This window comes from Brachypodium distachyon, chromosome 1 (genome assembly GCF_000005505.3).
Source record: "Brachypodium distachyon strain Bd21 chromosome 1, Brachypodium_distachyon_v3.0, whole genome shotgun sequence".
NCBI lineage: Eukaryota > Viridiplantae > Streptophyta > Magnoliopsida > Poales > Poaceae > Brachypodium > Brachypodium distachyon.
The window spans coordinates 67,080,536-67,218,317 of NC_016131.3; the positions used below are offsets into that span (position 1 = coordinate 67,080,536).

Genomic DNA, 137,782 nt, shown 5'->3' on the forward strand with positions numbered 1-137,782 from the left:
AGCGTGTCGTGATGGAGTCGAGCATCGTGCGCGGCCTTTTTGGCCTTGCGGACGTTGCCTTCCATCGCCGCGAGCTCCGCGGTCTTCAGCGCGATCTCGTTGCCGGCCTTGGCAAGCTCCTCCCGGACGGCGGCCAGCCTGATCTCAAGCCCAGCCGCTCTGTCCTTGGCGGAGCCAAGCTGGAGCTCGTGCCAGTCCGTCGCTTTCACCGCATCTTCGGTGGCCTTGACTTGCACCTCTAGCATGACGCGACGGCTCTGGATTTCGCCGCGGTAGTTGGCGATCAGGTCACTCTTCTCGTCCAGCCGGGTCTGGGCCGTCGCGACCACCTCGACATGTTTCTTCCTGGTTGCCTCGAGGGTGGCCGCTATCGAGTCGAGCTTCCCCTGGAGCTCCATGCGTTGGGCTTCCAGCTGCCCGTGGAGCTCGGCCTCCGGGACCACTGGCTCCCGGACGTCCTCCAGGGCTTGCCGGGCCAGCCGCTCCTCCTCCTCGGCGAGGCGCGTCTCCTCGCGCAGTCGGGACAGTTCTCGCCGCTCTCTCTCCACGGCCTCCCGCACCTTGCCAAGTTGGTTCTTGACGGTAGCGTGATGCTCCCTCACCTCGTTGAACGAGGTGACGAAGGCCTGTTGCTGGTCCCTAACGGCGCCCAGGAACCGGTGCCCCGCTCGAAGATGCTCGGATCCCAAGTGAGGGGGTTCCAAGCGACCCCGGCGAGGGTGCAGAGGTCGGTACCGGGGAGAGCAGCCGAGGATGCTGAAGCCCCCGCTGCCGATGTGGGGCTGTGCACGGGGTCGCCAGCCTGCTCCCGGGGGTCTTGGTGTCCTTCCCCGGCAACTTCCCCTGCGCTTGCGCCCAGGGACCCCAGGGCTGGGGAAGCCTCACTGCTCCCGGCGGGGGTTGTCCCTGCAGGGCGGCGGGTGAGCCCACGGCAGTCGCGTCCGCAGCTGCGGGCGCGTCACCGGGCGCTGTCACAGCGGCGGCGGTGTCCACCGCTGCCACTGTCTCTGCCGCGGCGGGGCTTGACGTGAGAGCCGGTTCCGGCTCCACCCCAACCCCTGTGACTTCGACGACTGGGTCAAGATCGACCAAGGTCGCGCCCGTTCCAGGTGTAGGCGCACTTGTGCCTGCGACGATGAGAAGCATGAGGATCGACGAGTAATGGGGCTGTCAAAAACGGACAAGGGTGACTAGGATGGTTACCTTGCGCGGCTGTCGGGCTTGCAGGGGGAGACTCTCCTGGCTCGCCTGCGCCGGCGGGAGCGTCCAAGAGGCTTGCCGCGGGCGAGCTGCCGCTCACTGTGAAAAGAGGTACGTTCATGAGTTTGGGTAACAAAATTGCAGCTGCGGAGAAGTAACGAAGACATACCGGTTGCCGGCCCTGCCTCCGTGGGGGCTGGACCGTCAGGGGCGCGATCGCGTCGCTGCCGACCCCTGCGGCGGTGGGGTCGGCGGCGCCGCTGGCATCTGCGTGCGCCCTCTTGCTTGGCGTGTCGGGCGGAGAATCGCTCCTTGCCCTCTTGTTGGCACCCGCTAGCGAGTTGGACTTTGGGGGTTATGTCGTAGCGTGAAGCCCCGGAAGACCCCTTGAGCAGGTGGCGCCGTAGGCGCCCGCGGGGTTGTCGTGACCCGGAGAGTCCCGGGTGTCGACGGTGATGCCGTCGCGGTGCCGAGAGCCGATCTTGGGGAGGCTTCCACTACTGGGGCGAAGGCCGTTGCCGAGAATCCGGCGACCCCTGCGGACGCGGGCGCTGCCGGAGTACCGGCGGGGGCCCCGGGACCGGCTACCGCTGAGGCGGAGACCGCCGCTGAGGCACCGGCGACCCCTGTGGCCACGGATGCCGTCGAGGTACCGACGGGCGCCACTGAAGCGGCCGCCGCCGCAAAGTTTGGGCCCGCTGCCGGGGCGGACGTCGCCGTCGAGGAGACAGCTGCGGCTGCTGCGAACGCCCTCGATCTCCTCACGATCAGGGGTGCGCTGTCGCTGCTTTCGTCGTCGTCGTCCACGGCGCCGACCTCCGGGGACGCTGCCGCCTGGCCCGGCTCGTCGTCTAGCGACTGGAGGGAGGGCCAGCTGGGCTCAGATCTGCCCCCGCTCTCCTCGAGCACTTGCTTCTCGCGGGGTGCTTGCGGGGGAGCGTGCGGGACCCGAATGGGGGTGTCGTCCATCAACCCCCACTCGTTGCAGCGCGGGAAGGTGCCGACGATGTCGTTGAGCGCCTTGACGCCGGCGTGAAGAGAGGAAACCCCCGGCGAGAACTCCGTTGATTGGAAGGTCTCGCCAGAGATCCCCCTCACCCAAGTACTGAGGGTCTCCAAGTCCACGCCGTCCTGCTGGAGGCGTGTCCTGTCCTCGGGACCCGTGTACATCCACGCGGGCCAGGAGCGTAGCTGCAACGGGGCTATGTGCCGATGGACGAAGGTGCGTGCCACGTCCACGTCGGTGAGCTCCGCTAGCCGCAGCGCCTTGATCTTCTCCACGATGGGGAGGAGGTCGGCGTCGCGGTGGTACCTGTCCTGCCAGCCGTTCTGGGGTTGTGGCAGCTCCGTCGGCGACTGGATGAACTCCTGGGGGTCCTCCACTCGGACTCAACACCAATCGCTTTGCCACTCCTTTTCGATTTTCTTCCTCGACCGGACAATGAATTCGGACTTCATCTGGTCACGGGCGCGGAATACCACCCCGATGACATCGCCTTCGCGTTGTCAATGCGGGGGTAGAAGTAGTGGTGGAAGAGCCCACCGACGGCATCACCCCCACGAACACCTCGCAGAGGAACTGGAAGGTGGCAAGGAGGAACAGCGACGTGGGGTGGAGCTCGCCACCCGCAGCTGGTAAGACTCCATCAGTGCATGGAGGAATAGTGAGAAGGGCGGCACCAGGCCGCAGAGGAGGAAGCGCGCGAACACCCGGAAGTCGTTGTCCTGGTGCTCGACACCCGCCGGGAAGATCAGCATCTCCCTATGCTCGTTGAAGTTGGAGGCGACGGCGTGCCGGAGCTTCCCCAGCGCCTCGCCGTTGTAGCCGGGGCAGAAGAAGGTGACCGTGGCCCGCATCTCCCGCCTCTTCTGGTCCTTGGCGGCGGCCGTCTTGGTTGCCGCCTCACTCTTGCTGGCCGCGGCTTTCTTTGAGACCTGGACCTCCTTCCCCTTTCTGGTGGTGGGGGGTGCCATGGAAAGTGGGGGCGAAAGCTAGCAGGAGCGCAGGGATGCGAGATGCGGTAGGGGATGAAGACGAAGGCTATGGGGCAGAGTGTTTTCCCCTTTTGGCAACAATACGAGCCTTATAACACCCGGCCATTTGGTAACGGCCGGTTCCGTACCCTACGGGTGCGCGGGGATAACTCCTAATCATTAGGAGTAATGCGCGGAGTGGCCTTAAGCTCCCTATTTAGGGGGAGGAGTTTGGGGCAGAAATCACGCGCCACTACTCCGTTTGTAACGGCGCCGTACACGGGGCAGCGAAGGGACGCGGGCCCGCGGCAAATCGGGGCCCACATGTCGGTTGAGGGCGTAGCCTGGCAACCGACCTAGGAAAGACTCTTCCGGGAACAGGTGATGCCGGCCCACGCCCGGGGGCTACTGTCGCACCAGTGTCACCCGGGGTACCACCGCTGCGCGACGCGTGGGTCCCGTCCCTGAGTTTTCGGGGAAGTTCCATCCCGGGCAGCGGCTACGAGCAGCCCGGCAAACTACCAGCCTGGAAGGACTAGCAGGGCTTCGGGGAATATTCCTACCTTCGCACCTCCCGGGAAGCCGCTTCCCGGGGGGAGGTTCCCGGGTGCGTTGGGCCCGGGCGCTTCCCGGGGAGCGACTTGCGGGGACAGGGGGTTCCTGGGCGCAGGCCCTCAAGTGTGGGGCCCAGTGAGCGTGGGGTGCGTGGCCCCACCGGGGCAAGTAGTAAGGCGCACAGCTCATTAAATGAGCCGACAGGAGGGGCGTTACCCGTCAAGATCATGCAAACAGTGGCTGTCCAATCCTACTCTAGGGTTTTAGACCCTTAGCGGCGGAGGTGGCGTCCATGCGCGCCACCAGCTCACCGGAGGGGGGGGGGAGTTGTATGCCTCCCCGCTCGACACCGGTAGCCCATGCACCTGTGGCATCCCGTTGAGTATAAAAAGAGGACCCCCGCCAACGGTCAAAGGGTTGTAATCTCAGTTGGTTCCAGTAGACGGTAGCGTTCGGTTGAGTTCGATCAGCCCACAATTAGCCTTTAGCATTAGCAGAGAATAGTAAGGAGTACCTAGCCAAAGGGAGAGAGTACCCGGAAACTTACCTGGCAACTTGTAAACACTTGATTCACAACCAATATCAGCTCAGACAAGCAGGACGTAGGGTTTTACACCTCCGGGTGGCCCGAACCTGGGTAAAAACGTGCGTGTATCTATTCCTTGATTACCGCGCACTTTTAGTACATTATTTCGCCGGCCCCGCAGGACCATAATCGGCCGAGCCGGCGATCGCCGGGGCGAACCCCAACACCTGTACCGAACGTAAAAGGGGACCGTGACCGCACGTCCCCGGTGTCGGAGCACCGTGTGACGACACCCTAGAATACCGCTGCGATCGGCAAAGAGGCGGCCGCATGAGAGCCAGCATGTGGTGAAAGATAGTGAACGTGGGCAAATCGGGAGCTAGAGCGGCTTAGCTATGGGTGAATGGGCGGCAACAGGGACGGAGGCGGTGGAGTCGGTAGCAACAGCAGCTGGAGCACGGGAGCCAAGAGCATACTCTGAGGTACAATATTGCCATTGGTCTGTTCTCCTCTTGCTCCAACCTTTCAAGTGTTGAACCCTGTATGCAATTACCTCTTATTTTCACCTGCCCAAACTACCTTGCACGTTGAGAAAAACCGAGCGTAGATGGAGTCACCGATGACATGAATCATGCGAGCGAGAACCCTGGATAAGATTCTGCGCATGTGCGTGCACGCCGTCGGCATGTGACCATCCATGTCCATGGTTGCACCAAACTCGATCTATCTGCGGGCTCGTAACCACCGCACGATCGATGATTGCCGCTTGGGGACGCCCGGAAGGCCGGGATTTTTGGTTGGGCAGGCATGTTCGTTGTTCAGACTTCACAGTGCACATGGATGCAAACTAATAGCTGCCTGGTTCCCCGCATGGGCAGTTCCGTTTCCGTGAGGTCCGTTGCTCGTTCTGAACGAAAATCACAGATCATCCCGCAAACAAGCGGAACACAAAAGTGGAGAGAGGCTTTGTGTGGTGACCATAAAATGGCTTAACGTGGGACCGATGAATGAAGGAGGAACCGGAGGGGGGAGGACGTGAAAGGAAACACGCACAAGTTACATAAACACACACAGATTTACTTAGGTTCAGAGCTCTTTTGCTGAGGTAAGATTTCTACTCCTGCTTTGTTGTATGAGCCGACATAGAGAAGCCCTACAATGGCGCTCCTTGAGCCGTGTTCTTGAGGAAGAAAAAGAAGAAGAGGAAACCCTAGATGCTTAAGTGCTCCGTTCCTTTCTATAGAGTGGTAAGGTTCTATTTTAGGCCGCCCATGTCACACTGACATGTGGGCTGAGTCCTGACGCACTTTCCTTGGGCACCGCCGGGCACATGGTTTGGTTCCCTCCCGGTGGCACCGTAGGAGACAAGACAACTTTACTTTTTCCTGTCACCCTGCAACAAGTACCGCTATCCTCTGCCGGCTACCGTAAGAGATTCTCTTTTGGTGCTTCTCTTGTGCAGTCGGATCTCGACGTGGGCCGAGATCAAGATACTCGTCCTTATCTCATAAGACAATTTAATCATGCCGACATATGTCCAGGATGCCGATTTAGTGTTAGTTTGACTTTACGATGCCGGCATACATAACCATGCCGGCTTTGTCTCCGTCATCTCGGCTAGAGTCGTGTCGTCGTTACTCTAACCGGAATCATTCCCCCAACACTTTGCTTGCATCAGCATACTCCGGCTCAAACCGACCAACGTATGGGGGCAAAACCTAAAATCTCTGAGGCAACTATGGTATATTTTGTGATGAAATCTTTCATTCGGAAAACGTGGTGAAATGAAAGCGCGTTAAGATCTCGTGCAAGGCAAGGTACTGCCACATCTGTTTCGCTGCGAGAAAACGACGTGCCTTGCCCTTCCTACGCCTTCAGAATTAGGTTAACAGAGCTTCTCGGAGGAGGAGGAGAAAAACACAAAGCCAGCACGTAACGGAAAGCATTGGACATTCGGCGTAGCACAACTACTCTGCGTGGAGCGTGTGGTGGTGGCAGAGTTTTCTTTTCTTCCTCTGCTTCCCCTCCCGTTTCTTCTCGTATCATTAACCTCCGCCCGTAATGCACCGCCCCGAAACCAATACCTCTCTATAAACAGAGTTCGACAGCACCAAATCTTTCCTGGCTCTCGCCTGATTAGATATTTCAGGCGGCAACTTCGTCGGCGCCAAGCACGGCCGCCGAGGCAAGCGCGTAAGGACAAGATACAGAGCCGGCGAGAGCCGTTGCCGACATTGTCCCCTTGTGGGCCCACCTGCAGTGTCCGTTGGGCAGATTCGGTTCCCTTTGTTTCCCTGTTTGGGCCGCGCCGTCTATATAAGTCAACTGACCGTCTTCACTTGGTCACCCTCCCGGCCCATCAATACATTACATTACGCAAAAGCAGAGGCGAGGAGAGCAGAGTCACAGAGCTTGGTGCTTGAGGCCCTGTTGACTGAAGTAATCAAGAGTGAGAAAAGAATGGCACGCAGCCCGGCTCATGTCGCTCTCTGTCTCTGGTCGCTTGCTCTTCTGTTTCCAGGTACTCTGCCTCTTTGCAATGTCCACCGTTCTTTGTTTGATTGATGTGCGCGTGGGCGTGTGGCTGATGAGTTCGAGTTCTTGCAGCTGCGCGGTCGGCGACGTTCACGATGACCAACAACTGCGGCTACACGGTGTGGCCGGGCCTCCTGTCGGGCGCGGGCACGGCGCCGCTGCCGACGACGGGGTTCGCGCTGGCGCAGGGGGCCTCGGCAACGATTGACGCGCCGGCGAGCTGGTCCGGGCGCATGTGGGCGCGCACGCTCTGCTCCCAGGACGCCGCGACCGGCAGGTTCGTCTGCGCCACGGGCGACTGCGGCTCGGGCGTGCTCCAGTGCAACGGCGGCGGCGCCGCGCCCCCGGCCTCGCTGGTCGAGTTCACGCTCGACGGCTCCGGCGGCATGGACTTCTTCGACGTCAGCCTCGTCGACGGCTACAACCTCCCCATGCTCATCGTGCCGCAGGGCGCTGCCGCGGCCTCTGCCGCCGCTGCCGCCAATTCCACGGCCGGCGCCGGGCCCAAGTGCATGGCCACGGGGTGCCTCGTCGACCTGAACGGCGCGTGCCCGGCCGACCTTAAGGTCATGTCGACGGCGGGTGCCAGTGCCAGCGCTGTGGCAGCCGGGAGCGCCGTGGCGTGCCGGAGCGCGTGCGAGGCGTTCGGGTCGCCGCAGTACTGCTGCAGCGGCGCCTACGGGAGCCCCAACACGTGCCGGCCGTCGACCTACTCGCAGTTCTTCAAGAGCGCGTGCCCGCGCGCGTACAGCTACGCCTACGACGACTCCACATCTACCTTCACCTGCGCTGCCGGCACCAACTACGCCATCACCTTCTGCCCGAGCACCACCAGGTAAATTCTTCACTTGCGGCCCACTCGTTTTTATCATACGGAGTACAATATATTTGAGAAAATTGAACAAAGAAATTAAGCAATGGGCCAAATGGCGCGAAAGGATGATTAGAACCTGGTCACACATCCACGTCATTTTACAACATACGGGGCAAGTAGGAATACCTGCTAGGCTGATAGTACTGATGCAAAATGGCAGTGCCCATAAACAAACTTCAGAGTGCTAGGTCGATGCAGTCCGCGTCGTGGTACACCGCTGCAACGCGGTTCAGTTTCACACTCCCCGCTGCTATCCATTGCTTGGTTAAAAAATTCATTTGATTGCCGTTGCGACTAGTACCGTCTGGAATTGTTTCTCCACGCTACACTCTGACAAAAAGGTGGTAGTAGTACGGTCACATCATTTGGACCGCAGCGGCCTCTTCAACGGCCAAAATGCAGACGGCAACGGCCAGAACCCACGCGATAGGTACCGCACGCGCATAAGACACCGAGGCACCGAGGTGAGCAGCCCTGACGTGAACAGGCTTCTAGCCGTTTCGCGCGTGCGGCCCCATACGGCCGTGGGCATTGATTTGCCCTGTCCTCGTCCCAACTGCCTCCCATGTTCCCCCGCGCAGGAATCCTCACACAGTAGTCACAGTACCCAGCGTGCGCATTCACGCCTTGTACAAAATATCTGCAATGCATCTCCAAAAATATCTGCCATTGCTACCAGTGTCATTCTGAACTTAACTTTTGTGCCGTATTCTAACCGTATGTGTATTCTAACCCCGTATGTACCAGTGTTTTGTGCCGTATGTCTCGCTTAATTTGCTTGTTTGTGTTTGTTTTTTTTGCTCTCACCAGCGGGAAGTACATCGACGAGAACCCGCAGGCAGCCGTCATGCCGCCCCCGAACGGGACGATGGTCTACGGCAGCGGCGAGCTACTCTCGACCGGCGGCGGCGCCTCCATTGCCGCCCATGCGTCACAGCTCCTCCTCGCCGTCGGCGTCGCAATCGTGCTCCTCTAAGCGGCAATGCACGCGCAACGGGTAGTGTCCTTAACCGGCGCGGCTCTTCTGCCGTGACGGAAGCAGAGATAAACACTCGGGCGAAGGCCAAGAAAAGGGCGGCGGCCGGCGGGGCGGCCAAGATCCAAAAGCAGAGATGAGTACTGACCGATTAAACAAAAATATCTGCACATGGATCGCAGCCTTCCAGAGGGCTAGATAGCTTTATGTCAGGCTTAGGATAAGTAGTTGGCTAACCTTTATTACCTTGTGTAATTTGTTGAGCGGAAATGATAATGTATTCATTGAAGAGTAGTTTCAGCACCAGGGGAGGTATACCTTTACTCCTTCCTCAGGTTAACGTTTCTTCCAAGTTACGCATGTTTATTCTGCTTTGACTTCAGACCACATGATAATACACTGTGAATCGACGACTTTACCGTCTCTTTGCTTGCCGGATTCGCGACACTACTCACGTCAGAATCAAGACACAAAAAATCATAGGAATCAGCCGTGCAATCAATCAAGCCGCATGGGCTTCGAGTTAAACAGTAAGGTTGGTTTGAAGATGGGCCGTCTGTCCTGGGCTGTTGTGTGCCGCATGGGCTTCGAGTTAAACAATAACTAGAACCGGGCTGTTTTTCTCTTTTGGAATTGGAACGTGGAGGTAGTTGGGCCAAACGATTTGAACAGCCCACGTGCTCAAAGGAATCGAGCTAATTCTGCCCCACGGACGGAGCGAGAGCGATGCACGGAGGGACAGATAAATGATGGCCTGGTGGAGGCAGGAAAGGTGACGTTCTCGTGCTTGGATATAAAAGATTTCGATATTCGATATTTTATTTGTACTAGCGGAACAGTTTGAGAATGAAGATTTTTTTTTTGGCCAATAGGTTAAAATTCCGAATATTCTGCAGTTTAGAACAAATAATTATGATAGGATAAACATTTTTATTATGTACGGGAATATATTTTAGACCTCAGGAAAAAAATTCCACATTTGTCTACCCTTGTGAACGATTCACTGTACAACAAAAAAACATTTCAAATGATATACATGATTTTTTTACAACGAAAATCGGTTTCCCATTTTCTATACATGTGAAGTTTTTCTATAAAAAAAGTGAACATATTTTCTATACATGTGAAGATTTTTCTAGATACATCAAAATTTTGACAAACTCGAGACATCTTTTGTTGAACAGAGGGAGTATAAAAAAGTGAACACCTTTTTACAACGAAAATGGGTTTCACCTTTCAAGGAGTACAAGTAAAACACAACACCAATTTATGTGGTACGAGAATTAGTAGGGATGCAAGAGTCATCCCCGGAATGACCCGCTTCTAGTTCAATTCTTAAAAAAATTAATCAAATTTTAAGCCGAAATTTGAATAGGAGATTTGATAATTGAATTATAAGTGGGACATTTGCGGCATCATGTTTGCATTCCCAAGAATAAGTTTCATACTTTATTACAGTGGTGAACACACTGAACCACACCCTTCTTTTTTTGATTTATAAGAATAAAATTGTGAAGCCCGATGAATTTCTTTAATGTACATGACTATTAAACACCCCCCCCCTTCCTTATTATAAAATGTTCTAGTTGTGTCCTAACAGAACGTTTAAAAGTTTGTCAAATTTTATAGAAAAATATACTAACATATACAACTCTAAAATAAGTTTTTGAAAATCTGACATGATATATCCTATTTGTAAGTTGACGATCCGGACGGTTGATTGTTTATCCAATACAATTTCTAATTATATATTCTCTAAATGTTGTACAGTACGATAAGTTCTTTTTGTGAAGTATAGGCTATAGGGGTGATAAAATCATAGAAATAGCTTGTAGATTTACTTCAAGGCCAGAACTAAGTTTAAAGTATTTCCCACAATTACACTTGAAACATTGAAACGACAAGATAACTTCGCAAAGAAATTCCTGGGTAACAATTCATAAAGAAGAAAAATGTTTGGCGCCGTGCGTTTTTGACGCAGAGGCCGGGGGTGTGATACTCTTTGTGTATATCTTCGATATGCCATTGAGATAATAAAGCTTCCATTTTCGAAAAAGAGAAAAATGTTGCCTTCTGATTACCTGCATGCAGAGGAGGGTGTCACATGGTTTATTCACGTTCCCGTCCGATTTCCATGTGATGCTATGATTAAAAAGGCAAAGTGCTGAGATGAGCATCTGTCGAATATGTCAATTGATGCTGGATTTGTTCTTCCAAGATTCCTCCGCACTGTCTGATAAAAGCTCATCATCACTCATCAGCCATTGCCTCACTCTGCACCCACCCGGCCTCGATCTCCGCTCGATCTACAGGCATGTATCAGAGTCGGTATATATAATTGACACCTAGCTAGCATGTTAATTATATCATGCATCGGACGGCGGCGATCGATTTCCCTGAAGCGTCCCCGGGGTGCAACTCCATGTCAAAATGGATGATGATGCTCGTAAAAGCGAAACTAAAAACGCCGCGCATCTTTTACGGACCCTTTTGAAGCATACGAAAGGTGTGCGCGGCCACTTTGTGGATTCAACTGCGGCTGGGTACGTAGCAGATGGGGTTTAATTTGGGACGGCCACGCGCGCCGGCCGCGCAAAAGCGAGGTAGCTTTGAGTCTTTGACCTGATCCCATTGTCCGGCGTCATGACTCGTGGCCTACGTACTACTTTGATCAAGGGCTTTGATCGAGCGTGCTCCAAATCTAGCTTGGTCCCAAACGATGTCGCCTCCTATATATCCTCATAGCTCGATGAAAATAAGGCTGCATTGTTGTTAGACTAATCTTGTATAAGAGTCTAAGTAGACTTAGGTTTATGCATTACTAATCCATGTATGTCTGCTACGTGCAAGTAGTATACGTGTAGGCTGGATTGGAGTAGTCACGTGCAAGGTTGAGTCCAAGTCCTAGTAGTATTATGTCTTGTAGTTCGAATAAAAATACAGCAGTCTTGCCGGATGTGTATATATATACATGGGGGGCTGGCCTTCGTAACACAAGATTGTAACGTGAGATTTACAACAGAAATAAAGACAAGGCACGACAGGTTGCCTTTGGCCATAATTTGGTGATTCTCGTGTGTCTTCGTGTTATTGACTTTTGGGCAAACCCAACTATTGTTTCGTGGGACTGGCGCAGTGGTGACTGAGTGTACGTGATTAACACTGACACCGTACGTACACGTGTACGGCAGCTATATTTGGCTGAACGTGTGTACACTTCGCCATCATGCATGTATCCACCTCGCCGGACAGGCGCCACATGCACTGTGAATCATGCAAGGGTCGCAATGTTGAATGTTCCCATTGAGGCTCAGGTAACGACTAATGCGCGCGAGAAATTAAGGGCGCCCTGCTGCATATATGGAAGCGGAGGCCCGTTCTCTGAATATGTGGCTGTGGATTCTCGCTAAGCAAGCAAGCAAGGGTGGGAGATCGAGGACGAAGTGTTGCGTATTCAGGAGGCGATGACGCAGGGCGCTAATCATGGTGTATTGGTGTTGCGCCCGGCCGGCCCTGTAGCTTATATCTCTTTCTGCCCGGCCGAGCGCTTTCCTGGCTACCGCGCAGCCTATGGACATGGGACATGGCTGCGTACGTCCGGCGTGACGTGCCCCGGCCTCCTCGAGAGCCTGATCTATCGCGGGACTATCATATATTGAGTCCAACGCGCCCCTTAGCTGTACACTACTACAGTCTACTGCTATTGCCACGGGTTCGCAAAAGAGAATGAGCGAGCTTCATCACAGCCTCGTGCTCTCCCGCCATTCATTGCCATTTGCCATCCCTTCTGGCGCGCGCCCCCGGCGCTTGGCGGTGGCCGGTGGCGCATATGTGTGTGGTGCCCTGGTGCGTGGTATGCCGGGCAAAAGTCGCTTTACCACCATGGTGTGCGATGCGCGCACGCCCCCGGCCGCGAAATTGCATCATGCCGTGCCGGCCCCTGGCGTTGGTGCTGTTAGCGTTGAAAATAATAGGCGATCTTTAAAATGGCGAAAGTCATGGTAAACTAATGATTCGAATATTAGCTCTAGCAGCAGGGCAAAATATTTCGGTGCAGGTGGTCATGCAGATTAGGTGTACGTACGTACTAGTGGATGTGAAATGTTTGTTCAAAAGTATAACTAGCATAAGTTTCGAATGAGGGTATAATTCAGCTATATACTTGCTAGCACTAGGGTTCTGCGAACGGCAGTAATAAAGAACAATCTCGCAAAGTTAAAAGGTTGTAACTTATTGAAAAGACTAGAGTGACACTAGAGCAGCTGAAAAGTACCTATATAGGCGGAGTGCTCACCGGAATCGCTAATCATGACCACATGTAGATCATAGCTTCGTGCATATGCTTTCATGTTTCCAATTAGCAAGATGCACTTCAGGTATTTTGGATGGCAATTAGTCTGCGTTTTTTTTTTATTCCACTAGCTGAATGTGAATACTGGAATCACATCATGAATTCATTTACACGGGAAGGTGAAAATTTAAGAAAAGGGAAACTTTTATCAGTCACTGTGCCAGTAACTCGGTTGATTAAAGTTGTCGAGTATGAAATAATACAACTGTCAGAACAGTTTTTCTTTGGCAGTCCCGCTGTTTTGAATGCACATGTATTACAGTATCAGTACATGGGATCCTTTGGTTCCAAGCTAACCGTACTCAATGCTCATTTGGCAGCTTTGTTCTGCTATCCAAAACACTCATCAGACGACAGGCATTGTTTACCGACAGACGAGTTTTCTTTGTCTGATCCCAGGAAAAGCTGTGTTCAGGGCCATATATAACTACGAGAAAAGATGTGCAGTTGCAGTGGTTAAAAACAATTCTAATCCATGTGCAGCTTTATCAAGCCACTGCAGGACATTCTTCAGGCAACCTGACTTCTATTTACACAAGGGTGCCAAAGCAGTCTGCAAATTGGAGACATGATGCCGCGTTCGTTTCAGGATTCTTGGCCAGGGCACTTTCAGATATTATTAGAGATTTAGTACCTTGTACATTGCGCAGATGATGGATATTATTAGAGACTCGGTACCTTGTACATCATCAGACGACAGGCATTGTTTACCGACAGACGAGTTTTCTTTGTCTGATCCCAGGAAAAGCTGTGTTCAGGGCCATATATAACCACGAGAAAAGATGTGTAGTTGCAGTGGTTAAAAACAATATACTAATCCATGTGCATATTTATCAAGCCACTGCAGGACATTCTTCAGGCCACCTGACATCTATCTATACAAGGGTGCCAAAGCAATCTGCAAATTGGAGACATGATGCCGCGTTCGTCTCAGGATGCTTGTCCAGGGTACTTTCAGATATTATTAGAGATTTAGTACCTTGTACATTGCACAGATGATGGATAGAACAGGCTGCGTGTATTTGCCTCTGCATACTGGAACCAAATGTACTCATAACGAATTATAACCATCATTTGATACTCGGAATCAAATTCATGGCAGAGCCAACTACAACATGTGAACAAAAAAAAAATTCCCAATCGATTGCGGCTCGCAGCTCGTGAGGACTTTTCGGACGTGTAGAAGAGACAATACTTCTTTGCAAAAAGATGGCGAGACGAAAGTGGCTTTGTTAAAAACCAAATGAGAATGAGCTAAGTGCCACGCTTGCTTTTAGCTAAGTGTTTTTCATCAGACCTTGGCATGTATTACCGGATGGTACAAACGCCACATACCTCTGTCTCTTGACTCTTGTGTATGTTTTACACTTCGGGGTTCTTAGTCTGAACACAAAACTTCTTCAAGCTATGGGGGTTGAGTGTTAATGAGACATCACCAGATGTACTTGTTTTGCTTCCCTGTTTTTTTATAAGCCCGCGATTCTGTAGGAGAACCGCTCTTATAACTCCAGTCGATCAATCTGGCTTTCTCTTCAGACGAGAGCGAGCAGAAAGCATATGCATGACAGGTATCCAGATATGATGCCGTGTCATCATATATAGAAGATGCAGATGCCTGCTTGTTTTTGTACAGCTTTGGAGATAAGGTAGTAAGGTACCGCTGCTTTAGTATTTGTCACTACGGTGCATCTGTAATTGTGTGTTCTTCCTTGGCAATCACCTCATTGCTTGCCCACAAATAATTTCCCCATCAAGCACTTCGTGAGTAACTAAATTTGGTCATTAATGTTTTCTCAGGCCAGATAACAAACGATGCAAAGTGTTTGCTTAATTGGCAACCACGTTGTGCTCCAACTAAACCCACATACGAGAATGCATGCAGCCCAGCTGTCCAGGATGCTCCACCGTCAAAAGATAGTTGTAGAGCAATGAGCAGCCCTGGCTTTTTCGCCTCGACAAAGCTTTGGGAGGCTAGAAGCCTGGGAGGCCGGGACACTCATTGCAACGCTTTGAGGCCATTGTTGAGCGAATGCAAAGCCGAAGGAATTTTCACGGCATTTGGCCTTTGGAGGAGGCACCCAGCTGTAGCTTTTCCCGACTTTCTGAAGATTCTCCTCAGTTACGGACAGTAAGAGATGTCTGCCGCAGGATGTAAGCAGACAATTTATTCCCCCTCGATCGCTAACTCGCCGCATAACTAATGACAGCGCCAAACCAGATCTTTTATTAGGATCAACACTGAAGACTTCAGAAAACTCAAAACAACCAGCTGCCAGACTAGGAGATCTTATCCGGGCCGGATGCGCGCCGGACTTGAGACCTAACGGATTAACCTGCTCGAGGCCCTGTTTATCTTATCTTATATATCCGTCTTCCAGTAAAAAGATACTGTGGAACGAAGGCGCGACATCTAACACGGAGTCTTGCTCCCCGGGCAGCATTTCGGCCATGCACGATGGATGCGTCGGAGTTCGTTTAGCCAACCAGACGAAGTGATTTTCCTATCTTCCTTCTCATCCTTTCTTCAAGGAATTGAACTTTCTGTTCTCAAGGAACGACATCGTCGACATGAAATGCAGGGAGCCAGGACCATGGTAACATTTAATATTCGGCAGTGTCAAAAAAGCGGAATTGCTAGGAAACAGTCGCCTGAGAATTTGTAATTCTCAGTCGACAGCGTGGTCCGTCGGATCCGCGTCGTGATTCGTGCTGGTACTGTGTACAGACAGCTACGTGGTAAATAAAGTAATGACCGACAATGAACAAGAGCACCTGGTTGGTTCAGTGGTTAGCCGTCTTTCTGCCTAGATCGTGTGTGCGAAGCCCATTGACCTTTCTTTTCCTTTTTGTTTTTATTTTTATTTTTGGTCCCCTTGACTTTCCTTTGTTTGTACTATTATTATTCTTTCTATTTTCGACTCCTTTATTATTTCTGTTTTCTTATTTATTTGCTTTTTTATCTCTTGATTCCTCTTTTGCTTATTTTTTGTTTCCCTTCACTTCCTTTGTTTTCATCGTGGCTTCTATTCTGCACTAACCGTAAAATAGCAATGCTAGCTAATTTTCATCCGCAATTTTTAGAATCGTGCATAAATTTTCACTACAATTTTTAGGATCGCACAAAAAATTCATCTGCAATTTTTTAGAAACACGCATAAACTTTCACCTGCAATTTTTTAGAATCGTGCATAAACTTTCACCTGCAATTTTTAATACCACGCATTAAATTTACCTGTAATTTTTAAAATTGTACATAAATTTTACTTGCAATTTTTTAAAATTTGATCGTTGTTATAGTTTCAGCCTAAGAAAAATGCATATAAATATCCATGCAAATTTTGAAGTTGCACACAAAAATGTCAGTACAATTGTAAAACTTTCACCAACAATTTTTTAAAAATTTCAAGTGCAATTTTTATAAATACACTTAAAATTTCACGTTGGCAGACACACGCACAGATACACGCGTACGCACAAATGAACGCACACACTGACTGAACACACAGCGGACACACACACACCAACACAAACACACACGCACACGGCACACACACATCGACTGAGCGACTTATACCTAGCCACTCCCTAAAAAAAGAGGTAAGCAAAAGATGGGCTACTAGTGACGGGGACAGAGTTTTATGCGTGGGGCACGAACAGGAGATTAGTTTATCAAGTTGGTTAGGCCCGCCCAAAAGGAGAGTCGCCGGACGGGAACACCGTACTGGACTAAAGGAATGTCCCCGAACCAGGTGGCCGTGGCCCCTGGGTCACTCCCGGCCGCCAAATCGCCTTAACGCGGATCCAGTCCCTTGTGTCGCCGTTGGGTCTGCCTAGCACAAAGCGACTTCCAGGGCTCGTTCTCGCAGGGTGTGGAAGGAAAAAGCCAGTACTCGCACGCCGCGGCATACATCCACAAAAATAATCATTTTCCTTTGCTGAACGCTAACGAGACTAAATTAAAACCATGCTGAACTTTTTAGCAATTTCGTGGCAATCTATAACGTTCATGGTGTTGAGGTGGTTAGACTCGTAACGGCGTACAGACGACGGTCATTTTTTTTTAATGTGTTATTTTGAATTACCGTGCTTTGTGTTGATCCCATGTGTTTTCTGCAAGTGAATTTGATCCTCGACAATTGATTTGTAGCAGGTGATGGAGAAGTTGATTGTCGTGAGACAGGTTTCATTGCAGAAAATGGTCTCCGCATTTTTCAATAAATGTCAATTCCACTCCCTAGATAAAGTTGACTTAGTTTTTGATTGATTGAAAAAGTAGTACTTACAATAGATCAATACAATCAACACAAAAACCAACAACAATTGTCTAATAACACTGTAAGTTTTATCCAGATTTTTGGAAGTCAACCTCTCAAAACTCACCCGCTATATCTTGACCTTACTCTGTGCATCCAATAAACAAGCTACATAACACCAAGCTCGTAAGCTGGACTAACCACATTAGTAAATATAAATATACAAATGTTCTATTAACTAATTATGAGGTGACTATGCCGGTGAGACAAGCTCTTCAATTTGTAATTGGGTACCCGAACTATCGTTCTTGTTGAAATATATTTGAGATCTTTAAATGAACTGGTTAGATGTCTCAATTCAATATGATATTAGAACCATGAGGTTTTAAGTATAAGACCCGACATTCATCGATCCCACGTCTAGACAACACGAGGACAACATGAGGACGTTGAAATAGATTAAGCATTTTTTTCTCCATTTGGTCGATCTTTTGGGTGAACTGGTTGGGAGGTCATGAGTCGAAGAGTCAACCAACTCAAGGTCACAAGATTTTTGCACGAATCTAAATCGACATCCATAGCCATCCCATTGAGACTTACAAATCCTTTACAATCATGACCTTTGCACGTTAGAAATTGCAAAACCGTTGATTATAAACAGTCGATGTATCGAGTGGAGCCTATCGATGTGTGGAGAGCGTGGAAATATATTATGGATCGATTTTTTAGGTGAACTCGTATGAATTCAATAGTTCTGTGCTTCCCCTGATACTTTCCCCGAGAAGCACAATGGGACAAGAGATCGAATCAGCTCTACTGAGTCGCTGCCTCACTTTTTCTTTTGTCTTTTTCCCTCCCCGTTGGTAGCCAAGAGAGCTCGTGGAAAGAACAGAGGGATTATCATACAAAGACAATTTTCTTTGTGCTCACATGTTGAACTTCGTTCACCCTCCATGGCTCCCTGCTAGCACCCCGGCCGGCCAGGACCCCGTTGCATATATACGGCCCCAACTCCCCCTCCTTTCTTTACTTCACTAGACAGAAAGAGGCATAGCGAGAGGGATACGAACCCAAGGGCTCTTCTCGAACGCAAGAAACGGGCGAGCAGACGGCACGCCACCTTGGTGTGAGCAAAGCAAAAACTAGCTAGGCCAGAGTGATCATGGCGGCGGCGGCCAACGGAAGCCTCGCCGACGAGAAGGCGCCGGAGACGATCGGCGTCGGGCGGTACGTGGAAATGGAGCAAGACGGCAACTCCGGCAGCACCGCAAAGTCGCGGCTCTCCGGGCTGCTCTGGCACGGCGGCTCCGCCTACGACGCCTGGTTCAGTTGCGCCTCCAACCAGGTGAGATCCATCACGGCCGTTTTTTTCTCATGCCGATAATATTGTGCGATAGCTGCGCTGTAGCACACCGTTGCTACTGCTACTACTGTCAGTGCTCACATTGTGCTCGTGGTTTCTATCGGTGCTACATCATCAGGTGGCGCAGGTGCTCCTGACCTTGCCCTACTCCTTCTCGCAACTGGGGATGCTCAGCGGCATCCTGTTCCAGCTCTTCTACGGCTTGATGGGCAGCTGGACTGCGTACCTCATCAGCATCCTGTACGTGGAGTACAGGACCAGGAAGGAGAGGGAGAAGGCAGACTTCAGGAACCATGTCATCCAGGTATATATTAACTAAGAAGAAACACGGACCGATCAATTAATCCCCACTGTTTCTGGCAACACCCATTTGTTACCCGTCTTTCACGCAATTGTCTGAAGAACCGACACGATAAAATGATTTTGCAGTGGTTCGAGGTGCTGGATGGGCTGCTTGGGAGGCACTGGAGAAATGTCGGCCTCGCCTTCAACTGCACCTTCCTCCTCTTCGGCTCCGTCATCCAGCTCATCGCCTGCGCCAGGTACGCACCGTGTAGTTATCATATAGATCACGCATGCATGCATCATCAGTGCTTTGGCTAATAAGTAAAGAAGGGCGTCTGATACTCTGATCTGGTGTCCGGTGTGCAGCAACATCTACTACATCAACGACAGGTTGGACAAGCGGACATGGACCTACATCTTCGGGGCGTGCTGCGCCACCACGGTGTTCATCCCGTCGTTCCACAACTACCGGATCTGGTCATTCCTCGGCCTCGTCATGACCACCTACACGGCCTGGTACCTCGCCATTGCTTCCATCCTCCATGGACAGGTACGTACGTGCGTCTGTTAGCCTGGCGTTGTTTGTGACATCGATCTGACGTATCGGCCTTATGATGAACTGAAGAGCACTTTGTGCTGTCCATTTTGTGGGTGCGTGTACTTTAGGTTGATGGCGTGAAGCACTCGGGCCCGACCAAGATGGTTCTCTACTTCACCGGGGCCACAAACATTCTATACACCTTCGGAGGCCATGCTGTTACTGTGTAAGGCAACAAACATGCACCCACCCTTTTTCTCGTGTTAATTAGTAGTAGTACTGCGAACAGCGAACAATGTCAGTAGTTTACATTAGTAGATGACTACATGTCTAATTAAAGAAACACGAACTGGTCACACGTAGTCACATTCCATGTTTGTGGCGTGGAGGTATCTTTACGGCCTTGGACCACTGGTTTCTGGCTCCGGGACGTCGCCAAAATTCTGTAGTCCGAAGGCACCGAATGCCACTGTGTATTGCACAACAACCCATAGACTGGCGTTGGTGAATAGACTGCACGTTTCAGAATGTAACCACAAGTGTACACGGTAGTCCATTTCTTGCGTGTTGGGGATGAACACGACAGCGTTGGCCCACAACTGCTTTGAGCATCTCGAACTGAAGGGGTAAACTAGTAAGCTGACGACACCACCCATGACCCATATGCCATCCGTGGCAAGGCCAGCCAAACAACTTCTCTGCACTTGTTCAGCCTTGGCATCAGTCTCTCCTTTTCAGCTCATACACAGCCACTGACGGGGTAACCCTGCACTCACACACAAGCAAATGTGTGAGCTGTTTACCCGTGCTACAAACCTTGTGCTCCGGCCGTCTCATCTCATTCATTGTTTGGACATTCAAAGGGAGGAGCTCCTGCCTATAGTCCTTGACCCGTGCTAGCTACGGTACCCCCATTGACAGATGCAGGTGCCCAAGTAGCTCTAGCTGTACCTCTAGTTTGTAGAGCCGCAGCACTGCACACACAAGAAAATGGAAGGCAAAGACGCCACGCTTCAGCTCAGATCAGTGTCCGGTCGCCTCGTTGCAGGCTTGCAGTAGAACACAACGCTCCATCAATCAGAGCAAACGCTCATTAATCTGCTGTCTAAAGTAGTCAAACGCATGAAAGTAAGGAAATCCATTTCACAGTAACTAAAATCGGGCGTCCGTGCGTGTGTGCAGGGAGGTGATGCACGCGATGTGGCGTCCGCAGAAGTTCAAGGCGATCTACCTGATGGCGACGCTGTACGTGCTGACGCTGACGCTGCCGTCGGCGGCGAGCGTGTACTGGGCGTTCGGGGACGACCTGCTGACGCACTCCAACGCGCTGTCGCTGCTGCCGCGCACGGCGTTCCGGGACGCCGCCGTGGTGCTCATGCTCGTCCACCAGTTCATCACCTTCGGCTTCGCCTGCACGCCGCTCTACTTCGTCTGGGAGAAGCTCATCGGCCTCCACGACTGCCGCAGCCTCTGCAAGCGCGCCGCCGCAAGGCTCCCCGTCGTCGTGCCCATCTGGTTCCTCGCCATCGTCTTCCCATTCTTCGGGCCCATCAACTCCGCCGTCGGCTCCCTCCTCGTCAGCTTCACCGTCTACATCATCCCGGCCTTGGCGCACATGATCACCTACCGCTCCGCACCGGCCCGTGAGGTACATTTCGCCATTCATCAGTTTTTTACTGTTTTCGCAGGTACTAGCTGTACCTTTTATGATTCAGAACTGCAGTAACCTTTTGCTTTCACTTTAGCTTCGGAGTTTAGCAGCAGGATTTGTCGCCTTTTTTCTTTGGGCATCTCGTAGCTTGCTTGCTTTTTACACTTTCACTTCGAGCTACCTAGGTGCCTAGGTCGTGATTAGATGTCACTCGGCGCAGCACGCCAAGCTCTGTCTGTCTCCCTATGAATGATTAATTGGCGAAACACAGTTAGCACTTGTAATATATTACCAGTGTACTGAATGTAAGGCAAAACTGCGCGAGTATTCTGTTTCTGATATGCCCTTAATTATTGTGATGAAACTGCAGAACGCGGTGGAACCGCCGCCGCGGTTCGTGGGGCGATGGACGGGCACGTACATGATCAACGCGTTCGTGGTGGCATGGGTGCTGGTGGTGGGCTTCGGCTTCGGCGGCTGGGCCAGCATGACCAACTTCATCCGCCAGATCGACACCTTCGGGCTCTTCACCAAGTGCTACCAGTGCCCCACGACGGCCCAGCCCGGCCTCGCGCCGCCGCTCCCGTCGGCCGCTCCGGACGCCTCCTGGCCGTTCCCCGGCGTCCTCTCCAACTTCACAATGCCAGCCCCTGCTCCTTCTCCGGCGCATTTCTTCCGCCACCCCCGGCATCACAGCCACGGGCCGGCTTTGAAGTAGTATAAACCTACTGTTAGTCTAGTGCGGCACAAGTTAGCAGGGAGCTTGTTGTGTTTTCTTTTTCTCTTGGATTCAGAGAGAGGCGATGACTGATGAGGACTGTTGTTCTGTGCTGTGTCCTGGCATGATGCATCTAGCTGTTGCTTTCTCTTATTCTCATGCATGCTCTCCTCTGTTTTGGGGTACACCATTCAGTGCTGTATCATTGGCAGTACTAAGGTGGTAATTTATGCACTCAGGACTCAGGAGTCACGACTTCAGGAACTTTTGTCCTTATTTCAACCCGGGATCCCTCCTCTTTCCATTACTTTCATAACGAAAATACAAACAGTCTTGAACATAAACGAGAGAAAGATCAAGGGAAAACGAGGGGAGGGAGACCGTCAGGTAACCACGTGGGCAGGAAACCTACTGACCAAGCCTTGCAATCAAGGCTTGAATATAAGACGAAAACCTGCCCCTAACCTACAACCTAACACAGCGGTTTAAGTGTTATTACGGACCAAAGTTCACAGGCAAACGGCCACCAGGCCACAAAAGGAACAGTTTTAAACTCTCATCACAGGTGCAGCAGCAACCAAAGCTAATCGTTGGTGAGTCGAGCACACGCCAGTGGGTTCACAGGTGCAGCAACCGTCATCGCGCCTTCCCCCATGCGCCTCATCAGATTCTGGGCGTTGGCCACCAGGGTTTTAGCCCCCTCCTTCACGAGTTCAGCATCCACAGGCTTCTGTAAACCTGACCAAGAAACAAGAAACGAACAGATAGCAAAAACGATCTCAAACGGTGATCTCATTATATGGTTGTCAAAAGTTACTCGATTGCGGCACTTCCAAGTTGCCCAAACCACCGCCGCAAGTCCAACAGAATAGAATTTTTTTTTCCCCTGGCAAGAAAGCATACATCCAAGCATAAAACTGCCACAAAAATTTAGGGATCATATTGGTGTTGAATAAGGATCCAACCACCCCCCAAACCACCTTAGCAACAGAACAACCAAAGAAGAGATGATCAGTTGTTTCAGCATGATCACAGAAAGAACATAAAGGGGATCCAGGCCAGTTTTTCTTTTTCAAATTATCTCTAGTCAACATTGATTTATGAAATAAAAGCCATAAGAAGATTTTAATTTTCAGAGGAACTTTTGTCCTTATAGCTTGTTTTCTGTGAACTTTACTCGCTCCCAATGAGTAGCTAACTAGCTACCACTCCAAGAGATTGATAAGAAGTTAGAGGAAATTGCACATTCCACCACCTATTGGGAATGTTGTTGCGCAGAACACCACTTCTACGAAATTTTTGCATATTTCACCACATATTGGTCTAATGAGTTGCAGATAGGCCCTAATAGCATGTTAGACGTTAATCACATTTCTGACCTGTGGGTCCCGCATGTCAGTGCCAACGTGTACCGACCCCTTTGCCACGGTGGACCAGGTCGGGTTTTGAACCAACTGGTTAAGGAAATCACGTCTGATTAGGTTCCAAAAATATGGTAAATCAGGTCGGGTCGGGTCTACCTCCACCGAATCGGGCATGATTTCATTTTAATCGGTTGGCTCGGATCCGACCCAGTCCACCGTGGTAAGGGGTTCGGTCCACGTTGGCACTGACACGCGGGGGTCCACATGTCAAAATGTGGTTAGCTCACCTAACACGTTATTAAGACCTATCTGTAACTCATTAGATCAATATGTGGTGTGCACTAAAAAAAAAGATCAATATGTGGTGAAATCTGTAAAAAATTCGTAGAAGTGCTGTTTTGGACAACATCGTCCCCAATAGGTGGTGGAATGTGCAATTTCCTCTAAGAAGTTATGTAAAAAAACTTTCATTATCTAAAAAAAGCAGAGATTGAACAGAACTTATGTTTCCATTGTCTAAAAAAGGCAGACATACAGAATGATATTTTTCTGTGTAACATTTCCGTGACGTACTCGCAGCCATACCAAATGTACATTTTCTGTGCCGATGTGGACAGAAAAGGCGATTGGCACAATGCATCGTTTCTTGTGAACACCTGGACGACAACGTGAATACCGGACAATGCCAGTCCGCAGCCTGCTAGAGGAGGCCTCGTTAGGGCATGTACAATGGTTGATAAGACTGCGTTATCTTAGGTGTGCCACGTCAATTAGAAAAGACAACAAAACATATTGTACAATGGGTTATCTCTTAGTGTTATATCTTAAAATTAATGCTTAGATGAATGAAATTAACTAAATAAATGCTAAGAAAAAGCAAAATCTAGTATAATGAAAATTTTGCCTTATCTTTGTCTTATGATTCTTGTGAAGAGATCATCTCTTAATTAAGAGAAGACTTTTGCTTTTTTTTCATCATTTCTTTCTCTTTCACGTGAGATTTTATCCTATGTAGCATCGCTGGGGGAAGACTGACCACCGAAGAAGGCCAACAACGCGGCCCGCGCTTGCAAAGGCCCTGCCTGGTCGATCTAACCCGTACATATGCATCTAAATGGGCTTAAGTTTAGGCCATAATAACTCGTTTGACCCCCAAAGAAAGTAAATTTTACAAAAACGGGTTTGCTAAAATAAACAGGTAGCCACACCGAGTGGATGCAACCTTTCGTTGTTAGGCTGTGCAGTTCCTCCGAGGATGCTTTAAGAGAGGTTGCGGGAGATTCTTGGGAGGTGGGTTTTTACCGGGTTTTTTCTTTGCTAGATCTGAAATTCAGAAGCGATATGATTCTGAAATTAGCATCTAAATTACGATCCACTTTCACTGTTTATTTTCTTGTACGTGTTTTAAAACTAGATGTCGTATTGATATGTTTTGACAAATTTTGTTGTTTATTTTCCCCCGCTTTGATTGATATTCATGTTTTACTCATATGTCCGGAGAAACCTAAACAAGTGCAGTCATGCACATAAGCAGTTGATATGCATAAAAGAATCCTTGCAATTTATCAGTGCAACCATAGAAAAGAACTTCTGGACATGGGCAACTGTCAGCTCAACATATAGTACTATGTCAGAATCAAGAGAGTCACAGTTTTGCTTCGATACGTTACACGCAAGTCTAGTCAAGTCAACCTTTATTCAGTACTGTATATCGACCCCTTGTCCCGAGGACTACCCAAATGCATTCAGCTGCACTTGTTCGTGTAGTTTATTCAGAAGGATAATTGCTCGTATGTACGGTCGATTGTGGTCGGCAGTTTCATTTTCACACGAGATTTTGACCGGCTGTTCAAAACATTATTTACCTTTTTTATATCTTATTAATGTGTGTAGTAGTATTTCTGCTATTAACCTGAAGTTTCTAATTGTATTTTGCACCCCACCAACCTGGCACCGATAACATGATTGCCCCACAAGCATGCTCGAAGAGAGAGATGACATCTTCCTACCCGCAGAAAAAAAGACACCAGCCAAGCCCTGCCAACCTGCGCCTGTGCATTTTTGCACCAATACGCCGGCAAGCAACGGGCGCAGGAATCGTTCGCCAATGATTTGGCTGCCGGCTTCCGTGATTTCTATGCGCACTTTTGTTTTTTTTATTTCATCTCTGTTGTTTTCTAGCAATAGTGAATTACCATTGATTGAATTAGCAGAGAAAAAGTAAATTAGCAGCAGACCAAACAACAACCCAAACTATTTTGTCAAAATATTGATTTGTATTGTGGTCGGAAACCAAACAAATACAACTCACCAATTTTTTGGTCATGTCCTTGTTTTGGTCCTGCCAAAAATTTGGTAGGGTTAGCTGGGGCAAAAACCAAACACACCCTACATCTTGTCAACCAGATCTTCGTTGACTTATAGGTTGAAAGAAAACATTATAGCATGCAAGAGATCATTGAGGTGTTTGACTATGACAAGATTTCGTAAACAGGAGTAGCCATTGTGCATTTGCCTCGTGCTAACTTACACGCTCCCGACAACCGAAACTGCAGATTTTCAAATGATTGAAGCCCGGGGAGAATATTTTTCAATAGCCTTCTAGATGTTGACTAGCCTCAACTTTTTCAAAATTTCCTCACAGCTGGATAGCTACCCATTCTGAAATTTTCACACCATCTTGAAAATGTGTTATATAAAGAAGAGTCCGCATTCAGGGCCTTCGACTTCGGAATAAGGCTTTCTCACTCCACTTGAAAATACACTCGGATATGAATTAGGATACAGACATGAATCACATAACTGCTTTTGTTAACACTTGTTAGAAGTTAGAACAGACTATCTATCTGTAGAGGTTGATACCTGCTTCTTGTAGGCCCCAATAGGTTTACTCTTATTCAACTAGTAACGAAACATTGGCCGACCAGTGAAGCTTTTAAAATCATATAAGTTTGCATATCTTCAAAGTTTCATTGCATGTTAAGTGCTAACACTTCGCCTCTACTACAATATAACTCCACTAGCAAAGGGGATGCTAGAATACGATACAAAATGAGTTAAGAGTCAAGGAGAAACTAAAGTGAAGTCTATCTAATCTAGCCTAGATTATGGTTGAAAGCTTGTGTATAAATAAACAACAAGCGCTGCCTAACAAGTTGACCAGACGTCAAGCCATTCCAAAATAATAAGTCACATTTGACTTGTCACTTTGAGTAGTACTACTTCAAGTTTCAAAAGCTATAGGAAATTGGTAGAAATTTAAATAGCATGAGATAATATTTCAAGATAAATACAATGGCATGATTTTATATGACTCATAAATATTCTTGCGCACAAATTGGTGGTCAATTGTTTTAGCGTCGATTGCACACATAATAAGAACTGTTTTGAAACGGAGGAATTATTGTGCCTGTACAAGCACCTATTTTTTGTCAGTTCAGCATCGTGCATAAGAAATGATCTGCACAAATGCCTCAAGAACAAGTTACAGCTGTCTCTACCATTTCCTTGAAGACAAGCAGAATGGTGAATGATATGTACACTCTACCAATGAACACAATTCGAATCTGGAATCAGCAAAGAACATAGACATAAATCTGCTCTAATACTACTTTTTTTTTACCCAACTCCTCCGGTGAATATTGCTGGTGCCGACATCGACCATCCCCAGTTCACCTATACGGTAGATCCCCTGGACTGGAAGAGATCCAACTGAGCCTTGGCCCCCGTCAGCAGTGCCTCGACGCGCAAGTCCTGCACCAATTGCACCTGCTTCGACGCCCACAGGAGCACGGCCAGCACCCCAGCCTGCGCGACCTCCTCGCTCTCCGGGAAATGCATCGCGACGTAGCAGAGCAGTATGAGCGCCTCGATCTGCAGCTGGTCGCCAAGGTACACGAGCTGAACGAGGTGTCTTGCCCCGCCGCCGTCGACGATGGCCCTGCAGTGGTTTTCGTGCAGGTGGTTCTCCTTGCACGCGAACTTGGTGAGCGCCACCACGGCCTCCTTGGTGACCGGTGGCTCGCGGTCGTCCAGCAGCCGCACCAGCGGGCCAATCACGCGGGTCTCGCTTGCCGTGAACGTGCGCGATAAGCAGCCCAGGGAACTGATGCATGGGAGCAGCAGCTCGTCGTAGTCTCCCTTGCGCACAATGCAGAGCAGCTGCTCCACCACTGCCTTGGCTGCCGGCGAGCTGGGCTTGAACGCAGACTGCCGCAATGCGAGGTTGTGCTCGGCGACACGGGTGATCTCCATGATCGCCATTGCTGAGTAGAACCGGAGATGCGTGCCCGCGCCGCTGTCGCCCGTCTCGAGCAGCCTGGCGAAGCAGAGGAGCCCGCGAGACTCTGTAATGCTTTTGCAGACTCCCGGATGGCCGCGGGCGAGCTTCCACAGAGCCTTCGCCGCCGTGGCCTTCATGAGCGCCCTGGTGGCAGGGTCCTCGGTCTCGCGCGATCCACGGCCGCTCGAACCGTTTGAGCTCAGTTGGGGCCTGCCGGGTGAAGGCGTGACTCGGGTCATCGTCGACGTCGTCTGGTTGTTGCCTGCAGCTTGCGACGAGCTCGGCCGGTCGTTCGCAGAGTAAGTAGAGACTCCTGGGAGCATGCTGGGCGTGCTGGCCAGCACAACAGAGTGAAGCGACGTCATGGGCTCCGGCGGCGCCGGCGACGGAGGCTTGCTCCGGGTACTGCTGCTTCCGCCGACAGAGTACCTGCTGTGCTCCTGGATGGTACCGGCGACGAGGTGACTGACGAGGTGCCGAACCGTGTTGTTCTGCGCGAACAAGTCCTGGCATATCTGGCTGTGGTGCGCGAGCGACGCGATGGCCTCGGCGACCGCGGCCTGGACGCGCATCGGCGGCTCCTTCAACGCGGCCGCGTAGACCGAGCACACCCCGGCATGGAGGAGCTTCTCGACGCTCCTCTCGTCGCGGCCAAGGAACCCGAGCGCCGTGGCGGCAGCCTCCTGCCCGTCATCGGTGCCTTCCTTGAGCAGCCTGACGAGGGGCGCCACGCCGTCCTCCTCGACGATGAGCTTGGCGAAGTGCGGGTTGTCTCGAGCGAGGGAGGCCAGGGTGGAGGCCGAGTCCGCCCGCACGGCGAGGCTGCCGGTGTGGAGCCGCGCGATGTGGTCCCAGATGATGAAGAGTATGGGTTCGTTCTGCGCGATGTTGGGCAGGCCGCGCAGGTCGGCGTCCTCGCCGTCTTCGGCATCGGCGGCTTCGGCGCGTGGGGACGAGATGCGGATGAGCCAGGCGATGTCCTCGAGCGCGGTGTCGAGCAGCGCGAAGGTGCGCGGGAAGCCGTTGACCGGGTTGAAGGTCAGGAAGCGGCGGAGGCGGGAGTGGCTCTCGAAGCACCTGGCCGCCATGGCGTCGGCCTTGGCCAGCGCCTGCAGGGTGCCGGCCACGATGCGCTCGGCGGGGCGCTCGTACAGCTCGGCGCGCGCCGCCTGCCGCAGCGCCGCAGCCAGCTTCTCGGCGCGCGCGCGCAGCTCCTTGCACTCTGGCCGGAAGCACTGCCCGGAACCGGCCTGCTTCGCCACATGGTCCGCGAGCTTGATCGGTTTCGCCAGCATCGTCTTCGTCCCCTCCCCCATCTCTCTTCCTATTGCTTGCTCTGCTCACCAAAAACTCAAACTCAAACGGGCAGCGAAGCAACTGCAGAAGCCTGGTCTCTTGCAAAATTGTGCACAACGTGCGGGTCCGAGCGGCTTGAACAGTTGAACTTCCCGGGATCGAGCTTAAATTGGGTCGTTTTACCAAGCTGCCAAGGACAAGCCCCAAAATAACACCGCCACCAACGAATTGCCGATCGGAACGAAGCTGGTGATGGGGATAGGTGAGGCGGCAGCAGGTACGTGGGTTCCTAAGCCGCTGTTTTGGTAGTAATTGGTTATCCTTTGATCTCCCGTTCCGTCTCTTTGAGAGCAACAGGCCAACTGACGAGACAGGAGAAGGGGGATGGGTTTTACCGGGATGGTCTGGTGCTGCTGCCGTACTGCCGTGTAGTCAGCTGCGCGTCAATTGGTGCACTCTTGGACCGATCGCAGTGGGACTCGCTGGCAATCGGCAGCCTGCCGCTGAGCCCGGCTGGTGTTCTCGTCGGGACTCGGCCAGGAAAAGGATGCCGTGCCTGCCTGCCTGCGGCGCGTTTACAAGGTTAACACCGTACCAGCGTCTGGTCATCGAACTGTAATCTCTTGGGAGCGTGCTAATGCTAAAAGCTCGCCCGTTTCTCTATCGATCAAGATCCTAGAATAACTGAGGTGTCGGCTGGTCAAGCAAGTGCATGCTGGTATGGTGCAATAGGACACCACAATTTCCCTCCCTCTTCGGCTGCTGGACTCGTAGTAATTCCACTTCTTCCGGCTAGAAAACAAGTCCGGTCAGAACTGGCCGACGCCATCTAAGAAAATTCCCATTGTAATTCCGGATCGAGGAGCGCAAGCGCGCGGTAGTAAAATATATAGGCCCAGTGGTCCCCTGTAAATCGCATACATAATTGTGTGCAATGATATCTCTCCCTGGCGCCTTTGCTGCCTGGTTTGTGGTTTCACACTTGCGTCGTAAGAAACCGGGCGGCAAAACATCTCATGGTCTCCTCTCGCCAGTCACCAGACCTTGTTCTGAACTTCTGCACAGACAACCCACACCAACCGTGGAAGCCATATCTTCTTTCCCCGCTTAATGGGAAGGTACTAAAGCTGGTACCAGGTGAGGAGAGAGAGATTAGGTTTGTGGGAAGTAACAACTTCTCCAACCGTCCGTTACTATGGTTTGTTACTAAAATCTGAAACAATATTTAAATGATGCATGTGTGGCTTTCTTGTAAGGATCTAAAATGAAATCTATTTTTGTAGTCTATATGTGTACCTATTGTACGTGCATATTGAAATGAGAACTAGTCCTATGATAATCTAGCAAAAAAATTAAGCACACACATACACAAACAGAATAGACAATAAACAATTTATTTATCATGCGGATCACACGATTATTTGAGGATTCCATAGTAGCATGCTCAAGAAAAAAATACATAATTATTCAAAGCCAAATTATTCTACCCATGCCTAAACTTTTGTCGGATATTCTCCACTAAATCTTTTTTGAGTTAGATGTGCGTCGAGCGAGCTCGGATGGTGGCATTTCTTCTAAGGACATCGGAAAATGCATGGGTGACGCCAACGGTGACTTCAGGTGGGAAAACAACCGATGTACCGTCCATCTCATCCGAGTTCAAAGGAGCGTTGAACATGTCACCCTCGTCTTCAATTACCATATTGTGGAGAATGACACAAGCTCGCATGATTCGTGCAAGAGTTGCTCGTTCCCACTAGCGGGCTGGGCGTCGCACAATAGAAAATTGATGTTGCAAGGCAGCAAATGCCCTCTCGACGTCCTTCCTTGCTCCTTCTTGGTGCCGTGCAAACATCTTATCCTTTTTCCGTCTGTGGGAGACGGATTGTCTTCACAAATACAGCCCACTCCGGGTAAATCCCATCAGCGAGGTAGTAGCTTGTATTGTACTCATTCCCGTTGACATGGTACTGCACTCGGGAAGCATGTCCTCTCAACTCCTCGACGAACAAAGGTGACCAATTAAGCACATTGATATCATTATTTGAACCAGCAACACCAAAGAAGGCATGCCAGAACCAAAGATTTTTTGCAACAACTGCCTCTAAAATAACCGTCGGGCCACCATGATCACCGCGAGTAAATTGGCCCTTCCATGCAACAGGACATTTTTCCCAGCGCCAATGCATGCAGTCAAAACTTCCTAACATGCCAGGGAAACCACGACTCTCACCAACTTGTAGCGAACGCTCAAGATCTTCAGCCCTGGGACGTCGCATATACTCCTCACAAAACATATCAATCACACCTTGTGTAAACTCATTTAAGCAATCGGTTGAGGTACTTTCGCCAATCTTCAGATATTGGTCCGGTTGGTCCGCCGGACTACCATAAGCCAACATGCGAATGGCAGCCATACACTTCTGCAATGGTGAGAGCCCTTCGCGATTAGTGCAGTCGCTCCTTTGAGTGAAGTATGGAGACCACTCGCTTAGGGCACTCACGATACGCAGAAAGAGAGGGCGTGTCATCCGAAATCTTCTTCTAAACTGCTTGTCGTTGTAGAGTGGGTTGTCGCAGAAGTAGTCAGCGACGAGATGTTGATGGCATTCTTCACGAGACCTATCGATATACCTCCTTGGAGCACTTCGGCGACGAGACGTCCCAGCTTCCATGGTGGCCTTGAACTTGGCAGCGATTTGCCCAGCAAAACCATCAAAGATATTTTGCTCCGCAATGAAATCATCCATGGTATATAGTTCAGTTGGGTCCATTGTGTTGGTTTCGTTGACATCGTTCGAGGGAGGAGACGAGTCTGACATTGTGTGGAGCAACAGCAAGGGATTCTAGTTGTCAATGGGTAAAACTACAGTACAAATGATCTCAATATATAGGAGGGTATGAATGGGCTGGGAACACATGTGTTAGGAAAACTATGGCCAGAATTCATGCGTGAGTTGGGAATGCATGTGTTGGGAAAACTAGGTCCAGAATTCATGCATGTGTTGGGAAAACTAAGTCCAAAATTCATGCATGTGTTGGGAAAAGACTAGTCAGTGTGTGTTGAGAAATGGCTAGTCAACCATTCGAATACAGAAGCAGCATGTAATCTAGTAATCATGTAGGCACAAAATTGGTGCTACAAATCACACATCAAAACAGCCACATACTTTAGTCACAGAAGATAATCCATCCATGAATGTACAGCCACATACTTCAGAACATTGGAAACACTTAGTCTCCAACAACAGCAAAATAACTTCTATGTGCAAAATATAACCTCATCATGAGTTCTCTAACAACAGCAAAATACCTTCAGCTTACAAAATGTACTCTCCCCATGGTCCATGGATGCTAGCCTGACATAAATTTCCATCCACCATCCTGCCATGGTATGAAATTGAGATAAATTTGGCAAGAAAATAAAATGGAAAGGAAAGGAAGATCCAGGCATGATTTGATTGATTCCAGGCATCAAGCTTATAACTTTAAATTGGAAGAAAGATACATCATACCTCAATTTTCTCCATCGAAAAGCTGCAAACTCATAAACTTCAATGCCTTCTTGCGCTCAGCCTTTTCATCTTCATCCAGCCCACTTGTGTTAGCCAGCATGAGCTCTTTGTACGTATCAAGTATCTTGTGCTCCTTCTTGTCCTTTTCAGGCTGTCGTGCAAGCTTTGCCGCTTCAAGCTTCTCAGATGATATACGGAGCTGAAACTCTTTCATCCCTTCACGATCTTCTCTTGCTGCGGTTTGAGCTGCTATAAACTTGTCCAATTCATCTCGCATCTCATCTGCCATCTCTGGCATTTTGCGCTTTCCGTTGCGGTTGGCCTTGGCTGCTTTGCTACCTTCTGGACGCGGGATATCTTGAACAACATCTATAACAATTGAAGGCGGGCTCGAATTTTTATCTTTTTTCAGCCTCTCACAATATGTTAGCCACTTTGGTTCATTTTTAAGAACCTTCCACCAATGACATAATTTGAAAGGTTCTCCATAATCCGCCTCATACTTCAGAAGTGCATCAGCTATCACTTCCGGATCAAACCTGCCACTCACATATACACTCCTCACAGACTCATAACAGCCATGAAAGTTGTTAATTTTTGTGCTAACTCGGTGCCAACGAACATTGAATTGGCTAGCTTCTCTTCTGCGATTACTTGGAGTGTTTCTATTGTAGACATCGGCAACCTGTGACCAGTAATGATCATTTTTCTTGGAATTTCCATTGATTGGATCATTTGAGTTCTCTATCCAAGCATTGACAAGTCTGACATCCTCTTGATGAGTCCATGCTAAACGCTTATCAGTGCGTGCAGCTTCACCATTGTCATCGGCATCAAGGTCGATATGTTCTTTGGTTTGCTTGTGCGGAACAGAACTTGGAGTGCCTGAATCTGGCCCTGTCATTAACGGACTCCCTTGGAAAGCTGGTGGCGTGAATGGAGCATGGTGTCCAGGAATTCCGACAAAATAAAAAATTTCAAGAGGAAACTGTTGGGCCAACTGCGAATATTGCTGACTATGCAGATAATTTAAGAAACCACCGGGCGGACGAGGATCCATTCCCCTAGAGAAAGAAAAACAAGAAAACATTAGGCGCTAGAAAATTCACACAAGCCCTCCCAGCACAAGACAAATCAAAAGCTAAGAGGACAAGTGCATGTAACAACAAAAAATGATAATAGCCTGAATCCAGTAGGGCATACTTATACTAAGAATAAATCTGAGGTTGAATTCTGGCTTAGCATAAATCAAACTACAATTTTTTTTTAGGATAACAACATCCAACAACACAAGCTAGGATTATAGTGTGTATATATAGCAGAAAAAAGAAGCCATTTTCAGTCTATGATCCAGCATCAACACCTAAACAAGTACATCTTAATTTGGAGTATCAAAGAACATTTGAGCAATTAGATTCAGGTATTCAACACAACAGGGAATTTTTTTCCCCAAACCTTACCCCCGTGGAGACAAATTGCTGTGTGCAGAAGACCAATCAGCAGAGCCAAATGCTCCAGTGGTGACTTGCGGAGGAGGATTCGGCGCGGCGGTGTATTGCGGAGAAGGGGACGGCGCGGGGGTGTACTGCGGCGCGACGGCCCCAGGGTGCGACAGCGGAGGCGGCGCGACGGCCCCGGTGAACTGCAGCGGAGGACGCGGTGGGGCGCACCCAGTGAACTAAAGAGGAGGAGGTGGGGCGGCGCAGCCGGTGGATGGTTGCGCAGGAGGCGGCCCAGCGGAGCCGGAGGGCTGCGCGGAGCATCGCCCGTGCTGCTTCCTCGTCCCCTCACGACTGCTCTTGCCGCGAGCCATGGTGATGGCGGCCGGCTCGGAATCGACTCCGGCGGCAGTTCGTCAGGAAGGTCGAAGACGGTGGGAGAAAATCGCGGGAAGAATCTATGAGAAGGAAGGGGAATTTTTGGTCTGTGGAGGGAAATGGGGAGAGGATGAGGCTGTGGAGAAGACCATGCGCAAAAAGATCCGGATGTATTGGTGGGTCCCATCTGAAGTAACGAGCAGACCTTCAACGATTCTTTCGATCGGTACTATAGCCTTGGTACATGTGCTCGTATCGTTTCTGGCAGAGGAAACCGGTTCATCTACTTTCATCTGCTTTTCCTGGCCACGTAATCCATTTGCTGATGTGTCATGCTATAGTACCTGCTGAGCTGTATTGTTGGAGATGCCCTTACAATGGCATCTAAAGAACACACACGCTAATCTTGCCCAAAGAGGTACGGAGTACATTGCCGACGTAGCCAATCTAATTGGCAGGTCCAATCAGGTTATGATAGGATCTGTTTTTCAAATCTCTCCAAAGACTGTTGCATTCCGACGTGTTTTTAAAGAATACACACGCTAATCTTGCCCAAAATGGTACGGAGTAGTTGTGTTGAATATTTATAAGAGTTATTTTTTTCAAGTGTCGTATTCGTTGCAGACTTGCAGGTACGGCTTGGTCGGTGTCCGACCAAATTTCAATTGAGCCGAGATCCAAAAGGTAAATAGGATCATCGTTTGTAGCAACCAAGATGTGTCCGCGTGTAACTAGATGACTGCAGGTCTGCCGTGGGAGCGGTACATCTTGTGGCGTTGCCAGTATCGCTTGTCGGATCACAAACTAATAATACAGCCTGCATGGTAAGGCATGCAACAACGACTAGTACGACAATCAAACCGTGAGGGAGATCGCAGGACGAACCCTTTATTCTCAAACCATGTTAACACCGGACAACAAGGAATTAAGAACGATTCTAACTTCTACAGTTCTGCGTCTCCCTTGAGCCAGAATAGCTTTGCCGTGGGCTGTCGTAACGTGCTAAAAAGTTGCCATCTCCATGGAATTTCCTCGCCCACAGATTCCAGCTCCTGACGGACCGAGACGGATGGAAGCCGGAACCCCACGAACGGATGGATTTTTTTTATTTTTTTTATTTTTAGAATCGCCACACGAATGGATGGATGGACCGCGATCTCTTATATCGAGATTAATCGGGCCGTCACCGGCCTCCGCCGCACGCGATGAGTTCCACGCATTGTTTTTCGGAGGAAAGAGCCTCGAGGTATGACGGGACGGTAGCCCAAGCCCACATGAGCGGGCTCTGACACTGGGAGCCGAGGCGTGACCTTGGCCCATGAAATACGGCCTGCTGAGAATTTGAAGAAGTCCGAACTTTGTCGCGATCTATGAGTGTAGGGCGGGAATCGGCGGCCCGATGTCTGCACTTTCTTTACAGAAGATCGGCTTCACGGATGTGACACGTATTTCGCCCATGGCGATTGGCGTCTCGTTTGGAGGGATGGAGAAGCCCAAACCCGAGTTGAGCAAGGACACGTACGTATTTCGCCCAAGGCGGCCCGTTCGTACCACCAAATTCTGCACTGCAAACGTTGTCCGCTTCATCCGTGGCAATTTCTTCCACGAGACGTAGTTTTGCACTCGGCCCAACGAACCCGAACCTATCGCCAATTTATTGGACTGTGCAGCTCAGGGGGCTATCTGCTACCCCTTCGATCCTTAATTTTTATACTAGTTGTTTTAGTTCAAAAAATTTAAAGTTGAAGGGTCTAATTCAGATTATACCAAGTCACAGCTTGACAAGGAAAATGCCAACCTCTTGACTGCAATTTCTAGCAAACTTCAATACCGGTGGAAACATCTACATATGGAATAAAAATAATCCTGTTGCACTGGAACAAATTCTCTAGTTGGAAATGAAATTTCCATATATGTAAATATGGAAAGTTTTAGTTATACTCGTACTTCTAGCCCATCAATATTTGCGCTAAGGACGATCTACCATACTACGTAACTTCTATTGCACCCTAATTAAGCAGTTCCTCACAATGCATTATGTTATTTGTGGTATTTTATAGTTGTTATGTTATCGTAGATGAAAACTTGTGCACAGTAATACTACGGAGTAATATGTTCATGATCATTATATACTCTGTGGCGAACAATGCTATACGATTTTTTTTAATTTTTTTATTCTTTTTCATGATTTTATTTTATTTTGCTTCGTTCAAGGGGTTTTATATTTCACAAATATTCTTTGTCCTTTCGGTATTTATATCTACTTGTTTTTGGCAATATTTCCTGCTGTATTCTTTTCTAGGTTTTTTTCCGGTAAAAATATGGAACAAATAAGTCGACTGATTTTTAGTTAGTGATAAGTCAACGTGCTGACCCTTGGATCTTAATCTAATGGCAACACGTGAGAGATGGGGGAGTGGGGATGACGTTCAGATTTTAATCCAACGGTTCTAGTGGGTCGACTGAGATTTAAGACTATGTCATTTGTTTTAAACATCAGTCGACGGAGAGATATTCGTGAGAATACCTGTTTCCATCTGTTTCTGCTCCATTTCGGCCTATATGCAATAAAAAGGCAAAATAATACTACTGTAGTTCGCTTCGTGCTCACCATACAGCTGCTCCTAACTTGTACAACAACTGTGCTAACTGATAAATTTTCGTGAACGACAGCAACAGTAGCTACTGGAACCAATTAACAGGGACATATTTGAAGCATGTTTATGCTCACGTCCTTCTCGGCTCTCGCCGACCTGGCACTAGTATGATGATCCAGATCCTTCCTCTCCAAGAAAACAGGGACATATTTGAAGCATTCACAGAATCGTTTTGTTTTTGCGCAAAGAAGCATTCAGACTCCACAAACAGCACCCCCAAAGTCCGCAGCAATCACGCACGCGAGAAGAAAAGTACACAAAGAGACTGAAAAATCACCATCTTCTGAGCTCAATTATTGTGGCTCTCTCACTCTCATTACTATAAGTTAACAAAACTATCGATCAGATCACGACATATCAAGCCGAACATGCATAAACTTCCAAGTAGACGAACGTCTGCACACGCCAATACATTTTTAGTTTTCTGAATTTTCTACTTTTTACAAGCCACAGCGAAGCGCGAGAGACTAGCTAGCAATATCGGGACAAGACTGGTTTTATTCTAGACTAAGCGTGGTACCAGCTCGGCCTGGCTGAGGGAATCTTTCGTTTCTGTTTTCTAAACCAAGTGGAAGATTTCGGCCCGACGAAACAGCAGGAGCCAGGAAATCACTCTGACTCTGGCCTGAACTAGGGGCGTGTTCCCCAGCTCCCGCCTCGATGAGAAGGGCACGCAAGAACGCACCCGAGCACGCCCTCCGCAACGCGAGTTGCTCGGGGCAGGGCCGGGGGGCGGTCACCAGCACTGGTCGGTCTCCCAGGTCCGGCGGCGGAACCCGGGGAACGATGGCGAGCGGGCGAGGCTCGGCGCGCGGCGGCGGCCGACGGCGGAGGGGACGACCACGCGGCGGTCGTAGTCGGCGCGCTTGCTGGGGTCGGAGAGCGTGCTGTAGGCGGCCTGCACCCGGATGAAGTCGTCGGCGGAGGCGTGAGGGGCCACGTCCGGGTGGACGGCGCGCGCCAGGCGGCGGTACGCGGCCTTGATCTCCTCGTAGCTGGCGCCCGCCTGGAGGCCGAGGACGTCGTAGAAGCAAGAGGCGTGGTCCGGAGCGGCGACGGCTGTTCCCGAGGCGGAGCGGGAGAAGGATGCGGCGCGGGAGAAGGGGGCCGGGGCCGAGAGGAGCGGCGGTGCCTGGGGGAGTGGCGAAGGTGGCGGTGACGGAGAGAATGAAGCGGGCCGGGAGAAGGAGGCGGAGCGGGAGAAGAAGCCGGACGAGAGGCTAGGGCGTGGGGAGATCATGGTGAAGGGGATTGGGAAGTTCGGCTTGGAAGTTGGAAGTTGGATCTGGCGTGTAGAGAAGCCAAGGCTTCGACGGGAACTGGCTTTTAATACCGGACGACGAAGCAAAGGCTTTGAGAGGGGGATTGGCTGTTTATTAGCGCCGGGCGAGGCTCGCGTTGCTGTCCTTTTGGCTGCGCGTTTGGTTTGTCAACGATTCTCTGTGCTGCTCCCGTTCCATTGGCTGCAGCGCAACTCGGGGTGTCACTACCGGGGATATGCGTCATGTGGCTCTGGCCCGCTTGGAGATTTTAATTGCCATCGATAACTCGTGATTGGGCGACGGGAATCTTCAGCTGTGGAGGTTCGACGATTTTGATTTGAAGTGGTCGTTTTATGGAACCGGTTTATGGTTTAGTCTGCAGGCATGATCTATGATCCATCGTGACATGGTTACGATAATCCGTAAAAGAGTATCAAAAAAATATATGTCACTGTCACATAGGAGGCTCCCTTTGTCTAAGAAACATATAAGGGCCGTGCTGCCCTCGCTTGACAAGGATATTTTCTCCAACTGAACTTTCAAAATTCACAAAAACACCCGGCACATCCATGTACATTGCTTTTTTTAATGGTGCCACTGAGGATGATCATTGATTTAGAAGAGTGATGAGCACCACAATTCATCTTTTCGCTGCACTTTTTTACATTAATCATACTCCCTCCGATTCATAAAAAGTGTGGCCCACTTAATACAAAATTTGTGCTAACTTAGTACAAATTGGGCGACATTTTTTATATATCGAGTGGGGGTGGTAATTATTCCTCATCACGTATAAGAGAAAATGTATCACCTTTATGTATCGGAGGGAGTATCTCAACCATGGTTTTAAATAGCACGCCATGTCGACGCTATAGCTTCGCTACAGTAGATTTGGACTACTCCCGCTAAAGTTATGCACTTTTAGCGCTAAATAGAAAATGTCACTAATATCTCGCTAAAATGCGCTAAAACGCTAAATTGGGCCAGCAAATAGCGCTATTTCTCCCGCTAAGCCCCAAAATTTCTTGATTTGAATTTGAAAGTTGCACCTAATTATGTAATATGCACTTATGCAATCCTTTTATTGCTACAATCATCATGGTTCAATAAAAGTTTGTGTCATTGAATTTCTGGTGATATTTTTTAGATGATATGAATATATGATGCCTAATTTTCATGAAAATTTTCTTCTTAGAAAAACGCTAAATGCCGCTAAGAATGCAACCGTGGCCGAACTCTCACCAAGATTGCTATTTAAAACTATGATCTCAACTCAAAAAGATTGCTAGAATGCAATCATGGCCGAACTCTCACCAAACAACAACTCTCGATCCGATAGATTGTTGAGTGTTGACCATCGCCTTCTGACCTGGTGTTAGTAGTTGGTTTTTTTTCAAGATGTTTCAGCAATGAATCAATGTTTTGATATCCTGCCATGCTATGCCTCATTGTCTCTGGCTACAAAGTGTTCATCTTATGTTTCCATCTGCTGGGGTTGGCGACTATTCCAAACATCTGAGATTTTTTGCGGAACATGAGAAATACATTGTTTAGCACGGTTAAATTTTTCCTTACACAACTTCAAAACATCATCGGATCTTGACCCGAGCAAGGACATTGTGTGAGTGTGTGACGATTAACACAGCCGAAAATGGTCATGCTATCACTAACTCTACTAGCTAGTTTTCCCCATGCGGCCATGCAGACGCATAACAAACACAAATTGAGAGGAATGTAGATACGAGTATAAATTTATTCCATTCTAACCTTCACCACTTTTTTTTGGAGAATTCTCACATTCACCGGCTAGAATAATCAAAAGCAATTCGATCAGATGTCGATAATCTCATAAAAAAATCTCATGAGCCAAACATATTTTTGAGATTTCCAATCAAAATCCATGAAATGGGATAGGGCATTATTTAATTTCTCATAAGGCCCGTTAATTGCTGGGCCTTCCCAGGCGGGCTGTGTCGCCGAAGAGTACGTACTTATCCGCCGGGTAGCGGGTGCTGGGCTTTCTGGTCCTCCCGGGACGCCCCTCCTGGACTTGGCCAGCCTCTTCTTCCTCCTGGCCAGCGGCAGCCGTCCCACTCACATGTTGGATCAAAACACAGGGATCGCACGACACACGACACAAGTACCGCGTCGAGTACTTTCTGACGAGGCCTCACTTGCGAAGCTAGTTGCTGGTAATCAGCGATTACTTCCGGCGAGATGCGCACGTATACTAGTATACGACCCAAGAAATCAATCAGCAACTAAGCTACTACTCACGTCGCACACGCATGAGGCAAAAACGATTGGAGTTTGATGGCCACAGGCACGTATCGTGCCTGCTCTGTTTTTCTCTTTTTCTTATTTTCTGGGGTTGGAGTTACAGGGTACATATACCCATATATTTATACAAGGCAAGGTCCAAACCGAATAGAACTAGCTAACTAAATATGATTCACTTAACAAATCCTAAACCGAAACTAATACGTTCTGATCTTAAACTCACATTATCCCCTAAGATCAAAACGAATTTCTACTTGATAACGTCGACGCCGATCTTCTTCCTCATCTCTTGAAATTTCACTCTTCCAAGAGACTTCGTCAATATGTCGGCCAGTTGTTCATCTGTACTGATATAATCAACATCAAGCTTGCCTTCTTCCACGCATCCTCGTATGTAATGAAACCGGGTGTCGATATGTTTACTTCTATCATGAAACACCGGATTCTTACACAGAGATATAGTGGACCTGTTGTCGATCTTCAACTCAAACTTTTCTGGTTCTCGGTTTAGTAGATCAGCCAGCAATCGCTCTAGCCACACTCCCTGGCATGCTGCGGTAGCTGCTGCAATGTATTCAGCTTCACACGAGGATAGCGCCACAACCTTCTGCTTCTGTGACATCCAGCTCACGATATTTCCACCAAGGAAAAACGCCATGCCTGAAGTACTTTTATGGTCATCAACGTCGCCGGCCATATCACTGTCACTGTACCCGACTAGTTGTGTCTTCTCCTCTTTCTTCTTTGAGTAAACACACCCATAATTCAGGGTTCCTTTGATGTACCGCAAAATCATCTTCACCGCTGCAAAGTTTTCCGTTGTGGGGTTCTCCAAGAATTGACTAACGATCCCAACCGAGTATGCCAAATCTGGCCTTGTTTTCACCAAGTATCTCAGACTTTCCACAATACTTCTATCTCAGACTTTCCACAATATTCGCTGTGTTTGCTCAATTTATGCCTTGCTTCCATCGGTGCTGAGGTAGCATTGCAGTCTTCCATGCCGCACTTCTCAAGGATTTTCCTCGCATAAGTTTCTTGACACAAAGTTATTGAGTCTCCTCGCTGACATACTTCTATTCCGAGGCAGTAGCTCAACAAACCAAGGTCACTCATCTTGAAAAGATCTAGCATCTGCTTCTTGAATCTTGCAATCTCCCTCTCATCTGCACCCGTGATCAACAGATCATCAACATATACTCCAACTAGGAGCCATTCCTTCCCATCACCTCGTTTGTACATAGCATGCTCCAATGGACTCTTCTCAAATCCGAAGGACACCAGTGTAGCGTCCAGCTTGGTGTTCCATGCCCTTGGTGCTTGCCGTAGCCCGTACAATGCCTTGTGCAGTCGCAACACCTTATGTTCCGCTCCCCCTTCGACGAAACCTGGAGGTTGTTGTACATATACTTCTTCTTGTAGGTCACCGTTCAAGAACGCTGATTTCACATCTATATGATGCAGCTTCCAGGATTCTTGAGCGGCCAAAGCAATCAACAACCGTACCGATTCCATCCTTGCGACCGGAGCGAACACTTCCTCAAAATCAACGCCTTGTTGCTGCACATAGCCCTTTGCTACCAAGCGTGCTTTGTGCTTTACCACATTGCCATTCGAGTCTTTCTTCACTTTGAATACCCACTTGAGGCCTATGGGTTTATGCCCCGCAGGGAGATCAACCAAGCTCCATGTCTTGTTATCTTGGATTGATCCCATCTCCTCCTTCATTGCCTGGCGCCAACTTTCTTCCTCGCTAGCTTCTTCAAACGAGGTTGGTTCTTCGGTACTTAGCAAGCACCTTTCCCTCGCCGTGCGCTTCATCTCGACCGTCTTCATCTTGCGGATCAACTTCTTTGGAGAAGGGTACAACTCCGATAGAGGTCGAAGTCGTTCGGGCGTCGGTCGTCGAGTCCGCGACCGAGTCTCCACCGGCGATCGTACCATCGTCGATGCCCTTTGAGAGGTTGCTGCCGCGGTAGAAGTTTCAGCGTCTCCGCCGGCTGCTGCATCCTCCCCTTCACTTGCTCCTGCCACGGCAGAGGGATTTTCTGCCGTCTCTCGCGTCGTGGCAGACGCAGATCTTCCTGCCGCGATTTCTGCCGTGGCAGAATTTTCTGCCGCGGATCCTGCCGCGGCAGAGGATGAGGCCGGTGCTCTACTGAAGCTGAACACCGGTGTAGCGCCGCGGCCCGGCGGCGTTCCTGGTGGATCTCCGCCACCTGCGTCATGGTCGTGGCTTTCTCCACGATTATGACCTGCATGCTTAGGGACAGGGTATCATCCGAATTTTGTTGATTCTCTTCTTTGTTTGAGGACCAATCCCATGCCCTCTCTTCTTCAAAGACGACGTTGCGTGCCACGTGAACTTTTCTTGTTCGTGGATCGTACACCCGATAAGCCTTCGAGTGTCCCTTCAAGCCTGCTTCATAACCCATCAAGATCATCGGCTTACTCCGATCTTCCAGCTTTCCCACATGTCCAGAAACATTCTTCACATGTGCCATGCACCCAAAAGTACGAAGGTGATCGACCGAAGGTTTTCTTCCACACCAAGCTTCATAGGGTGTCATGCCAATAACACTTTTCGTCGGTGCACGGTTTAGCAAGTATACCGCTATAGTCACCGCTTCTCCCCAAAACCTCCCCGGCAAGCTTTTGCTCTTCATCATGCTTCGAGCCATTGCTACCACGGTTTGGTTCCTTCTTTCAACAACACCATTTTGCTGCGGTGTGTATGGGGCTGTCAGAAAACGCTTGATGCCATGTTCCTCACAATATGCAGCAAACTCATGTGAGATGAATTCTCCTCCTCGGTCAGTCCGGAAAGTCTTCAACTTTGCCTCTGCTTCTACTTCAGCAGCAATCTTGATCTTCTTGAATGCTTGAAACGCTTGAGCTTTCGTTTTAAGCAGCACAACCCACATGTACCGACTGTAGTCATCTACCACGAGTAGAAAATAGCGATTGCCGGCTGGGGTTGCAAGTGAAACTGGGCCACACAGATCACCGTGAAACAAATCTAGTACCTTCTCTGCCCGGTACTTTGCTTCTCTGGAAAACGGCGCTCGCCGTTGCTTTCCTACTAGGCAGCCATCGCACACTTGTTCAACATGATCCACCGTCGGCATCCCAACCACCATGTCCTTCTGGCCGAGTTGTCGAAGCGAGTGAAAATTCAAGTGCCCGTAGCGAGCGTGCCACCTCCATGCCGGCTCATCAAGACCAGCTAACAAACAGATCGGCTCTATTCTGTCTAGGTCAAGAATATACAAGCGATTCTTTGCCCTCTTGACCTTCATCAGTAGCGTGCGTTGTCGGTCGTAGCCCCACAGGTACCCATCCTCCAACACGATTTTACATCCCCTTTCCTCGAGTTGGCCAAGACTGATTATATTGCTTTTCAGCTTGGGGATATAATATACGTCGGTTAGTACCTTGTGATCGCCAAATCTTGTCTCGAAAAGAACTGTGCCTCGCCCTTGTATCGCCACCGTGGACCCATCTCCAAAACGCACCGAGCCACCCACGGCTAGGTTAAGCTCTGCGAATTGGGTTTTGTCGCCAGTCATGTGATTGCTAGCGCCCGTGTCAAGGTACCACACATTGCCCGCCTTCACTCTTGCTTTATCATGTAGGTAGACTTTCTTTTCAACAAGGGTTACGGTCTCAGACTTCTCCTCGATGAATTCCTCTTGACCTTCTTCCATCAGCTCGCACATCTCTACCATAAGCAGCGCCGGATCATCATCTTCTTCCCTGGCCATATATGCTTTTTCCTTCTGTGGCTTTCGGCACTCCGACTTGAAGTGCCCGTATATTCCACAATTGTGGCACCTGACCTTCTTGCGATCAAACTTTTTCTTGGTGGCCGCACCTTTCTCCTCGGTACCTTGAGGAGCTTTCTTTGCTTGTGCTCGACCTCCTCCTTTAGCTTGATCTCTTCTTCCACTGGATGATGACGAATCGCCAGTTTTCCTTGCAGCCATAGCAGACCACTGCGCACGGATCATCATCAGATGCTCGTCCTCTTTGCCGTCTCCGAACACCATCCGGAGTCGTTCATCGTGTGCCTTGTATTGCCCCACCAAGTCCTCCACCATGAGGGTCTTCAGATCAACACACTGCTCGATTGAGGTTACGATCTGGATATACTTTGGTGATGCCGCGCGTAGGAATCGCCTAACCACGGAAATCTCGGTGAGTTTCTCGCCTAGGTCGCGGATCCCGTTAACGAGCGTCGTTACACGCGCTGTGAACGCGTCGACCGCCTCGTCTTCTCCCATCTTCAAACTCTCATAATTCTTCAGCAAGGTTTGAAGGTTCGCCTCCCGGACACGCTCGTGTCCTTGATGCAGGGTCTTGATCGTATCCCATGCATCCTTCGCAGATTTCTTCCCCTTCAGGTGTTATAGCACATCGTTCGGCACAGCCACATGGATGGCCGCCAACGCCAGGCGATCAATGTGATAGTTCGCCGCTCCTTTGGCGTACGTGTCGCCGCCGGGGTCGACTGCGTCTCAGATCTCTTGAGATTCCATAGCCACCTCCATCTTCATTGCCCACATGCTGTAGTCGCTGCGATCGAGCCTCAAAAACATCGTCGGTGCTGAGTTCCTTCCAGCCACGGCTCTCGATGTCCCCGCATCCGTCGGCATAGCTCCTGTGTACTAGGGACCGCTTTGCCGGATGAGTACTTTCCGACGAGGCCTCACTTGCGAAGCTAGTTGCTGGTAATCAGCGATTACTTCCGACGAGATGCGCACGTATACTAGTATACGACCCAAGAAATCACACACGCATGAGGCAAAAACGATTGGAGTTTGATGGCCACAGGCATGTATCGTGCTGCTCTGTTTTTCTCGTTTTCTTATTTTCTAGGGTTGAAGTTACAGGGTACGTATACCCATATATTTATACAAGGCAAGGTCCAAACCGAATAGAACTAGCTACTCGTTTTCTTATTTTCTGGGGTTGAAGTTACAGGATACGTATACCCATATATTTATACAAGGCAAGGTCCAAACCGAATAGAACTGGCTAAGGAATACGATTCACTTTACAAATCCTAAACCGAAATAAACTCACATCACACCCGCCGCCGCTTTCCCTCCGACCTTGCTTGCCGGTGCATTCACAGGCACAGACACTGCCGCTGCCACCTTACCTTTCACCTTGCTCGCCGGTGCTGCAGTCGCAGCCGCCACCGACGCCACGGGAGCCTTCTTCTTCTCCGCCGCACGGCGATCTCGAGCTGCTGGAGCTTTCTTCTGCTGCTGCTTCCCTTTCGGCTCGACGCCGCCGGCCGAGGAGGAGAAGTTCCATGTCCGCGAGCCGCTTCTCGAGCTCTGCGACCCTCTCGGACGCGGCCGCCTCCTCTGCCTCCTTGGAGCCCAGGATCTGTAGCGCCCGGCGCTTCTCCGCGTCTGCCGCTTCAAGCGATTCCTCCATGGCGGCAAGGCGCGCCTGCAGCGATGCCGACCCATCCGCCTCCTCCTCGTCCTCCTCCTCGGCGGCAGAAACGCGGGACAACAACTGCACGCCAGTGACGGCCAAGAGCTCGTCATCGTTAGCCGCCTTCTTCTGATCCACCGGCTCGACGCGGAGGAGCTTCATGGCGGCGTCGCCTGACTCGATCGTCCTCTCCGCCTCCGGTGACTCCGTCTCCCGGTCGACATTCTCAACGTTGTCCGGGACCGGGAGCACCGCCTCGTCATCGTCCACCTCCTCCTGCTGCTGGGGCGCGTCGCCGTCCTTGGCGAACGGGGAGATGTGCTCGCCGGCGGCGCGCGAGGACCGCATGGCCACGATCTCGGCGATCAGCAAGGCGTTAAGGGCCCTCAGCTTCGCCACATCCCCTTTTTTCGCCGCCGGGATGCCGTTGTCGCCGCTGCGCTCGGCCATGCCCTCGCTCGGTAGCTAGCCTGGGTGGGGAACTGGACGGGGGACTCATCGTACAGACGTCGTTATTAATAGGGGTGTTCTGTGAGGCTGACGCGTGGGCCCGGAATACGATGAGATGCGGTCAACAGCGACGGTGAATCTCCCGAACCAATGAATACATGCATGGTGGGATTGGTCGACTGATCCAATTCCCCGCGGCGCTAAAACATGATTAGATGAAGATTAATTAGCTAATGTGAAAGGACTTATTAATTCTCCCCGCAAAAAAAAAGGCTTCTTAATTCGTGTGCAACGTGAAAGTACAGATAATTTGTTTCCCTACGACCAGTCTAGCAGAGTATATATAGGAGACTTGGTAGTTGGTAACTCTAAATACCGAATTTGACATTGACGTGTGGTATTTAGACCCAATATTCGGTATCCAGTTCCCATGGCAAATTCTTCAATGTCGAGCAAAATCGCTTGATATTCGGGAGTGAATATCGTTTCGACCGACACCCAGGCTCGACCTCCGTTCCGAGCAACGGGAACAAACATTTTTCTCTTATTCTCCGATTACCTCCTGGGCTCCCTCCCTTCCTCCCTATAGGCTATAGCACCATGGGCGCTGGAGACATTTCGCCATTGTCAAAAAGAAGCAGAAGTTAGCTAGCTCCTACTCTTCCGATCATAAATTTTTGTCGTTGTTTTAGTTCAGATTTACACAAAAACAATGTCAGGAATTTAGGATTGCAGGGAGTATGTCTTATCCATGGAACGATATGACTATGAGGCAATCAAAATTGTAAGAACTCTGTTTAATTTAACCCCTTTCCGTCAATACCATTGGATTTAAAGGTGAAAAGTGTAACACGGCGTCTTTTTTGAGGTAGTAACATCAACAGTCCAACTAATTGAGACGCACCAGCGGTTTAGTCCATGTACTTGAAAAATGTGGTGGACTAGTCCAATTACTTGAAACACGCGAGCATTATACGGTTTGTATACAGTTGTATGCGGAGGTAATTCCACCACTGGTCCAACTACTTGAGAGGTAGGAGTGTTTTAGACAAACTTCTTGTAAATGGGAGAAAACTAGTCCTAAACCTTGTGATGTCGTGCACAATAGTCCAAATTAGTCCGAATTGGACACGTGGCAACAAGTTAGACTTGTGTCGGACCTGGGAGAAATTAAGAAAAAAACTCAGACTGTAACAATTAACGCGTAGGTCCTCCTATGGCACAAGAAGAATGGTTCCATGTAAATTTGACAATAAGACCCGCCGATATAGTTACCTCTTCATCTCAACACATCTTCGTCTCTCCTTCCACCCAACCGATTTCTTCATGCGTCGACGACGACGCGACAGTCGAGCACACCTCGTCGGCCGCGATTTCACAAGGATGTCACCCAAGCCGTAGGTCCATTGATGGGATGATGGATCACCACAGTACGGTAAGCTCCTTTTTGGCCTAGTATGGCTGCGATTTTGATTCGTTTTGGTTGGTTTTTTAAAGGGTTCTCGGTAGGCTTAATCTTGGTTCATCTAGTAATTTAATGGTCCCAAATATGATGTGTTTGCATGGTGGAAGAGGTAACTGAACCGGAGGGGTTTATTCTTAAATTTACATTGAGGCATTCTGCATGTGTTATCAGGGGGCCTAATGTGAATTGATACATCATGAGGGCTTTTTGCGGGGAAAAATCCCGCACCCGACGAAAGTCTAGGTTGCTGTCACGTGTCCAATTCGGACTAATGTGGACTAATATGGACATCATCGCAAGTTTTAGGACTAGTTTTTCCATTTTACAAGAAGTTGGACTAAAATGCTCACACCTCTCAAATAGTTGGACCAGTGGAGCAATTACTTCCGCGTGCAACTGTATAAGTACGGATCATATAATGCTCGCATGTCTCAAGTAGTTACTAGTCCACCAGTACATGAACTAAACTGTTCGGGTAGTTGGAGTGCTGGTATTATTACTTCCGTGTTTTAAGACCTTCTGGGAGACTATTTTTGACATTGTGTTTTAGAAGGAGTTGGCTATTCCGTTGACCAGAGGCCAAACAAGCAAAACATTCGAAACTGCGAGCCCATCTTTTTTTTTTTGAGCGAACTGCGAGCCCATCTATTCCCTATCTCTTCCCCGTTTTCCTTTTCTTCCCTGAGCCGCACCCCTCCCTCCTTCTGGCCCATCTCGCCGTCGAGCGCCCCGTCCCCCTCGCTGGTCTTCCTCCTCGCGCACCACTGACTCCAGTAACGCAAAGCGCCGCCGCCGCCTGTTGATCTGCCCTTCGATTTTCTTGCTCCCGAACGTTTCTCCTCCCATCACCCCACGAACCGATTCTGCCCTTTAGCTCCCAGTTTCATCTCCTTAATCTCCCCAATTCTTAACTGAGGCAAATTCCGCCCTACCTTGCCCTGCTGGGTCCTCCGCCCATGGTTGCTGGTCAGGTCCCCGTATCCGGTAGCATCGCGACAATGCTCTCGCTGCGGCCGCCCCATATTTCCTTGTCTCCACCGTGGCGGAGACGGGCCCGCCTCCATGGTGTCCCTGCCTCGCGTTGTGTCAGCACCGTGGCACCTGCGGCCAACCCAGAGACCGCTGCTGCGTCGCCGGCAAGCCTCTCCTTTCCGATACTGGTACGCGGCCCGTATGCACCATACCACCTCTAACATGTTCGGCGAATTGCCGCCGAGCTGACTCATCGTCCATTACGGCCAATCACTAGTTTACCACCATTCATGATGAGCTTATAGGAAGTCACTTCTTCAGCTTTTTTGCTACGTGATGCACATTGAGGTATAGGATTTGGCCAATTATGATTTTGAGTTCCCCTTTTTCTGAGGAACTGGAACTTGAGTTTCCATACAGCTATGGGAGGCTTGTTTCTTCTTCATATTGTCACATGTGCATTCCATTTCCACCTAGAATCAACCCCCCTCAAGGCTGTGTACGCCTTTGGAAGGGTGGGAACCGGAAGAAACTGATGCAATTATCACATGAACATAAGCATAGCTACCAAATAAGAAGTTGAACTGGCGTAAGCACGATTGGTTACTTGATTGATGATGCCCATGTGTAATTGTTTAAGAGCTACAATTCCTCTGTTCTAGAAAAAGTGTGCCTCGATTCTTTAAATGGTAAAAGATCGGCAACTTGTGCATGAATGAAAGATTTGTGCCTTTAGGAGGGAAATAAAATAATCTCACACTGCAGCGTTTTTGTCCAAGTTCCAATGGTAGGCATTTTGCCATTCCCTATTTTTCCATATTATGGATGCTACACTCAGAGCAGTGATCACATGCAACGAGAAGACTAGTTACTCATCTAAAGATTGTCCTGCACAATATTACTGGAGCATCAATTTAGGATGTGTTCCCAGGCTATACTAATTAATTGAAGGGACTTGTTTAGTAGTATTTTTAGTCTTTTGTTTGTTTAATTCTGTAGGTGAATGGATGCACTGGTAAAATGGGAGTCTCTGTTGCTGAGGCAGCTGCTTCTAGGGGTCTTCACCTAGTTCCTGTTTCATTCAGCAGCAGAGAGAGGCTTGATAAAACAGTACAAATCGGTGATACAAGCATAGAGATATATGGTCCTTCTGCAAGAGAAGATGTCCTTTCATCTGTCGTTGATGAATTCCCAGATGTTGTTGTTGTGGACTACACGGCACCTGATTCTGTGAACTGTAAATATTTTGTCTTGTTGTTCTTCACTCTAAAACTGTATAACTTGCTTAAGATAAATTTTCATCGCATTAGCTTCGAAATATCAACTATTCCTTTTCCAAGTCTTTATGCAACTTTGTACAAAGCATGCTTCTGCCTGTCTAATATCTGTAGAAAGTGCAGCTGCTTGGTTCCACTTGAAAAGATATTTATAGGAATTTGGAAACATTTTTTTAATATTTTTTGTTCAAATTAATGATTATTTTTCAGTCTTTATGTGAAAAGATAATAAAGATAACAGATTACATTGTTTCAATAGCTTGCGAAATTTTACCAAAAATACATAATAAACCGAAACAAACTGTAGAGACTTGTTTCCGTGTCTTAATGTTTTTTTCTCTCCATGACTTTCCTCAATCCTCATTCTCCTGACTCAAAATACAAAATACTCTTGTATTATGCAGCTAATGCTGAGCTCTATTGCAAGCTTGGCGTGCCATTTGTAATGGGTACAACTGGTGGGGACCGGCAGTTACTCTATAAGTCAGTGCAAGATTCAAATAACTATGCACTGATATCTCCACAAATGGGCAAACAGGTATGCAAAACAGCACTATTTAATTTAATGAAGTATACCATATCATTATCAAACTTCAAGGTGTTGGAGATACGAACCACTAGCCTCATTTCTTCTGTTCCCTGATCAGGTTGTTGCATTTCTTGCTACAATGGAAATAATGGCCGAGCAGTTTCCTGGTGCTTTTTCAGGCTATCGCTTAGAGGTATGATTCGACCTCGAATATTCCAAGGCTGATAAAGGTAGTGTCTGACAATGTTAAAAGCATTTAAGCTTCTATTTCAAAGACCACCATTTCATCATCAGTTGACCTCAATGTTTTTTACAGCAATTATTCAGTTATATAAGCTCCTTTGCTGCTTTTGGAACTATTTCTCTGACCCAAGACTTCAGAATGATAGATAACTATGCCGAACACATTACTAGTGACTGAATCCAAACTTCCATTTGTCATTGTGGACTTGTGGAGTTCTAAATGTGAAATATTTGCAGGTGTTGGAATCCCATCAAGCTGGCAAGCTGGACATATCTGGTACAGCTAAAGCTGTTATTGCTTGTTTCAAGAAGTTAGGTGTGTCATATGACATGGACCGGGTGAGCTTTGCATTTTTATGCTTAAGAATATGTATATTATTCATATGAATCATATCATTAAGCAAATGAAAGTTTGCCTTTCTAATGCGCATCTAGGCCTAACAGCTATGTATGTGAAATTAAATTTTTTCCTTGGAACATCACTCCACTGATCTTCTCTCGAACCCTTGACTGTTTAGACCCTAGATATTAAAATGGCGATGAGAACTACTTTTGTTTGTTGATATTATGTCACTGCGATGTAGATGAGGAATTATCTATGTTTTACAAAAAAAGTACCCGTATCATCAATTTAAAACAAAAGTTTGCTTGTACTGACTACCGTCGGAACCCAAGTCAAGTTGTGTCATCGACTGCAAGATAAATGTTTTCTAAACTGAATCTTTTATGCATGATGACCATAGCTGCACCTCATTTTTGTATTTTTACAAAAGGTTTTAGTACATGACTGGAGGGTATAAGTTCCCAATCTGTTGAGCATTAGGATATGTACAGTTAGAGGCTTTAAATTTGTTAAATACCTGTGTAGTCAAGCGACTACACGCCTAAGTGTGGCTTCACCACTGACTGCTACGATACATCACATCAGCCGTTGTTCACAGCTTTGGTGTTTCTAATCACCATTAACTCATCCAATCGTACAAAAATCGTACTTGATTTATCGTACGCAAGGTAGTTCTGTTTTCTAGTCCCACAAAACTGCCTCTCAGCGATGTCCACAATGTCATGCTAGCTGTGAAAGGTTGATTCATGTAGGTGGTGGCGTCACTGTCCTCTGAGTCACTAATGACCTCGCAGATGTTGCGTCGCTGGCAAACTTGCCTTGCATGAATGACACATCAGCGAGTGAGCTGCCATTGCCGGTGCAGGGCAACACGGTGCCGCCCCCATCGTCAACACAGAGCCATTCATCAATACCTGTTCCTACACTTCTGTGTCCCCAAATTTCTCTGAAAATGACAACTCAGCATAGAACTCATCCGATTCCAGGTAGAGGGATTTGTTTTTGTGCTTGCCCATGGCACTGGCCGGAGGGAGGACTGGATCTCGGCGCCGCAGGAGTGTTCATAGGGAGAGAGAGAAGAGGAACGAGATCAGTTTTTACTCATTACGTTATTACAGGCCTCCTAACAGTAACAGGAATAAAATCATGTGGGCTGATCCTGTGGGGGTACAATCGGCTTTCCAAAATACCCAGCGCAACTTGTAATTTGGCAAATTGCTAAAATCCTAATATGACCTTGTATTATGGGAAGGAGGGAGCAAGTCTTTTATCTTTTTGGCAACACAGATCTGATGATTGTATGTAGGTCTATTCTCTTCATATATTTGGAAACAAGTTTTTGTTTGAACCTGTTCCATCCTGAAGCTAGGACTGTAGGAGATTAGACAGTGCAGTTTACTTTATACCTTTGTCTGAAAGGCAGATGGGTTTGATGGTACACGAGGTTGATGGGTGTCATTTCTCCTCCCACCACTATGCTGTTTTCCATGAAAAAGGATATGTTAATCTTACCAAGAACCAGTTGAAGTGTTATTTTTGGTTTGCTGATGTCTTTTTTCTAGCTTGTTACCACTTGCTGATAGCATGGTTTGCCACTTGTCACAACTTACAAGTGGGCAATTGACCTGCTCAATTTGTGAAAACTATGTTTAAAAAGTTAAAACTCATGTTGATATATTGGTTTTTATGTTTTACCTTCTATCTAGCAGATAGTTAAGATTAGGGATCCTGAGCAGCAACTTGAGATGGTGGGTGTCCCTGAAGAACACATTGAAGGGCATGCATTCCATTTATACCATCTGACTTCTCCCGATGACAGGTAACTACCACCCCCCTGCGTAATGCAATTCTTACATTCAGGTTTGCTGATTACCCTGTCTTCTCCTACCAGTGTTTCATTTGAGTTCCAGCACAATGTTTGTGGCCGTTCAATATATGCTGAAGGGTCGGTTGATGCCGCAATATTTTTGTATAGGAAGGTTTGTTGATATATTACTTCAGATGTTTGTTGTGTTACATGTTACTTCTATTCCTGTGTATCTTACTCTCTTTTCTCTTCTAATTTAGGTACAATCAGAGGATCCTAAGAGAATTTACGATATGTTTGATGTCTTGAGAGAAGGCAATATGCGATGAAGTTAATTGATTATCTTTTCATAAATCTGAACGAAATTTTGAAGCAACTTCAGTAGTCTGGGGTAGGGGTCGGGCCTAGTAGGTATTTGATATTTCACTAGTCTTGAGCATTTGAGTCAAAATTGTGTAGTTATGACGTAGCGAAGAACATGATATTCTAGTTGCCTGCCCCCCTACTGGGTTTAATGATTATAATGATTTTTCCTATATTATGATCGAATGCATATTATTTAGGTATTATTTATGCCCATGTATCATTTCTTTAGTTTTACACAAATTGATGATTTTCATAAGTTATCAAGGGACTTTCTGGCTGTTAGTATTTCTTCTTCTTTGAGAAAACACAAAAGCTTTGCGTCTCTGGCTGTTAGATGTGATTGGAGATATACATGCTCTCTCTAACTTGATCGGATGAATAAAAAAACTTTATACTACAGAAAATCATGTGCCTGATGTATAGGCACCCCTTTCTGTGGCCCTTCTATGATTTAATATTACTACAGGAGTACAGTATATACCCATGTATGTTGCATGTTGTATCCGTGGCTATTACCAGAAGGGTAAGCAAGGGGTCGATAAAATGTGCCATCTTGTTTCGAATCAATAAAGAGGTTTTATGCGGTCAAAAATAAGAAGAAGAAGAGGTGAGGGTCCGAACAAATCATGTGAGAAATAATAGGCTAATATAGATGCCAATCATATTTCCAACTTGTCTTACACAAAGTATACCAAATCAAATACTACACAGAAATATGCAAGATCTAACAGTTTTTTTTTTCAACACGGGATCTCTACAGACTCAAAATTAACCCAGAATGCAACGCTCTCAAACTGAACTGGCAATCATCCTCACAAACTTTTATTCGGTGGTAACTGCACGACCTGACAAGCCCAACTAAACACTCACGCATGGCTGACTTGCTTCACTGCGGACCAAACTTTCTAGTGCTTGCTGTTCTGCTCGGCAGGAGGGAAGAACGGCAGCTTCTTGAGGAACGGGCGCAACTTCTTGAAGAGCTGTGGCTCGGTGATGGAGCTGCGCTGGGCTGGGGGGTGGTAGATCGGCGGCGTCGCCGTGTACACCGGCGTCGTCGGTGCGGCCACAGGCGCGGAAGAGTGATCGCGGTCATGATCATGGTCGTGATCGTGGTCATGGTCATGATCATGATCGTGGTCGTGCTTTGGAGGGGTAATCACGGGTGGCTTGATGACAGGCAGGTGAAAGTGATCGTGATCATGATCATGCTTGGGAGGGACAATGGCGGGCTTGTGGTGCTTGTGCAGAGGATCGCAGACGAACGCGGAGGCGCACTCCGCTGACGGCCGGTGCACCTTGCCGGCGAGCGCGACGAAGGTCATCTTGCCGTCGTGGCTGGGGGGCTGCGCCGAGATGATCCTGGAGGGCTCCTGCCCGGGGCAAGGCGCGCTCGACGCACTGCGGAGCTGCGCGAAGCAGTCCAGCTTCAGCTCGCCGCCCTCGCCGACAAGGTCGGCTGCCAGTGGCACGCTGAAGGCGCCGGACTTGTCAACCTGCCCCACGGCCTTGCTCTCGTACTCGCCCTTGCTGTTCTTGCACTTGACTGCCACTTGAAGACCTGTGACACAAGTTAACAACCATTCAGCGATGAACGGCCAATGCTCTGTTGGACTACTTTCCCTTTGTGATGCTGTTGCTCGGTATGCAAAACTAACAGCTATTGCTCTGGACGTGTCTAACGTACAGTACCTTTGAAAGCCGCCTCGGCATTCATGTTCTTCCTCGTGCACTCGGAGCACCTGGCCAAGCCGACCACAACAGGTGATGTCTCGCCGTGCACGGCATCTGCGAGCCCGATCGCCACCAGAACGATGGCGCAAACACCCAATAGCAGCTGTCGAGGCTGGATCTCCATGGCGAGAACCTACAGCTTGTTCCGAAAGGGAAGCCTGTGGATGGGTGGTGAGTGAAGTGGCAGCACGAAGCGTTGTTATATAGGCGTCGCAGGCTCGCAGCTCAGTTCACCCAGAGGACTGCAAAGCGAAGGCGCGGCTAAATTTTTGGCGCCGGCTTTGCAGATTACCCATTAATGTTGCCTTATTGTGATCACCGATTCCTTCAAATATACTCTTCCAGCTATTCTCGTACTGGCCGTTAAATGTTGAAGCTCAGTGTAGCACGTCGCACATGGGCTGCTCTCCGTGATTGCCTTTTCCAAGGTGCTGCTGATCGAAAGCTGTTAGTAATTCTCGAGCAGCCAGTGAAGCTTTTTTTTTTTCCAGAATGCAACCCAGCGGGTGTATCATCGATTAAAAAAGAAAAGCCAGATGGCTAGTAGAACACCGCAAAAGCGGCAATACAACACCACAAAGTGGCAAACAACAGAGAAAACACTTACACGCCGAGAAGCAACCTACTCGTCCTAAAGGCCGCCACCGAAACCCTACCCCTAAGGAGCCCAGCGTTCTCCCAACGTCCAAGTTCCTCAAGAATGATGAACAACATCTTCTGTACCGAAGGAGACGCGCCATTGAAGACCACATCGTTCCGGTGGCACCAGATGGTCCAAAGGACGAGAGTGGTGGCCGTTCGAAAGTCCTTCCGTGCCCGGCGTTGAAAGGACAAGGTGGACCACCAATCCCGCAGGCAGGCCCCTGCAGATGGCACACACTCGCGATGTCCCCAAGCCGAGAACAAGGTATCCCAAACCTGACGTGCCAAGACACACCCAAGAAGAAGGTGTGAGATCGACTCCTCCTCCTGGTCGCAAAGTGGGCAGCGGTCAGGATGCGGAAGGCCTCTTTTGGCCAGACGGTCCGCCGTCCAACACCGATTCCTCGCCGCCAGCCAAGCAAAGACCCGACACTTCAGAGGAGCCCTTGAGTGCCAGATCTCGGTCGCATAAGGGTCCAACGCCCGTCCCGCAAGGAGGTTTAGATACGCCGATTTGGCGGAGTAAACCCCGTCGTTAGACCAATTCCACCTCAGGGTGTCGGCAACAGTCCCATCAAGCCGAAACCCTTGGACTCTCTCCCAAAGCAAGAGGAACTCCGCAAGGGCATTTTCCCCAAGATTCGGTCCCACATCCTCAATGCACGCACCATCAAGCACCTCCCTGACGGTGCGCTGCCGCACCAATCTAGGTCGGACGGCCGCCGTCAGCGCCAGGAAAGAATCACGAATTCTCTCTTCCCCCAACCAACGGTCAGTCCAGAACCTAGTACTCCTCCCGTCACCCATGATGGACGAAGTAGCGGCCTCGAATATATCATCCACCTCCTTGGGGGTGTCCAAGGCAAGCCCCCTCCATGGCTTGGAGTCGTCCCTTCGCTCCAACCACCTCCAACGAGCCCGGAGGGCCAGATTCAGCGGGTGGAGATTAGGGATGCCAAGCCCGCCCAACTGCTTCGGCAAGCACACCGAATCCCAAGCCACGAGGCAATGCCCGCCTTTGGCCTCCTTTTGCCCCTTCCACAAGAATCCCCGGCAAATTTTCTCCACCCCCTTGATGATCTTGCCAGGAAGGTCAAGCGACATCATGGGGTAGACAGGCATCGCAGAAAGGGTTGACTTGATGAAGACCAACCGCCCCCCCCGGACAGCAAGGGAGCATTCCACGACGCAAGCCGAGCTTCGACTTTGTCAACCAGGGGCCTTGGTTGATTGGCCGTCTGCTTACGCACCCCCAGAGGCAACCCCACATAAGTACAAGGGAAGGTCTTGATCTCACACCGAAGCAGGGAAGCAACCAAAGCCTTTTGCTCCATCGAGCAACGAATAAGGTTGGCAGAGGACTTGGAGAGGTTGTTGTGAAGCCCAGACGCCGCACCGAAATCCGTCGTGATCGCCAAACAGCCAACCACGTCCTCCCTAGTGGGGCGGAGGAAAGTAACCACGTCATCGGCGAAAATGGAGGTGCGGTGGTCAAACCTCTCCCCGCAAGCCGCGAGAGGATGCCCATCTCCGTGGCCTTCTCAATCATGCAATGGAGCACATCCATGACAAGAATGAAGAACATTGGTGAGAGGAGATCACCCTGCCACAACCCATGGCGATGGTCAATCTCCGCACCAGGGATGCCGTTGAGGAGCACTCGTGTCGAAGCCGAGGAGAGGAGACCACAAATCCACGCCCGGAACTTCGGGCCAAAACCACGCCGCACCAAGGTCTCAAGGAGGAAAGCCCAGTCAACCGTGTCGAAAGTCTTAGTAATGTCAAGTAAAAGGTTTTCCTGATGCAATTTTCATTTCTCAGAAACGAGCTACAGTATTGCTTGTATCACACAATACTGTGGACGGTTCTCTAGCTTAGATACTCCTCAGTGTCATACATGATAGATAATACTCCGTAGATCACAACTAGTGATTAGTCAAAGAAAACGGCACGGCGATTAACAGTGATAGAGGCTCTGCTGATAATGCTATTTGCCTTCTTGATGTAGAGATTTCAGGCAGGGTGCCCTGCATGCGGCCTGTTCCACCTGCCTCTGGCCTTCCGCGGGCAAATTACTTTATTCTGGCAGAGCTGATTTGCTGTTGTACAGGACTTCCGTGTCTAGAACCACCGTGTCATTATGAGCCCCTTATTAACCAGCAGCGTCCCATCAAACTACTGCGTGCAGTTGCGTCTAAGCTACATCACGAAAGTTATGGACTGGGCCTTCGTCAAGCCCACTCCCTGAATCGCTAAAATTCAAATTTTATGAAACGAAAAATTATATTAATTCAAAATCTTAGTGAAATTAAACGAAAGTCTTAGTAAAATTGAAATAAAACATTACTAAATTAAAAATTCAAATATAGTGTAATTTCACTACGGTTTCATTAAATTTGATCAATCAGGACTGTTACAAGAAATTTTCTCCGAAGACAACCAGAAAATCCCAGACTACGCAATCGGGCCACCGAGAGCACTCGGTGCGTGAGAGGGCTTGGAGAGTGCTTAATTTTAGGCAAGTCCTAAATTACTCCGGCTTAATGGGAACAATAAACTAAGTAAATAGCCATGAAAATTTGTGATGACACCCACTCAGATAGTAAAAATTCAGAACGAACATACTTCAATGTTGCGTGCAGAAAAGTAGTAATGTACTCCATGGGGTCCCACAAAAAAGCACATCACACATTTTTGATTAGCTTAATTTTAGACCTAACCATTTTTATTCTCCTAACTGTAATTTTTTTTAAGTACTATCTTGAGTCTCGACCCTAGACGCACGGCTGCTACTCTAGGAAAAAAATTTGCATGGACCAGGCCTTCTGCGCCGCCGTCCTGCACTCCGCCGGGCCGGGTGCGGACCGGCACGCGCCCCTGCTCCTCGCCGCCTCCCGGGCGGCCGTCGCGTCGGCCATGGCGCGGTCTGAGGGCAGCTCGGGCGTCGCCACCCGCGGCGGGCTGGAGGCATGCCCGTTCCTGTACAGGGCGTCGTCGATGCCGGCGCTGCGGCTGCTGCGCGGGTACGCGGCGGCGCGGGCGTGGCAGCCGGCCAGGTCGCTGCTGCTGACGTCTCGTATTCAACATGGACTTCGACGAGCTGAGTCAATGTGGAGCCGAGCCATCGTGCGATGCGGAGCCGACGGGATGCACATGGCCGAGTCGATTCGAGCTGCCGTCCAATGCAAGGCGCGTCCGCGCGGCATCAATCTAGCGCACCTGCCGCGCGCTGCACCCATCGCCCATGCAATTTTTTTCCTACTTTAGGTCCTGCTGGATCTTGGTGCAGCAGACACTTTAGGATTTTCTCCGAACCCATTTCACTAGAAGTCCTCTGTTTTCACCTCTAGATGGTCGAATGGATGATCATGTTCTTGACTGTTTGCGCAAAGAGTGTTCTTGATGCAACAAACCCCTCCAACAACAGCAGCAGAATGCTGGAAATGAGCATATCAACTATGCACATCTCCGTTCCAGTTTCCAAATGCAAAGGTCTGATTAGATTACCAGCATAGGTCCACGACAATGCCATTGCATAGAACATGCACTCTTTATTTCACAAACAAAGCAGCGAACTGAAACACCAATGCCAGCACAACGGCAGGAACTAAACCAAACAACAAAGCACTAAAAACACACACAATCAACTAACAGCACAAACAGATGGATCGATTCACAAATGCCTTACGCCTGATCCCGCCCCCTCCTCGCCGCAGGAGTTGCATGCGTCGGAGCAGGCCGATCAATTCTTAGGCAGCTGAGTCTTGTCGTCGGCGACGAGCGGCGGGCACGGCTTCTTCTTGTGCATCATCTTCTTCATCTTCTTGTGGAAGGGCTCCGGCTCATCCTCCACCGGCGGCTTGGGCGTCGGCGGGCCGTACGAGGGCGTGGGCACGGGCGTCGGGGTCGGCGTGGGCGTCGGGGGCCCGTACGAGGGCTCCGGCCTGGGCGGCGGCGGCGGCCCACGGAGCATGAAGTGCTTCTTCTTCTTCTTGCCGCAGGCGCACGCGACGGGGGACAAGATCGTGTCGTCGGTGACCGCAAGGTACGTGTTAGCGGTGTCTTCGCTGTTGAGGCCGCCCGCTGGGGCGATCTTGGGCGGCGCCGCGCCGGCGCACGGCGTGTCGGGCGCGCTGTGGAGCTGGGCGAAGCAGTCACGGTCCAGCTCGCCGTCTTCGCGTACGAGGCCGGCCGCGAGGGGGATTTTGAAGGCGCCGGTGCCGTCGAGGTGCGTGAGTGACTGCGTCTCGTAGGTCTCGCCGGCGCCGGACTTGCACTTGATGGCTACTTGAAGCTCTGCAACGCGCCATATGAAAGGGAAAAAAAAGGTTAGAAATGTCTCTCCACATCGTTGTGGGCCGTCCGAAGTAGAGAAGGAACCCACATCGTTGTGTGACAGCCCAACACGCTATGCACAATCGAGTCGATAATAAAACGATAAAAAAATAATACTCAATTGGGCTTTTAGCAGCCTGTTTGGATCTATATACTGTATTTCTGTGCATGTTTTCGGCATAAAAGCTCCTACTTGTATATATTTTCGACGGTATGTAGTTATATGTCTGTTGGAAAGTGAGTTGAAATTAAATCCCTAGCGAGTTAACTAAACCACCACTATAACCAAATGACGTTTTCTTGTTTGCAAAAAGACCAAGTTTTCATGGCTATAACCAAATGTATACGAGTACCTTTGAAGGCATCTTCAGCGTTGACGTCGTTGGGGGAGCAATCCAAGCACCTGACCGAGCCGACCACGACCGGCGCCGTCTCGGCCCTGGAAACTTCCGCGCCGAAGCTGACGGCCAAGAGCAAAACGAAAGCACCGGAAAGCACATGAGGAACCAGCCGAGCCCCCATGATGGAAGAACACCACTACCACTTCTGCAGAAGAAGTAATCTGAGGAAGAAACTCAGGTGAGATTGGATGAGGAGAAGGGGCTGGTCTGCATGGGTATATATATAGGGTGCTGTGACCCCGGGCTCAGCTCTTGATGTTGCAGCAGAAGCAGAACTGGTACTGGATGCTGCTCATGCGAACAGCTCGAAGGGAAGAAAATAATATACTTTACTGATGATTTTACGGATTTGCCAGTGGAGGTCAGTACTCTCAGTACTAATCCAATAATCATTTCCTCCGTGATTCTACCTTTTTTTCGTAGCGACCGAGCTGTACTGTATAACTACGCTCGTTATGAATCGTTTTCAGAGAAATGAACTAATGTACCCTGTCAGAGATGAATGCAGTATGCATCGGAAAGTTGTCTTTGGTTGAGCTCTAAATCGTTTTTTAGGGGATGGTGCTGTCGGTGGCTGTTTTTGAACAACAGACCAGTATGTCATGTGTTTCTCGCTTCTGTTTCTATGATAGAAAATGCCAAAATGGGGTGGGATTTTTTTCGCATCGAAAAAATGTACGAAGCCCACGAATTTAATTTTTTTCAAAAGAAGGGGAAGGAGACCAGTGTGCTTCTTCACTAATGTGGTGTGCTTCATCTATCAGGGTGGCTCATAAACAACGCACGGTGCATGGTTTATGTATGGCAAAAGGGGTTGGTTACAGCAACCATGTGAGCGCCATGACTCATGGGGATTACGTACGTTGCACAAGGTTGACAGAAAACATTGATGTGAAATAACTGGTGCGGTCTGTGCATAAACGTGAACGCGCGGATAATATAACGTTCGTGTTTTGTCAGCGAGGCTACTGCAGAAGTACACGTACGACGACCAGGCCAGCGAGATGGGCACTGGGCCGGAGGACGCAGCTACTGGGCCGATGAAAAGGCCCACAATAGCACGGGGCCGCCGGGTTGGCTTGCAAGTTGAAAGGGACAATTGGGTCTGTTGACTCTTTTTTTTTTAGGGAAGGGTTGTTGACTCTGTAACCTCTGTATCTCTGCGAGTTTTTTTTCTTTTGCCTTTTTGACCAATTTTTTTTCTTTTGTCTTTGCGGAACTATTTGTCAGACGGGAAATGTATCATTGAAAAAATAGTGCCGGTTTAATTCAGATAAATATGACACACAAGTCAAGTTTATGACATGAACTTGGGTGGACTAGTTCCACCACAAGGAACCAGATCACCTGAGTTAGACACAGTTCACAGTAACCAGGGTTCTTGATTAGCAGATGTTGGACATTTTTTGAAACTATACAAAAGATAATCTTACAAAACAATTTGAATGGTGAAACAATTACATCTTGTGATTCCAAACATGAATGTATAATACAACCCCATCAGAAGTGTAGAAACCAGGAAAAACACACCACTCCGAAGTTCAAACACACAAATACCACGCATTTTCTGGCTTATTGCGCCAGAAATAATAACTAAAAACCAATTCAAGAAATCACCAATATCGTCACGCGGCACGAGTGGAAGTACCAAATTCAGAGGCCCAAGCACGCAATGGCAACGCTGAGACCCCAAGCAAGTCCAATCCCAAGCAAGCTGGATCGATGCTTCGGCGCACCACTGTCATATGGGCTGTTGTCCACCAACGGCTGGCTTCCAAATCCAATCGTCTCCCCCACAACCTGCCCCTGCGCGGCGACACCACCGAGCCCTGCAGCTTCCGGCAGCGGGGCCAACGGCAGCTCGGGCTGTGCAACCCCATTGTAGCCGTTCCCGTTGCCTCCTTGTTCCTGTCCGAATGGCAGGTTGCTGCTCCCCTGTCCTACGGGCTCCGCGAACGGCGGCATTGCCGGGGCCAGGCCGGGCGAGCCGGGCAGCCCGCAGTGCTGCGCCGCGCGCGGCTCGTCGCTGGCCTTCCACGCCAGCTCGCCGCCCTTGTCGAGGACGCGCATGTCACCCTCGTCCGCCAGCTGCAGGGTTTTGAGGAAGTTGTTGTCGTCTGACTCCGTGTCGTGGGTGTGCCACACGGAGTTGCTCCCGTCGAACACCTCGAGTCCTTTCCACGAGAACACGAGCGCGCATGTGTTCACGGTGCTCACCGCCAGGCACTCCGACTCCCACACGCTCCGGCCTTCCGCGCCTGGCTCCGTGGTGTCGAGCACCTCCACGTAGCAGAAGTCGGCGCCGAGGCCGCCCGCGCCCGGCACGGTCTGGCTGCGCATGAAGTACGCCGCGTACTTACCAGACGGCGACGTCAGGAACAGAACGGGGTTCTCCTGCCAGTGCGGCGGGATGCTCGCGAGAATCTGCTGCTTGGTTTCGCGCTCTATCATGCCGGTTGGCGCTGTCGCGGTGGTGTAGGAAGGGAGGAGAAAGGCGAGTGAGAGGCACGTGATTATGCAGGAAACGAGCTCCATGGCTAGTGACTTGGAATTCGCTGTGTGGTTCAGAACTTGAGATGCGAGTTTGAATGTGGGGGTTTGCGCTGGCTGTACTTGGGGAGGTCTGTCGTTTTTATAGGGAGACTTTGCACTTGACAGTGGAGTGGAACATGATGATGATGTAAAGGCAACGATGAGTGGTTGAAGCCACCGGTTCCAATGTATCAGTGGGAGATTAGCAAAGCAAACAGCACAAAGTCTCGGAGAGTCAAAGTTTGGACTTTCAAGTAAACAAACATATCTTTATTTTATTTATTTACTTGCAAAGAGGTTTGACGAATCTATTCAATACTACTCTCTCTTTTACTAAATGTAGGGGCGTAAACTTTTATTAATTGTCAATTTTTCTAAAGTTTGATCAATCTTATAATAAAAATAAACCAACATCCACATTGTCAAAGGAAGATCATTAGAATTTAGACACATTGTGAAATATATTTTCATAGTATGTTGGTTTGACATAGTATATGTTGATGTTTTTTGCGATAAGTTAAAGTTTGACGATCAACAAAATTTATACGCCCTACATTTTGGAGCAGAGGGAGTAATATCTGTACCATGTGGAGCTTTTTGGTGGATCTTTCATGACTCTCAGCCCTCGTCCTTCTTGTTATAATTAATATGATTGGTCGTTTGTTTATGGGGATAAGAAATCTGCTTACTGTCGGGGGGATGACCCCGGGCAGGATCATGGCGACACAACTCTAGCCGAGATGACAGAGGCAAAGCCGGTATAGTTATATATGCCGGCATTGTAAAGTCAAAACTAACACTAAGCCGGCATCCTGATTTTATCTTATGAGTTTGCAGGATAAGGACAAGTCGCCGAGATTTCTCAACGGTCTTATCCTGACCACGCGGTGCAAAGTAAAGCAGAGTCGTCGTCATCTCAGAAAAGCAGTCAGCGCCTGCGTACCGGCGTCAGGCGACTGCAGAGAGGAAGCACCGAAAGAGAATCTCTGACGGAAGCCGGCAGAGGATAGCGGTACTTTCTGCAGGGTGACAGGGAAAAGTAAAGTTGTCTTGTCCCCTGCGGTGCTACCGGGAGGGAACCAAGCCGCGTGCCCGGCGGGGCCCAAGGAAGATGGCGTTAGACTTGGCCCGCATGTCAGTGTGACATGGCGGCCTATAAATAGAACATTACCCCTCTGTAAGAAAGGAGGACGGTGCACTTAGACAACTAGGGTTTCCCCTTTTTCTTGTTCTTTCTCAAGAATACAGCTCAAGGAGCGCCATTGTTGAGCTTGCCTGTCTCGGCTAATACAACAAAGCAGGAGTAGAAGTCTTACCTCAGCAACAGGGCTCCGAACCTGGGCAGATCCGTGTGTGCTTGTGTGATTTGTGCGTGTTTTCCTTCACGTCCTCCCTCCTCCAGTTCCTCCTTCGTCCATCAGCCCCAAGTTAAGCCATCATATGGCATCTGCCGTGACACCACCACGACACTTACCCTTGTGGCGGCTTGCGTAATCTGTTGGTCGATTTGGAATTGTAGGAATGACTTTGTTTTAACAATCAAAAGCAAAAGGAAAGGAACCACCACATCGGACCAAGCGTGGTTGACCAATAGGACAGAGAAAATACCAGACGACTCCACTACCGCGGCCACAGGAGGGAAGGAAAGCCTATGAGAGTCGATAACATCACGGGTCATCGAGGCGTCGACGAAAGTTGGGGCGTTCGCTACCTGGAATATTCTCCCGTTGCGCTCCTTCCAAATGTTCTACATCGATTTGTAAAATGAGAGAGTAATCCATCGAAGAAATGATGTCTTTTAGAGCGGAATTAAGGTTAGCTATAAGTGTGATTTCTCATGGAATTTCGGATTGAGTTCCTGCACCATGCATATTTTGTGCTAGCCAAACAATTCGAATTTTGGACCAAAATGAATTCTTTTTGAGGGAAACCAAAATGAATTTTAGTATTCCAGCCTCAAAAGATGGGAGCCGAATGAAGTTTAAATGCATCTCGCCAAATACTATCAAAAAATTATGGGTGCACTCCTATGCCCTCTTGCATGAATGCACTCCTGTATGCAATAAGCAATAGAGTAAAATGCACTAGAGGTCCCAATTCTTTCGCAAATGTCCCAAGTTAGTCATAATTTTTTTTTTAGGACGCAACGGTCGATCCCCGCGATTCGATTAGAAGAATGGAATTGGCCCTGTTTATGAGGAAAACCGGACCCGAAAACCGATACAAATGCACGGCTTATTCAAAGAAAGCCGTGCGAAAAACCCTGACAAAGTGCATACACAAGAACGGAATTAAACAAGCCGCCACCGCAAAGACGAATACCTCCTCCACTCCAACGACGCCGAACAGGGAACGGCTCCTTGCGCCAGAGAAAGTAGGCAGAGCGGGGCTTCTTCGACGACCGGAGACAAAAGAGGTTGTCCGACGGGAGCGGCTCGCGCATCGGCAAGCCTGTGCAGCATGAAGTTGCACTCCCAGACCAGGACTCCAACCAAGCCCACCGCAGCGAGCAAAACTCCACTGCCAAACGAGGGCTCCAAAGGCAACGCCTCCAAGGAGGAAACGGCGTCCGAGGACGTCGCCGTTACCCGACCCGGCCACCGAGTCAGAGCTTTCGCTCGGGAACACCTCGCTTGCAAAGGGTGGGATTTGGTGGAGTTGCACAACGACGCCTTCAAGAAGGAAAATGACGTCCACGGACGCCACCATCGCTTGCACCGACAACGTCGATGCAGAGCTTTCACCCGCACCCGCCACACCCACCACGGCAAGGAGCGGATAGAGGCCCGAACTAGGGGCCACCGTAACATTGCGAGCTCCGGTGAAGTTCGCCGAAAGCCACGCGCCAATACCACCACGGGCACCGGCCAGGGCGCCGCAACCGCCCCACGCACCGGATCTGGCCACCCCCACCCCGGATCAGACCTCAGCAGAAAAGGGGCGGCATGGCCGTGGCCCGCCAGGCCACAAACGAGCCCGCAACACCGCCGACGGCGGCCAAAACCGCACCGCCAGTGGCCTCCTCGCCTTAGCGACCTAGCAGCAGCGTACTGCCACCCATCGAGGCCCATAGGCCCAGAAGGGCCCGCCCCACCACGGACGGCGGCCGCGCGCCAAGGATTCCACCGGATCTGGCGCCACCATCCCCGGATCCAGCGCCTGTGTCGCCAGATCCGACGTCTCCATGCTGCGCTGGCCCGCCATGCACCGCACCACCCAGAAGCGCGCTGGCCCGCGGACTCGCTGCCCGCCCGCACCACCTCGCCGCAGGACCCCGCCGCCACGCGCGCCCGTCGCTGCTCCAAGCCCACCGCAGCTGGCCGGCCGCCTTGCGCCCCCGATGCAGAACCAGGCGGAAAAGGTGGGGAAACAGCCCCGCCGCCTGCCTTCCCTGGGCTTGCCCTGCTTCGTCGGCAACCCCTCCGGCAGCGGCGAGGTGGGGGAGGAGGGAGGGGAGGGAAGCAAAGGCCGGCGGCTAGGGTTTCCCCCGTGTCGCCAGAGGCGGGCGACGCGAGGGAGTCGAGTTCTTTTTTTAGTCCTAAATCTTTGAAACTGCACGTTTTAGTCCTAAAAGTTTCATAAGTAATTCATCACAGGTCCTATACTTGCTTCGGGCATGCATGGCGCCCATGTGGCTCTTCGGGCCCACTCGTCAGATGCCAGCGCGGACGGCTTTTTTCAAACAACCCCTTGCCTCCTTCGGTCTTCTCCCCCACGAGCCCACCGGACAGGTTAGGTTAGGGTTGAGATTCCGCCAGGCTAGGGTTTTACCGTACAGAGGCTGGCTGGCTCTTGCCGGACTGGGGCCATCTCGGCGGAGTGGCCTGTGTCGTCTGCTGCCCGGCAATGGCGGTTTCTTCGCCATCACTCTCGTCGCCGTCGGGTTGCCTCTACGTCGCGGAGAAGAGGAGACAGGAGAGCAGAGAAAGAGAGTTGGGGGTGACAGGGGAAAGAAGAGGAGAAGGGAGGGGGTTATTGCAAAAAGCTGTTCGCGTTGGCATCTGACGAGTGGGCCCGAAGAGCCACATAGGCGCCAGGCACGCGCCGAAGCCAGTATAGGACCTGGGATGAACCACTTATGAAACCTTTAGAACTAAAACGTGCAGTTTCAAAGATTTAGAACTGAATTGGGACATTTGCGAAACAATTGGGACCTCTGATGCATTTTACTCTAAGCAATATACTGTAGCTTGGATGCTGACGTGGTTGAAGGAGAATTTAAAAGAAAAACTTAGCGAGAGACAATTGTACTCGTGGTTGTAGGATGCACACTACATGACACCAAATTATTGACATACTACCTCCGTTATATAATTCTTGTTTCAAATTTATCCCAAAATGGATGTATCTATTTGTAAAATGCGTCTAGATACATGTAATCTTTCAACAAGAATTATTGAACGGAGTACATGATACGCATACACCATGCCTGTTATCCATTTCGAGAAATTAGTAGACGAACGCACGGCCTTCGTTTATAAGGGCATAGCCCAAGATAAACCCGAGTACCCCACGAATCCAGTCTCACAAAACAAATTTGCACGGCCTGAAAATTACATTTTGCGATCTCGAACACAATTTGGTCCTACCAGCAGGCCCGCAGCCTGCAAAGGAACCACCCCAAACGCGAGCGTACAACACGTCTCTGGCTTATTGCGCCAGAAACAATAGAAACAAATCGACAAACCACCGCTGCATCACACGAAGAAAGCATAAGCAAAAGAGTCAGATACCCAGGATCATGGAGGCGACGGCAGTGAGACCCAATGCAACTCCAATCCCAAGGAAGGTGCATCCCTGCTTCAGGGCACCGCTGTCGTATGGGCTGCTGTCCACCAACGGCTGGCTGCCAAATCCAATCGTCTCGCCCACTCCCTCCACGGCCTGCCCCTGCCCAGACGACGCACCTCCGTACCCTGCAGCTTGCGGCAGCCCGTTGCCATTGCCTCCTTGTTCCTGTCCAAACGGAAGGTTGCCACTCCCCTGTCCGGCGGGTTCAGCGAACGGCGGCATTGCCGAAGCCAGGCCGGGCGAGCCTGGCAACCCGCAGTGCTGCGCGGCCCGCGGCTCGTCGCTGGCCTTCCACGCCAGCTCGCCGCCCTTGTCGAGGACGCGCATGTCGCCTTCGTCCACCAGCTGCAGAGTTTCGAGGAAGTTGTTGTCGTCTGACTCCGTGTCGTGGGTGTGCCACACGGAGTTGCTCCCGTCGAACACCTCGAGTCCTTTCCACGAGAACACGAGCGCGCATGTGTTCACGGTGCTCACCGCCAGGCACTCCGACTCCCACACGCTCCGGCCTTCCGCGCCTGGCTCCGTGGTGTCGAGCACCTCCACGTAGCAGAAGTCGGCTCCGAGGCCGCCGGCGCCCGGCGCGGTCTGGCTGCGGATGAAGTAGGCCCCGTACTTGCCGGACGGCGATGTCAGGAACAGCACGGGGTTCTCCTGCCAGTGCGGCGGGATGCTCGCGAGAATCTGCTGCTTGGTTTCGCGCTGTATCATTCCGGTTGGCGCTGTTGCCGTGGCGAAGGAAGGGAGGAGAAAGGCGAACGAGAGGCATATGACAATGCAGAAAACCAGCTCCATGGCTACTGGATTGGGTTTCCTTGTCTGCTCAGAAAGTCAGAAGTATGTATGTGTGCGAGGTTGCTGTGCGTTTGTATTTGTGTTTGTTCATGTGGCAATACTGGGAGGCCTTTTATAGGGAGACTTAGCAATGGAGTGGTACATGATGACGGCACAAAGGTACTAATGTTGAGTTGTTGAAGTCACCGGTTCCAATGTATCACTTGGTGATTAGCTAGGGATGATAACGAGCACAAAGTCTCGGATTAGAGTGGTTTTATTAAAGTATACAACTTCTCGACCTATGTGATGTGCGTGTGAAATAATGTTGGAAATTCCGTCTTTATGCTTTTGTGCTCTTGAGACAACAAGGAGATCTCCTAGCATAGCTAGTAGCTGGTTAACTTCAGCGCTGAAGACCTTTGGGTTTTCGCTGACACTGAACCACTCCACCAAAAGAAATCCATCGCAGGGGAAAATCAAAGAGCAAAGTATGCCCTATTAAGACACATCATGCGGCCACATTTTCATACTCTTCTCCGGCATATCTGCTGTTCACCACCTTCAGTATAGGTAGTCTGGCCTGACATTTTCCCTTATTGAACCACAACGGAAAAGTTAAGCCATTAGAACTGGGAGAAATCTTTCAGTTTCCACTCACAGACTCACATCACAGATAAGCTTGTTATATAATCCACTTCATATACTCATTTTTACATAGACAACCAAAGGTTATGCTATCATGTTTACCCACAAATTATATTTACTCAAATGACCAATCCATGTACAGTTGGGAGGGAATTTGGTCGTGCGCATAATTCTGATGATGCAGGGAACGGAGTTATCAACCTCCTTTTCGAAAAAAAAAGTTGGGACAGGGAATCTTGCTTATTGTTCAAATTTGAGGTAATTGTATCACTGGCCCAACAACTTCTGAGGTGTCAGCAGTTTAGTCCAACAAGTTGCAAAATGAGCAAAACTAGTCTCAGAAGTTGAGATTTGTGATCATTTTGGTCCAATTAGTCCGCATTGGACACGTGGCAGATAGATGGAGTCCCGTCAGGCCGTGAAAATTTTGCAAAAAAGCCCCCTGGATAGGAACAATTTCTACACATGCCGGACGGTGAGGCCATTGGAGGCGAAGGAGAGCTTCTGGAGGCCCACGAGGCCGAAGAGCGCGGTGGGGAGGGCGCCAGTGAAAGAGTTGGCGGCGAGGAAGAGCTCCTGAAACGTGGTGGCGCATGAGGCAGAGGAGGGGAGCGCGTTGGTGAGGCGGTTGGCAGAAAGGTCGAGCATGAGAAGTGCGAGAGGCCGGCTGCGAGGGCCAGGCCCACGAGGACGGGGGAGACGGGGCCCGAGAGCGTCGACTTCGAGGCCACCATCAGTCGTCGCCTTCAAGAATCCCCACCATTGAGCGGTCAACCTCAAGCCGGTGCCGCCCCGCTGGCTACTGCTCATGTTCCCGCTGAAGCGCGCCGACCATGGCGAGGTCTGCATCGGCCCCCTCCATCTCTCCGGACGCCATCCCACCCCACTCCTTCTCACCCCACCCCCACCCCTTCTTTCCCAACCTCCGATGCTGGAGCGGCCCCGACGCTGGATATGCTCCTCCACCACGCCGCCAAGGACAGACCTGCGCCCACGCCGTCAAGGTGCTGGCCGCTGCTGCAGAATTAGCCGGCCTCGACCCCGCGCCGCACTGGATCCAGCTTCCTCGACCCTGCTCGCCGTTGGAGCCCTCTCTGCCATTCTCCTTCTCTCTGATTTTTGCCCGGGAATCGCCGGCCTCTTCCTCTACTGGATCCGCCGCACCGGCCTACTTCTCCTAGGAGTCGCACATCGTCGTCTACCTCGCCGGCGCCGTCTTCTCTGGACGTCTTAGGAGGTGAGTGGGATGCGCAATAATCGCAGGGGCCAGGAGACGTGTCAATGCCTGATTAGTTTGGACCTCTAAACAATCCGAATCTCAACTTGTAGGACTAGTTTGGCTCATTTTGCAACTTGTTGAACAAAACTGTTCTCACTTTTGAATTTGTTGGGCCAGTGGTGCAATTACCTCTTTTTTTTTCTTTTTTGAAGGAAGGTGCAATTACCTCTTCCAATTTAAAGTGTTTGAAAAAAGAACTGTTTGAGCTTTGGAGAGAAACATTGTCACCCCGTTATTCATTGGCATAATCTGAAACTTGAATGGATGCTTTAATAATTGAGTTAGAGAAGCTTGATCTATATCCCTGGCAGACAAGTTGCGTTTGTCGGAGGAGCTTGCTCGACGGAGATCGCAGCGCCACCATCATCAATTTAGGTTTCTTTGGATCCTCGCCTCTAGTGGCTTATCCAGGAGCTTGGGCCATGTGGATTTTGAAATGATATGGGCTTCCTATTTTGCTATGATATTTGGGCCGTGGAGAAATCTTGGGGTGGGCCAAGACAAAGCATGCTTGCCAAAATTAGACTTGTTGGCATCATATCGCATAATTTCTGATGTGGACATGTGAGTTGACCTCCGTTTAACACGCCTACATATTGATCTAACCATTCGTATATTACCCCTATATGATATGCATACCATAGTGCCTTGTCCTGTGGTATTACTTCCTGCAGCCGGCTGCTATCGATCAGCTCATCGTATCCATCGGTCATCAGAATCCAGCTAGTTGCACGTCAGGAAAGTGCCCGCCCAATCAATGCAGTCCCTCTGAAGGTCTCCAGGCCATCTGGTGCTGCGGCGCGGTCAGAAGTTAATGGTTGGACTCGGTTGGACTCAGTTCCTCCCGTTTTGATTTTCTCATGTGTCCATGCAGTCCTAAAGTGGACAGTTGGGGGTTGAGAGTTGTTTGGTCACTTTCTCACTCTTCTTGCCCGGCCGCTTTGAAAATTTCCGACCTTTCGTGTCACGGTTTCCCTTTGAAGATTAGTTTGTCTTAAATGGCATTTTTCTTTTGCCATCATCTTGAATGTGATTAAGTAGAAGGGTTTTATGGCCGATTGGTGGAGCTACTCTGCCAAGGACCGTGTATGTGCTTAGCTGCTCTCTTCTTTTTGAACGGGATGTGCTTAGCTGCTTAGTTTAAATGGAAAAGGTAATACTATCCAAGTGTTGATGCGCCACGCTTAATTTGCAACTTATGGACCTAGTGCCAATTCTGACCAGGCTTGTTCTAAGAAAAACAGGGACGGAAAGAAGCTCGGCTACTGCCTTATCCAATTTACTTTCATTTGATCTTTTGAAGTTACATAAATTAATATAATCACGTTGGATATGTGAAGAGCCAAAAAGAAGTGGGAGTGCTACTTTTTCCTAACTTCTGACGTAATTAATTTAGAGTTTTCGACGCTTCTACTGTGATCATGCAGAAAGTCAGATGAGCGTTGTGTGATGGTCATGCAAAATACTCTCATTAACACTAGATAGATGCTGCAATAAATTTGATGAATGACCTTGAACAACATGGACCGGTAAGTCAGCCAAACACTGAACCATAATACCATATACCAACATTAATCAAGCATGCCCCGACTGGATGTTTTCCACGGGAAGTTAAAGAGAAGTCGTACTCAAATTGTATGACTACAATATTTTCCTCATATGCTTTATACGCGCGGTTACACCAATCAGCACACACTCTTCCTTGGTTGGGCCAGAAACTGAATCGAGGCACGTTCCTAAGCAAAAACGTGAGTACGTGACGTGAACTTCGGAAATCGGAATAGAGATGAGGGGCTGAACGCTGACGTGATGAGATTCACCAACTGAATCCAGTGGTAGTAGTAAACAATATACAAAGAACTAGAAACCAACAAATCCATGTATCACTGTAAAAAAAAAATCCATGTATCTTGAAAACTCACACTAGTATTATCGTTTTGTAATTCACACTTGATCAACAAAAGCTGCGTACAATGGCACCGCTTGCTTATGGAATTTTGACCGAGAATTCCAAAAACTAGCACTGTTTGCAGCTACCTACAGAAAGGAAATACATACGAGTATACATATAAACTCCCCACTGTACCTGTTTGTTTACCGTGAGGAGAAAAGAATCATGTAAATAATTGTTCGTGTGTAAATTTAAGTGACGCGGCGTAACCATCAGACGAACGCCTTGGGCGGGTACTTGGCGACGCAGTCCACCCACGGGTTGCAGCTCTGCGCGGCGCCACTGCCGTCCTGTCCCGCGGCGTCGGCGGCGTCTGGCGACACGGCCGGCACGTCGCGGAGCGCGCGCCAGACAGCGCTGTTGCACTTGAACCCTGAGCCGAAGCCGATCTGCCACACGCGGTTGCCCCGCCGCACCCGGCCCTTGGCCTCGGCGTAGGCAAGCTCGTACCACAGCGAGCTGCTGCTGGTGTTGCCGAAGCGATGCAACGTGCACTTGCTGGGCTCCATGTCCTTGTCCTCCAGGCCCAGGTTCTTCTGCACCTCCTCCAGCACGGCTCGCCCGCCGGCGTGCACGCAGAAGTGCTCGAACGCGCGCCTGAAGTTTGGGATGTAAGGGCGCACGCCCCTGGCCCGGAACACGCGGCGCATCATGAGGGACTTGAGGAACTTGAACTGCTCGGCGAGAGGGAGGACGAGGGGCCCCAGGGTGGTGATGTTCGTCTTGAGCGCGTCGCCGGCCACGGTCATGAGCTCCCGCGCCAGGGACACGCCCACCTTGCCCTTGTCGTCCTCGCGCTGGTACACGCAGTTGAAGCACTCGTCCGTGGCGCCCTTGTGCGTCCGCACCGTGTGGAGCAGGCGGTACTTGGCGCGCCCGGCGTCGGCGCGGCGGTTCGAGAGCAGGGCCGCGGCGCCGCCCATGCGGAAGATGCAGTTGGAGAGCAGCATGGAGCGGTCGTTGCCGAAGTACCAGTTGAGGGTGATGTTCTCGGTGCTGAGGACGACCGCGTACGAGTTTGGGTTGGCCTGGAGCATGTCCTTGGCGAGGTCGATGGCAATGAGGCCGGCGCTGCAGCCCATGCCCCCGAGGTTGAACGACTTGACGTCCTCCCGCATCCGGTAATGGTGGATGATCATGGACGCCAGCGACGGCGTCGGGTTGAAGAGGCTACAGTTGACGATGAGGACGCGCACGTCCCGGCGCGGGTTGATCCCGGTGGCCTTGAACAGAGCGTCCAGGCAGCCAAACATGACCGCCTCGGCCTCCAGCCGCGCCTCGGCCATGTTGAGCTTGGGCGGCCGCGCCTGGACACCGGGGGGCAGGTACGTCTCGTCGCCGAGGGCGGAGCGGTTGGTGATCTTGGTCTGGAAATCCAGTGCCTTGTCATTGAAGCACCCCGTGCTCTCGGTCATCTCCAGGAAGGACTCCTTGGAGATCTTGTGCTCGTCCTCGGGCTTGTAGCACGCGAACTCCACCAGGTACACGGGGCGGGGCCGCTTGAAGTAGTAGACGGTGAGGAGGAGCATGGCCGTGCCGAGGCACGCGACGCAGGTGAGCAGGTCGATGGAGTAGTAGATGACGTCGAGGCGGAGGAAGGAGTAGGCGGCGGACGCGAGCACGGGGACGCACAGCATCGGCAGGTACGACGTGGGGCTGCCGCCGCCGTGCCGGATCCCGAGCTTCACGTACTTGAGGTTGACGGACTTGGCGAAGTCAGGGAGCCGGCGCCGGATCTTGATGATGATGCTGGGCGCCCGCTCGGCGCCCTGGGCGTCGTCCCCACGGAAGGACATCTCGGCCGTGAGGCGCTCCCTCTCCATGGCCGCCGCTGGCGCAACTTCCTCCATGGACATGGATCTAGCTCTAGCTCTGTCGCGGAACGTGTCGACGTCGCCTTTGGCGTGAGTTGGACCGAAGCGCCGGAACCAGATGCGTGACTTGGGTTGGGTTGGCCCCCGGGCAGCGGAATATATAGGGTGCGCAAAGCAGCTAGGCCAGACGAAATCGGTCTCACCTGCGTTAGCTGCTGCGGCGGAAACAAACTCGTGGGCATAGGCTGCTGCGGGGGCAGTCAAATTTATGGGAGACCGTCCATACAGCAGAGTCAGGAAGGTTTCTCCGACTCGTACTCCATCACCGGTGATGTCCAAACCATATACGGATCGGGCAGTGTTGACACGTACTGGGAAACGGACGCCTACTCCGAAACGGACCGCTACTTCCTGCCAAGTGCTCGTAATAATAACGGTCTTAATTCGTGAACCACTCGGTCTGATGATCGATCAGAAAGTGTTACTGTACTGTTCCTGTAAAAAAGAGTGTTAAGTGTTGTTGTGCTCCTGGATTTGACTCGGAACAGAAGGAGCACCAGGGCGGGACCCGCACACGGTAAGCAAACGGGGAGATGGAGGGAGAGACAGGTAGGGAGGGTGGCCTATTAATGGCGGTGGTTACCGTGGGCGCTCAACCACTTGGAATTAAGGACGTACAGGTAGACGCGTACCGGATCCGCCTGGCAAAGCGTAGCGCGACGCCGCGAGCGAGCAAGCCATCCATCTTCCATCCATCCACGGGGTGGCGTGGCCGGGAAGGAAGGAAGGAAGACAGGTCAGGCACTGTTTGGCCCTCTTCCTTCAATTCCATCAATTCAATTGGTTGACCTAGCTTTCTTCTTTTAAAAAACAGGAGATGTTGTGTATGCTCGTGTTGGTTGAGCGGCGTGTACGTACGTGACAGGTTCCTTCCAGCGCTTACGATGCATGGTCCGCGATGCTGCGCCACACATCATCAGCTCATTCGTCTTTGAACAGGTCTATTCTGGCATATAAATACGGAAAACGTTTTGCCCGTCAATATATTATCACGATTAATTAATTGCAGCTTCGCGAGGGTGGTATGTTGGTAGTTGTACGTATGGATCAGTCGGACAGCGACTAGGATAGTATGATGAATGAGCAAACTGCTCAAAGCTCCGTGCTTTTGTCTCTCCTGTCCCTTCCTCTTTAGGGCTAGTTCAGTTATGCCCATCCTCACCGGGGATTGCCAAGGATTGCTGCCATTTTAGTGCATTTTTCCCCTAATCTCTTTCAATCCCTGCAGGGAATGGTGCAACCAAACTAGCCTTTAGTTAGCTAGCTATAGTTCCTTGGAAGTCTTTTTTTCTTTTCACGGGGACCTCTGAGTTTCTCTTTGGTTACTTGTTTTTTGAGAGAAATTTAATTTTTTTGTGTGGAAAATTTACTTGTGATTTTTCTTAATATGGGAAATGTAGATTTATCGGTATATGATATTGGACAATGACTCTTGATTTACGATCATAGGTTTGATAATATGCTAACTAAATCGATTGAGAATAATGTCTTATGGTAAGTTTTTAATACTAATAACATGATGCAACTTTTTATTTGCATGTGTTTTTATATCGTAATCCATAGTTAAATTTTGCATGCAAGCCGGCTGGTTGATCAATCAGTGTTTGCCAGACTAACTGATCTTCTGAGGTAAAATTAGTTATGTATTTGGAACAAAATCTCACATCACCTACCACAAGCTTGTCTCTACCTGAGATGTCTGATTGTATGAAATACATATAATGTAGAGAAAATTAAAGTTCACATATTGAATTGCCAATCGGTTATTTCGACTAATAGATGGTCCATACGCCATGTTGTATTAATTGGTAAGTTTTGTCACAATAAATCATAATGTGATATTAAAGTTGATCACGTTATTGTACGGACACCTGATTAAAATTTTGACGGCGAGCTAGTCATTTTTTTTACTTTATAATGATGTTTGCTTAATAAGTGTTTGGTTCGCTAGCCAATCAGTCACTTATACATAATGTTAATCAGCAGTGAGAGATACAAATTGAGCCGGCACGTTGGTATGTAGAGCAACAGTATAATTCTTCAAGTATCCATTCTTTTTTTTTGTAAATATAGAGAATATAGATTGTGATAAATGGAGCTAAGTTTACTGCTTTCATGACCCAGTAAGAAAAACAACAACAAAAATACATATTGAGTCTGCGTGGCGTAGGTCTTAAACCATTTCGATGTTTTATTGCTAGCTCATCAAATACATGTCCCTCATTGAAACTGGATTGCTAAATGTAAGATTTAAAGTGGCCAAATTAATAGGGATGTTGTAGGTTAATGTGGTGTTTTCTCTTGGGTACTCCTCTCTGTGAATATATAGATTTGTTTGTATATCTAGTTCAGCCCAATAATATTCTCTAATTGTGTTATACTAAAAAAAAGGTCTACTTCGTCTCTAATTCCTGCCTCCGTCGCTCCATTGTTGCCACCTTTGCTTCTCTTTGATTACGTACCGATAAACTGGCCGGTACAACAAGCGGCACAGGCCATCGGCTGATTTTTTTTTTTTTTTAGGAAAAACACGGGCCATCCACTGATGGCACCTATGGTAAGTGCATGTCTGCATTCTGACTTAACTTCGCTTGAGTGCAAGCTAGCTGAAGCTGCAGGCGCTGTATATAGGGGGACGGTATTGATGCTGTGCCGGGTAGATGCCCGACTGCCGCGCTGTAGAAACGGGACCGTCCGATCACCGCTGTCAGTGATGCTGCGGTGCATGAGCCATGACTCCATGAGGCTGCTCACCATTAAAAGGCACAGCTACTACTGTGTACCACTACCCCATGCCCCAAGTTGCCGTCGCCTGCGGGCTGTGCACGGAGCCACGGAGACAGACGTGGCCAGTCGTCTCAGCAATAAACGACAGCCCACAGCAGCACAGCTGCAAGGTTCGTAGGTACTAACTCAGTGCTCAATGCAAGCTGGTAAGTACTCGATGTAAGCTGGTATGTATATCTGGATCGATCGTTGGATCTGCCATGCAAATATGACTCGCCGGTATCAGTTCTAATCCGACGGCTAGACCAGGAGAAAGATTCGAACTTTGCGACGCGAGGGTATCTATCATTTGCTCCAGCAAGCTGCTAGCTACGGGAACAATGCTTCGACTCATAGCCCCGTAGGCATCCCGTGGCCGGAGGATAAAGTTCCTCAGTTGCCAGTTGGTACTAACCAAACTTGAGAACAAGGGTTTGAGCGGTCTCGTGTCTGAATTCAGTTTGATGTGTCATTAATTGACAAGTAGTACAGTACCAGTGGTTGGCAGTTTCTAGCTTTTACGCACTTATCATAATTTTAATACCGTGTCTGACTATACGTGGACTCGCCATTGTCAACTCGTTTGAGACGCGAGCTGCACGAATTGATGGATTTGAGCACACGTACGCGGTGTCGTCACTTCCAGCTGGTTCTAGAATAACGTTTCGTTGGCTCGTTGCCGACTTTTGCCAGATAACAAATGGGATATCCTCGCGTCGCGAGACTATCAGCGGGATGAGTAGTACCCATGCAGCAATGATTCTGTTTTAGGTCACAGACTTAACACTGTGAGTCTGTGACCGGCCAATTCTTGACTACGGGTGTTCCAGAATCCAGATACGGAGTACACTACTGTGGCACTGGAATCGTGGCTGGTGCTGGGATCCCGGTTCCCACCACTCGTTCTCCGAGCTCCACGCATTGGCGAGTGGCGACTGTCACTGTGAGACTAACATAGATGGTTATATGCAGTTCCAATTAAACACTCGATGATATGTGGGCAAATTATTAAACGAGAAGAAAAAGGTTTCTGTGGTAACTAGCTATATATGTATAAATATGTAAGTACGTACTATTGAAATAGTAACATATGTATGTTACTAGTTTATGTTACTTCACACTTTGACTCGTCTTAATCACGCAGGACGGTTAACTTCAGCAAATGTGGGGGCTTAGATCACTTGTATTACAAGCTACCTTAATTTGTAACTGCTGCTCGGTGATCTGCATTCAATCCAGTATAATGTCTTGAGGTGCATCCACCTAATTCTTGACCACGAACTCTCTCTCCCTGTCATGATCGAACAAGAGAATGCAATCGTACAAAGTCATCAATGATATGACTGAATAACAGTTAGTTTATTGGTCCATGACTAAGTATCTACCAGTATCTGCATATATCATCATACATTCAAAAATGTGTAAGTATATGTCTTCTGCTTTACGACATTAACCAACACCTCAACTCCTCGATCAAGGCTCAAGTTGATCGCCCATCGGGACCGGCCGATCAAGTGGGGCAGAGGTAATTAACAGTCTACAGGGGACAAGGCCTTGCTGTGGAGTACGGAGTATGATATGATATAACCTAACCATGCAGTACGTATATCAAGGATTAGTTCAGAGGTAGCTCGGTACGCTCTAGTAGAATAGGATCGAACTTATGAACCAGCAGTATAATGTATTTTTTCTTAGGTAGTCCAGCAAATGAGAGCAAATAACGTAGGTTAAGGTACGTTTACGGTTCACCTAATTCATGACCCGATCGAACAACAGACGCGAATGCTGCACACAAGTCCTCGTAGTGTACAAAGTTAGTGTTGCGAAGACTCCAAGGTGAGGTTGTCATCAATGATTGAAATTTAGTTGAATCTAGCGTGGAAGCACGGGCTCTTCTTCTTCCTTTTTTTTTTGAGAGAGAGAGAGCAAGCGCGATTTTTTCTATTTCTCACGCCAGTACTTCTGGCCGAAGGCTGGTACACCGAAGAAAAAAGAGTACACGAGATCGGCCCTAGCCCCGCCACATTTTTCACGGTCCAAGGGCCGAATTAGAGTTGGGCCTAGTCTTCGCGGGCTGAAAGACATTTCACATGATCGAAGGCTGGATTTGTAGCTAGGCCTCGGTCTTGCATGCTGAAAGCAGTCTCGGACCGGGCAAATCCAGATTTAAAGCTGGGCCTCGGCCCTGCTACTCCCTGAAAGCAGTGAACGGGAATGTTCCAGAAAAACCGACAAGCTTGCAGAACACCCGCGGCGTCGTCGCGAAGCAGACTGCACTCTCCCAGCCAGATGCGGCCCACATCATCCCGAAGCTTCAACGCCGTTCTCCATCCTTCCACGGTGGCCGTGGCATGAGCTCCACTCCGCTGTATAAAAGGCCGCGCGCACCGATCGTTCCAACCAGATAAGCAGAAGCAAGCAAGACACATAATCACTGCACAGTGCACAGTCCTTCGTAGCACATCGGCTTCCAAGTTCCAGAAATCTCCTAGCTCTTTTCTGCCTTTCAGTTTTTCACTTGCCATAACGTGCGCAATGGCTGCAGCCGCTGCCCCCTTTGGTCTTGTGAGCCGCCTCTCCCCGGCCGCGCGCCTGCCGATCCGCGCTTGGAGAGCCGCGAGGCCGGCGCCGCTTGGGATCACGTCGACCGGGAGGACCCGCCCGCTCTCCGTGGCCTCCGCGGCGCAGGAGAACAGGGACATCTCATCCCTGGACGTCCAAGTCAGCCAGAACGGCGGCAACCAGCAGGGCAATGCCGTCCAACGCCGCCCACGCCGCGCCGGATTTGACGTCTCCCCGTTCGGTAAGTCCTCCGCTGCCATCGATCGACGTTCTTTTGATGGCATAATTTGTTGCTCCTACTTGACATTGTTGGCTCCAACGTTTGCAGGGCTAGTGGACCCGATGTCCCCGATGCGGACGATGCGGCAGATGCTGGACACGATGGACCGGCTGTTCGACGACACTGTGGGGTTCCCCACGGCGCGGGGGCGATCACCGGCGGCGAGCGAGACGCGGATGCCGTGGGACATCATGGAAGACGACAAGGAGGTGAAGATGAGGTTCGACATGCCGGGGCTTTCGCGGGAGGAGGTGAAGGTGTCGGTGGAGGACGACGCGCTCGTCATCCGCGGCGAGCACAGGAAGGAGGCCGGCGAGGACGCGGAAGGCGGCGACGGGTGGTGGAAGGAGCGCAGCGTGAGCTCCTACGACATGCGCCTGGCGCTGCCCGACACGTGCGACAAGAGCCAGGTGCGCGCCGAGCTCAAGAACGGCGTGCTGCTCGTCACCGTGCCCAAGACAGAGACGGAGCACAAGGTCATCAACGTGCAGGTCCAGTGAGTGGTTTTCTGTTGAGCCGCCTGTGACGGTTTCCTGAAATGTTAGGTGTTCCGTGTCCGTCGTGTGAGCTGAGTGCTTCTTGTAGTATAGTGCCGTTGAGTTCCTCTCTGCGCGCTCTCGTTGTGCAGAATAATGTTATGTAGCGCTGTATGCAAATAGTCGTCGGCAGAGCAATGGAATAATGTGAGGTATGGTTGGTCGTGGTCGGCTGCATGATCGCCTGTTACCTCTCGATTACATTTTGAATTGTCTGTTGTTTTTTTCCAGCTTGTATTATGATTTGTTGTTGGGAATAAGGCGGCAAACAACTGGACCAACAAGCGATAAGATTATATAAAAGATGTATACAGTATGAATTAGGAAACTGCAATTAACGGTACAATGTCATTGCTATTACGTCAAATTTCTTTAGTCGTACTCATGGAGAAATGCTCGGATACAAGATGACTGTCAAGATGCAGACCTTCTGTCAGACGATGTTTGGGAAGAACCTGGTCGAACGGCTGGTGCGGTTCCAACCGCCCTCGTACCTGCGGCATTCAACAAACTGATTTAGATTGCAGGAGCACTTGAAATCGACCGTAGCTTCAACGATACACAGTAATATGTTGTTTGCACTGTCCAAAATCACCAAATTCTAACCTGCATCAGCGGCACTCCCTGTAACGGCCGTGCCATGGTGGTCCTGCTGCATAGCCTGCATGTGTGCCGCGTACTGCATAATGTGCGAGCGCTGCGCTGCCGCGGCAGAAGAATCATGTTCTTGGTTGTCGGCACCTTGCATCAGCTGGAAGTGGTACGGTGAAACGGCTTCTTGGTGAGCTCCTTCCGGTCCTGCCGCTATGAAGTAAGTCTGCAGCTGTGACTGCTGCTGGACACCCGCTCCACCATGCGCACCGTAGTAGCTCTGCAACGTCGGTGCAATTAACTCTCTCAACATATGTTCTAACCAACAAAGAAATCTTCCAAAGAAAAAATTTCTATGAAAATTATGGTGACTCTGATCCTTAGAAAATTTTCTCATATTTAAATCGTACAATTCACACAGGATTTTTTTTTTAAGATTACAAACCCTTGAAATTTGTTTTGAAAATCCTTTGTATCAAATAGGCCATCAAATAAGCCCTACAGTTTTCGCATTTGAAAAAGACGATTGGAATCGCGCACAAATCTTGCTTCAAATATCAAAGAGTAAATTTTAAAAAACCACACTTCTCTAGCCACATGTCTCACGGAACCACACTTGTCGCTAATTTATCCGTTGCGTCACAACCGTTGGGGCAAAATGTAACGGCAAATCCAAAACAACATGAGTTATCGAGTTGACATGATTTCTGACAAATGGAGCCCACCTGGAAAAAATCCGACCCGACCCAATATCTGCTCTTTCTTCTTCGTACGGCCTTCTTCCCCACCAAAAACTCGCGTGGCCCGCCGCCGTCCTCCGCCCGCGCACGTGCCGCCTGCTGCCTCGCGCGGCCTGCCGCCGCCGTCCTCCGCCCGCGTGCGTGCTCCCCTGCTGCCTCGCGGGCCCCGCAGCCGGCCTCCGCCCGCGCGCGCAACGCCGCACCGCACAGCCAGCAACACCGTGGCCTCCTCCTCCACGAAATCCTGGTCGACGGCCTAGCAGCAAGAGGCGGGCGGCGGTGGCGAGGACAAGGGCGTCCTCTCCGGCGAGGAAGATGAAGAACCAAGCAAAAGAGCCCTTCCGGATCGGGTCGGGTCAGACCCATCTTTTCTCCCGACAATTGGGTCCGACTTGTCATGAATCCTGTCAAAATCGCTAATCCTTGTGTTTTGGGTTCGTTGTTATATTTTGCCCGAATGTTTGTGTCACAACGGACAAATTAGCGACAAGTGTGGTTCCGTGAGACAAGTAGTTGGAGAAGTGTGATTTTCTAAAATTTACTCAATATCAAAATTTAGAGAAGAGTACGTTGCTAACCATTTGCATATGGTACATATTCTCGTGAGAGTATCCTCCAGCATACCTGCAGAGGTGAAACAGCAGGTGGAGTCACTTCCTGATTAAGATGTTGTCATAGGCGCGAAATTTACGTGAAGCAAACGAAACGAAATCCACAGAACCTCTAATCCCAGAAAGTAATCTTAATAAAAAAAAACAGAGAGTAACTTGGAAACCAACATACTCCTTGTTCATTCTGACGTACCCATAGTAGTAAGGATAGGTGTAGCGAGCGTGTAGGGGGAAGTAGGAGGCCGCCATTGCGGCAGCAGCAGAACCTTGGTAGGACGAAGACGACGCTGTGGCCGGCCTCGACCTGGCCATCCCTGAACAAGGACATCACGATTCGAGAGGCTATTTCAGCAAGAATTCGGTATCTGACAGGGAAAGAAAGAAAACGGTCGATACCAACGGGCGCCGCGCTACCTGCAGGGTGCAGGCGCTGCGACGCGCCGAGAGCTGCCAGATTGCAGTTGGCCCTCCTCCCGTCGATCACCGGCGTCGGGTCCTGCAGGGCTCGCGCCGCGGCCTCGGGGTCCCTGAACGTCACCTGACACGCGCACGCCGGTGGACGCACAGAGCACCAGATGAGCAAAGCTATAGCAACGGGAGACATGAATGAATGATAGAATGGTGAGGAATGAAGGACCGATCGGCGATCGATCTGCGGGAAGAAGCTACTGTAGCGTACAAATCCGTATCCCCTGGAGCGGCCGGTGTGCTTGTCGGCGATGACGACGGCCTCCGCGATCTCCCCGAACTGCTCGAAGTGGCGCCGCACCGCGTCGCGCTGCGACTGCCACGCCAGGCCGCCCACGAAGAGTTTCCTGAACGTCGTGTCGCCGTCCATCTTGGCCGATCGTTAATTCGCCGCTGGCTGCCGGGGGGCTGAAGCAGAGGCGTGGTGGGTACCGATGGACCGACGTGCGGCGGTTTGTATGAACGTGGTGGTGGTCGATGGTTGGTTGGGTGTAAAGGAACTGGGGGAGTATTTGTACGGAGGAGCTAGAGACGGCGAGATGGAGCCCACGACGAGGAGGTGAGCGCGTCGTGCGTTGTGAGAATCATGAGATGGAGGGAGGGGTCGATTGGCGTGCAGATCCTCGGGGAGTCGTGTGCTCACGCTCCAAAAGTGGCGCGGTCGCATCGCATGCATGACTCGCTAAATTTGTTACTTTCAGAGGGAAAAGGATACGCGTGGACCGTGGTCAAGCCTTCCCATGAACACATATACAGTTATACACCACGACACATGCATCTTTTTTCACACAAGCACACAGCGTCTATTAAAGATTGGAGTCATGAGATCATTATCGGATTGAAAAAGTCAGTATTAGGTTCTCTAACTGAAATAATAATCCCCTATTTAGGACACACTAGCAAGGAGCCCGTGCAATGCCATGGAACAACAAAAGCTCTTCAATATTTCTAACTTGATTTAGAAAAGCAGGGTATTTTCAGAATTTGTAATATTTCCAGTAGGGTCTTGTTTGGTGTTAGTGTATTTTTTAGTTACTAGTATTTTGATATTTGAGTGTTTTGGGTGTTCACCCACTCAAAAACCCAAAACACTAGTGTTTTTCTAAAAAACACTAGTTTGAGAAGTGTTTTAATTTGGTACAAAAATGGAGTGTTTTGTTGGGGAAGCTAGTGATAATTCCCACCAAATTCTTCCTACCAAACAACCATTTGAGGTTTGTAGTGTTTTTCAATTTGGAGTGATTTATACCCTAAAAAACACCTCAAAAAGTCTAGTACAGTACCAAACAGAGCCTAAGGTGTCCATGTGTTGTGACGGAACGAGAAACGAAATGGAAATATTGAAAACCACAATGAACGAAGTAAGATCACGGCTACACAAACAACTCAAAGCTCTAGCGCCAAAGCACCTTGAGAAACCATAAGTTTCTCTGTAAAACATGTCGATGTACAATCAGGGGCGAAATCAAGTCTGGGGCAACTAGGGCTGTAGCTCCAGGCCTGGCCCATCTCGTAGTTATAGCCAATAGTAAACTTTTTAATTTTCTAGCCCACCAAAGGGTAGCCCCAGGCCCCGGTCGAGTTCAGCCTATCTTTCCGGCTCGGACCAGGTACAGCCCAGAGCGCAGGGAAGGGAAGAAGCTATCATCATTCTTATTCTCAAAAAAAAAGAGCTGTCATCATTCTCAAAAAAAAGAAAAAAAAAGCTATCGTCAATCGAATCGAAGAGTTTCGGCAGTTCCGTCAGCCCGTCAGGACTCCAGGCTGCCTTGTTCGTCTCCCTTTCTGATCGCACGATACGGCGACAGGGGAAAAGCCAAAACCCTTGCCGCCGCTTCTCTCGCTCCCCCCTTCGCTCCCAAACACGACACGACACAGCACACGGCATTTATGGCGAGGCGTTGCGACGCTGCGGAAGCAGAGCAGGCCGGCAAGGGAACGCCGCCGCACGGTGGCACTGACGGCCGACGCGCGCACTGCCGCGGCCGGCGGCTTCGTCCATATCAGCAGGGACCTCAAATCAGGTACTGAAATTGATCTCTAAACAAATTAGCGGAGCCAGTTGTTTATAGATACAAGTACTCCTACTTAAAGAGAAATTTTCTAGAAAGAAATTAAAACTGAAATGACCTGAATCGATGTTACTCACAACGGGGATCAATGGCTTTTATGGCATCAAGATGGAACAAACTTGCAGACAGTACATATGCTTAGATGCGCTTAAATGTCACCAAATTAAGCATTTCATCATACCTTACCCACATCTCAGTCCCAGCAATCAAAACAACAAAGGAGCGCCCTTGATAGGATCACGATGATCAGCACAATTGCTCCAGACCATGCATTTCTATTCCATCCAACCATTATCTACCTTGGCCCTTGCCCTAAATTTCAGACGAGACTGACCCACTCGATATTCTCAGCACCTCAGTAGGCTGCAACCATCAGGACAGCAACTACTCCTGCCACAGTAGCTCCGGCCCATGTCCACCGACCCTTAACAATCACAGCCACAAACAAACGAGCAAAACCATATGAGGAAAGCGTAAGCAACATAATTTCATCGAGAAAACAACAAATACTAGATCAGCCCCGAAAAGAACACCTGCAGGTTGCTGCATTCTAGAGGCGCATTTTGCAAAAGAGCGCTATTATTTCCATTAAAAGGTATTATTGAGAAGAGCGAAAACTGCAGTGAAATCTCCAGATGTACTACTCCCTCCATCCAACAAATGATGTCTCAACTTTGATTAAATTTGAATGCATCTATGCACTAAGTCATATCTAGATACATCCAAATTTTGACAAATTTAAGACATCTTTTGTTAGACGGAGAGAGTCCTATTTGTTTATGGGTTCCCCAGACCCCAGAGCATCCCTTGAAACAGGGGAAATCTGTATGTCTACAAAGAACTAAACAATTTACTGTACCCTGAGAAATTCCTGTCGAGTTCTCCACAAACATGCGGAGAAAAGGAGAATCTAGTTGATGGTGACGGATGGGTCACATCTAATTTTCAAGAGCAACATCAGCATGATCCATTTTGCCGATTCGCAGAATCTGCAACTATGTGGAACAAACAAACTGATGTGTGTGCCGATTATGTCCTAGCAAATTTTCTAATTGCACAATCAAAATTAGGCCCAGAGCGTGGTCAACCTATGACATGTGCACTCTCGACCTGACTTGCAAATTTCTAATTGCATAATCTAAACAATGCAATCACCTAAAGTGCCACCTCTTTTCCCTGAACATACAAGCGGAGAGGAGAAGAGTAGGCTCACCGTAGCTACCCGCGACGCAGCCGAGAAGCCGTAGTAGCCGCTGCTTCCGTCGGTGTTGTTGTTGTACCCGCCGGTTCCGTTGCCACGGCCGCCGCCGCCGCCGAAGGTAGAGTTGTCGCGCGGAAGCTTGTACGAGAGCTCGTACACCGGCGTGCCGTCGGGCTTGAACAGGCCGTAGTTGCGCTCCGACGCCGGGCCGGGCTTCAAGTCCTCGTTGAACAGCGCGAACACGTACGCGCGCAGCGGCACGCCTGGCTTGAGCGGCGTGCCCTTCCCCTCCGCCACCAGCCGCATCGCGTTGCTGTTGTACCGCGCCGCGTTCTGCGGCGTCGCGGCCTTCTCGCCTGCGTCTCCGGAGGAGGGCCACCCCGTCTCGGAGACCCGCACCTCGACCACCCGCGACGCCGCGCTGTTGGCCGCCGTGATGGCGTGGTACGCGGCGTCCACCTGCGCCACGAGGAGGTTGGTATAGTGGAGCCCGGAGTTGGGGTCCGGGACGCCGGGGTAGCCTGGCTCGAGAAGGGCGTACTCCAGGTGGATGCCCTTGGGATCGTCGGAGAAGGCGAAGTAAGGGTACGCGTTCACCAGGAAAGGAGAACCGGTCCTGGCGTGGAAATCCAGGATGGGGCAGAGGTACGGCAGGAGGTCCTTGCGGAAGGCCCCCGCCGAGGGCGGGTAGGACGTGCCGAGAACGCCGAGGTTGTGTGCGGTCGTGACGGCGATCTGCTTGTCGAGGCCGACCGCGGCCAGCGCGCTGTGCAGGGACTGCATCGCCGGAACCAGAGTCCGCATCAGAGCGGAGTTATTACCCGTGAGCACCTCGTTGCCCACGGTGAGCGCGACGATCTTGGTATCCACGACGAACGGCTGGATGTTCTCCTTGACCCACGACGCGGCGCCCGCAGGGTCGGCGGCCGCGGCGAGGCACTGGTCGGGCACGCCGACGAAGAGCTCCACCCCGGTCTTGGCGAAGGCGCGCAGCACGTTGGGGTCGGCGTCGTAGAGCCGCACGCGGCCAATGCCGAGGCCCTGGAGCAGGGGCAGCACGGCCTGCGGCGGCGGGAGGTTGCTCCCGACGCGGCCATAGTTGATGCCCACCGGCGACGCCGACGTGGCGTCCGAGGCGGGCGCCAGCGCGAGCACGCAAAGTGCCACGGCGAGACAGATGCCGCCGGTCTGTTGAAGCCGCCGCCAGCCGCCGCGGGGCAAGTTGCAGGGCTGCGCCATTCGAGGGGGTCGAGTGAAACGGGGGAGAGCCGAGGTGTGATTGCACGGACCGAGGTTTTGGCCTGGGGAGTGAGGAAGGGACTAAGATTTGGGGGCTGCTGAAGTTATTTTCCTTCCCCCGGCGTACAGACTCCAGAAATGGAGATGGACAGACGGGACGGAGAGGACGATGCCACAGGAAAACCTCGAGGGGGTGATTTCTGTTTACCGACACGGCACGTAGGCGATCATACGCGTGGGGCCCGCTGCCAGAGACACGAGGAGGGTAGCCTACACGCGAGTTTAATTGCTTACCAGCATTCCGCATTCATATGCTCCATCGGTTACTAGTGAGTAGACTGGAATCCAATGGACGGCGCTGGAGACTACGCGTAGACCGTGCCGCAACAACGGCTGTATTTCGAGGGGCGCCCGCGCATGGGAAGCCTTTGCTGCCTTCGTGCCACCGTACACGTAACAACAGGAAGGGATGGGGTGAGCAGCGCAAGTAGCGCATTTTTTTAGTACGTAATGGAGTACTCCGTATATAATACAACAGGTAATTGATTTCTTCAACATCCAAAAAGATACAGATTGATTTCTCACAATAAACAGAAATAAAAGATACAGCATAGAACCGATGTGTTTTTTGCAGGCCGTCATTACCTCATGATGGCGTCGCGGGCTAGGCCAGATGGTCAATATGGCCCGTGTACTTCCTTCTGTTGGGCCAATGGGCTAAAATCAGATCGTAAACTTGCTGGGTCAGTGGCAGAATGATGCTTTTGGGCTAACACACCGCGATACTTGCTGACGTTCATCCAATTCTGCGTCTTAACAGGTGGGTACTCACTCCGTTTCATAATATAACGCACACATTTTGAGATTTTGTTTTGACCATCAATTAGATCAACAGAATGTGAATTATGTATCCTAATTTATAATGAGCTGACGTTCTTTATTTGGTTCCCTAGCGGGTACAGTTTTTATTGGTCGAGTAGCTTCGAGCGTGGAGCTGATTTTGTGTGCACGACACGTGTTTGTCATTCCGCACGAACGCATCGCATTGTCAGCTTGGTTTGGATGCACGGCTGACGGCTTCTTGCAGAACCACGTGCAGTGCTAATTAGTCATGGTTGCATGCATGCATTTTGTACTCAACAGCCGATGAGATTTTGTCCTGGATGCATGGTTGCATGTATGCATTTTGTACTAACTAATTTTGAGACTTAAAATATTTTATAGGCCGAATCGCTTGTCCGATTCACAATCCGTTTTCACCGTTAGCTTAGTATCAACGAGAGCTTCAAATTAAACTAGATCCCACTCGAATATTTTTTGACGGAATTTTTATCTTTCGTGTTACCGGGCGATAATGCACAAGTCACCATCATACTCTGAAAGAACTTACCACCGTTAGCATGGGGTAACTTGGTACTAACAGAGTGGGAAATTCATAAAATGTTGGGTGGTAATTTTAATGCATAAGTAAGCATCATATTTTGTATGAAGTTGTCATGTCCTAACTTCTTACTAACGGGACGACAGCTTCATAAATTATTGATGGTAACTTTAATGGTAAGTGACCATCCTATTTTGTACGAAATTTTCATACGGTAACTTTTAAGTAACAGGAACGGTAACATTTATGTTATATGGTTGGTAACTTTAATGCATAAGTAACCATCCTTTTTTGTATGAACTTGTCGTGTGGTAACTTCTTACTAACAGGGATGGTAACTTCATATGCTATTGGATGGTAACTTTAAAACACATAAGTAATCAATCCTTTTTTGTGAGAAGTTATCAAGTGGTAACTTGTTAGTGTCAGGGGTGATAACTTCATATATTGTGTTAACTTTTGACACGATTTTTTTTTTGTCGAAACATACCAACATATGGTCTAGTTTCAAAAATCTCGTCGAAACAAAACTAACCGTGAAAACAGATTCGAAATTGAGTACACGGTTTGACACCTATAGCTTTTTAAAGTTTCAAATTTTACTAATGCATTAACAATGTATGCATGTGACATGCACCCGTCTACTCTCCGCGTGTCTGGCCTTAGTGTACGCGCACCCTCGCCGCCACGCGTACGGTCGCGCATTAGCAAAGTCCATTATGTATTAAAAAGTTATACCATTAAAAACTTCTTTAAAATATGAATCTAGTGGTATAAGTTTTATAACTTACAATTTACATTTTGTTGGTGTAATTGATGGTTAAAGTTAGACCTCGAAATACGTGGGCACATTATATTTTAGAATGGAGGGAGTATTAACTGGACTTTGCTCCGTTAAAGGCTGAAAGACGCGATTGATTTTAGCCCAGCTTTCTCAGCCGAACTTGCGGTTTCACTCGAATTTTGCATCACTAAACAGTAGTCGAGCAATGCGGTTAGTGTGAATTTAAAGCCCAGAAGCCCTTTCTTTAGACGCCGATTGGTTGGGCACGTATGGAAAAAAAAATGCAGATTGGGTTCACCCCTACATGCGGAAACCAAAGCCGCTAACGCAGGAACGAGCCTCTAAAAGCGGAAACAAAAGCCCTTTTGAGATATTTCAGAATTTAATTAGAGATTAGTCTTTGGGCCAAGCCCACTTCATACCCAAATTCTAACACTTTGAACATATCTGCCCCGACGTCAGCTGCCCACACACAGAGGCCGTGAATCTGCACAACCCGGCCGCCTCGAAGCCCAAATAACACCATATGATTGCCTGCGGTCATCACACCGAATTTTGTGTTGAACTAAAAAAGAGAGAACAAGTATGTACGGAGGCTAGCTACGGTGGAGATAAAGGACTGATGGAGTGCTTTGTGTTGAACTAAATTGCTGTTTAAATTAAAAGTTGCTAATTGTTCAATTAATTTGTTCCTAACGACCTGTATGGTTCGTTCCATTACGCAGCTAGCTAACCGGTTACCGGCAAGGCAATCATGAGGCAATCACGTTGTGGCGTTGATTTTCTAGGGGAGCGTTGCTGTCCTGTCAATCAAGAACCAACCTTGGCGGCACTGCGGCAGCAGCCTCTCCGTATGCAGTTAATTTTGGCTCACGGAGCAAACAATGCGGCTATCAAATTCAGAGCCCTGCCTGACGCTGTTCAATCAGCACTAGTCCGGTGTCGTGCAGATGCAGATAGATGGCCCTTGCTAAAACCTAGATTGCACAGCTGAGAGACTGTTCGACCACAGTTTGTTCCGTCGAAAGGCAGCGGACACGACGCGGAGTAGCTGCTTATAGACTGCCGACAGAGTCGACGACCAGGCCAAGAGTTGTAACCTTTGGTTAAAACAGCGCACTAGTACTACTGCTAGTCGTTTGATTGAAAAGAAACACATCTATCATGGTCGCTCAACAACCGCACATCTGTGTCACTGTCAGATTGTACAAATGTACGTATAAAGATAATTATTTTTATATATATCAGGTCAGGTACTGAATTGCGCGTCCTGACCGAACACTCGATTTTGGCCTGCTCATCCTTCTGATCAGGGGCCATCTTTAAGCACCCAGTACACGAACAATACGTGTATTATTCCGTTCATTATATACTGCTGTTGGCGTACAGATCATGAAACGGACCGCAACCGCCACCGTTCCGAATATATTAAACCGTTCTGGTGCTCTAATCGAGTCTTTAAGAAAAAGCTTTAATCAGTTGGAACTTGCCCATCAGCAGACTAGACTGAGACACTGAGTTCGTGTTGGGGCATTATTAGTTGGCGAGTGGCAATCTTCAAAGAGCTGGGTTTTGTGAAGCTTGAGCCATTCGTTAGGCATGCATATAGGACGAGAGAGAGAGAGCAAGCTTTATCGTTAAGTAGGTTTATCTGCTTTGTTGTCAGTCTGATAGCGATTCGTTCACCAGCAATGGAATTGCCATCTCGCCGCTCAACAACAGTGATATAACCGATTAAACCTGAATACCTGGATCGCATGATTGCGCGTGATATCTAATCATTAACGTTCTTGTTAGTCAGCACGTATAAAATACTGTTCAACTTGTTTATTGGATTGAATAAAAATATTGAAGTCAGTCTTTGTTGTGTTCAAAAGGAAGGTCAGTCTGTTCTCAACAACAATGAAGAAGAAATAGGAAATCCATAAATAGAAAAAGCTAGTGTGGCCTGGGTTCATCATAACTAACAACCACAGCTTACACGCGATCATTTTTGAAACATAGGTCGTACCTGAACAAACGAGAAAGTAACAACTACACAGGCCCGGCGGTTGCACTGTGGAGCACGGGCGCGCGCCCCTTGATGGCGTTGAGATCCGGCTGCGACTGCGAGGCCGACGGTCCAGCCATGCTGGCACCTTCGGCTGGCCCCATGTGTCTGCGGCAAATTGCAGAAAGACACAGAGTCACGTACGGTGCCGCCGCGTGGGCCTGGTCTGGCCGTACTATACGCATCCCGTTCCGACGGAGAGGACGAAGAAATTAGAGACGAAGCATCCTGCTAGCTAGCTAGCCAGCCACATCGTCGATCACCGACACCCTAGCGTCCCGTGGAAAACCGATCGACATGGAGTTGGCTAGAGCGTGGCCCGATGCAGGGACATTGTAGCCATCTTTGCTCTTTCTTGTTCCTGCCACTTGCCAGGCAAAAGCTACCGGGCAGTAGTATGATACTCCCTCCGAGTACAGCACAAAGTTCAGTGCTCGCTCTAAATTCTTGTCTTGAATTTTCTTAAATTTGTTCAAATATCGATGTATCTGTTCTTAAAAGACGTCTAGATACATTTAGTATTTCGACAATAATTTGAGATCGGAGTGAGTAGGCCGTTGCGTAATGTCTTCATTCAAGAGTGCATATTAACCGAGATTATGACCGACGTAGAAATTCGATCGCAGGCAGTCTAGAGAAGAGATCGATGCGATGGCTTATACTGTGAGACGGTGGGTAAGATGAGATGAGATGACTGTTACGACCCTAGCAAGCTCGCTAGCATACAGCAGCATATGCATGATGGACGTTTCAACTTTCAACGGAAAAGCAGGAGGAGCGTCAATTCTCCGTGAGGAAGGAGGTCATACCACAATCAGTGTAGCTAGCGGTCGGTCAGACGGACACCAGCGGCCGGCGCCGCGTGCTGCGGAGTCGACACTCGGCGGCACTGCAGGCAGCAGGCACCGCGCAACGAGCAGGAGACGGCACGTTGTTGTCAGCGAGATGATTGTCCCGTTCACATCGTTGTCGCACGCTCGCTCGCTCGATCCACGCACTTGACGTCTCGATTTTGACACGGTGGAGCTGGCAGTACTACTCACCCTGCCTGTGACCCCCCGCCAACAGTTGTAAAAAACTGTTGCACTCGTACTAGTATTGTCTCCTCGCCCCTGCACGATCGGTCTGTATTGTCGGCACATGACCAAGAGCACAATTAATTGTGCGAGATGGCCTAGCTAGCGTGGATCATCGCAGCGAGTAGCAGAGCGATAGCCTCGGAGAGAGATAAGGTGTCAGTGTGTGTGACAGTGTGATCGACGAGTTGGCTCCCTCCGGCACCAAACCGTATAGCTGATTCAGGATAGATGTTCCGATAAACAAAGTGATATAAGTGACATGGGTCGGAGGGAGAAGCAGAAACCGTGACAGAGGGCCAGAGGCGCATCTCAAGAGCTTCGAGATATCCTTAAACCAAGGTTCACTAGCTGCTCCAATGCATAGTGCCATAGTTCATTCAGGATAGATGCTTCTAGGCAGAGCACCATTCTGTGGGCAAATAACTTTCGAGAAATCTGCCTCCCCCGGAACCAAACCGAGGAGAATGGAAGTGATATCAGTTCCCGCCTTCCCGGTCAGATCTCAGATGGATAGGCTGGACTGGCTCAGGCATGCATGCATGCGCTGGTGTTTCTTCCATCTGGCAGATTAGCTTAGCTTGCGTGGAGGGACCCCCTGAAAGAAAGATGGCCGGACGTTGCCACGGACATGTGTTCTGGGAATTGCAGAAATTTATGGACGTAGCGGCGCGTTCCGCTCCTGCTTTTGGGGTTGATTTCTTCGTCTGCACGCACGCACGCGCGAGGAGGCTGCTGGACCAGGGCCCGTGCATCTCCAGTCCGTCTCCTTTCCAAAAAACAGCGTGATCTATATGTTCAAACGTCGAATGGCAAACAGTTTTGTGTGCGATCGACAGCACTGCAAGAGACACCACACCCCTGCGAAAGTTAGCTAGGCCCCAACGTTGGCACTCTCGATAAAGTACTACTTAGGTATCGAGAACAGCAGCACGCCATGGTAATTTAGAACTTCTGTATGTGCGGCCAAGCGCCTTGTTTTTTCATGTCTGAATCTAGCGCCGTGCGCTAGGTTTAAGGAGTACAGTCATTTCCTCAGTCCGTCGTGTCGTAGATCGAATCATAAATCATTCATGCCTTGATCCTGGTTTCGGTTGCTGTTGCTACTAGATGATACTCCGTACGTACGTACTCCACTCTAACTGTCCAGGCAACAAATTGCTGTTCGAGGAGTAAGCATCTATTGATCGAGATGATCCTGCCTAGTCCTCACGTGATCTGAACTAGATACTGCGTGTTCACAAAAAAAAAAAAGGAATAGATACTGCAAGCTGCCATGCCATCGGTGTGCCCTTCTCGATCACAGGCGTGCGAGCAGCGATCACGAAGGAAAGCGACGAAGATTCGACCAGCACGGTCTATAGTTACTACTCTGCTCCTGCCACAGAGTAAAATCTCATAGAGTCGGGGTCCAAAACGGCGAAGGCGAAGTGTGAGAGCATCCAAGGCGTACGGCCGGGATGGTTTGCTGGCCTGCTCTGCCCACGTAAACAGAGAGACAGAGGCCTGCATATAGTACTGGAGGACATGGATACGGGTCGTGTCGATCGACCACGGGAACCCAGGAGACCAAGGCATTCTCGATGGCCCCGCCGGTGCAGCGACAGGTGCAAGTACACACCAATTTTACGGCTATCCGTTCTGTACTTGCGCGCGCACGATTCCAAGAGTAACGGGACTGAAGTTTAATCACGCGTGCATCGGGCTCTGCGTTGCGTGGGCCGTGGGGGACTGACCGTCGTTACTAGTAGACTGCCAGAAGACGTTCTGAAAATGCAACAGTAGGCTGCGTGCCTGCGTGCTGGCAAGTGGCGACCGGGTCAACGGAGAAGATACTGGTCTGGATCACACTTCTAGCACATTTACGGATAAAATCAGATTACCTAAAACTTGGAGCTACGCTGTACGTTCCAATAAGAGATTATATGGACAAGAGATCCCGAGTGGGTAAATCGGGTAGTTACCAGATAAAGTCGAATAGTTGCCAGATAAAGTCAAGAATGCACGTAGGCTTTAGATAAAGTCGAATAGTCTTTAGATATAAATACTCCCTGTTCTCGAATGGTATTGACACAATCTAATTTTTGTTCTCGAATGGCTGTCATAGATTATTTTTAAGCCTAAAATACCATGTACTAACCTCGTTATCAACAATGTTCAACATGCTTACATAAACGTGAAACTCGGGCATGAAAGATCTTACTAATAAGAGAAAAACCGACCTTATTCATCTTGAGTATGGGGTTTGACGGCATTTTACATCTGGCTTGCTAATAAGAGGGGAAAGAGAGTATTTGTAGTCATACTCTGACTCAACATTTTGTTGATATGTGATATTCAATGAATATTTATATTGTTGTTCTTTGTAGATTGAATATTCAATTCAGTACCATATTCAACAGCTATCCATCTTGTGTTTGTGCATCGGCTTGATCCGACTCCACATATTCGTATGCGGACACAATCTGCTCCAAATGCGGAGTATATAGTTAGATGATCTCTGACGGTATCCATTCCAATTTTTTTTTGAAGGAATATCCATTCCAATTTCACTCTGGAATGCATTTCACATCTCTTTGGGGTATGAAAGGCTGGAAGGCGATAGGTCTTATGACCTAAAGCTTTCCGTAATAAAAAAAAAAGGCTGGAAAGTGGAAACTCCAGCACAGCGCGCCAAACGTGCGACATAAGAAAATTATGAATATACTAGTATAATTCTAGATTGTTTTTTAGAGAGAATAATTCTAGATAATTTTTAGGGATATAATTCTAGGTTGCTTTTTAATCTAATTCTAGATTGTCATGCTAGTTTATATAGCAATAGTCTATAGCTGACTACTCCTGCATAGAACAGGGAGTATTATGGATGATCTACCTTTGCCAAACACTCTGTCACCTGCCTAGTTGCCACCGTATAGTATATGTCACTATGCCTCATCGCATTGACCTCTTAATCGCACATGGTGACATGCACTGTCACTTTGTCCTTGCGCGCCTTCCTTCAACTCTTCTGAGCTTATGTCGTAAGGAAGCACAAGGACGCAACATATCCTCCATTTGGATTTCCATCCAACATTGACTTGAAACAAGGTTCGGAGAGTTAGACCTCCATGCACGTTAACTAATCTAGCTGTACTCAAGGAGTTCAAATCACATGCATGGACTGTCCAGTTGTCTATTTGTGTGCGTTCACAAGCACCTAGTGTATACACGATCCATACGTATCGAGGGGTACAGCTAGAAGCACAAATAAGACCCCGTTTGTTTGGGTTTCTGTTTCAGCTTTTGGATCTTCTAGCAATCTCAAAAACATTTCTCCCATTTACACATGAAGCTGTTTCTCCGGACGTGCTTCTCAGCTAGAAGCACCAAAAACACGTCCGGAGGTGTTTCTCAGCTTCATGTGTAAACGGAAGAAGTGCTTTTGAGATTGCTAAAAGCACCGAAAGCTGAAGTAGAAGTCCAAACAAACAAGGCCTAGAACTATCACCGATGGGTTAAAAGGCTTGGCCATCAGTTAGCAGACACATCCGCCAACGGACTGTAAATATGGCATGTCACTGTCGCGTTCCGAGCAAGTGATGGACCGACTATTATAACCACCGGTGGTTAAAATCGGACCCATTAAAACACTAATACCTCATCTTAGTATAAAAGCCTCATCCATCTCTTAAACCTAACCTATTCCGGCCCCTTCTTTGCCATCCTCCCATGCATGGCGGCTTCCTTCCCTACTTCTCCCTCAATCCTCGATTCCTTCTCTCCCATTTTTTTTTAATAAGGTCCCAACCTAGTTGTGACATCTTTGGCACTGGCAACTCCAAGTGGAACCTCTCCGGTGATCGCTTTCCTCGATGAAGTATGCTTCGACCTCTCCGATGCGTGTCGGTGTTTGCTTTGACCTTTCAGGGACGACGGGATTCTTTTTGTTTGAGTTGTAGTGTTTTATGTCTCCGCTGACACTTGTTCACTAACAGGCGCAGGTGCTGCTGTTGCTTTTGCGTCTTTGCACGAAGTTAGAGTGTATTTTCTACTCCCTCCGATTCATAAAAAGTGTCGTCCACTTAGTATAAAGTTTGTACCAACTTAGTAAAAAAGAGCGACATTTTTTATGAATCGAAGGAAGTACTAAAAAAACGTTCGAGCAGTAGCATGTACTCTCTGGACGGCGGTCTGTAATTCCACATTTCACTTATTTACAAGAACCCGCACCTCATTAAACTGCACATACCTCCTCTGGAGTCTGGATGCACCAATTAACAGCGAATGCATGATATACTATCAATTAAAAAAGAGATCGAATGATGATGTATCGGGTCGCCCGTCAGACACGCTAACCACTCGGTTGTACTCGTACACACACTCTTCTAATTAAGGCGTGGAGACAAACTAGCTTATCTAGATGCCCCATCTTTTTCCCTCCTGCTCGACAATGCAACCAACCTTGTGAAAAAAATAAAATAAATAGACAATGCAACCAACAAGTGGTATAAACCCCCCAGGAAGAGCACACCGCCACACCGGTGCACCTCGCTCCGAAAGCTGAACAAATCAAACGGAGCATCATAATCAGGCAGCGCCGGCCGGCCCGGCGGATAGATCACCAACCGTCCGTCACGTTGCCATCGCCCACACACACGACGCATGTGTCAGTATGCGTCCATATATGTGTACCTCCGCGTGGTCCAAATGAAGTTAACCCGCGCGTATCTATGTGGTAGTAGTGGTAGAGCAAGGGCGTAGCATAGCATAGGCCGCCCGGCCGCCCGGCCTGCGTGGATGTCACCTGCGCGACAATCGGCATCGGGGGAGAGAACCACCCGTGACCTACCGGTCGATCCGGCCCGTCCGTGCGGCGGCCGGGAGCCCGATCGGAGCGTCGAATCATGCCCCGCGCGCAGGACGGGGGGAACGTGTGTGGGCGTGACAAGTTAACAGAAGCCCGATTCGAAAGCGAGGAGAGCGACGCGGCACCGGCCGGATGAGCTCGATGTAGTACGCGCGCAACGACGGCTGGCTGGCGCTTTGCCTTGGATATCTTTCTCGAATTCGTGATGATGATGAGATGCTGCCTCGCAGGCTTTATGGCATTCCTAAAGGGGATAAAGGACGATGCTGGGGTCCTGCTAGCTCTCCTCGCGCGCTCGCGACTCGATCCGTCCGCGTCCGGGGCCGGCCCTAGCTAGCTCATCCACTCACCCCGCGCGCGCACGCGGTGCTCCCTGCTAGGGGTGATCGGCGTGGCCGGGTCCGGGAAAGGGTTATAGCTAGCGTGGTAGGTTTAATCACAGGACCTACTACCTTAGCTCATTATCGATCGGTTTCTTTGTTGCCAGATGGATTAGGTGCGGTTCCATGTGTTAACCTTTTGGGAACGCGAAACTTCCTCTGATGCTCGTAAGAGTGAACCGCTTGTGCAGGATTCTTGTGGAAGTATGTGTCTGCATGCTAATACGAGCGTTCATATTTCCTAGTGGTTGGATTAACTCTGAAATGCATCAGCTGGTTGGCAAATTAAATTAAAACAGAGAGCTAAGAAAAGAGATTATGGTAGTAGTACAATGGATCTCATTATTGAGCTGGCAAGTTGTTCCATCGAGGAGCTAAAGCCTAATTCAGTTTTTAGACTAACATTGACTCGTGCTATAGCTCTATGACTATTGATAAAGTGGAGAGCGCAACCGTGCTAATCACGCCAAGGACGGATGGTTCCATCAGATTAACATCAATCATGCATACACGGTTACACACCTTATGTCCGGGCACTTATATTCGAGCGACTGCACTAGAAATGCTACGGCACCTGTATAGGCTTCCTTCCTGTTTCGGCTAAACCGAAGATTCTGGCTTTAAGCTGCACCGGTACATTTCCTTCGTACCTTCGCTGTCTGCGTCACTGCGTGCAACATTTTTGGTTATTGGAGGGTTCAGTAGCATATTTATTTAAGGATGTGCTGCTCTGGACTCAAATCGTTCCGTTTTATTGGAGCAAATATCAAAAACCTTTCATAGAGCTACCACCAAAGGTATTTTTCCTCGGGGCAAGTGGTTTCGCAAAACCCAAATCTATTGTTTTAGCGCGATTGATAGCGTTTCCGACACCTTGGACACTCTAGTTAGTGCAAGCGTAACAGATGCACACGAGATGTTTATTGATGGAATTAGTCTCCACATCTAAGAGACTTGCATGAAGAAAATGCAGGACCAGAGCATTACTAGGGTGGGAGTGAATTGATCTGACCAAACCAAACACTACGTGGCCAAGCAGATCGGATCGCGTGGATGATGTGGCAAGTGAGATGGTCCTTTTTTTGCCACGCGTGCATTGTCGGGTGGGACTAGATATCGAAAACACCGTCGAGCATGCTAAAAACTAGAGATTAATTTGGGTTGCAGGAAAAACAAATAATCCAAAACACCGTGGTTAAGTGATTTTTTAAGACATGGTTCTGAGATTATTTTTTTGAGAAAACACAATACAAACATAGGCGTTCATAAACACACACCCACTCAGTCCTGTGTGAACGCACACATACACAACCTTACCTCCTGCGAGCACTTTTGAGAGATTGAGACGACAAATCTTGAGGTTGATGAAATCACTATGGACGTCTCGTAGTTGATGGATACGTCACTACCATTGAAAATACAACGCCGCTTAAATCCTGAAATTTGGGTGGGCTGGTTCCAAACAAGGAGGTTCAGTTCACTGGTTCTGTGGAATTTTGATCTCAATAAGTGTGATTTTGTGACATTTGCTATCTAAAGCAACAAATCAGGTACGTACTTTCTTTGTACTAAAATAAGTGACGTGAAATTGTATAAATTCTTGTACAAATCCACGTTACTTATTTTGGAACGGACGAAGTATATTTCATCATTGCTAAGGTTAATTTTGGATACTTGCTCCAAGCGTTCCTTGTCATGGCTATATATTTGTGTGACGGTGGTGTATTGCCCTTTCACTACGCCTGCAAAGAGCTAGCGGTCCTGAGTTCCTGACTAACGGCAGCCTACCACCGCAACTGACTGTTGGGTCTTGACTCGAGGAGCCAACTCATGGTAGACAATGCAACCTGCAAGAGTCAGCTAGCTCTGGTACACTGTCTACACCATGCAATAAGTGGAATATTCGAGCTGAATTAAAGTGGGCATGTAAGTTAAGAGAAAACAATTCATGGAGGACCACCGAGGAAAAACAGATAAGTGAAAGGAGGATTCTTAATCTTGGATTTTTGGCCTGGAGTCTGCAGAGGTATATATGCCCGTTAGTTGCAAACACCTACTCCCTCCGATCCATAAAAAATATCGCACACTTAGTACAAAATTTGTACTAACTTCATATAAAATGGGCAATATTTTTTATGCATAGGAAGAGTATTAATCGAGCAATCTAGCTGCTGCTTTTGCAATCTTGTACACACTCACCACGCCAGTTGAGCTTTCACTAAATGAGCAAACAACTCCTTTTGTTTTCTTTTTCGGGAAAATTCGTCTTCTTTAAGAAATCGTCCTTTCCTCATCTACTAGTACTTTAGCATCACTAATTGGCTATATATCCGCGTGGACCTTCTTGGCTTCTTGCTCCTACATATATACTTACGTGTACCATAATCCAGAGGCCAGTGTCTACGTAAACCGCAGAAATGCACCACATCATTGACGGGATGGACCGGGCGAACATTCATGTCCACTGGAAGACCTGCGTTGCACACAGCGATGCAGCAATGTAGGAGTACCGCAGTACTGCACGTACTGCAATCTGTGTTTCCCGTTAAAAAACAAAGCTGTAGTAGTAACTGTTGGGCCTGCAGTCAAAGCCTGCCCGTGGCAGCATGTTAAATTACTTAAGCTGACTTTGGGCTCTTTACAGCTAGTAGGCTCAAAGCACCGACTACTATTAGCAGGCTGTACTGCAGTGAAAGAGAAAATAATAGTTTCCGACGTCTTGCGATCTCCCTTCCCAGGTCGACCACATGAAGAACTCAAGAAAGTAGCAGCAGCACAACAGGGAATGCCGGACAACAGACCGTGCAACAGAGAGATGCCGTGCTGTGCATACGGTCGAGGACCGAACAGGATATGTTTAACAAAACGAAGAGAGAGAGGGGGGAGAAAGAGAAAGGCAAAGCAGAAAAACTAACATGCCAGTAATCAAGGGAGAGACATGACAGGTGTGGCAGCAGGATAACATCTCATTCGCACACGAGGACTACTCCAGTAGATCTGACCAAAACTCTCCCAAAGGATGAATGAACACTTGGTGCGGATCTCCGTGCTCCAAGCCAATCAATCAGACCCAAATCCAACCCCGCACATCCACAAACATGATTACATTTACGCCAAGTTGGAAGGCCGTGTACAAACTGCACATGTACCAGCGCGTTTTCCACTTTGCTGACACCACGAACGGAACCGCAGCTGATTATTGTTGTTACTTTTAAGGCATAGTGGTTTGGGCTTGGGGTAACCTGCCGGCCTCGGGGCAGGGAATCAGCTGCCACCTGCACCGGAGGCTTACCCGTGAGCCGTCCGATCACCCGTCCAACGGTGCAGGATCGTCTCGCGTGCCCCCGATGTGCCATGCATATGGGTCGCCGTTGGTATTAAACTCCCGTCTCATAGTTTGTGCCTTGCTCACTTGCTAGCTCGGCCGGCCTCGGTGGATGAAGTGGCGTTGTAGGCTTGAAGCCGGTGATACGTGCCATCTACCGCAACATCCATTTGTACGGTTGCTCTCGGACCTTAGTATACTCAGCTATTCACGGTCGCAATCGTTTGTTTGTTTTAATCCCATCTGATCAGAGATTGCGACAGTAATACTACTCCAATGTTGGAGTATTTTAGTCTTCCATGTCCATGGGATGCGGCAAAGAAGTAGGCTAGAGTAGTCGTAGGAGAGTACTTGGTGGCGATGACATGCCAGCATGCCAACTGACTCGCTGACACAGTTTGCGAACTCCACAGCACACTTACGTAGTCATTGTAAAATGTTGCAGGCACATGCGCAGGCCTAGAAGAGAGAGGCCTGCCACTATTTGCAGCATCCTTGGATCCTCTTCTCTTTTCCAGCGCCAGGAGCCGGAGCTGAACAACAAGCCTAGTCTAGCCTACTGCCTTTCGTCCTCTCTAGAGCATCCATCCACACACACTGACACCCTTTGTTACTTTACTTTTACACATGTGTAAGCTTGTTCATCGACTGCCAGAATTGCCAGTCAGTCAACGTAGGAAAGCTCCGTGGCACTGCCGGGAGTATCACGTTGGAAATTCGCAATCGTTAACCGTTTCCTTAAGGAAAGAGTGATATGTTTGATTCAGCTGTTAGCTTTGCTTAAGGAGAAAAGATGGAAGATTGTGACTGGAATTTTTGCGTGTCACGGTTACTTGAGAAAATAGACAGAGGATGATTAAGACTGGATTTCGGGTTGTTGTTGTTGTTTCCTGGGATAAAGGTCAAAGTGAGCATCGTAATTTCCTTTCTATAGCTCCTTCTCTTCGTATCCTTTTCCATCTACAAGCTGCACGTACCTTTTAGTTTAGTACCGTAGGTATTAGGTGCTGAGCTGTTCCGAACTTTGAAACAGAGTTTTGTTTATTTACTTTTTTTTTGAAAGTTTGTTTATTTACAAGAGCGACTATAGGTATTATTTCTAAGTCGATATTTATAGTTGTTCGATAACGAGCTTCTGATCTTCCTGTAGCCAGCGTCTAATTGCAGACACATGTCAGTAGGTTTCTTGTCCACCGTAGATTGCAGTTCTCGTTGGCTTTTCTTTTCTTCCTTTCCCTCTGCCTTGTTGCTGTCTATGCTGGAGACATTGTATTTTCGTTATGTCAAATAATGTAAGCCCGGGTTGAAAAAACGAGCTTCTATCCTTTTGTATGGTCTAATAGGATGGTTTTTACATACTGTACAGTACTCCAGTAATCATTTCTCAATCGACCGAAAAATAGCAAAAAGGTCGCTTCAAAGAAAAGCAAGGCATCAGACATCAGTATCACTGGACAAAGAACAGTAACATAATTCTTTGTGCTATATAGTACCCCCCGTACATGAAAATAAGAAGAACGGATGGGACACCAATCTTCCCATATGTTTCGGTTTGAGTTCCGTGCACTCTGCGAAGTTAATTGAACCGTTGGAGGCTAGTGATGTTCCAACTCACTGCTGTTCTTGGACACTAACCTTAATTCTGATTGTGTTAAGAGTTGTTTAGATGGCATACTGAGTGGTTAGCAGATAGGGATAATAAGATCAGAGACAAGTGTCACGATTAAATTTAAATATTCCGGCTACCTGCCGATTCCAAGCGTCTGTCCGATAGTAGTACATCTGCAGTCTAGCTATATTTTTCTTCCTCGGGACTCTCTAATCCATATGATATGCCTGACTTCTGTACTTGAGGTTAGAGGCTAGAGAGGTGATCGAGGTAGACACAGGCAGCGTGCATTCTCGCCTTCTCGGTGGCAGTTTGTTCGCGTGATTTGCATGAACAATGTGTTTTCTACTAAATCGGTTGTTGCGAACGCGGCGATGCTGTCGGTTTTTGCAACTGTGTCCTTATTCGGTTAATCCCCAAACGGCCGAGCCCATCAGAAACAGAGGAGAGTCCACCAAACATGGTTACCATCTCCGTGCTACTCGTGCACTCCTTTCGTTTAAACAAAACTACGTTTAATTTGGAGCAGTAGAAAGGAAACATATCTTTGATCCTGACACTTATTATGTGTTTACAAAAAAGAGGCACTAAAAAAAAGTGTTTACAAAATCAATAAAATTAGACACTCCCTCCGTCCAATAAAAGATGTCTCAAGTTTGTCAAAATTTAGATGTATCTAGACATGACTTAGTGTATAGATGCATTCAAAACATCTTTTATTGGACGGAGGAAGTATTATAAAATCATGCCGTAGACAAATCCATGCATATGGTAACTCACATACACTAATTTAAATATTTTGAAGATCCATACTCCCTCCGTTTCGTTTTACAAGGATGGACTAGAAAAAAAATCATTCGTGATTTAATGCAGTATAGAAGCACACACGAGCCATTTTAGAATTAAAAAGAACACGCCAATGCATTATCCCTTAGGTGATGTTCTTGTAGTATGATAATAATTAAGAGACAAACTTCTCATCACGCATGGTATCTTAAATTTGGTCTCTTCGCCTCTCTTATGTAATACGGAGTTGTAGCACTACTCTAACATTTCATCGGTGTTCCCTCATATTTTACCCAAGATCTCGGCTAAGTGTTGTATATATGTTAAGGGAATAATAATAATTTCTCTCTTCTTTAGCTATCATGCGGACGTTGGTATTTTTTGGGTATGTGGAGGGCAGAGAGACCATGCCAAAATGGAACATTGCCAGAGGCCTAGTAGTGACCGGAACTATCCCACATATCTTTCTCTCAATCGCACTCCCAGCTGTTGCATGCGCAAATAGATGCCCGATAGTTGTCGCGCATGGACGCCTGCGTGAGTCTCGGCCGATAAAACTTAGGAGCATTTAAGAAGTGGGAGGAGAAAGCATAAATGCTAATAAAATGGCCGGATACATTTTTGTGGAGTCCCAATGCGCACTAGCTGGCCAAAATCAAATTCGAAAATCACTAAAAACCGTGGTATGTTTGACCTTGGTTACCAAGTTTTTTGGATATGACAATATAAACCGAAAGGGTGAGAGTAGTAAAGATCGTATAGTAAGCTAGATAGGCCACCATTCCCGAATATGGTGTGTTTTGTGAACTAGATGGAGTATATAAAAAAATACAACGAGAAAGATGTTTATTTTTTCAAACCAGTTATATCGTCTTTTAACTCACTCCTTCCAAATATATAGGTCAACACAAAAATTCATGCCGAGCTTTGACCAATTATTAAGCTAATGGCATGTGGTTATTATGATGCAAAATTGATATCATTGGATTCATATTTAAAAATATGTTTTAATGGAATAATTTCTATACATGTATGCCAAATACTATTTGTCTAACGGTCGGTCAAAGTTTAGCGTAAGAACCAATAGCAGCTTTTTAAATTCGGACGGAGGGAATGAATAATATCATGCGTCATATGAGCTGTTTGCATGTCTTGTATTTAATGACGGCGTATGTATCGTCAACTCTACCCACAATGATCCAAAAATGCTTATCTGGACCTGGATTGGTTCGCACTTTGCGCTCTATATTCTTTCTCCTCTAAAATCGTTTTAGAAAACTGGGAAAAGTGTTGAAAAATAAATCATGAATTGCAACAATCACTTGTAAGAAAAAACTCAGAAACTAAGTACTCACCCTCAGCAAGTTTATTCATAGTGTGAATATACAATTTTCTTTCTTGCTATTCCAGGATATTAGTTGATGTGTAATTCTCTGCTGCCATCACTCCCCCTGACTGCCCCCTCTCTCTTCGTTCTCAGCACAGCACAGCACTCTTCGCTTTTTCCCACTTGCCACTTTCTTCCCTCTCCCTCCCCCCCTGCCATCGCCCCCGCTTTTTAGCCCACCTACCGGCTGCAGCAGAGCACCCCCATAACAAAAAGCACCCGCACCTCCATTCCCCACCCTGCCTTCTCTCTCCTCTCCTCTTCCTCTCCCCAGCACGGCCAGAACTTCTCCATTGATAGCAGCGGAGCGAGAGGAGAGGTGCATTCCCAAACCACGAGCACACGTACCCCCCAAGCCCAAGCCGACCACGCGAAGGCAGCGCTACGGGCTACTGAGGTTGGCTGCCACGCGCTCGCCGCTCGTGCTAGCAGCAGCAGGGGGAGGAGGAGGAGGAAGAGGTGGGATTCGAAAGGGCAAAAGTTGCGGGAGCAAAAGGGAGGGGCGAGGCCCGGGGCCGGGGGTAAAAGGCGGGGAGGGGGGGGGGGGGGGTTGGAGTGGGCGGCATCCAGCGCAATCCAATCCGCTAAAGCGCGGCTGCCTGATTGATTGGAAGTGTGCGCTGCAAGCGAGCGACGACCGCATCGCTACGGCCACCACCGACACTCCCCCGCGCCGATCGGAGCCGCGCATCAGATCCAGTTGCCGCCGGAATTGCGGCGGACTCCGGCGCCCGCGAGTGCCCCACCGGATCTGCATTCGCCGAAGGACCTATCCAGCCCGCGCTCTCGCGTCCCGTAAGTCGCCGCTCCCCTCTGTGCTATGGTTTGCTTAATACTCTCCCGCTGTATTTTCCGCTGTTGCTATGGTGCGATTGCGCTTTACCGCTCCTGTAATGTGTTTGGGATTTTCCAGAGTTTTTCTTCTCCCCGAATTATGTCTTATTTTCGATGGTTTTCTCCGAGAGTTCGAATAGTGCTCATTCGAAAAGTGTTTTCAACAGTGGAGTGCATTTTTCGACTTCCTTTGTTCAAGCCGCGTTCTCTGAATTCCACTGTTTAACCCAGTTTTTTCCGTTACAGTTTCCGGGTATTTTCGTTTCACTGGACCGCTTTGTTTGCCCGCCCGGACTTCCCGGTTCGTGTCTCCTTGTCTCTTGTGGATGAATCGGGGTAGTACCAGCAGTCGCAGTGGAATCACACAGCGTCGGTTCGTCACGAACTGTTGCGGTAGCTCTCGCTAGCGCAATCAATCAGTCACGATGTCATGCCCGCTCTGTTTCAGCTTACCCTTTGCCAGGCCTTTGTCTATTTGACGAGTTTCTTCCCCCAAAATTCCAATCCATCCGATGAAATGAAATCGTGAAACCCACTGCACACAGTACAGATTTTATCCGTCCAACAAGTACGCCCCACGACTTCCTTTCCTCCGGGGGATAGAATGACTGATAGAAGCACGATCAGTACAGGTTTTGTAAAAGGCGACGGTAAAACTGAAGGGACGTGCCTACTATAGAACCTGCAATGAAAGGATTTAATTGGAGTGGCACATCTGGTTAAAACCCAATCAACCGAGCATGCTCCGCCATTAATGTCCCGTATCGCGTTTGGAGTAGCTCTGGGCTTTTACTTCGTCTCACGCGCGCCATCTTTATAGCCAAAACCACCTTCCCTTCTTTCCTGCCGTATGCACCGCTGTTGCCTGTTTGTACTAGCAGCATGACCAATGGATTCTTCCACGAGCCGAGCCGGGACGAGACGAGGTGAGGTGAGCAGTAGGTGCCCGGTCATCTCGTCCGATCCGTCCGTCCGTCCGTCCAAAGTCCGGCCAAGCCAAACCCTCCGCACGGGCTTAAATAAACATTCGATGCCCCACGCCGGGGCATTACGCCCGCGGGTGTCTTTGGTGCCCCTCTTAACTGCCGCGCTTGCCGAGACCGAGCTGCGCCTGCCGTCCGCGTCAAACTCTACACTATACAGCCTGTGCGCTGCGCCGATGGTCCATGCATAGAGATACTGCCGCCTTAATTAAGCCCTGTTAGGTGCGCACAGCCACAAGCTGTGTGTCATGAGTGTGAGTACGTGACACGACTCTTACTTGCCCCGCCGCGTCAATGCCCTGGCCTGGCCTAGCTCTGGCATGACGGTGATCCGATCGCGCCCGCAACTTGGCTTCTCGGGTGGCGGGGCCGCCGCAACTGCGTGTGCTGGTTGGATGTAGTACCCCGTGCCTTCTTGCTTCAAGGGATGGTTTTCAGAGGGGATCGAGATTCTTTTGGCCTGGCTGCCAACCTCCTCGTTGTCCCTGCCCCTTTCCTATATAGTCCTAGCTGTGTGCATTGAGACTGAAGCTTCTGCTTTTGGATCATTGGGGGTGCGTACACCACCTGCCAAATGGAATGTATGATGCTGGATCCTTGAGGTACGGAGGGTTTATGCAAGTGGTTGATTGCACTATTCTATTGTACATGCCATATATGGTGGAATAATTGTGATCAGAAGTGTGTATAATACTTGCCTAACCACTGGTGTCCCACGGTATTTGTATGGCTTTATGTGCAGATTGGGGGTTCTTGCTACCAGTGTGAATTATGGAAGTTGTATGCACGCCGAAGAAAACATTTGGAAATTATGTTTTTTTTAAAGGGGGGAGACTTTACTAATTATGTGTGTTTGTTCATCTTTCTGGTGCTATATTTTAAACTGATATTTTAATTGCATAGTAGATCTTTCCTTTATTTTCTTTCTAAAAGGTCTTGGCAGTTGGCGACAGAATAACTTACCTTAAATTTGAGGTTTCCAACCTACACCTACACAATTAAGCATGCAGGATGTAGAGATATGTCACATATTTGATCAGATACATCGTGTGCTGGATGTTTTGTAATCTCGTCTTAGAGATGGGCTTTTGCTGTATTGGCTTTCCTGGTCAAATTTGTCCTCTATAGCTTTAGCCTTTAGGTGTAATATGACAAAACCTTATGCTTTCTGACTTCGTAACTTTGAATACCTGTGCTGGTCAGTCAGCAGATTGTAGGAAACTCGAGTTCTAAGGTATGCCATACAAATTGCGTGTAGTTTTCCACTTCTGTGCTCCATATAGTGACAACAGTCGAGTCAAATACTTGCCTGCCCACCAACAGCTGTTTTCTTGTGTGACTTTATATGCAATTTGGCTCTTTTAGCACTGCCACTATGGAAGTTCTCATGTTTTTGAGGAAAAGCTTTTGCTTAATTGCTTACAAAATCTCATTCATTTGTCTAAAATCTTGAGCGATACATTCCATAAGATGTCTTTCAAACCTTTGTTCTGTTGTCGTAGGTGGTGACAAGCAATCTTACCTTTAGTTACTTTTGAGCGATACACTTGTATATACATGATATGTGTGGGCAATTTCTTGCATTACGTGAGCTGATTACAAATATTTGCATTATTTGTTCAGATACCTTGTGTGAGATGGATCGGCGCAGCTGGCCTTGGAAGAAGAAATCATCTGACAAATCGTCAAATGCAGATGCGTCGCACAACTCTAATCAACCAGAACAGGTATTATCAGTGTTTTCTTATTTGGATTGGTTTAAATAACAGTGATCTTACTCTGATGTACTCCCTCCGTTCCACAAAACACCTCATATAATTTGTTCTCATTTATTCCCTAATGTAGCTCATTTTTTTCTTTTGGCTCCCCCAGCCGGTCAATAACTGCTCACACCCATTTACTCTTAATCCAATATGAATGGTCAGGCACTAGAAATGAGAGCTGTCTTGGTCCAAGTGCACAAATCTATATGAGGTGTTTTGTGGAACGGAGGCAGTACGGTTTTTCCTCAGTTTTACTACTAACAAAGTAATGCAGATAGTTCATAATTGCTATGGCACCTAGCTTCTTCTGGTTTAACTGGCGCTTGGAGCCAATTCTCTTCAGCTAGTTGTTTTGCTCGATTGAATCTCTTGTGTTGACTGTTTCAAAGATCTGTCACTATTCAAATACCAAAAAGTTGCAGTTTTTGAATTCCAGGAAAAATGCTATTTTAGTTGGTGGCCGACCCATTCACAACAAGGGCTATTTTGTGCAAAGCAGCTGCTGCAAATACCCATTTTAGCTGCAATTTTTTTACAGTAGTACTGTCAATGCTCAAGTCCACAAGACAAAATGTGGAAGATACTGCACTGTGACAAGGACCTTTGATTAGCTGTACGAAATGGTCCGTTGACACTGAGCTTATTTAAATCTTTAAAATGAAGAGGGTGCAGGTAGTTATCCATGTTTCATGTCGATGTACAGTTACCTATGTGTTCCATGCTTGGATTTTGATTTATCGATCTGGTTTATAGCCTTGCCAAATGCTCAGTTTAAGAGACTAAGATAAAAAGGGGATTATTTATGCTGGTATCATGATATTCAATTCAGCCTAGTACTTCCTGCAACTGAACCATTCGGAAAAAGAACAATAGGATTATTAGTGTCCACATGTAATTTTCACAAATAAAAGCTCCTTATAACTTCGAGCTGTGGCACAAGAAATGTAATACTCCGTATATGTACCATACCATTCAGCGTTAAAATGATGTAAAATGACTACAATAGGGGACATGGTATTACGAATTTTAGCACTTATCAATCATTTTCTTTTTTTTCAAACCTTAAAAACTGGTGTTAGACAATATTTTCTTTATGGAGTAACTTGATGATATCCAAATCTTAGCTTATCTTTAGACATGTTATTTCCTTCTAAAATTAATTTATATTTTGCAGGATGAGAAAGTTCCAAAATTTGTGCAGATTTCACCAGAAACATATGCACATCTTACTGATTCTGAAGAACAAGTAAAAGTCTTGGATGAAAAGGTGAATGTCTTGAATGAGAAACTATCTGCATCACAATCTGAGATCACTACCAAAGATGCCCTAGTGAAACAGCATGCTAAAGTAGCTGAAGAAGCTGTATCAGGTGCGCAAAAGATCAATATATACACTCTCTTTTTTCATAGAAGAACTTACTCTCTATAACTGTTGTGTTTAATTAGATCTTCCTTATTTCTATAAACCCCACAGTAGTGAATGTTAGTCTAGGTGATAATGTTTCTTTAGGCACAACAACTTTTTCCACTCTTTTTAACAGTGCTCCTACAAGCTACAATTGGGTTTATCAGATCATTACAATGAATATATTTTTATGAGGTGCTCATTTGTTATGTTAGGTTGGGAGAAAGCTGAAGCGGAAGCCTCAGCACTCAAGGTTCAGCTTGAAACTGTTACATTGTCTAAGCTAGCAGCCGAGGAACGAGCTGCCCATCTGGATGGTGCTCTGAAAGAGTGCATGAAGCAAGTAAGAACTGTCAAGGAAGAAGGCGAGCAGAAGCTACATGACGTAGTCTTTGCAAAAACCAAACAATGGGAGAAGATAAAGGCCGAGTTGGAAGAAAAGTTGCTTGAATTTGAACATGAGCTCATAAGGGCAGGTGCTGAGAATGATGCACTCTCCAGATCACTCCAAGAGCGGGCAGATTTGTTGATGAAAATTGATGAAGAAAAAGCCCAGGCAGAAGCAGAAATTGAAGTCTTGAAAAGCACGATTCAATCAGGTGAAAGGGAAATAAACTCACTGAAATATGAAATACATGTTGTGTCAAAAGAGCTTGAAATCCGCAATGAAGAAAAGAACATGAGTGTGCGCTCAGCTGATGTAGCAACTAAACAGCACCTGGAGGATGTTAAGAAAATATCAAAACTGGAAGCTGAATGCCAAAGATTACGTGGCCTTGTTCGGAAAAAGTTACCAGGCCCTGCTGCATTAGCTCAGATGAAAATGGAAGTGGAGAGCCTGGGAGTGGGCAGAGATTATGGAGACAACAGATTGCGACGATCCCCTGCAAAGAATTCCAGCTTCCATCGTCCTATGTCCCCCATGTCTCCAGTTCCTGATTTTGCCTTTGATAACCTACAACACATGCAGAAAGAGAATGAGTTTCTGACTGCACGTTTATTAACTACAGAAGAAGAAACTAAGATGCTACAAGAGGCATTAACAAAACGGAACAGTGAGCTACAAACTTCAAGAAGCATGTATGCTAAGATAGCTGGCAAGCTCCGCAGCTTGGAAGTTCAAATGCTGAATGGTAACCAACGTAAGAGTCCATCAACTCCAAGCATGGATATCCACTTTGACGGTGCATTGAGCCAGAATGGAAGCAATCCACCTAGTATGACTTCCATGTCTGAAGATGGTGTTGATGATGAAGGAAGTTGTACTGAGTCTTGGGCCAATGCTCTGGTATCTGAGCTCTCACAAATCAAGAAAGAGAAAGGAACTAAGGGCAGTGTAACTGAAGGCTCCAATCGGTTGGAACTAATGGATGACTTCCTAGAGATGGAGAGACTTGCTTGTTTGCCTTCTGAAGCTAACTGCCATGGCAATACAGTTGACAAAATGAAGACTGATGGTGCTGAGGCTACTTTATCTGGTATTACTGAAAGAGATGGTGTTAAAGATTTGCAGTCTGCTTTACCATTGCCAAGTACTCCATCTAGTAAACAGCAGCTGTCTGAGGGCTCTCCACTCCTGAAATTGCAATCCAGAATATCTTCCCTTCTGGACTCTGAATCACCGCAGAACAATGTTGGGAAGGTACTAAACAGTATCAGAAATATTCTAAAGGATATTGAAGAAGAGGCGGATTCAATGAACGGCAACAAGACTTATCATGCTGACATGGTTGAAGTTGCTGACAATGTATCATTAATGAAGCAAGATGAGAGTTTGCACACTGGGAGCAAACATGCCATGGATGAAGAATTTATAAAGGCCGTTTTGAAGATTCAAGACTTTGTCAAGTCAGTTGATCAAGAAATGTCCGAGTACCAAGGGCAGTCTTCTGATTATGATGGACTATGCAGGAAAATACAGGAGTTCTCTGCGCTGGTTGAGAAGGTTCTGTCAAATGAAAATGTCATAAATGACATCATTTTGGCGCTGTCCCATATCTTGTCAGAAACTAGTGAGATTAAGCTCGCAATGTTGAGAGACAACACCAATGAAGCAGACAGTAATAATTTGGATTATGTTGATAAAGTGACACTGCTTGAAAACAAAGTGCAGCTTGTGCCACTGAAAGATAACATTTCTGTCACTTGCCCACTTATTCCTCATTCATCTTCTGATCCTGAGATTGTGGGGCCTATAGATGCCAGATTTGATATTAAGACTGCAGTGCAGTTGTGCTCACCAGAAGACTACGAGCAACTTAAATCCGAGAAGATCAATTTGGAGTCAGAATTAGCGAGGTGCAGTGAAATGATAGAAGATACAAAGTTTAGGTTTATTGAGATGCAGAATAACCTGGAAGATCTTACATCCAAGTTGGCTGCCAGTGAGAATTCAAATAGCTTGGCAGAGACACAGTTGAAGTGTATGGTTGAATCCTACAAGTCGCTTGAATCAAGGAAAGTTGAATTAGAAAATGAAATAAAAGTGTTGCAGTCAAAGATAGACACTTTAACAGCTGAACTCACTGATGAAAGAACAAGTCATCAGGACGACTTAGCCAGATACAAAGATCTTGAGGAGAAGATGGAAAGGTAAAACTGAGTAACTGGAATATTTTGATGAATATTTAGTTAGTATGTGTGCCTCTGCTTAGTCTTCTCACTTGACTTTTCGATGTGCAGGTATGAGAACGAGAGGAGTCCAATGCATGTGGACGAGGTTGAAGATACCAAATCAAAGCAGGTACTAATAATAAATATTAAAGCTCTTAGATTTACAAGATCTATTAAATTATTGCCTTAAAATATTTGCATCACTGCCAGATTGCTTCTGTTCATGTGTCTAATGATGTAGAAATACTGTCACTGTAGCTTGTGATTTGTGGATGTAGAATTCAATTTATGACAAACATGGTAGTATTACAAACTCATAATCAAGCGACAAGCGTTATATACACATTATAAACTCATTTCAGGATTACTTCAAAATATAGGTTCTAAAATTATAATTCTGAATCATGTACTCCCTCCGGCCGAAATTACTTGTCGAAATATTACATGTATCTAGACGTTTTTTACACATAGATACATCCGTATTTGGGCAAATTTGAGACAAGTAATACCGGTCGGAGGGAGTAATTTTTTTCTTGAACTTCAAGACTTAACACATTCTTATTCTAAATCGATGGCAGGAGGTAGAGATAGCGGCTGCAGCAGAAAAGCTTGCAGAGTGCCAGGAGACCATGCTGATTCTTGGTCGTCAACTGCAAGCTATGCGTCCTCCAGCAGAGTCAATTGGTTCCTCACCGACCCAGCAACGGATGGAGGACTTTTTGCAAGACAATGTTGGAACAACCGAAGGAGACTATTCCCAGAAACCATCAGCCCAGTTTGATACAGATCAGGAAATGCTTGGATCAGGAAACGTATCTCCTCTCAATGGATACAAGACTCACATGACTCCATCTGATGCGGACGGAAATCCCTTCCTTTCGACGAACAGTTCCAAGCGCCCAAAGCATAGATCGAGATCCAACTCCTCTTCCTCGTTTGGTAACCAGTTGCCAGAGAAACAAAGCCGGGGCTTTAGTCGGTTCTTCACCAAGGGCAAAGAGTGAACATTAGCTTGCTTGAAACTTTGTGTTGACTTGTCACAGCTAATGACAGTTCAGCGCAGGCCATGAATATCTATAGAGCCAGTCAGCGAAACCTGCTTGTGTATTATTTGAGGAGATGCCTTCGGTGGTTCAGTTACTGAAATAATACTTATCTTGCAGCCGATCGGGTGAGGCAGATTGTGTGAGTGTTAGATGTCAGTATCTTCTTCTGCTCGAGTATTTTCTGGGTTGCTGTTTGTCTGAAACATCACTAAGACCTCACTGTACATGTGCTTACTTGCATGAAGAAGAGCGTTGCTGCTGTTGGTTTCTGTTTCTTTCTCTTGTGGTGTAACCTGTGTATGTCGTTGGTGCCTCAAACTGGCTTGCTGTACAGTTAAGTTAACCTGCATTAATTTGAACGCCAAACCGCGCACGTTGTGGCTGTTTGTGGTGCTCACTTCGTGAAAAACATAGGAATAGAAAAAGCAGAGGAATTGACATGACATGCATCTGAATTCCTACGAAGATTGAAAACATAGGATTGTGATAGAAAAACCATTTGAAACACAGGAACATGGAACATGATAGTAGGAATCAGCAACATCCTATGAAATAAAAATGACTATACACAAATATAATCAGTTATATGGATACGGTGCCATTAATTAGTTAACTAACAACGAGCAAAACGATCCATACCATCCACCGGCTGGCCCCCAAACTAAATCCATCAATTTCATCGGGAGGGAGCTCATGTGCTAGACTTAGATGAGCTGGTGTTGGATAGCATCAGTTGCTTCGTGAGACTGAGCCGGCGTTGTATGGAATTATGGATGTAGCCTGTAGGTTCGTGCGAGCAAAAAATGAGGTCCCAGTGGAGTTTTCCTTTCTTGTGAAATCATAGCGTAGCTACAGTGTTTCATAGGAATGGCAATTTCCTTTCCTTTGTCCCAAACGGCCCAATTTTTATTTCCCCTGTGAAATCTCTTTCCTGCAGAAATCCTGTAGGATTCCTTTGTTCCAAACGGCACCTGAATCTTATCCGGTCACTCGGTCTCCACTGTCTCTCCTTTCCCCGAGCGTCCTACTCCGCCCTACTTCCTCTCACAGTCTCACCTGCCGCTCCCGCTCACCCTGTGCCCCTGCTGAGACGAGCGCCTAGATCTTTAGCGTGAGCGGCGGGGGAGGCCGGTCCGCTCATCGGCGTGCCCTCCCGAGAGCTCGAGCGCCACCGGCTGGTCCTCTCTTTGACCGCAACACGGAGACGCTGGTGCCCCCTCCTTCCTTCTCTCTCCACCCCTGCCGCTAAGAGTTCGAGCGCCGCTGGCATGGTCTGCTCATCGGCGTGGTCGCCGTGGAATCAGCAGGGAGCAGCACGGCCCTGCCTTCACCGGCGTGGGGGTGACCCTCAAAGCGGCGGCGGCGGCGGCGATGGCATCCATGGCTGCCAGCGAGGGCACCTTTCTCCGTCTCAACAACCTCGACGCCAACGATGACAAGGCTCCTTGTAGTCCATAAAATGATTATGGGTTAAAACAAGTATTCTCAAGCGATGTCTCTGCTGGATACTTGTAGTCTCAGACGACCTCGATCGATGCCCTAAAAATCCCCAAACCTGTTTTAGTGCAAATTTGCACTGTTGTTGTTTTCTTTAGTTTCTTTACTTGTCCGGCTGCTTGTGGGGCTATCTGGTGATTGGGCCCTGCTTGTCAGTTTCTATACGCTAGGTTCTGTTGTGTATGCTGGGTCGTCAGTGGCGTCGGTTTGCTGGAGGCGTGTTGCTGTTTAATGCTTTGGTTCTATCTCTTCCTCTCTCTGCGCTCATTTGTTCTCATCCGGTTGGATTCTCATTGGTTGCTCCGCCTCTCGCTCCTGTTGATCGAGTTTCTGTTTGCCGGTGCTGCTGATAGCTCTGGTCGCTTCTTCCGCTGCGATGGCGGGTGTGGGATTCAGATTCAGATTCAGAGGATCGTGTGTTTCATGAAGACTAGATGGAAACGATTGAAAGCGCCATTGATTCTGTGTATTCATTGGCAATTGACCATTTCAAGAAATATGATGGCCGTGTTATTCACGACGACAGTTTCAATGACCTACTGCACACACGCAGAGAGCTGAAGGCAAGTCAGTTTTGGAGCGATATGCTGGAACAGTCCCGTGACTCACTGCGTACCTCACTAGACAAGCAAGTAGCATCGCAAGATCGACTCAAAGCAGATCTTGTATCCCTTTGTCGCGCTCATGGAGATATTCTATCTGTTAGAGTGTCTCTGCCTGACAGTCCAACCACTACGATTCAGTATACAGGATCACAGGTCCCTGCATCTGGCCTGGAGAAACTCTCCTCGGAGTTGGTTGCCATTGTCAAGAAGATGTATGTGGCCACATAAATATCATGTGACATACTCTGAAATCACCACTTCTTTAGATTATCTGCTTTTCGATGAAATGTCTATGTACTGTCGGTTGCTCCATGCCTTGATGTAAATATGATGTAACATATTCCTAGATCACAGCTTCTTTAGACTTGTTTCTTTTGCCTGTCATATATATCTTCTGCCAATAACCTGATGCTGAGGAGCAGAATCAGCAGCAACAACAGAGGCAGGATCAGTCAGGAGCTAACAATCAGCACCAAGGAAACAGACACAATAAACAGAGGATCAATGAGGAGGAGCCTACTCAACCTATGGATCCTAAATACAAAGAGTTGATTTGCTTTAATTGTGGAGGACCAGGACATTATGTGGGAAACTGTGTTAAACCAAAGCTCTGCTTTATTTGTAGCATACCTGGCCATCATATGGACAATTGCCCAGCTTGGGGGAGAGAAATTCTTATGGTACAGTTTGTTGAAAGTGCTAATGGAGGGTTAGGATTTTTTTCACATCAATGTAGATGATAAAGCTTCTACAAAATGGCTAAATATGGGCAACTATGGAGTCATAGCTGTCACTCATGGGAACATATCTGTCAAGGACCTAGAGGAGTGTATGGCAATCACTTGGGATGCCTCCTGGCCTTAGCAGGTTAGACAATTGGAGGAGAAAAGTTTTTTGGTAAGATTCCCTCCTACCAAAAAGGTGACTGACCTGGTAGGACTGCCCTCAATCAACTTAAGGGAGGGGGGGTGAGAATGAAAGAGTTACTATCAAAATTCTGCCCTGGGATGGAGATCTCCCAGAACTGGGTGAACTAACAGAAATCTGGCTACAGATCAATGGAATCCCACCTAAATGGTGCACCTGGAAAGTTATTACACAAGTGTCTAAATGTTTTGGTCTGCTTCTGGATGTAGACTGGAATGAAATCTTCAAATCTATGTATGCTACAGTTAGGGTTAAATTGGCTGTGAGAAACCCTGATAAAATTCCACCTGCAAGAATGGTTGTAATGAAGAAGAAGTTTTATCTGTTACAGTTTACTGTAGAATGGGAAGGAGTGGACATTGACAGAGTGATGGGTCTGGAAGATAAAGATTAAAATGGAGATGATGATTATGAAGATGACAACATTATGGATGATGAAATACAAGACTTGGAGAAAAATAGAGACACTCTGATGAAGAACCAGGAGAAATCTGATCCTAAGGGCACAAAAATTGTTAATGGAGGTTCCAAATCGGCACCTCCAAAAACAAATTATTCCCAGGTCACTCAAGCACTCATTAATGCTAGCCTGGTTGAATCAGAAGATGAGGAAGAGAGTGGTGATTGTAATTCAGATAATCCTCGGCATGAACCATTACACATAGAAGTTGATGATCAGATGAAGGCACCTCAAAATCTGGAAGAAGATTCTGAAATCTTGTTAGTTACAACCTCTCAGATACCTGCAGAAGTAATCCTCACTCATGAGACACAGGAGAGTTTCCCAACACCAGCAGAAGCTAAGGAAAAGAATAGGAAGAAGAACAAATGGGGCCCAGTAGGTCCCACACCTGATATTGTCAATAAACAAATTAATAGAATAAAACAACTTGAATACAGTAGGTTACAGGCTTTAGCTGAAGAACAACCTGACATTTTCCTTCCTGCTAGTATTGATCCTACATTAGAGAATTTCTCAGCACCTAATTTTACTGATGAAAATGTTGATTGCTTTAACTATGATTCCCCTCTTAGTGATATTGGACATGATAATGAACAGGATGACATTATCCATGTTTCATATAAACTTAGGAAAGATAGGAGCTTTAAATCTAAACATAAAAAGGATTATGATGCAGTACATTATTTGGAACGTTAGGGGCCTTAATGACCCCAAGAAAGTTAAAAGGGTTTCTGAACTCCTTAGAGTTCATCATCTTGATGTGATTGCTTTGTCAGAAACCAAGAAAGTGGACTTTAGTTCATCTTGCTTGGAGGCTTTAGCCAATTTTAGAGATTTTGCTTGGAAACACCTGCCAGCTGTTGGTACAGCAGGAGGGATCCTTTTAAGGATTAATTTAGATATATTTGATGTTATTAGATGGGATATAGGTAACTTCTTTGTTTCCTGTGAAATCAAAAACAAAAATGATGGTTTTGCTTGGAAATTTGTGGCTATATATGGCCCTGCATATGATGAGCTGAAACAACAGTTCATTGATGAACTAACCTCACTTTGTAGCTCTTGTTCTCTGCCCATCTTAGTGGGAGGGGATTTCAATTTAATCAGACAAGCTTAGGATAAATCATCTGGTAACATAAACCAAACATGGACAGATAAATCAATAATTGGATTAATTCTGCTGCCCTAATGGAATTGAAACCTACCAGTAGACAATTTACTTGGTCAAATAATCAAGACAGCCCTGTGATGGCAGCAATTGAAGCGATCCTCCCCCTTACAGGGTTCGATCTCTGTGCTTACTGTGCTAGTCCCTGGATCGACTCAGTAGCACACACAGTTTCATGATGAAATATACAGAAACAAAGGTCAAAAGTACTTTATTACATCGCATCATTCAGAATTTAAATAGTACTTACAACCTCGCATGACCTCTTGGGTCAGCATAAAACAAAGACTGTTTCAATATAAAAAAACAATGTTTCTAAACTACTGCAGCGGAAAAGGGTAGAACAATAAGGGCCACAACTACTCCAAGGTGAGAGCATGTTGGAATGTAAGCACATGACCCATGACAAAACGACGAACTTCACTCATCGTCGGATCCACCTGCATTGTTAATTGCAGCCACTACGTGGTCAATACATTTGAATGTATTGGCAAGTTCACCAGAGTTATAAAAGACCTACCAAGTACATGCATAATTTGGCTAGGTGGGGTTTGGCTGTTTGCATAAAAGCATCATGGTTAAATCCTATCATTTTTAAACAAATAGTTTTGAATTCTATTGGACACGGGGTAGAAACACCCATGCTCCTATTAACCTAGGCACATTGAGTAGAAACATCAATGCTCCTACCCAGTTCAAACCATTCATTTTATTAGGAAATTGGAATGAGTGAGACCTTCCTTACAGCCTCAATATCTAGTTGCTCATAATTGTCCGTAACCGGGGACACGGCTAAGTACTTAGTTTGACACTCTCGAGAGGTGGTACACTTTACCCATAAGAAATCGACGTGTTAATCCCTTGCTGTCCTCCAGGTGGAGTAGCAACGGCATCGATTACAGGAATTTCAGAACATATTCCCCCAAACCACCTGAGGGACGCGTTCCAACCTACACTGCTACATACCGATGTCACCTCGGATCCAGGTTCATATTTCTTACGTCCATCCTGGCAGAGCCCATAATACCATGTGGTTGTACTGGAAGCTGCTAAACAGGAAACTAGTCCAGTCTCTGGTTACCCCGGGTGGCATTCCTCAGTTGTAACGCAGGCGCTCCCATAGAAATGGCGAGATGACTCATAGAAATGGATCCATAGAAATGGACCTGACGTCGCATACATCTCCACTTCCTCAAAGCAGCCCACACAGGACGGTTCATTGAATTACTTGTTTTGCCGTACACTAGGAAAACCATATTGTAATTCAATAGTATCACATTGTAATAATACCGCCCTCGTTTATTATCATAGCATAGTATTTTACTACTACGATAGCAATTGGTGGTAAGGACAAGGCAGGGGTGTCCTATACTACTAGGAGGAATCATAGCTAGCATAGCATAGATACAATAATAGTCCTGACAATGCAACTAATAAAATCTAGTGCATAATAAAGTAATAGGTGAATGATGAAAGTGAACTTGCCTTGATAGTAGTTGGTATTCAGACACTCTTCACAGTACACAGTTCGCTCTCCGAGAAAACTAAACAATACAAACAATGCATACATAAACACACCATACAAACAAAAGAATATGCATGCCATGATGCAATGCAAAACATGTGACAAGAGCTTGGTTTATTTTATTTGGGTGATCTACTGATCCTAAGCATAAGTAATTAAAACAAATGCATTAGGGTTTTAAATAGAAAGGAAAAGGTTAGGGTTTAAACCCTAAAATAAGGTTTTATTTGCATCAGCCAAATAAATTAATTCAACATATTTATTTATGTGTCCCATTGGACAGAGGATAATAAAATGAAATTTTGGGCACTGGTTTCAATCAAAAAGGACTTCTAAATAATTAGTTATGATTTAAATGGCATTAAACCTTATTCTGTAATTTGAATGTGATTCAAATATTCAAAATTGAAATTGGACAGTGCCAAAAGATTCTACACTTCCTAAGGATTCCAAAAAGGTGTGGATCATCAAATTTGGCCAAACAGATTAAAAGATATGATCATTTGAAGTTACAGAGGCTTTTTTGCAAAAGTGCCATTTAATTATTCCGGGGGATTAAAATTAGATTTTTATTTTTATTTTACCGTGCCATGTGGCGGCTCCTGATTGGTGCGTACCGGTTCGTTTAAGTGAAATAAAAAGGATCTAATCTGGGCCGTTGAGGACGGATGGACGGACGAGATCTCACCTCCGGGAACCTAGGGTTCCGGCGAGCTTCTCCGGCGGCGGCGCGGCACGGGCGGGTGGTTCCGGCGAGGCTGGCACGACGGGGAGGTCATGGGGAGGAGCGGCACGGCACGGGGAACACGGTGACGCGGTCGGCGCGGGGTCGGGCGGTCGGAGTCCTCGCCTAGGTCGAAGACGAGGTGGCGGCGCGGGCGGAACTCCGACGACGGGCGGCGGAGCTTCGAGCTCGGGCATCGGGGCGCTGCAGTGGACCAAAAACGAGGGGATTCACGTCAAAAGATGCGCGAGAGCGAGAGGGAGGAGATAGGGTAGGTGGGGGTGGCTCTCGACCTTTAGGTTGCCGGTGACGAGCTCGAGACGGCGGCGGACTCCGACGAGGCTTCGGCGAGAAATTGCAGCGGCGTGGTCGCGCGATTGACTGGGGAAGCAAGGGGGAAGAAGAGAGGGGGTCGCGGGGTTTAAATGGACGCGCTCGGGGCTGCAAAAGGAAGGACGGGAGAGGAGATTGCGGCGGTGAGCGCGCGGCGGCGAAAACGGCAGGCGGCGCAGCGGACGCGGGCGCCTTCCAAACAAGGAAGACGACCCTGACAGGCGGGCCCCGCCTGTCAGCGGCTCGGTGCGACGTGCGCGATTTCCGGGCCGGTCGGCTTGGCTCAGGCCATTTTGATTTAGCCCGTTCGGCCCATTTTGGCCGGCCGGTCCGGTTTCCTCTTTTTTTTTCTTTTAGCCCTTTTCTTTTTCTGTTTTTCTTATTTCTTTGATATCTTTTGATTTTGAACTCCTAATTGTCCCAAGGAAATTCCAGAAAATTTGTAAAATCATGTTTTACCATGATTCAACTTTTGGGAGTAATTTCCCCTCAAAATAAAATATATAAAAATACATTTGCCCTATAAATGCCTTTAGGGCTATATATCTATTTAAATAAAATACTTTTTCAACTTCAAATAATTATCCAAAAATTATGGGATAGCTTATATATGCATTAAACCCCTTTTATACATAAAACCTATTGGTTTGAAGATCCAAGCTCAAATGGGTGTAAACCCTAAGGTTTAAATTGAAATAAAAACTTTTAAAGCCTTTTGAGATTCAAATTTGAATTCAAACATGCAATTGTGGCATGATGCTTATGGATGCAATGCATATGAAAGGTTTTGAATTTTTGGGATGTTACGGCAATTGATAGAGTTTTTGTCTCCACTTGTTGGGAATCACATTTCCCTGGTGCTTTGTTATCTGCTTTAGCAAGAGTGGCAAGTGACCATACCCCTTTATATTTAGATTGTGGAGGAATTACTCTCCCTGTTAGGAAAATCTTTAGATTTGAAAAATGGTGGCTGGAGATAGATGATTGTAAGGAGGCAATTATACAGACCTGGAATTTGGCCTGTCCTTGCCATACTGCCATATATGGCAATTTAAGATAAGAAGGCTCAGAAAATTGCTGAGAGGCTGGGGAATAAACATTGAAGCAGCCCAGAAAAAACTTAAAAAAAACTTAGTGGCAGAATATGAATGTTTAGATATCATGGCTGAATCTCAACCTCTCTTGCCATAGGAAAAAGCTAGGATGAAGACCATTAGGTCTGAATTGCAAAAAATTTGGACAATGGAGGAGACTAAAGCTAGACAAAGAGCTAGAGAAAGAGACATACTGGAAGGTGTTAAAAATACAGCATACTTCCATGCTTTAGCTAACGAAAGAAGGAGAAAAAAGAAAATCACCTCTCTAGAAGATCCAGATGGTTTGGTTCATGATACTCCACACATGCTGGAGATAGCTGTAAACTTTTACAAAGTCCTCTTTGGACATGAAGATAGGATTAATATTTCATTAGATGATAATTTCTGGGATCCTGAAGACCTTGTAACAGAGACTGAAAATGAGTTCCTTGACCAGCCTTTTTGCTAAAGAAGAAATCAAGGGAGCAGTGTTCTCCTCATATGTTGAGGGGGCACCAGGGCCTGATGGTTTTCCTTTCCTTTTCTATCGGAAATTTTGGGAAACAATCAAGACCGATCTTTTAAAACTCTTCAAAGACTTTGACAATAACAGGGCTGACCTGTTTAGACTAAATTTTGCTATGCTGACCCTAATCCCTAAGGAACCTGATGCTACTTCACTTAAGAAGTTTCGGCCCATTGCTTTAACAAACTGTAGTTTGAAAATCTTTGCAAAAGCCTGCACCTTGAGGCTGGGAAGTTGTGCTGACCGTCTGATATCCATCAACCAGACAGCCTTCATTAAAGGCAGATATATTTTAGACAGTGTAGTTACTGCCCATGAGATAATACATGACATACATCATAAAAAGGAGGGAGGAATTTTATTGAAACTTGACTATGAAAAAGCATATGATGTATTGGAATTTTTTGGAACAAATGTTAACACAAAGGGGTTTTAGCCCCAGCTGGAGGAGGAAGATTGCAACACTGATTCATGGGGGATCAGTGGGAGTCAGGATCAATGATTCTGAAAGTGATTACTTTGTGACTGGTAAGGGTCTTAGACAGGGAGACCCTCTTTCCCCAATCCTTTTCAATCTAGTAGCAGATGTGTTTACTAGGATGCTGTTTAAAGCAGGACACAGAAATCTTATATCAGCGTTGTTGCCAGACTTCTGCCCAGGGGGAATCCTTAGTCTCCAATATGTAGACGACACACTAATTTTTCTGAAAAATGATGTTAATATGGTCCAGAACTTGAAATGGATACTTACTCTTTATGAACAGCTGTCAGGAATGAAAATTAACTATCACAAATCTGATCTGATACCAATGAATTTAGAAGAAGAAGAGACTAATATCTTGGCTCAAATACTAGGATGTAAGAAGGGCTCTTTGCCTATTACTTATCTAGGTGTTCCTTTGCACCACAGTAAGCTTAGGAAAGAAGACCTTCAACCTGTAATTGATAAGGTAATAAAAAGGGTTGCTGGATGGAGGGGAAGACTACTCTCCTATGGGGGAAGAATTGTGCTCATTAGAGCCTGTCTTGCTAGTATTCCCATCTACTTACTCTCCTTTATCAAATTCCCTAACTGGGCTATTCAGGCTATTAATACACAAATGGCTCATTGTCTGTGGGATAATTATGATGGACACCATAAGTATCATTTAGCCAATTGGGACATGATGTCTATGAAAAAAGAATTTGGGGGCTTAGGTATTCCAAACTTAAAAGACTTGAATGTTACTCTACTTGCTTCCTGGATACACAGATACAATCTAGACTCTAATAGACTTTGGAAGCAGATAGGGGAATTTAAATATGATAGTTCAAACCCCAACATCTTTGCTTGTGATGAAAGAGAAGGATCTACCTTCTGGAAAGGAATCTTATGGGCTAGTAGAGCTGCCAAGCTGTGATACCAGTGGCTGGTAGGAGATGGAAAATCTATAAGATTTTGGGAAGACCAGTGGTTTGGAGGCTCTAGTTTAGCTATACAATTCTGGGACCTGTATACTATCTGTAATGAACAAATGGCCACTTTGGCTGAAGTGTGGGATGGGGGAGAAATCAAACTCTCTTTTAGGAGGAGCTTTGGCCCCAGACTCTTAGAACAGTGGGATACTATCTCACAGATTGTCACTGCTGTAGTTTTTAGCACAGAGAAGGATCAAATGATTTGGAAGTTACATTCCTCTAGGATTTACACTTCACAATCTCTGTATGCTGTAGTTAACTGCAGGGGAATTATGCCTGTTTTTTTTCCTGCTTTATGGCACATTCATGCCCCGCCTAGAGTACATATGTTCCTCTGGCTTGTAAGCTACAATAAAATCCTCACCCGAGACAATTTAAGTAAGAGACAGGAAGTGCCTGACAAAACATGTTTATTCTGTAATGAACCAGAATCAGTCACTCATTTATTCTTTGATTGTGTAGTAGCTCAACTGCTTTGGACTGAACTTGCTGAAATTATTCAGAAACCTCCCATCTTAACGTAAGAAAATCTAGCTACCTACTGGCTATGCAACAAGAGGATGGTGTAATAAACATGCTTACTACTGCTGTCTTATGGACAATTTGGAAATTTAGAAATGATCTTTTGTTTGCCCATCATATCTGGCTTAATATCCAGGTCCTGTGGAGGAGATCACTGCGCTTATTAAAGCGCTGGCAACCGCTATGCCCAAGACGCGACACGTTGATCTGGGACAAATGCCTGTTACTGCTGGAGAACAAAGCACTGGAGGCTCCCCGGCTGCGCCGAGCAAGAAACGGCGTACCACAATTGCAGGCCCTGGGACACCTTCTCTACCTGAACAGAAAGCGCTACTGAAGCTCTACTAAAAACGAGTGAATACCATTTTTGAAGAGCAGGAAAAGAGTCTGTGTTTGATGTAATTTTCGGTTATCCGGCCTGTGTGCCATGTTGGAAACTGCTGGTAGCAGATAGCTGTTGTGTTGTTTTGGTTTTGTAACCAGGAGCTTAACTGTCACAACTGGGGGTTTCCTCTCGTTTTGAGGGGGAACCGGGCAATAAAATGCCTTTCATCTAAAAAAAATAACCTGATGCTGAAGATGTCACATATGTCCGTAAGTTTTTGATGTTCTGTCAGATATGATGTGTACAGTTTGTTTTTTCAGATGTAATATGTCCCTCTGAGAACATATAATATATATGGTATTCTGCTATTACAAGTAGAAGTACAATTTTTTAATCACCGAAACTGATATGTGCTCTCTGTGCCCATCGATTTTCGGTCAATCTAATTTGCTGATGATACGGGTTTTTGTCTGGTTTTCCCTAATTAACCGGGCGACTCTACTTCTTCTATAACTAGATAATACCCCCGCACGTTGCTGCGGGATATTGTAGCGTTGTATACAAAAGTACATTGTATAATTTTATATATAATTCATCCAATTATATGTTTATTTATTGAGAAAGATGATTTGAGATTTGCTACTTTTTGTAGTCAGGAAGGATGATTGTTACATGTATTTTGTTTCATTTTGATGTATTGAATTGTGAAATAAAACCGACCAGATGGAAGAATTCATGAGATGTATGGCTCCCTTCTTTTAAAGTTTTCAGTTGTTTCATAGTATCACCGAGTTTTTGGACTGTCTCATTATACATATGGCAAGCCTCCCTTTGTTGATAAGTAGAAGGTGGTAGTATATACTCTACATTCCTCATTTGCATGCTGGACAAAAAACCATATATGATCAAGAGAGTAGTGTATGAAAATGAGAAAGTTATTAATGAAGCTTAATATTTTCGATGACTTTATCCATCTTCCGGCCGCTGCAGCCTGCATCTCCTTGTTGTTGGCCTTCCACCGCCCTCCTCGACCCTGTACGAGCTCCCATGCGATTCCTGTATCCGTCTCCTTTATTGTTCCGCACGGGCTCAGAAATTAGGAGAGGGCTTTGAGAGAGGATGGTTAGGGGCACAAGATGATGCGATCATAAGTTGGTTTTATAGACTGCGGAGGGAGATCGAGAGGCGGATGCCAACGATCGGCATTCGGGGCGCGGCAGATGTAAATGTGGATTCAAGAGGGGAAACGGATGATGGATTACCAGAATCGGTTCGTATGTCAATGAAGATTAATTTGCCGGTGTTGGTTTTGCAAGAAATGTTAATTTGATGGGATCCTAGAAGGCTGCGATGGTTCATATGCTGCACTGCGTGGGTTCTCGAATTAATGGAAGAGGAAGACGATCGATCGATCGGGGGCTTCAGGCTGGGCTGGGCAGCACGGAGGCGATGGGCCAGGGAGGGGTCGAGGTCAGTTGATACGGAATAGGGAATTAATCAATCGGTTAAAATCCTGAGGTGGCATGCTGAGTTGGATAGGCTGCATGTTGAGAGAAATGTTGGAAGACACACACGCGAGGAGGAAGAACTACAGAGCACAGAACACACGAAGATTTGCGCTGCGAACTGATTAGCAGCTTTTCCGTTTTCTCCTCCTTTTATTTAGTCGGCCGGTAACTTCCCTGAATCGACGATCCTAAAAACCAGGCCACGCGAGCACATTGCCATGCCATCCCATGACGCCCTATCGTGCCGGTCATCGACGTCGCCGGCGTGATCACTGTCACTGAAACCAATCACCTCAGGCACCGCACCCCCCCCCCCCCCCCGCGCCAGCGACATAGCGGAGGATTTGCTTCACCGCTGCCCATGCGGTGCTGCAGGCGCCTCTAGAAACCTGCTCACAATCCCGACGGCATAAGTGATGTCAGGTCTCGTGTTGCAGAGGTAGCGGATGGCTCCCCGGATTCTCCCTTGCACAACTTCAGCCGGTTCTCCATTGGCGTGTGGCAGGGGTTGCAGCCCTTCATGCCGGCTGCTTCGATGATCTTCTCGGCATAGGCACTCTGGCACAGGGTGATGGCGCCATTTGCCTGTACCACCTCAATGCCCAGGTAGTAAGATAGCAGCCCCAAATCGCTCATGTCAAAGAGGCACTGCATTTCCTCCTTGAACGCTTTGATGTCGTTCCCGTTCGTGCTGGTGATGATCAAATCATCGACGTAGACGCCGACAAGGAGAACGGACGTCCCCGAACTCCTCTTGTACACAGCAGGCTCGTGTGGACTCCGCTCAAAGCTGAGGGATGCCAGTGTCGCACTAGTGGCACCCGGGGTACCACTGCTGCGCGACGCGTGGGCCCCGTCCCTGAGTTCCCGGGGAAAGTTCCATCCCAGGCAGCGGCTACGAGCAGCCCGGCAAGCCACCGGCCCGAAAGGGCTAGCGGGGCTTCGGGGAATATTCCCGCCTGGGCACCTCCCGGGAAGCCGCTTCCCGGGGGAAGGTTCCCGGGTGCGTTGGGCCCGGGCGCTTCCCGGGGAGCGACTTGCCAGAACAGGTGATTCCCGGGCGCATGCCCCCACCTCAAGCATGGGTTTCAGTAGGCAGATCAACAGCGCCACGCGGGCGCGTGGCGGGCGTGGGGTGCGCGGCCCCACCGTGGAAAGGAGTAAGGCGCACGGCTCATTAAATGAGCCGACCGACGGGGCGTTACCCGCCCGATCAAGTGAACAGTGGCTGTCCAATCCTACTCTAGGGTTTTAGACCCCTAGCGGCGGAGGTGGCATCCATGCGCGCCACCAGCTCACCGGGGGGGGGGGGGGGAGTTGTATGCTCCCCCGCTCGACACTTGTAGCCCATGCAACGGTCAAAGGGGGGAATCTATGTTGGTTCCAGTAGATGGTAGAAAGGGAGAGAGTACCCAGGAACTTACCCGGCGACCTGTAAACACTCGATTCACTACCAATATCAGCTCAGACAAGCAGGACGTAGGGTTTTACACCTCCGGGTGGCCCGAACCTGGGTAAAAACGTGCGTGCATGTGTTCTTTGATTAGCGCGCACTTCTAGTACATCATTCCGCCGGCCCCGCAGTGCCCATCGGCCGAGCCGGCGATCGCCGGGGCGAAGCCCGACGCCCCTACCGAACCTAAAAGGGGGCCGTGACCGCACGCCCCCGGTGTCGGAGCACCGTGCGACGACATCTGGTGCGCCAAGTAGGGGGCGCGGGAGAAGAGCCTGCCGGTGGTTGCCGGCAGCATCGTTTGCATCGACGTCGGCCTCGCCTTCTTCGCCGACGAGAATAGTCATCAAGCCCCCCAAGCGGGCTGGTGATCCTCGTATAGACCCGCGTGAAGCCCCAGCGGCGCGCACTCGGTTGCATGACATGCGACCCGAGTCGGGAGCTCAGGAGAACCCTGAGCCCTTGAGGGTACAGCAAACACAGCTGCCTCCCCCGCCTACTCGGTCATCTGCCGACAATCAGCCGAGGGGACCGGCTGCCCCCAGTGCCGGGGCCAGTCACGTGAGCGCACACGGTGCCGCCCGCGCCGGGCAGCGGGTTGAGTCGCGGGCCGAGGATGCTCCGTGACAGCGGCATCAGGAGCATACCGCGTCGCGGGCGACCCCTGGGGGTTCGCACCCTGCGCACCCGAAGGCATCCGGAGCCAGAGCGGGAAGCAGCCGCTCGGGAAACCGGCTTCCCCCCGCACGAACCCTGGCAGAAGCCATCATCGCCGCGCGTGTCATGGTACGGTACGAACCGCAACAAGGCACGCCAGCGCACGAGATGTGGGGCGACGAGTTAGAAGCGCTCCTCGCCCTGGCCGCCCAGCAGCCGCCCCCGGTAGGCTCCGGCCACGGGCAGAACCTGCAGCGCGGGGACGCGCCACCCGCCTCGTGACAGGGGGAGAATCCTCCCCCTCCGCGGGGAGGCCAAGGAGATGGGGGCCCGGAGGGGTCCTCGAACTCGTCGCCCACCGTTCCGGGGGGCGATGTGCCCGGCATCTTGAATGACCGCCAGCAAGAGGATTTGCGCCAGCGCTTGGAGCATCGGCGCAGGCGCGAGGTAGAGCGCCAGCGCCCACAGGAGCAGGAATATGCTCCCATGGGCCCTGAGGACGGTTGCACCACGTTCACACACGAGTTGCGGCGAGTGATGTGGCCCCGTAAGTTCCGAGCGCCCGCGCTCGGTACATACGACGGGACCGCCAACCCCAAGGATTTTCTCCTGACCTACGTTGGGTATGCACGCCATCGGCGCCGACGACAAGGTCAGGGCCAACTTGTTCCCGATGGTCCTGAAAGGATCAGCGCGAACCTGGCTGCTCAACCTGCCCGCCGGGTCCATCGCCACTTGGGCATACCTGCGCGAGCAGTTCGTGAGCGCGTTCCAGGGCGGCTATAAGCGCCCGGGAACCATGGCAGAGCTGCACACTATCGTCCAGAAGCCAGGAGAGACATTGCGGACCTTCGTCAACCGCTTCTCCAACCTCTCCTATTCCATCCTAGAGGCGGAGGCGGCTGCCATCATCAACAGCTTCGCCATCAACGTTCGTGATCCCAAGATGCACGAGAAGCTGAGCACGCATCGGATCCGGACGACGCAGGACCTGTACGCCCTGGCGCACAAATGAGCCATGGCCGAGGAAAGGCGCCTAGCGCCCGAGATAGCAGCTAAGGCTGCCGCGAGCCCTGGCGAGGGTTCGCAGAAGAAGGGTTCCCGCAAGCGCAGCAGGAAGCAAGTTCTCGCTGCGGACTCGGGGGCTCCTGCCGTGAGGCCTGCGAAGAAGGCCTCGCCGGGTGGCGGATCTGGCGGGAAGCAGGGGTACGCGCCCCGCTGCCCCATCCACAACAACTCCACCCACGACGCGCAGAACTGCCGCGTTCTGCAGGGGATCAAGCAGCGGCGGGAGCAGCGCCATTAGGAGCGCCGCGCCGCCGGCGCCGGTTTCAACTGTTGCGACATCGGGCATCTCTCCCGAGACTGCTCGAACGACCTCAGGGCGGGGCCAAGGCCTGCCGGCGGCAGTGCCGGCAGGGATGAACCCCAAGGGGGGCGCGGTCAGCCCCGTGCTGGGCGGGAGCGCCCACCCCAGGGACGTGACAGGGCACGCGCTGAGGAGCAGCGCGAGTCCGACTGTACTAGCGGCGACGAGCCGGGCTTCCAGGAGCCTCACGGCGTCGCCTGCATCCATGGGGGAGCATATGCTCTCCCATCCCACGCCGCGGTAAAGCGCCTTACCCGCGACGTGCGCGCGCTGTTGCCGGATGCGGAGCCGCAACAGCCGCTGAGGTGGTCGCACGTGCCCATCACCTTCAGCGCCAACGATCACCCAGCACGGCAGTTGGGTTCAGGGGTAATACCCTTCGTCGTCTTGCCGATCATTAGCAATATGACGGCGACCAAGGTGCTGGTGGACAACGGGGCGGGGCTTAACCTCCTGTCCGCCAGGCTGGTGGAAAAACTCCAGTTGCCGGTGGAGCAGCTGAAATCCACCGACCTGTTTCGGGGGGTGAACCCCAGGATCGTGCGCCCGCTTGGACGCATCACGCTGTCGGTCACCTTCGGGTCCCGGGAAGCGTTCAGGATCGAACACATAGTGTTTGACGTGGCACATACCCCGTTGCCCCTACAACGGGATCCTTGGTCGGCCAACGCTGATCAAGTTCATGGCGGCCACGCATGGCGCCTTGGGCGTGATGAAAATGCCGTCCGTCTATGGAGTCCTCTCCATCAGTTGCGACCTCAAGGACGCAGCCTGGTGCGTTGGCGAAGTCGTCCGGGCCGCTGCCGCAGCTGACGCCGGCGACGAGGATGCTGCCGGAGACGACAGCTTGTTGGGCGATGCCTCGGCAACGAAGAAGGCCCGCGCTACCCCGCAAGAGCTTGCCGGGGGAGGCGTAGGCTCGAGCTCGCGCCCCGGCAAGGGGCAGGGGCTCCGGGAGGTGGTCGCCAAGGTGAAGAAGCTGCCCCTCCAAGCCGGCGACAAGGAGCGCACCGTTACCGTCGGTGTGAACCTTACTGCCGAATAGGAAAGCGCCATTATCACCTTCCTCCGGGATAATGCCGACGGAGGGGCGGAGGTGGTGCTTCCCGCCGGCGCTAGGCGCCGGCGGGTGCGCTGCCATCGCGCCCCTGCTGCATCACCCCATCGAGCCCACCCCGAGGGGCGGCACAGAGGCACGATGGTAGTGTGTGCCATCGGCGTCCTGCGCCGACGGGTACACTGCCGTGGTGCCCCTGCCCCGCTTCCTCAAGATGGCGGCTCCTGGGCGAGGGTCACTGCAGAGGCACTGTGGTGGTGCATCCCATCAGCGTCCGGCGCCGACGGGGTGCATTGCCACAGTGCCCTTGGCGCCCCCCTCCGTAGGACACCTCCGCAAGGAGCAGGGGCTGCCGCGGAGACTCTATGGTAATGCATGCCATCCGTGCCTTGTGCCGATGGGTGCACTATCATAGAGATTTTGCCGCATTCCCTTTGAGAGAGCCTTTTTCGGGTGCGGGTCGTTGCGAGGACGCTGTGATGGCGCCGGTGCTGTCGCTCGTCGCCCGTTCCGGCCCATCACCGCGTCCCTGCCGCGGCCCTCGAGCAGTTTTGCTCCCGGGTAACAAGGGCCGTCGCCTCCCTTGGGACGAGTTCCCCAGAAAAAACCCAGGTCTCCCTAGTTGCGGGGGTTGTCGCTGGGAGGCTATAACTTCCTCGCCACCCGTGCCCGCCGTTCGTGGTGGGGCGAAGCCGGCGGCGAGGACGTTATAGCCGTATCGCGGCTGCTCCCTGGGTGGAGTCCTCCTAAGCCAGGGTTCGTCCCGTAAAGCCAGGGTCCGCCCCTGAAGGTGAGGGTTGCCGCGTGAGCATGGTGGTAGCATCGTCGTTGGCGGTTGCCGCTGGCGGCGATCCTACCCCCGCGCTCCTGCCGCATCCCTCCGAGATCGTTTCCCTTGAACAGGTACCCAAGATGGTTTCCTACCGAGGCAGTGCCCCGTCTGCACTCTACTGCAGACCGTCGGGAGACATTGGACCGAACGGAAAAGCTAAGTATCTGAACATGAACGCTGAATTCGCTAAGAGCTGAACGAAACTGAGCACTGTCCCGCTGGGTGCGGCCCCGGATCCCGCGCGTAGCCGGAGTGTTAAAAGGGACGCTTGCAGGAGGAGTGCGCTCCCCATGTGGCTCCCGGGTCCGCCCCGGGAGGACACGGCTTGGAGTGGTTACCCCGCAAGCGGAGTGGCTCCCCGCTACCGCTTGGCCCCAGGTTGGCACCGCGGGACCGTCCCGGGTCCCTGGTCTGGTCATGGGTGAGGCGTGCGCGAGTCCCCCGCAACGCAAGGCAAGATACACAAAGGCTAAAAGGGGCCACTCCGCTGGACAGCATCAGGAACAACGAACTTCTCGAAAAAGTTTACTTAACTAAGAGTTAACGCTGCTTTGCCGAAGTGTGGTCCCGGAACCTGCGCGTGGCCAGGGTGTGAAGAGGATGCTTGCGGGGGGAGTGCGCTCCCCGTTTAGCTCCCGGGTCCGCCTCGGGAGGACACGGCTTGGAGTGGTTACCCCGTAAGCGGAGTGACTTGCCGCCTACCGCTTGGCCCCAGGTCGGCACTGTGGGTTCGTCCCGGGTCCCTGGTCTGGTCAAGGATGGAGCGCGTGAGTCCCCGGCAACACAAGGCCAAACACGCAAAGGCAAAGGGAACCACCCCGCGAGGCGGCCTCAGGAATAAGGGAGAAAAATTGAGCAAACTAACAAGCTTGATTGACCAAGTGTCGAATGGTTACATGGACTAATCAAAAGGTCATTGTTCAAACGGTGCTAAGCGCCATACTTGCAAGGAAAGCAAACAAGAAGAAGGTACAGTGGAAGCAACGAGTATAGCTGGGGGCTGCGGCAACTAGCTGTCGCCGTCTTCGGCCGGGGGGTCGATGGGGGGATCAGGCTCCGGCTTCATCTGCATCCGCTCGACGACCTCGTCGACGAACTCGCGCACTGCTTGGGTGTGCGTGGGCTCGTCCTCGCTGTCGGACCAAGCGTCCAGCAGGGACTTGAAGGGAAATTCCGGGTCCCGGAGATGAATCCGCGGGAGGATTGTCCCGGCAACCTCCCGAGCGCAGTTGGCGACTTCGTTGGCGCCATACTTGGCGATCCAGACATCGAGCGCCCCGAGCTTCCCCACCAAGTCGGAGAAGAAGGGGATCAGTGTCGTGACGTCCGTGCCGTCCACCTCCCCCGCCTGCAGCTCGAACTTGGGCAGCAGGTCGCGCAGCGACTGGGCGATCTTTGCCAGCTTCTCCGTCTCGAGCTGCCGCTGCCCGATCAGCGTGCCATGATGGAGTCGGGCATCTTGCGTGGCCTTCTTGGCCTTGCTGACGCGGCCCTCCAGCTTCGCAAGCTCTAAGGCCTGGGTCGCATTGGCCTTGCCGGCCTTGGCAAGCTCTTCCCGGACGGCGGCCAACTCGTCCTCCAGCCCGGCCGCTCTGCCTTTGGCGGAGGTGAGCTCGGCCTCGTGCTGAGCCGCCGCTCTCGCCGCATCCTCGGCAGCCTTGACCTGCACCTCCAGCAGGACGCGGAGGCCTTGGATTTCTCCGCGGTAGTTGGCGATCAGCTCGCTCTTCTCGTCCAGCCACGCCTGGGCCATCGCGAGCACCTCGGTATGCTCCTTCCGGAACGCTTCGAGAGTAGCTGCCATCGTGTCGAGCCTTCCCTGGAGCTCCGCGCGCTGGACCTTCAGTTGCCGACAGAGCTCGGCCTCCAGGACTACCGGCTCCCGTGCAGCCTCCTGGGCTTGTCGGGCCAGCCGCGCCTCCTCTTCGGCGAGGCGCGCCTCCTCGCGGAGCCGGGAGAGTTCGCGCCGCTCTCTCTCCACGGCGCCGAGTTGATTCTTGGCGGCGGTGTGGCGCTCCCTCACCTCATTGTAGGAGGTGACGAAGGCGAACTGCTGGTCCCGGACGGCGTCCAGGAACCAGTGCCCCCGCTCAAAGACACTTGGATCCCACGTAAGGGGGTTCCAAGCGACCCCGGCGAGGGTGCCGAGGTCGGTGCCGGGGAGAGCCCCCGAGGATGAAGAAGCCCCTGCTGCCGAAGTGGGACTGGACGCGGGGTCGCCAACTTGCTCCCGGGGGTCTTGCCGTCCTTTCCCAGCAACTTCCCCCGCGCCTGCGCTCGGGGACACCGGGGTTGGAGAGGGCTCCCCGCTCCCGGCAAGCGTTGCCTCCTGTTGGGCGACAGGTGAGCCCGTGCCTACCACGTCTCCAAGAGCCGTCACGGCACCAACGGCATCCTCTGCTGCTGCAGCGTCCGTCGCAGCGGGGCCGGACGTGAGAGCTGGTTCCGCCTCCACCTCCGCCCCCGCGGCCTCGACGACCGAGTCGGGGTCGACCACGGCCGCACTTATTTTGGGCGCGGGCGCACTTGTGCCTGCAACCATGAAGAAGCATGAGGGTCGGCGATGGCTGGTGCTATCGAAGGCAAACAAGGGCGACCGGGGCGGTTACCTTATGCGGCCGTCGGGCTTGCCGGGGCAGCCTCCCCTACCTCGCCTGCGCCAGCGGGAGCGTCCAAGGGTCTTGCCGCGGGCGAGCTGCCGCTCGCTGCAGAAAGAGAAGATATGTTCGTGAGTTTGGCCAACAGGAATTGCAGTTGCAGAGAATCAACAAAGACATACCCGGTGCTGGCCCTGTCTCCGTTGGGGCCGGGTCGCCAAGGGACGCGCCCGCGCCGCTGCTGGCCCCCGCGACAGCGGGATCGGTGGCGCCGCCGGCATCAGCGTGCGTCCTCTTGCTTGGCGTGCCGGGCGGTGAATCGCTCCTCGCCCTCTTGCTGGCGCCCACCGGCGAGGAGGACTTCGGAGGGTTGCGCCGGAGCGCGAAGCCCCGAAAGACCCCCACGACCACGACTTCCGGGGACGCAGCCACCTGGCCCTCGACCTTCTCACGATCAGGGGCACGCTGTCGCTGCTTTCGTCGTCGTCGTCCTCCACGGCGATGACTTCCGGGGACGCAGCCACCTAGCCCGCCTCGTCGTCCAACGACCGGAAGGAGGGCCAGCTGGGCTCGGACCCGCCCTCGCTCTCCTCGAGCACCTGCTTCCCGCGGGGTGCTTGCGGGGGAGCGTGCGGGACCCGGGCGGGGGTGTCGTCCATCAGCCCCCACTCGTTGCAGGGCGGGAAGGCGCCAACGATGTCGCTGAGCGCCCTAACGCCGGCATGGAGAGCGGAAACCCCCGGCGGGAACTCCGTCGACTGAAAGATCTCACCGGAGATCTCCCTCACCCACGTCCTGAGGGACTCCAAGTCCATGCCGTCCGCCTGGAGGCGTGTCTTGTCCCCGGAGCCCGTGTACATCCACGCGGGCCGGGAACGTAGCTGCAGCGGGGCTATGCGCCGATGGACGAAGGTGCGCGCCACGTCGACATCGGTGAGCCCCGCTAGCCGCAACGCCTTGATCTTCTCCTATCGACCGGACGATGAACTCGGACTTCATCTGGTCGCGGGCGTGGAAGATCACCCCTGACGACATCGCCTTCGCGTTGTCGACGCGCGGGTAGAAGTAATGGCAGAAGAGCCCCACCGACGGCATCACCCCCACGAACGCCTCGCAGAGGAACTGGAAGGTGGCGAGTAGGAAGAGTGAGGTGGGGTGGAGCTGCGCCACCCGCAACTGATAAGATTCCATCAGTGCGTGGAGGAACAGAGAGAAGGGCGGCACCATGCCGCAGAGGAGGAATCGCGCGAACACCCGGAAATCGTTGTCCTGGTGCTCGACGCCCGCCGGGAAGATCTGTTTCTCCCCGTGCTCGTTGAAGTTGGAGGCGACGGCGTGCCGGAGCTTCCCCAGCGCCTCGCCGTTGTAGCCGGGGTGGAAGAAGGCAACTGTGGCGCGCATCTCCCGCCGCTTCTGGTCCCTGGTGGCGGCCGCTTTGAGTGCCGCCTCGGTCTTGCTAGTCGCGGGCTTCTTCGAAGTCTGGGCCTCCTTCCCCTTCCTGGTGGTGGGGGGCGCCATGGAAAGCGAGGGCGGAAGCTGGCGGGAGCGCAGGGATACGAGGTGCGGAAGAGGATGGAGGCGAAAGGGCAAAGTGTTGTTCCCCTTTTGGCAACAGTAGAGGCTTTATGACGCCCGACCGTTTGGTAACGGCCGGTTTCGTACCCTACGGGTGCGCGGGGATAACTCCTAATCACCGGGAGTAATGCACGGAGTGGCCTTAACTACCCTATTTAGGGGGGGGGGGGAGTTAGGGCGGAGATCGCGCGTCCACTGCTCCGATTGTAACGGCGCCGTACACGGGGCAGCGAAGGGACGCGGGCCCGCATCTGAGCGGGGCCCACGCGTCGGTTAAGGGCGTAGCCCGGCAACCGACTGGGGGGAGACCCTTCCGGGAACAGGTGATGCCGGCCCACGCCCGGGGGCTACTGTCGCACCAGTGGCACCCGGGGTACCACCGCTGCGCGACATGTGGGCCCCCTATCCCGGGTTCCCGGGAAGGTCTCATCCCGGGGAGCGTCTGTGAGCTCCCCGGCAAGCTACCTGCTCGAAAGGGGCTAGCGGGGCTTCGAGGAATATTCCCGCTCGGGCACCTCCCGGGAAGCTGCTTCCCGGGAGGAGGTTCCCGGGTGCGCTGGGCCCGGGTGCTTCCCGGGGTCGACTTGCGGGGACGGGAGGTTCCCGGGCGCGTGCCCCCGCCTCGGGTCGTGGGGCCCGGTGGACAGCGCCACGCGGGGGCGTGGTGGGCGCGGGACGCGCGGTCCACCAAGGCAAGGAGTAAGGCGCGCGGCTCAGTAAACGAGCCGACCGACGGGTAGTTACCCGTCCGATCCAAGGAACAGTGGTTGTCTAATCCTACCCTAGGGTCTTAGGCCCCTAGCAGCGGAGGTGGCACCCATGCATGCCACCAACTCACCGGGGGGAGTTGCATGCCTCCCCGTTGGACACTTGTAGCTCATGCACCGTGGCACGTGTGGCATCTCCTTATGTATAAAAGGAGGACCCATGCCAACGGTCAAAGGGGTTAGACGGTGAGGAGGTTGGACAGTTGGTAGGTTAGGGAGTTGGTCAGTTGGTTCCAGTAGATAGCCAGCAGAGAGCAGTAAGGGGTACTTAGACATGGAGAGGAAGCCCGGGAACTGGCGGCAGCTTGCAAACGTTTCACCCGCAATCAATATCAGTTCAGACAGGCAGGACGTAGGGTTTTTCACCTCCGGGTGGCCCGAACCTGGGTAAAAAACGTGTGTGCACTTGTTCTTGTACCCGCACGCACCCTTAGCATTCTGTCTCACCGGCCCTGTAGGGCCTCATCGGCCGTGCCGGCGATCACCGGGTCTCCGCCCCAGACGCCCCTACCGAACCTAAAAGGGGGACGTGGCCGCACGCCCCCGGTTTCGAAGCACCGAGCGACGACAATGAGCGCCGGCATCGGCGCCATCACAGCGTCCTCGCAATGACCCGCGCCCGAAAAAGGCTCTCTCAAAGGGAATGCGGCCGGGTCTCTATGATAGTGCACCTGTCGGCACAAGGCATGGAGGGCATGCACTACCATAGAGTCTCCGCAGCAGCCCCTGCTCTTTGCGGAAGTGTCCTATGGAGGGGGGGCGGCAAGGGCACTTTGGAAATGCACCCCGTCAACGCCGGACGCTGGTGGGATGCACCACCATAGTGCCTCTACGGCGACCCTCGCCCAGGAGCCGCCCCCTTGAGGAAGCGCGGCAGGGGCACAACGGCAGTGCACCCGTCGGCGCAGGACGCTGATGGCTTGCACTACCATCGTGCCTCTGTGGTGTCCCTCGGGGCGGACTCGATGGGGGGATGCAGCAGGAGCGCGACGGCAGCGCACCCGCCCGCGCTAGGCGCCGGCGGGAAGCACCACCTCCGCGCCTCCATGGCACCACCCGCCTTAACGGCCCTGAACCCGGCTTCGCTCTGAGCCGTTCCATGGTTGGGGCGCGCCTTTTATAGGCACGGGAGGGGGGTTTGCCACCGCGCGCGATGGACCCGCGCAGCATGGTGGCGCCCTTCCCTCGAACGCGGCGCAGTTCCCGCTGCCATGTTTACCAGGCAACCGTGGCACACGTGGCGGCAACCTGTCAACTTAGAAGCCTCGGAGTGCGGTGAGCCCCTTGTGTTGCGGTCCTCCCGCACCACAAGGCACCGGTGTATGGTGCGACCCGTGGGTAGCTCACGGCA

At 49.5% G+C, this 137,782-nt stretch overlaps 15 protein-coding genes across 21 annotated transcripts; 5 read left to right on the forward strand and 10 right to left on the reverse strand.

Moving 5' to 3' along the window:
- The first annotated feature begins 6,385 nt into the window (after positions 1–6,385).
- LOC100821468 (thaumatin-like protein 1b) lies at positions 6,386–9,053 on the forward strand. Its single transcript, XM_003561779.4, has 3 exons — positions 6,386–6,776; positions 6,863–7,625; positions 8,475–9,053. The coding sequence occupies exons 1-3, from the start codon at positions 6,716–6,718 to the stop codon at positions 8,638–8,640; spliced, it is 990 nt and encodes a 329-aa protein (XP_003561827.1). The 5' UTR covers positions 6,386–6,715; the 3' UTR covers positions 8,641–9,053.
- A 9,226-nt stretch (positions 9,054–18,279) lies between these two features.
- Positions 18,280–22,063, forward strand: LOC100821781 (auxin transporter-like protein 3). The gene is made up of 7 exons (XM_003561780.4): positions 18,280–18,589; positions 18,726–18,911; positions 19,037–19,149; positions 19,259–19,442; positions 19,559–19,656; positions 20,613–21,078; positions 21,452–22,063. The coding sequence occupies exons 1-7, from the start codon at positions 18,407–18,409 to the stop codon at positions 21,797–21,799; spliced, it is 1,578 nt and encodes a 525-aa protein (XP_003561828.1). The 5' UTR covers positions 18,280–18,406; the 3' UTR covers positions 21,800–22,063.
- A 4,444-nt stretch (positions 22,064–26,507) lies between these two features.
- LOC100842481 lies at positions 26,508–29,885 on the reverse strand. Its single transcript, XM_003558311.4, has one exon. It carries the CDS (start codon positions 28,759–28,761, stop codon positions 26,839–26,841), a length of 1,923 nt encoding a protein of 640 aa, XP_003558359.1. The 5' UTR covers positions 28,762–29,885; the 3' UTR covers positions 26,508–26,838.
- A 234-nt stretch (positions 29,886–30,119) lies between these two features.
- On the reverse strand, positions 30,120–34,288 carry LOC104581827 (glutathione S-transferase T3). Of its 3 annotated transcripts, none has more exons than XM_024457645.1 (3): positions 33,717–34,288; positions 32,257–33,320; positions 30,120–32,125 (listed from the first exon to the last, which is right to left on the reverse strand). In XM_024457645.1, the coding sequence occupies exon 3, from the start codon at positions 31,561–31,563 to the stop codon at positions 30,598–30,600; it is 966 nt and encodes a 321-aa protein (XP_024313413.1). In that variant the 5' UTR covers positions 31,564–32,125; positions 32,257–33,320; positions 33,717–34,288; the 3' UTR covers positions 30,120–30,597. The 3 variants fall into 3 exon arrangements, with proteins under 3 accessions (XP_024313413.1, XP_024313412.1, XP_010228885.1); XM_024457644.1 differs by having other exon boundaries at positions 31,864–32,100; positions 33,717–34,273; XM_010230583.3 differs by having other exon boundaries at positions 31,864–32,125; positions 33,717–34,271.
- Positions 34,289–36,888: 2,600 nt separating this feature from the next.
- Positions 36,889–38,150, reverse strand: LOC100846851 (chaperone protein dnaJ 11, chloroplastic). Its single transcript, XM_010230584.3, has one exon. The coding sequence runs from the start codon at positions 37,968–37,970 to the stop codon at positions 37,467–37,469; it is 504 nt and encodes a 167-aa protein (XP_010228886.1). The 5' UTR covers positions 37,971–38,150; the 3' UTR covers positions 36,889–37,466.
- A 10,125-nt stretch (positions 38,151–48,275) lies between these two features.
- Positions 48,276–53,460, forward strand: LOC100821746 (probable 4-hydroxy-tetrahydrodipicolinate reductase 2, chloroplastic). Its single transcript, XM_003558328.4, has 8 exons — positions 48,276–48,798; positions 49,610–49,847; positions 50,292–50,425; positions 50,535–50,609; positions 50,897–50,998; positions 52,712–52,821; positions 52,894–52,981; positions 53,070–53,460. The coding sequence occupies exons 1-8, from the start codon at positions 48,595–48,597 to the stop codon at positions 53,136–53,138; spliced, it is 1,020 nt and encodes a 339-aa protein (XP_003558376.1). The 5' UTR covers positions 48,276–48,594; the 3' UTR covers positions 53,139–53,460.
- Positions 53,461–53,804: 344 nt separating this feature from the next.
- LOC100822710 (proline-rich protein 2) lies at positions 53,805–55,093 on the reverse strand. The gene is made up of 2 exons (XM_003561781.4): positions 54,865–55,093; positions 53,805–54,733 (listed from the first exon to the last, which is right to left on the reverse strand). The coding sequence occupies exons 1-2, from the start codon at positions 55,028–55,030 to the stop codon at positions 54,081–54,083; spliced, it is 819 nt and encodes a 272-aa protein (XP_003561829.1). The 5' UTR covers positions 55,031–55,093; the 3' UTR covers positions 53,805–54,080.
- A 3,938-nt stretch (positions 55,094–59,031) lies between these two features.
- LOC100822059 (proline-rich protein 4) lies at positions 59,032–60,493 on the reverse strand. The gene is made up of 2 exons (XM_003558329.4): positions 60,237–60,493; positions 59,032–59,844 (listed from the first exon to the last, which is right to left on the reverse strand). Exons 1-2 carry the CDS (start codon positions 60,403–60,405, stop codon positions 59,291–59,293), a joined length of 723 nt encoding a protein of 240 aa, XP_003558377.1. The 5' UTR covers positions 60,406–60,493; the 3' UTR covers positions 59,032–59,290.
- Positions 60,494–61,669: 1,176 nt separating this feature from the next.
- On the reverse strand, positions 61,670–62,883 carry LOC100822369. The gene has a single exon (XM_003558330.4). It carries the CDS (start codon positions 62,817–62,819, stop codon positions 61,938–61,940), a length of 882 nt encoding a protein of 293 aa, XP_003558378.1. The 5' UTR covers positions 62,820–62,883; the 3' UTR covers positions 61,670–61,937.
- Positions 62,884–67,229: 4,346 nt separating this feature from the next.
- Positions 67,230–68,478, reverse strand: LOC100823028. The gene has a single exon (XM_003561782.4). The coding sequence runs from the start codon at positions 68,397–68,399 to the stop codon at positions 67,542–67,544; it is 858 nt and encodes a 285-aa protein (XP_003561830.1). The 5' UTR covers positions 68,400–68,478; the 3' UTR covers positions 67,230–67,541.
- Positions 68,479–72,194: 3,716 nt separating this feature from the next.
- On the reverse strand, positions 72,195–74,375 carry LOC100822993 (3-ketoacyl-CoA synthase 1). The gene has a single exon (XM_003558332.4). It carries the CDS (start codon positions 74,110–74,112, stop codon positions 72,469–72,471), a length of 1,644 nt encoding a protein of 547 aa, XP_003558380.1. The 5' UTR covers positions 74,113–74,375; the 3' UTR covers positions 72,195–72,468.
- A 4,900-nt stretch (positions 74,376–79,275) lies between these two features.
- LOC100823304 (small heat shock protein, chloroplastic) lies at positions 79,276–80,504 on the forward strand. The gene is made up of 2 exons (XM_003558333.4): positions 79,276–79,699; positions 79,787–80,504. Exons 1-2 carry the CDS (start codon positions 79,432–79,434, stop codon positions 80,236–80,238), a joined length of 720 nt encoding a protein of 239 aa, XP_003558381.1. The 5' UTR covers positions 79,276–79,431; the 3' UTR covers positions 80,239–80,504.
- Positions 80,505–80,567: 63 nt separating this feature from the next.
- On the reverse strand, positions 80,568–83,191 carry LOC106865949 (RNA-binding protein 38). 4 transcript variants are annotated; one of them, XM_014898104.2, is made up of 6 exons: positions 82,896–83,185; positions 82,613–82,754; positions 82,410–82,530; positions 82,184–82,229; positions 80,881–81,145; positions 80,568–80,768 (listed from the first exon to the last, which is right to left on the reverse strand). In XM_014898104.2, exons 1-6 carry the CDS (start codon positions 83,052–83,054, stop codon positions 80,689–80,691), a joined length of 813 nt encoding a protein of 270 aa, XP_014753590.1. In that variant the 5' UTR covers positions 83,055–83,185; the 3' UTR covers positions 80,568–80,688. The 4 variants fall into 4 exon arrangements, with proteins under 4 accessions (XP_014753590.1, XP_014753591.1, XP_024315252.1 ...); XM_014898105.2 differs by having other exon boundaries at positions 82,631–82,754; positions 82,896–83,183; XM_024459484.1 differs by having other exon boundaries at positions 82,613–83,191.
- Positions 83,192–84,825: 1,634 nt separating this feature from the next.
- On the reverse strand, positions 84,826–87,486 carry LOC100823649 (glucan endo-1,3-beta-glucosidase 10). The gene is made up of 2 exons (XM_003561784.4): positions 85,970–87,486; positions 84,826–85,180 (listed from the first exon to the last, which is right to left on the reverse strand). The coding sequence occupies exons 1-2, from the start codon at positions 87,194–87,196 to the stop codon at positions 85,112–85,114; spliced, it is 1,296 nt and encodes a 431-aa protein (XP_003561832.1). The 5' UTR covers positions 87,197–87,486; the 3' UTR covers positions 84,826–85,111.
- A 17,508-nt stretch (positions 87,487–104,994) lies between these two features.
- On the forward strand, positions 104,995–113,833 carry LOC100823614 (filament-like plant protein 4). 2 transcript variants are annotated; one of them, XM_003558334.4, is made up of 6 exons: positions 104,995–105,618; positions 108,264–108,367; positions 109,578–109,773; positions 110,024–112,400; positions 112,491–112,551; positions 113,000–113,833. In XM_003558334.4, exons 2-6 carry the CDS (start codon positions 108,278–108,280, stop codon positions 113,423–113,425), a joined length of 3,150 nt encoding a protein of 1,049 aa, XP_003558382.1. In that variant the 5' UTR covers positions 104,995–105,618; positions 108,264–108,277; the 3' UTR covers positions 113,426–113,833. The 2 variants fall into 2 exon arrangements, with proteins under 2 accessions (XP_003558382.1, XP_010228889.1); XM_010230587.3 differs by lacking the exon at positions 104,995–105,618 and adding an exon at positions 107,074–107,242.
- The last annotated feature ends 23,949 nt before the right edge of the window (positions 113,834–137,782 follow it).

What these genes read in the sequence shown, in the direction of transcription:
- LOC100821468 (XM_003561779.4), top strand. Translation starts at nt 6,716, where the DNA reads ATGGCACGCAGCCCGGCTCATGTCGCTCTCTGTCTCTGGTCGCTTGCT. An exon ending in GCTTGCTCTTCTGTTTCCAG is followed by an intron (nt 6,777 to 6,862) that starts GTACTCTGCCTC and finishes GAGTTCTTGCAG; the next exon opens with CTGCGCGGTCGGCGACGTTC. An exon ending in TTCTGCCCGAGCACCACCAG is followed by an intron (nt 7,626 to 8,474) that starts GTAAATTCTTCA and finishes TGCTCTCACCAG; the next exon opens with CGGGAAGTACATCGACGAGA.
- LOC100821781 (XM_003561780.4), top strand. Translation starts at nt 18,407, where the DNA reads ATGGCGGCGGCGGCCAACGGAAGCCTCGCCGACGAGAAGGCGCCGGAG. An exon ending in CAGCTCATCGCCTGCGCCAG is followed by an intron (nt 19,150 to 19,258) that starts GTACGCACCGTG and finishes TCCGGTGTGCAG; the next exon opens with CAACATCTACTACATCAACG. An exon ending in CTTCCATCCTCCATGGACAG is followed by an intron (nt 19,443 to 19,558) that starts GTACGTACGTGC and finishes CGTGTACTTTAG; the next exon opens with GTTGATGGCGTGAAGCACTC.
- LOC100842481 (XM_003558311.4), bottom strand. Translation starts at nt 28,761, where the DNA reads ATGGGGGAGGGGACGAAGACGATGCTGGCGAAACCGATCAAGCTCGCG.
- LOC104581827 (XM_024457644.1), bottom strand. Translation starts at nt 33,316, where the DNA reads ATGGATCCTCGTCCGCCCGGTGGTTTCTTAAATTATCTGCATAGTCAG.
- LOC100846851 (XM_010230584.3), bottom strand. Translation starts at nt 37,970, where the DNA reads ATGATCTCCCCACGCCCTAGCCTCTCGTCCGGCTTCTTCTCCCGCTCC.
- LOC100821746 (XM_003558328.4), top strand. Translation starts at nt 48,595, where the DNA reads ATGGTTGCTGGTCAGGTCCCCGTATCCGGTAGCATCGCGACAATGCTC. An exon ending in CTCCACAAATGGGCAAACAG is followed by an intron (nt 50,426 to 50,534) that starts GTATGCAAAACA and finishes TTCCCTGATCAG; the next exon opens with GTTGTTGCATTTCTTGCTAC. An exon ending in TGTCATATGACATGGACCGG is followed by an intron (nt 50,999 to 52,711) that starts GTGAGCTTTGCA and finishes TCTATCTAGCAG; the next exon opens with ATAGTTAAGATTAGGGATCC.
- LOC100822710 (XM_003561781.4), bottom strand. Translation starts at nt 55,030, where the DNA reads ATGGAGATCCAGCCTCGACAGCTGCTATTGGGTGTTTGCGCCATCGTT. An exon ending in TGCCGAGGCGGCTTTCAAAG is followed by an intron (nt 54,734 to 54,864) that starts GTACTGTACGTT and finishes CTTGTGTCACAG; the next exon opens with GTCTTCAAGTGGCAGTCAAG.
- LOC100822059 (XM_003558329.4), bottom strand. Translation starts at nt 60,405, where the DNA reads ATGGGGGCTCGGCTGGTTCCTCATGTGCTTTCCGGTGCTTTCGTTTTG. An exon ending in CGCTGAAGATGCCTTCAAAG is followed by an intron (nt 59,845 to 60,236) that starts GTACTCGTATAC and finishes GGCGCGTTGCAG; the next exon opens with AGCTTCAAGTAGCCATCAAG.
- LOC100822369 (XM_003558330.4), bottom strand. Translation starts at nt 62,819, where the DNA reads ATGGAGCTCGTTTCCTGCATAATCACGTGCCTCTCACTCGCCTTTCTC.
- LOC100823028 (XM_003561782.4), bottom strand. Translation starts at nt 68,399, where the DNA reads ATGGAGCTGGTTTTCTGCATTGTCATATGCCTCTCGTTCGCCTTTCTC.
- LOC100822993 (XM_003558332.4), bottom strand. Translation starts at nt 74,112, where the DNA reads ATGTCCATGGAGGAAGTTGCGCCAGCGGCGGCCATGGAGAGGGAGCGC.
- LOC100823304 (XM_003558333.4), top strand. Translation starts at nt 79,432, where the DNA reads ATGGCTGCAGCCGCTGCCCCCTTTGGTCTTGTGAGCCGCCTCTCCCCG. An exon ending in ATTTGACGTCTCCCCGTTCG is followed by an intron (nt 79,700 to 79,786) that starts GTAAGTCCTCCG and finishes CAACGTTTGCAG; the next exon opens with GGCTAGTGGACCCGATGTCC.
- LOC106865949 (XM_024459484.1), bottom strand. Translation starts at nt 83,054, where the DNA reads ATGGACGGCGACACGACGTTCAGGAAACTCTTCGTGGGCGGCCTGGCG. An exon ending in AGGTAGCGCGGCGCCCGTTG is followed by an intron (nt 82,531 to 82,612) that starts GTATCGACCGTT and finishes GTCCTTGTTCAG; the next exon opens with GGATGGCCAGGTCGAGGCCG. An exon ending in ATATGTACCATATGCAAATG is followed by an intron (nt 81,146 to 82,183) that starts GTTAGCAACGTA and finishes CCGACGTTGCAG; the next exon opens with AGCTACTACGGTGCGCATGG.
- LOC100823649 (XM_003561784.4), bottom strand. Translation starts at nt 87,196, where the DNA reads ATGGCGCAGCCCTGCAACTTGCCCCGCGGCGGCTGGCGGCGGCTTCAA. An exon ending in CTGCGTCGCGGGTAGCTACG is followed by an intron (nt 85,181 to 85,969) that starts GTGAGCCTACTC and finishes GTGATTGTTAAG; the next exon opens with GGTCGGTGGACATGGGCCGG.
- LOC100823614 (XM_003558334.4), top strand. Translation starts at nt 108,278, where the DNA reads ATGGATCGGCGCAGCTGGCCTTGGAAGAAGAAATCATCTGACAAATCG. An exon ending in ACTCTAATCAACCAGAACAG is followed by an intron (nt 108,368 to 109,577) that starts GTATTATCAGTG and finishes TATATTTTGCAG; the next exon opens with GATGAGAAAGTTCCAAAATT. An exon ending in AAGATACCAAATCAAAGCAG is followed by an intron (nt 112,552 to 112,999) that starts GTACTAATAATA and finishes AATCGATGGCAG; the next exon opens with GAGGTAGAGATAGCGGCTGC.